The sequence below is a fragment of the Taudactylus pleione genome, unplaced genomic scaffold (genome assembly GCF_031769625.1).
Source record: "Taudactylus pleione unplaced genomic scaffold, aTauple2 ptg000609l, whole genome shotgun sequence".
NCBI lineage: Eukaryota > Metazoa > Chordata > Amphibia > Anura > Myobatrachidae > Taudactylus > Taudactylus pleione.
In genome coordinates this window covers 17,989,944-18,134,122 of record NW_028285011.1, presented here as the reverse complement: position 1 = coordinate 18,134,122, position 144,179 = coordinate 17,989,944, and positions in this window count along the sequence as shown.

Here is a 144,179-nt window from a genome sequence, read left to right as displayed (position 1 = left end):
TGTAGGAAAATTTTTGGACGTATTGCATCCATATGTGATATATCATTGCGGACCAGAAGTTCTTTCAAATTTTTTGATCTAGTGTAACTCAGTCTCAGGGTGGTACCCCGAAAAGGTTTTAAATCTGTATCGGTGGTAATTAAGGGCCACATCTCCTTGGCGAACCGCATGTTGTTGGGACTTGTTGGATGAAAATGTTGCACAAATGAAATTTTATCCTTCGCTTTCTTATCTTTATTAGAAGTATGTAAGACTTGTTCCTTTGGTAAAGCTAGAACTCTGCTTTTCATTTCCAACAATCGATGTTTGTCATATCCTCTTTGGACAAACTGCTGGATCATATCATCTATTTTAATACCTGTATTTACAATATTATCTGAAATCCTGTGTGCTCTCAAAAACTGAGAGTATGGGAGACTGTGGATGGGAGTGGACGGATGTTGACTATTTGCATGCAGAGTGGTATTGCGGTCTGTAGGTTTTTTGTAGAGATCTGTGTGTAGAATCCCATTTTCTTGAACAATTTGTACATCCAGATACTGGACTTTATGCTTACTGATAGAATAAGTGAATTTGATATTGTCATCCTGGATATTTACGATATTCATGGCCTCTTCAAACTCCAACTGAGTACCATGCCAGATCAGGAATAAGTCATCTATATATCATCTATATATCTCGTTAGGAACAGAATTTTATGGCCCATTAATGGATTGAGTAAAAACAAGTTCTTCTCCACATCGAACATGAAAATATTCGCAAACGAAGGGGCCACACATGACCCCATCGCACAACCACACTGCTGAATGAACCATTTTTTGTCAAACATAAAATAATTTCTAGTGAGCGTGAGCTCCAACAATTGTAGAAAAAATGACAAATCTGGTCCTGTGTACGCCATGTTTCCAGTCAAAAATCTGCGAATCGCCTCTAATATATATGTTCTTTCTTGTTAAGGTTTCCCTTACAAGGTTTACCAGTACTGTTTGCCTAAATAAACTGTTCAGTCGGATCAGACATAAAGGGGTCAATCCAATTAGGTGCACGTTGGCTTGCGCAAGCCATTTCATGGCAAACTCGCACTGCGAAGTGCACTTGCAATCCAATTGCAAACTAGTTTTTTTTTTACGAAAATAGCTGTTTTATGTGTGTAATGGCGTGAGTTGGTAGGGAAAATCTTTATTTTAAGGTAACAATATGGGCACATGGCGCAGAACCCCTTGAAAAGCCCCCTAATGACTAAGTAGGCATTTAGAAGTTTTCAATTTGCTTAATTGGCCCAATAATTACATGTAATTTTTGGGTGTTTAAAAAAAATCCCTCAAATTACCCCCAAAAAACTTTATTGTTAGTGTAGGCACCCCAAATCTAATTACAGTTTCTTTTTAAATGAAAAATAATAGCTTTTTACCAATTTTTAAAACATATTTTTTAAAACGTTAAAGTGCCATTTTTTGTTTAATTCATTTGAGATTAAACGAAAAAAATCTGCTTTTCATCTTTTTTTTTTCTATTATTTTTCAATCCACAAATCAGCCAATTAACACCTTTTAAAAACCTTGAGTACTTTCCATATGCACACTAACAGCGTTCTGTATGATTCTGCTAATTAAATTGTCACTTTTTGGGGGTCCAGGATGTTTTCCCCACTTTTTCATGCCCTGCCACCAAGTCGCATGCCATATAAAATTTGCACACCCTACCCACAAGTAGCGCTTGTTGGCATTTCTACTTGGATTTTGTGTTTCTTGGGAGCGAGGATTCATGCAAAGTGTGTGAGTTTCAAAAAACAAAATCACATTTGCAAACTCGCACCTAATTGGATTAACCCCAAAGTGTGGATATTATTTTGCTAATTTTTGAACACACAATATTAACCCTGAGGTGTTATAGTTATAGTGCACAACAGCTTCACTGTTAGTGTCAGCAGTTTGGTGATGGAAAAATGTTACTCCCCTTGCTCTACTCAGGATGTTGCTGCCCAAGCCTACCAGCTGATGTTAGGTTGCAAACCTATTCCCTAGAACCCAGAATCCAGATGCTGACATCCCAACATGTTTAGGATACCAACACCTGCCTGTAAGTATCCTAACCCTACCCCTAAACCTAACCTTCCCCCCACACAGCCTAAACCTAACCCCCCCGATCGCAATCTAACGCTAACTATACCCCTAATGCCTAACCTTAATTCCTAACCCTTCCCCTAACCCCAATACTTACTGTCGGGTTGCCAGCAGTTGGGATGCTGGCGCCGAGATAAGGCCTACATCCCGTTTTACCATGTACTGTAGTTATAAATAATATCAACACATTTAAATTTTTTTATAATTTTTGTTATTTGGACAATAATCACATTATGCTTCACTTTTATAACATTAAATAAAATAGCTTAGTTATGTCAAATCCATTTTACTTTTGAAAGCTATATTTTTGTGGTCTTTATAATGTTTGTCTTGAGTGCACACTGTAATTTGGTATCTTTGCTAAATGTGGTCTTTGGACTCCATCTCCTGGTCAACATGAACTGCTACATTATGAATGAAAAAGATTAATTCAATATTTTCTAAGCACAGAAAAATTGGGTTTTATTTACCGAGCAGCAGCTTTTGTAAGCCCCTGCTTCCCGACGGGTTGCAGGTGAAAATGTAAAATGCACCAGCAGTCTGTGTGCTTTACACTGACTGCGGGTGACGTTTAAATTTTCACCTGCAACCCACCAGGAAGCAGCTTAGTAAATAAAGCCCATATAATATATAGATAATCCAGCCATTCCAGAAATTCTCAGTCATCTCAAGTTTTTTAATCATGTACAGATAATATTTAATTGACCTTTACAGTAATCCTACCACTCATTCTCAGACTGAGCAAAGGCATGTTGAACTTACTTGATGAATAAATTGAAAAAATTGTAATCTATGATGACCATTGTGATGCTGCTTTATGAAATTAAATAATAGTTTACCTTTCATTTTTTTATAAATTTATTTTTTCGAGTAGACAGTTATAGGTCATTTTACAGTATGAATACTCTTAGAAACTCCAGTGTTAGGCTGATGAGAGAATAAAGTGTCATGAAAATGTTTAATGCTTCATATTCAAAGTTAGCTTGTACAATTATAATATTACAGTAATTGTGTCACAATTTCTACTGTTTTTTATTAATGCTTGTTCATTCAGAATGTGGAAAACAATTACTTAATTTGTTTGGTGGTAAATGATCTTTCTCTTTCCATTATTGAATGTATAATTTAAATAAGAGCATGAGTGCACTTTACATACTGAGTAAGGGGGTTGTCAAAAAAAAGAAAAACATTTAATATATGTAGATTTATGTTTCAAAGTTTATAATTTATGTAAACTAATGAATATTTTTATTAAAATGTGAATTGATGTGACTTTTGTCATATTTAGGTCCCATAACATTCTTATGGTCAAACTTTACAAGAAAATTTTACAGTGTTTTTGTGAAACAGACTCAATAGAAAAATAGTTTTTGATATTGTAAATTGTGCATGGCATCTATTCACAGCTCGAGGGCCTCCCAATCCCGCACCGAGGGGGGAGCTCTGTCTCACAGGACAAGGGACAGGGCTGGCGCTAGGTTTCTCAGCACCCAGCACCATTCTGTGTTGCTATGTCAACCCTTCCCTCCCTGTTTCCTCCCCCTATACCAATAATACCAGTGGGTGGAGGGTGGATTCTTCCAGAGCTGGCCAGGTTGTGTTTCTGGCGTCCTAGGGCAGATGCACTGACACAACATGTCGTGAGCTGGCCCTGACAAGGATGGCCTCACATCTCGATGCTAAGAGATCCCTCGCAGGCTGCTCTGCTTGATATGACAAGGCACGAGTGGGCTGCTTGTCAAAAAAGTGTGTTACAACTTGCAGGGCCAATTCTAGACCAAATAGAGCCCAGGAAGAAAATTCCCATTGGTGTCCACCTTAAAAAATAAAAAATCTATACAGTTTTTTTTGTATGTACTAAATAAAATACACCTTACCTATATGGTAGTTTCACTGCAACAGGGAACCTCTGCTGAAATTGATCTTCCCTGGGTTGACAGTCAATGTAGGAGGTCACATGGTCTGGAAGATGCCTATATTTGTGTAGAAATATATCCAATGTCATCATCGTACAAGAGGTTCAACCATACTCATGCTTCCTGTGTCACCTCCTGCTCCCTAGGTCTCTCCAGTTCCATCCCCTACACCTCTCCAAAGCCTTCCCCCTGTGACTCTCAAATGTCTCCCATCTGTGTCTTTCCAGTCTCACCCCCCTACATCACTCCATTACCACCATCCTCCCATCTCTCTCTAGTAGCACCATCCTGCCCTGTCTTCCCCCAGTGCCACCATCCTGCCCTGTCTTCTCCAACACCTCCATCCTTCCATCTTCTCCAGCTCCACCATCCAGCGTTGTCTATGTTTAGCACCCTCATTGCGTCTCCCTCCAGCACAACTATCCTTCCCTCAAGCCCTGTCTCTGTCCAGCATCACCAACCTGCCGTCTCCATCCAGTGACACCATCCTGCCCTATCTCCCTCAAGCACCACCATTCTGCCTTCATGCCCTGTCTCTATCCAGCACCACCATCCTGCCCTCATGTCCCCTCTCCCTCCAGCGCCTCAATTCTGTCCTCATGCTATGTCTACCACCAGTGCCACCCCCTTTCCTTACCTTCTCTCTTCTGGGCTTCGTATAGCTCTTCATCCCTTCAGCTTTTTGTTGGTCCCCAAAAAAGGAAGAGAAGGGTTGACAGTTGGGAGCACCGTCCACATCTTGTAGATGTGTGTCATGACAGTCACAGTACTGCCGGCACTGATTGAGCCTAGCTCTCGGCACCATTAGGGTTGCGGCAGCAAGGTTTACTTTCCTTCCAGGTCATGTAGGCTGGGGCCTCTAACTCGCGATCAATCAGAGTTTGCGGATGGGTACTGGATGTGTTTCTTGGGTGCTGGGCATGTCATCATTCCTAATGCAGTCCCAGTGCAGCAATTACACTACTGAAATAAAAAAATGCCCCAAAATGACAGGGGGGCACGTGCCTAGGTGCCCCCCTGAATCTGCCACTGTATATATACATATATATATATATATATATATATATATACTTGTTGTTCATCTCTGCAAGTACAAAGCATTGATTACCAACTTTGAGCTATAGTACCTCTGCCATTCAATGTATATGCTGTGTTGGATTTTGTGCTGCTGCCATATCTGCAAACCATTAACTTACATTACACCTGAAAGCTAGTCAGCCCAAGCCAGGGTCCCTGGGGAGGTGGGGGCCCCCACTAAAGGAGTCCCCCTATCCAGGGCTCCCCAGGTCTGAACTGATAGCCCGGGGCTATCCCCAGCACCCCTGGCCAGTGGGTGCCGGATTAATAGTGTAAAGTCTATGTAAAAAATATATAATAACATTGTCTTTTACAGACAAACTACAGGTCCCAGTGAGCCTCCCCCGCATGCTGATACTTGGACTACCTGCATGCGGGGCAAAAAGGGTCCACTGGTACCTCTAGTTCACCTGTAAAAGAAATGTTAACATCAAATTAAAATCAAATAAACTTCAGCTTTATTGGCCAAGTAAACATACATACATAAATATACAAGGAATTAGTTCCGGATTACCACTCTCCTTTAAAACTCACATAAAAATGCAACAATACAAATCAACCATACCACAATACCAGTCACTTACCACCCCCTACACTCCTCATCTATTTAACACAGTAACAGCATGTGGAAAAAAGCTGTTCAAATGTCTGTAAGTATTTACCTGTTGTGACCTATAATGCCTACCAGAGGGTAACAATTGGAACAGATGACAGCCTGGATGTGTGTGATCTGCAGCAATGTTACCAGCTCACCTACTGATACTGGTCAAGTATAATTCTTGAAGAGAAGGAAGATCAATACCAATATTTTTTTCCGCAGCCCTAACTACTTTTTGTAGTCTGTTCTTCTCCTGTTTTGTGATAGAACTGAACCAAACAATAATTGATATACAAAGAACAGACTGAATTATTGTTGAATTAAAAAGAATTAACAATTCCTGTGGCAGATTAAACTTCCTAAAATGATGCAAAACCTACAATCTCTGCTGGCAAATAAAGACAACACTCACACTCCGTGAAAGTATAAGTGTCATAATTGGTGTTTGTGATTTACCTGACTCTGGTGATGAACCGGATTCAGCGGAGGCCGACTTGACTGGAACCATGGGTAATGTGAATAGCTCTTTTAACATAAGAATTGGATAGCAGTAAGAACTGCCTTTGAAAATGAATGATTGGAACTGGAAACTTGAAACGTTGGAGTGGGACCAGAAGGAATTTGGAGGAACCGGACTGGGACTGGCAGGAAGGCTTCTGAGCTGGACAGGGTACCAGTAAATGGGCTTGCAGACGGATGGTAGCACGGAAGCTACTTGGTGCGGCTGGGAAGCACTGTATAGACTGATGGTAGCACGGGAGCTACGTGGAGTGGCTAGGGAGTTGTAAGGTGAGAGGAGGTAGCTCGGGAGCTACTTTGTGCAGCTAGTGAGCGTGAGATGAACGGTGGTAGCACAGGAGCTACTAGGTGCGGCTGGGTAGCCATAAGGAGACTGATGGTAGCTCGGAAGCTACTTGGAGCGGCTAGGGAGCCGTGAGGTGAGCGATAGTAGCACAGGAGCTACTTGGTGCGGTTAGGGAGCCGAAGATGGTTGGTGGAAGCGAGGAAGCTACTTGTCATGGCTAGGGAGCCGTAGGTGGTTGGTGGTAGCATGGAAGCTACTGGTTGCAGCTTGGTAGCCGTAGTTGATAGATGGTAGCGTGGAAGCTACTGGTTGCAGCTTGGGAGCAGTACATAATAGATGGGAGCGTGGAAGTTGCTTGTTGCGGCTTGGGAGCCGTAGTTGATAGATGGTAGCGTGGAAGCTACTAGTGGCGACTTGGGAGCCGTAGATGAAAAATGGTAGCGTGGAAGCTACTGGTCGTGGCCTGGTAGCCGTAGATGATAGATGGTGTGACCATCACCATGGGTTATGGCGATTCATCAAAAACCCATGTCATGACTATACATATTTTGTGTGCTCTGCATAAAGTGGGTGTATTATCATAATTCCCTAAAGTATATATTTCAGGAATGGCTGCTTGCCATGAATGGATACAATATGTCAAAATTGGATTTCCTTAGCTAATCAGAGCAAATGGCCACATGACACCTAGCCTTGGTTGAAAAGTTTCAGGGACATAACATCTGCTCACACACTAGGTGGCCCTGGTCAAGGAGCAGTGCAGTCACACTGGCTGTGAGAAGGGTCATTTGTAACACCTCATGCTAGCAGTCTTCCTATCATAAAATACCCTAAAGGTCCAGGGAAGTATATTAGTGTTAGGTCTTGTAGTTGTGCTAATTTGCATTTACACAAGAACCTGGGAGAACAAAGGACTGTACTTTTGAGCCTGGGAAGGGTGGGGGCTGCTGAGGGAGAGGGGGCATGTGGAACTATAATACTCACCATTCCACACTGCTAGGTGTTCACTTCTAGGTATAGCTGAGAGCAAAGAAGTGCTCCCCATGATGGTCTATGGTGGTCTCCATCCACACAGATTCTCTAAGACTTCAGTGTAAGATACCTTAGGATTCTGATTTTCTAACCTTTACTTATCTGTAATCAGTCTGTGCATTTATTGTTATTACTATATATATGTCTTGTTTATTTACCTATTTTTCTTGTAATTTAACCCTGGAGATATTTCTCAATAAATACTAAAACTTTATCAGCGTTATCTCTGTGCTCTAATGAATTCACGTGCCTGTAGAGGCCCATGCTATATTTGTGTAATCACTGTGAGTTTAAGTGAGATTTATGTGTCTGGTGAACGTAAGAGCGCTATTTTAATACTCTTCGTGGTGGCAGCTTAAGTAAAGCCCATGTCACAACCACCCAGTTACGTCAGGTTGGCGTATCTGAGTGCAAGCTGGGCACGGTGTCATGACAGATGGTAGCGTGGAAGCTACTTGTTGCGGCTTGGGAGCCGTAGTTGATAGATGGTAGCGTGGAAGCTACTAGTGGCGACTTGGGAGCCGTAGATGACAGATGGTAGCGTGGAAGCTACTGGTCACGCCTGTGAGCTGTAGATGATAGATGGTAGAGTGGAAGCTACTTGTTGTGGCTTGGGAAGCCGATTGGAGATGGTGGTAGCAGGATTGCTGGACACAGCAGGTTTTCAGATAGAACTGGTCTAGGAACCAGCAGGAGCCTGGGATACACTAGTACTCAGAGGTACAGCTATAGCATAAGCTGTACACCACAGAACGTAACAAGATGATCAAGCTCAGAATGCTATCAGGGGTGGATATATATACCCTGGGTCTGGCTGCAATTGGTGGATATGGACAGGTGGTCTGGCAGCAGCATTCTGTGTGGTGGAAGGCAGAACATGCAGAGGGAGTACTCATCTCTGCAGCACTGAGAATCAGAACCACACCTGCGATTCCAATCAAGGCTAGCAATGCTCACAGACAGAGGAGAGCCCAGGTGAAATAATCATTGTGGAAAGGAGAGGACAGTCTAAGTACACACACAGCAGTGTTACAGCCAGCATAATTCAGAGCAGATCTCCCAGGCAAATTGCACACACAGATCCATGGAGCAGCTGGCAGAGGTAAGTCTCAAGGCAAAAGGTAAAAAACTAGCCAGGGTTGTGACAATAAGTTTATTACACACATACACACGCACACATACTCACCTACAATACCTGGACAGGTCCTCTTGTCCATGTAGGCATCAACCGTCTTCTTAAAACGAGAAAACCTAAAACGCAAATTTAGTCCCGTACTTCCCGAATGACAGGTCAGATGCGCCATTTCTCTAATGGAATCCCAGTGCAGAGTGTTCACTGGCTGAGAGAGGCGAGCCTCCACCTCCCTCAGCCAGTGAACGGTTCCCACCATTGACTTCAATGGTGAGAACCGCTAGGTTACTAAAGGTTACATACACTGGAAAGATTTGCATAGCACATATCACTGAAGAGAACAGCCTACTTATACTCTGAGATAAAGGCCTTAAAGGCTGAAATGCATTGGAGGACAGTACTTTATTCAAATACCGGTATCAATTATTGTATATATCAGCATGGCCAAATACTGACATATACAATATTATCATTGGTTAAGTGATGTCTTATGTTTTACTGTAAGTTCCTGACTTTGGGTGAAAATGTAGCCCATGTGCCTGTTTGCGAATGCAACTTTACCACCCAGTTATGGCCATTCATTCGGTAATACGACTGAGATGCGTATGACTTGGAATTGCCTATAAATGCATTTGCTTGGCTACAGAGCATGTGTTGTGCTAAAAACTGCAGCATTCATCTGCAAAACAGATGCATCAGCCCAGTGTTGTCAAAAGGAATTATACTTTAAGTTCCTTTTTGGAGATGTATCAAGAGGAAGATTTAACAACATTTAAACACTTCAATGCTGCAAAGTATTGCTGCATCGTAAAATAATGTGGGATTTTTATACTCTTTAAATCTATATAATAAAAAAGAGCTTTTGTGCATTTTTTTTAATTCAATAAATGCAATGAATTATTCTAGTGAACTTATTTAAAAATCAATACACTGTTACAGAATTGAATCAAAGTGTTGAATCCATGTGTTTTAAATGATTTACAGTTTATTTTACCTTGCAACAACCCTTATATTGATCTGTTGTTGTTCATCAATCATAGTGTAGTTTATGCTTGTATCATACTTAATGCCTTTACTAAAGGCTCTTATTGTATACATACTTTATAAGCACAGAGTAAATACACTATGTAATTGAATGAAATTAAAGTATGACTCAGTATTTATAATTATTAATTAATTAATTAAATTAGTACTGTACATTAGAATATATATTTATAGTAACCAATGACTTCTTCCAAATATTTAAAGTGGATATTTCTTTTAAAAGGAAATATAATAAAAAGTGTTCTTAGCAAATACATTTTATTTAAGTACACTACCATTTCTATACTTTTAAATTATTTTTCGTTTTGTGAACTCCAAAGACTAAATCACTATATTTAATATTAAATATTGCTGGGGGAGTAATGAGCATTCAGAATTTCTACTCATCCGAGCTTTATATTCTGCTGCCTATTTGCCTTTCATATATGTAAAAATCTTTATTGATATCACACCTACCAGGCGTGTTGCCAGGGCTTGCGGTTCTGTTAGGCAGCATTAAGCAACTGCCTACGGTCACAGATCCTGAGGAGGTGTCCTGCTGAGGCATCCTGGAAAAAAAATTAAGGATGCCTGTTTGCATACTTACTGCTGGTGGCGGCCATGGGTCTTATAAGCTACAGCCATTGCTGCCCCAGTACTTCTTTATTAATACCTGCTCATCTGGCTGTCAGTGTCATGCCTGGTGAAGAGATAGGTATCAGCACAGCCACCCATCCCCTTCCATCACCTCCCCTTCCAACTCACACAGTCAGTCATACAAGGCGATCTGGGTCCCAGACTACACAAGAAGAACACTGATTGGACCTAGAGCCAAACAGGCAAGTGAAGATTTTAATGGCTTCTTGGTAGGGTGATTAGGTTAACAGGTGCGTGGAGGGTGAATTGATTAATGGATTCTTGGAGAGGAATTGGTTAATAAGTGCTGATGTTAATATTGAATGGGCATTTAATGGGTGCTAGGCGTGAATGGATTAATAGCTGTTGAGTGGAAGTGACTAACGGGTGCTGACAATATGGATGAATGTGTTGGTGCTGTGATGGTGAATTGATGTATTCTTGAAGAGGAATGGGATAATGAGTGCTACGTGAGTGAATAGATGATCGTATTCTTGAGTGGAATGAGTTAATGGGTGGGTAGTTAATAAGATCTGTGTGTAGGGCAAATGTGTTAATGGGTGCTGGGGGTGAATGGATTAATACATTTCTGGTGGGGGAGGTTATTGGTTGCTAACAGTATTAATTAATATGTTAATGGGTGCTGAAATGGTGAATTTATTAATGGATTCTTAGGGGTCTATTTACTAAGCAGTGTTAGGAGACAGAGTGAAAAGTTATAAGGTGCCAGCAAATCAGCTCCTATCTGTCATTTTTTAAACACAGCCTGTGAGATGGCAGTTAGGAGCTGATTGGCTGGCACCTTATCACTTTTCACTCTGTCTCCTGACACTGCTTAGTAAATAGACCCCTTAGAGAGATTACTGGGTGATTGATTCATGGATTATTAAGGGGTAGGTATCACTCCAAAACACATTACAGATTTCCTGTAACACCGACCTAATGCTAATTTCTTCATTAAATACTATTTCCTGTTATCTGAGCATTCTTATGGCAAGGATCATTATAAAAAGGATAAACAATTGTAGTTATTGCATAGATACATGTAAATTCCAACAATATTTTTACAAGTTTTTCTATTCTCACTGATAGTGTTGGTGCACTTTATATTTGTTCCCTCCAAGAATTTAGTAACTTTATCGAGGTATACAAGTAACAAATTGCTGCAGAATAACGTTTATAGCGGGCTGATAAAGTCCTTAACTTGTTAACACAGGGTGAAAATAAGTTTCCTCACACCCTATCATTATCCCAAGATAGGATGATGAGTGTAAGTGTCTCACTACTCCATAAGGGCACTGTGTGACTGACTTTTTTTGCAACAAAAATTCTGAAGCCTGGAAAATCACTGTGCTTAACTGTCATTGATCTAGCTGTTGAACACTTAAGATTATAGTCTGATCCCCTAATCAGATTAATAAATCACTGCATCCTTCTTTGGTCCCTTAACCACTTGCCTGGCGTGGTCACAAATGATGCGACCAGTCAGAAATGCCCCCTGGGTGGCTGCCGGAAGATATATATTTAATTTACACCAGTGTGTGACTAAATTATTGATTATATGGTTAGTGAGGAAACATTGGGAGATACTACTACAACCCAGGATTGGCCATTACTTTCTGCGTGAAAAACCCTGGTGGGCCGATTGGTTGTGGGGCCACTTTTCAATTGAGGGCCACTTTTCAATTGAGCCCCCCCCCGATTTGCATCACCTGGCTCATGTACATTTACACAGACATGGCTGCCTGTCATTGCCTGGCCTCTCGTGAGAAATGAGGCCAGTCTATTAAATCACCACCCACTCAGCCTGCCATTGGTGTCATCGAGGGGTGAGGGGTGAGGAAGTGGCATTGGTCTGTGGGTGACTGACGGCGGTGGTTGATGTGGACTCAGGGCAGTCTGTCAGACTGATTGTCTCCTCTCCACTCTCCCCTCCCCATGCTGTGAAGTGTCAAGCTTAAGTTTAATGTCATAGCCTGGAAGGGAGGAGAGTGGAAAGGAGACAGTCAGGCTTGCTGCAGCAGTCTGTCAGTGCCTAGTGGTAGCAGTGGTAGGCTAGCCACCATATGTCAGGGCTGGGGGTTTATTAAAAACTATAATTCATGATGAGATGAGGAAATTGGGGCTGGGAGATGGAGTCTGGAGAGAAGGATGTCTGGGGTGGGGGCCCTGGGGGGGAATGATTAATGATGACCTGAGGGGGGGTTATTCTGTACTTATTAGAGAATAGAGATGCTCTGTCTGTGGTGGGGGTGGGTCAGAGCAAGCTAATTTTTGCTAAGGGGAGATGATCTGTCTATGGGGGAGGGGGGTTCTGCTGAACTAGCGGGCGATGATCTGTCTGTGGGGTGGGGTCATTTTGTGCTAAGGGCCTGTGGGGGACTATCCTGTGAGGGGTTGAGCTCTGAGGGGGTCTGTCATATGAGGGGGACTGTGCTGTGAGAGGGTCTGTGCTATGCGGGTGATTTTGCTGTGAGGGGCTGTGATGAGGGGGCTGTGGTGAGGAGGGCTGTGTTATGAGGGGCTGAGCTGTAAGGAGCTGGGCTGTGAAGGAGGCTGTCATATGAGGGGGACTGTGCTTAGGGGTACTGTGGAGTGAAGGGTTGTGATGAGGGGGCTGAGCTGTGGAGGACTGTGCTAAGAGGGGGACTGTCATGAGGGGGCTGTGGTGTGAAGGGCTGTGCTGAAGGGGGCTGTGAGGAGTGCTGTGAGGGGAGAGGGTTTTGCTGTGCTGTGGGAGGATGCTATGATATGGGGAGAGGGTTGACACTGGAAGCACAGAGGAGATGGTGCTGGGGCAAAAAGGAGATGGCCTTTGGGGTAAAGAGGAGCTGGAGCTGGATAGTGGGATGTATTGGAGAGACTAAGGTCAATGGTATTGGAGAATGACTGGGGATGGTGCTCATGAAATACAGGGGGTGGTACTGGCGAGAACCTCTGTTGCATGTTGATAACATTGGCTTTATTCCTACGCTAACAGGCGGCTTCCGCACCCTGTGATCTCCTGCATGAATAGTGAATACTGACTCAAGACACTGCCTGCCCAGTGAGGATCAATTTCTTCAGAGGTTCCTTGTTGCATAGAAATCATATAGGTAAGAAAATACTTATTCACATGCTCACCCTGTTTATCCACTGGAGAGAGGTACTGTTGGCATGCCCATCCGCTCCTGGAGTGGTGGTCATTTCCCCAGCATGACAAAAACGGGGGGAAATGGCTCACAAGCATGGCATTTCATACAAGACAATGCCCCTTGACCCAAGACCACACCCTTTTTTTGGGCATGTGCCATCGGGGAGCACACATGGGGCCACTTAGGGAGAATTTTCCAGGGCCATTTTAAATTCCCAATCTGCCCCTGACTACAACCTACATTATTCCAACTGGGAAGGTAGATCCCTGACCTCCACAGCAGCTGCTCTAAGACCAGTGATAAGCGCAGCCTTTCCTAAAAACATGCTGGAAATTGTCTGCCTGTGTAATAATATGCACTGTAACACAGTTTCAGATGTAATAACTTGCTCCAAACCCAGTTGCTATGGAGCTGAACCCTGTCTTCAGCTGCATATGGCTCCTCTGTGACTGCAGCCAAGGGTTGGGGGGACGGGAAGCAGTCGGGAAGCCGATGGATGGAATCCAGACCATCGGATTTCTAACTGTATAATCCCAGGAAGGCAAAATCCCGACACCTGTCATTTTCCATACACCGGGAGCCCGACCCCTGGCTTACCGATCGAAGGTAAGCCGGGCGCCGGGCACAGACAACCGCGCGGGGTGTGTGGTTTAGGGTTCCCGGGGGGAATTAGGGTTAGGCACCCCCACAGGAGGTTAGGTTTAGGCTAGGGGAAGGGAGGGTTAGGGTTAGGCACCCCCCGGGGGACTTAGGTTTAGGCGCGGGGAAGGGGGGATTAGGTTTAGGCACTTAGAGGGGGGATTAGGGTTAGGCACTTTGGGGTAGGATAGGGTTAGGCACCAACAAGGGAGGGTAAGGGGGTAGAATAGGTTAGAACATACTTACCTTGGACGATCGGGATTTTCACCCCTGCCGGGCTCACGCTGTCGGAACTTGAACCGCCGGCCATGGTAAATCATACTGAATACCAGAGTAGAGCTGAGGAACCACTGAGTGATACCTCACCATGGTGGGGAACACGATTGACATAGACTTTAGTAAACTTGTGTGTGGTTTTATCTATATGGATCGAACGAGTGTGTTGTAAGAAATAGGGATGGAAATGTGAAACTTTGCCTATTGGGTCTAGAAATTTGCACTAGCACCATCTTTTCTTCAGACTCCAGCCCAGAATGTCCCAAACTGCAATCTGGGAAATCACCACAAAATTATCACAGGACAGGAGAAGAGAAAGAATTGCCATATGAAAAAGAAAGACAAGGATGCCCATGGTAAATTATTCCTACCACTGGTACTGTAACAACCTTTAATATTTTTTCAACTACAAACTGACTGATACACTTTACTTTTGTCTGTAGTAGTAACAAAAAAATGACCCAAATAATCCAGCAACAAGTTCATGCCTTTTACAGTGCAGGGGCAAACGCAGGAATTTTAAAGGGGGGTTTCCAAACGGTTGATTTTTTGTTTTCTTTTTAAAAAGCTGATATATATATATGCTGTATATATTGTATCCCTGGCAGCAGCACATAATCAGAGATAGCGGCTAACTCGGACCCCAAACAAGAGGCTTTTACAGCACATAAACAACAAATCAATAATCAATAATCGCTCTGAATCAGGGCCGGGCTGTTTTTTTTTTGGAGCGATGCGAGTGGCCAGGGTGATGGTCGTGATGGTCAAGACCATCGCGACCATCAGGCTTGTGACGAGACCCTTGTGGTAGGGTCTTGTTCATCATAAGCCCCAGAGAGCTTTCGGCTCTAACAGAGCCGGAAGCTCTCCACCGACATCACTCGTGATGTCAGTTGGGCCGCCCCCAAACGGCAAGCGTTCCCTCGGGAACGCCTCCATTTGGGCAGCCACCCCCCCGGCCCGCCCACCAAAGGGGGCGAGCTGTCACTAACATCGACAGCTCGCCCACTTTGCTGCGAGCCCTGGAGCGACGGATTGCCCGTCGCTAGCCGAGTCCCGCGCATGCGCACGGCGGAGCCGGCTCCGTCGTGCGCATGTGCTGTGGGCCACCATCGACCCAGTTGCGAGCGCTCAGCGCTTGCGACCGTGTCTGAATCAGGCCCACTGTGTCACACACAGCAGCAGCACACACCCTGTCACACACAGCAGCAGCACACACACTGTGTCACAAAGTAACAAAGAAATGACCCAAATAATCCAGCAACAAGTTCATGCCTTTTACTGTGCAGGGGCAAACGCAGGAATTTTAAAGGGGGGTTTACAAACGGTTGATTTTTTTCTTTTTAAAAGCAGATATATATATGCTGTATATATTGTATCCCCCGGCAGCAGCACATAATCAGAGATAGCGGCTAACAGTGTGTGTGCTGCTGCCGTGTGTGACACAGTGTGTGTGCTGCTACCGTGTGTGACAGGGTGTGTGGCAGCAGCACACACCGTCACACACGGCAGCAGCACACACACTGTGTCACACACGGCAGCATCACATACACTATGTCACACACGGCAGCAGCACACACCCTGTCACACACGGCAGCAGCACACACACTGTGTCACACACAGCAGCATCACACACACTATGTCACACACGGCAGCAGCACACACCCTGTCTTACACGGCAGCAGCACACACCCTGTTACACACAGAAGCACACACCCTGTCACACACTCCCTGTCACACACAGCCACACACACAGAAGCACACACACCGTCACACACAGCCACACAAACAGAAGCACACACACACTGGCCCACACAGCCACACACACAGAAGCACACACACCCTGTCACACACAGCAGCACACACACCTCTCTGTACAAGTGACTTACTTCCTGCATCCAAGGAGTTAATCATCAGGAGTCAGCTTGTCGGCTGATCGGGACCCTGGAGCACTGAGCAGTGTAGGGGTGAGGAATGCAGGATGCGTGTGTTACTGAGTCAGTCACAGGAACACATACAGTACTGCACTTTTGAAGTTGCCGCGTTTAGCTGCCCCAGCTGTAAATTCTCTGGCACCGGGCTTTTAATCTGCCAGTGTGCACCCTCTAAACAGTACCTATAACATGGTGTGTACCTCATGAAGGCTACTCTGAGTCCACTGCATCCATAGTGGCACAGTTCCCAATCAGGCTGTCCACCTCGGCTCTGCTGCGCACCTCCATCTTGGTGCCAGGCTGCTGGGTGATCCTCCTTCTCCGACGCTCTCTCTGGGAGGACTGTATGCTGTGCCCAGGCAGCTCCAATCGTGGTGGGTAGCCTGCGGCTGGTGCAGAGATGGAGACAAGGCTGTCTCCGTCTCTGAAAAAAACAATTTGGTCCGTCAGGGGCGGTTTCTGGGTACTCAGAAACCCCCCCTGCGTGCGCTACTGCTGTGACATACTGTAGTTATCTTATTAGTTATTCTATTATTTAAATGGAAAAGAGAAACTGGAAATAATACCAGGGCAATAAAGAATTCAAATTCAAATTCTAAAACACGTTTCTTAAATGGTATACATCCATAGCACAGTGGCGTATTATTATGGTAATATGCCACATGAGGGCACTCTAAGCACAGAAAATAATTTATTGAATTCATTTTAAAACAGTATACTACTGCACTTAAGGCAAAACGCAGACATGCAGGGCTTAGCAATAGAATTGCCTAAAGGAAAGAACACATTCTGCTATAAGGCATGCAAAAACATATAAGGGACATTTACTAAAGTAAACCACATGTTTCTTGTTGATTATATATTTTAAACAGTGAGATTTACTAAAGGCAAAATGCACAACAAACAGCATTGTTTAATATCACTACTTTGATAAACAAAATTTTGACTCTTTGAAAAGGAAAACATTTTTATTGTACAACGGCACAGTTATACAATATAATTATAAGGTACAGTGTGCAAAAATCACACATTAAACTGGTAGTAAAAAAATGTGGTTCTATCAGAACCCTGCGTGATGTAGATGCGTGCATTGTGTGATTACAAAAGGAAAAGCTCACTGGTTTATGCTCGTACCTCTATGGGTTGGGAGCAAAAACAATTACGGTTTTGTTGCCGGAAACCCACATTTTATAAGTATGCAAGGTTCCAAAAGAACCTCACAGCTAATTGTCCATGCAAATGACTTATCACATCTATTCCTCTTTTGCATAGTATAAACAATTGATATGTTTAACTTTGTAGTGATAATTATATTGTGTTTTCAAACTAATTGCACCTGCATTGGTGTTTGTTTTTCAGAATTGTCTTCTTTTAACATGCTTCTCACCTTTACACTTCATCAGTTTTCTCCAAATGTTCTGTTTTTTTTTTTATTTTTAAGAAACAAAAGTTTTTTATTTATTCGGCTGGAAGCACACTTTTAATCCCCATAGACTCAAATGTTTGCCTTTCCTGTTAGTCCAGGTTGTGCCTATATAATCTATAGATATTTTAGATTTAATTTGCCTCATGAGATCGACTCACACTCCAGTCTCTTCTACTGATGATTTGTCAATTCTTCATCAGCATCACAAACCATGAAATGCAATTTGATAGCAAGATCATCAGAATAAAGTTTCTAGAGCATGACCAATCACAAACATCCTAATTCATGCACAATTGCGCTAGAAGAGAAGCAGTTCATCACACAATATTTTGCCATGCAAATTAACTTCACTTGCTGAATATTTGCCATTCAAATGTGACTATAATTTCCAATCATTTATTCAGTTACACCTAGAAGGAAATGGAATTAATCTAATTTAGTATTCTGCTTTCAGATAAAGAATGCTTATTTTGCCTGCTTGCCTCCTTGCTACCCGTTACCTTAACAATATAGAGGCCCCTGAAGAAATTGGGCCTGGAAATATAAACACCAAGTTGAGAGGCCACAGCAATGAAAGTCGGTTGTGGTATTACATGTTGACAGTCATAATGTTGGCACCCATAATGTCAACGTTAACCATGTTGACAATCATCATGTAGATGAAATGTCGATATGATGGAATGTCAACTCGATCGCACCTGGTGGCCCAGCGGTGATGTATTTGCTCCCGACGGCTGCAGCGAGTCCAGCATGGCTTCCGGGTCTCAGCGGTCATGTGACTGTGATTTCCGAGTCAGAACTGTGGGCCTGATTCAGACCTAGTCACTAAGCTGCGCTCTCTCGCTGCCAAAAGGGGCCGGGTATGCAAATCCCGCGATCGCACTGTCTGGCTATGTTTTAGAGAGCAACGGCAGTGAGCGTACGCAGGAGTATAAAGCCGCCCACCTTTCTCTCTTAGCACACATCATCTCAAGAAAGTGTGTGATTAATCGGGAACATCGAGACCCATCGGAGCAGCACGCAGCACTTGAGGTAGCCCCTACCCCACCAAAAGCACTGCAATCAGTTTAGGCTAAAATACAACCAAGTGACGTTTTCAATGACGCTACTTTGCTAATTATGCACACCATTTAACTCAGTTTTGATGCTCAGACACGCCTGCGTTCGCACATCCACTCCCCTGTTCAAGAGCACCTTCTCCTGTCACCACCCACTAACGGTGCAATCTGTCACTCAAAGTGTCGTCCACTCTGTTTACTATGAGCGCACGATTCCTGGCCATAGTGACTGGTTCGCGCATGTGTATTTTGACGCATACGCAGATATGCGATAATCGCCCATAGCGTGCATTTGCAGCTTAGCGACCGGTTCTGAATCAGGCCCTGTGATCGTCCAGTGAGTATTTCTCCACTATCCCTAACACTAATCCCTACCATTAACACTAACCATGCCTCTTGTACCTAACCTTAATATCCCCCCCTGCAGTCTAACCCTAACCTCCTCCCCCTGCAGCCAAACCATCCCACTTGCAGCCTAATCCTAATGTTGACATTCTGACACTGTCAACATTTTACCTGTCAACATCATAACTGCTGACATTGTTGTGTTGACCTTATGAATATCAGCATTGTTTTCATTGCCCTTTTGATTAAATTCCAAGGAAGCCATATGTACAATTTTCCCACTTTGCACCCATCAGCACATTACATTATACTTTCAATCTTACATATAAAATTCATTGGTCTTTTTGTTTGACTGTCCGTTTATGTATTCGGACAACCCTGAACCAAATGGGATGAAACCAATGCAAGGTGATCTATTTGTGTCCTGGCCAGGTTTTAGGAGGGTTAGGGTTCTGGTCGGACTTCCCTTTGGTGTATGCTGGGCAGAAGTTTGACCTGGGTAGCCTGTTCTCAGCCTTCCACTGGATGATTTTAGATGAAGATTTCACAGAGTGGTAACAGTGGATCCCAGAAGACATACTAGGGGGTTAAGTTCCTGGTCTGACCTTCCAATTGTTTACGCTGTCCAGAACATTGACCTGGGGAGCCTATTCTAGGCTTTCCATTGGATGGATTTAAATAAAAACTTCACAGAGGGGTGGAAATTGGTCTGGTATGCCTAATGGAGTGGTTGGGGTCCTGGCCAGACCATATGGTGAAATGCGCCTGGAAGAACTTTGACCTCTGTTCTGGGCCTTGCGCTGGATGGATTTGGATGATATCACATCATTTGGATGAAAACTTCACAGAGTTGTAACATTGGGTTGAGGTCTCAGTCAGACTTCTCACTGGTGTACACTGGGCAGAATTTCGACCCGGGGATGCTGGCCAGAACTTTGATCTGGAGAGCCTGTTCTGGGCCTTCCACTGGATGGATATGGATGACATCACATAATACAATTTCGTAACTTGAAGATTTAAACCAGGGTAATGCCAGGTACTTCAGCTAGTGTAGTATAATGCATATAATCCTAATACAATGATGGTGTTACAAGTTGCAGTCATGAATTGTTTCCTTCCAGCTATTTACCTCCTTCTGTTCTAGTTCCATTGGTTGCTAGGCGATCTGGATGCTGCAGAATGTCACATGTTACCCACAACATGGCATTATTGGCTCCATCCCCTATTTGTATGGAAGACCTTGCTAGCCTGGGTTCTAGAGGTTTACATGGAATAACCTAGGAATCCGTAACATTTACTGTTACAAGTCACGGTCATGACTTGTTTCCTTCCAGCGATTTACCTCCTTCTAGCAGTGCTGTTCTAGTTCTGTCGGTTGCTAGGTGATCTGGATGTCACAGGATGTCACGTGTTATTCACAACACGGCATGATTGATTACTTCCCCTTTTTGTGCTCTGCTGCATGGTCAGCATTCCTGTAGCTTCCTCTCTTTTGCATTGCATCCAGCTTCCAAGCTGCTACCAGCTTCGTTGCTGCTCCATCGGCTTCCCAGCCGCACCATCAGCTCCCAAGCTGCTACCGGCTTCATTGCCAGTCCATCGGCTTCCCAGCCACACCAACAGCTAGAAGGAAACAAGATAATTTACAGTAACTATGTTGACATTCATAATGTCAACACCACAATGTCAACATGTTGAATGTTGACAAGGTTAAAACTGTCAAAAGGCATCATATTGACTGCCTCAGAATGTTCACAATTTTGGCATCTGAACTGTTACTGTGTGAAATGTAAATAGTCTAAGGATGCCGAATGTTAGGGGTAGGCACCACTGGGAGGGTTAGAGTTAGGCTATGGGAGGAGGTTAGAGTTATGCAGTGCAGGGGAGGAGGATTATGGTTAGACAATAGGGGGAGAGTTAGGAGTAGGGATTAGGATTAGTGAGGAAATTACTCGCCGGAATGCTGCTGCTAAGAAATTGGACGCCACTGCTGCTGAAGCAGCTGCCACCACAGGGACAAGGTAAGACACTGCTAGACCACCTGGGACCACCTGGGACTGTTTATCGACAGTTCATCATATCGACATATCATCCATACAGACATGATGTATGTTCTTATGATAACTGTCGACCATTCGTACCCAATCCTGATTGGATAAGAGGGTGCAAGAATAGTTTTGATTAGTTTCCCACTGTAAATATGGAATGAGCCTTAAAGATACACATCATTCATTCATAAACATTGGATTATAAAAAAAGTCCATTAAAGCTAAAAATGCTCAAACCAGTTGCAGTTTGTTCTTAAACTGGTTTGGAGAAACAGTTCTAAAATTAGAAGATACAGATGTGTCCATATATATTTTTCTGTTTGGCCCCATAGACTTTACAATTTAGCCGAGTCAAGCATTCTGACAGACTTTTTTTTAAATATGCTGCTTATTTGCATTACTAATGCAACATAATTACAAGGGTAAACTGACTACTGGCACTGGCATATCAAATACTTCTCTATGTGACTAATTCGCTAAAGCAAAATACAGATTTCCAGTAAGAGTGACCATGCCATGCCACACACCACATATTGTTATGCTTAATTACACTATGACTGACCTGGTATGTGACTACAATACAAATTAGATGCAAAATTTAGGGGAAGAAAACGAGGCAATGGTGGGAGTGTGATGCTTTGAGCAATATTTTGCTTGGAAATCCTAGGTAAATGCTGCAAAGTAAGAATGCTTTCAAAAATATAAGTGTTAATAGTTTATTTTTATCTAATAACAAAATGTAAAGTGAATGAACAGAATATACATCTAAATCAAGTAATTATTTGGTGTGACCACCCTTTGCCTTCAAAACAGCATCAATTCTTCTAGGTACACTTGCACAAAGTCAAGGATTTTGTAGGATTATAGTCAGGTATATGATTAAACAATCATACCAAACAGGTGATAATGGTCATCATTTTCATATGTAGTTTGAAACACAGTACTTAACTGAAACAGCTGTGTAAGAAGCTTAAAACTGGGTGAGGAACAGCCAAACTCTGCTACAAAGGTTGTAGAAGACAGTTTCAACTCACAGGTCATACACCATGACAAGACCAAGCACAGCAACAAGACACAAGGTAGTTATACTGCATCAGCAAGGTCTCTCTCAGGCAAAGATTTAAAAGTAGACTGAGGTTTCAAGATGTGCAGTTAAAGCTCTTTTGAAGAAGCACAAAAAAATGGGCAACGTTGAGGATCGTAGATGCTGTGGTCGGCCAAAGAAACTTAATGCATCAGATGGAAGACACATCATGTTTACTTCCCTTCAAAATCAGAAGATGTCCAGCAGTGCCATCAGCTCAGAACTGGCAGAAACCAGTGGGACCCAGGTACACCCATATACTGTACAGAGAAATCTGTCCAGAAGTGGTCTTCATGGAAGAATTGTGGCCAAAAAGCCATTTGACATGGAAACAAGGCAAATCGACTCAACTATTTATTAAAACATAGGAAGTGGGGTGCAGAAAAATGGCAGGAGGTGCTTTGGAATGATGAGTCAAAATTTGAAATATTTGGCTGTAACAGAAAGCAGTTTGTTCACTGAAAGGTTTGAGAGCGGTACAATAATGAGTGTCTGCAGGTCACAGTGAAGAACAGTGAAGCATGATGGAGGTTCCTTGCAAGTTTGAGGCTGCAATTCAGCAAATTGAGTTGGGGATTTGGTCAGAATGAATGGTGTCCTCAATGCTGAGAAATACAGGCAGGTACTTATCCATCATGCAATACCATCAAGGAGGCATCTGATTGGCTCCAAATTTATTTTGCAGCAGGACAACGACCCCAATCATACAGCTAATGACATTAAGAACTATTTTCAGTGTAAAGAAGAACAAGGAGTCCTGTAAGTGATTATATGGCCCCCACAGAGCCCTGATTTCAACATCATCAAATCTGTCTGGGATTACATGAAGAGACAAAAAGATGTGAGCAAGCCTACATCCACAGAAAATCTGTGGTCCATCCACAGAGTTCTCCAAGATTTTTGGAACATCCACCCTGTCGAGTTCCTTCAAAAACTGTGTGCAAGTGTACCTAGAAGAATTTATGCTATTTTGAAGGCAAAGGATGGTCCCACCAAATATTGGTTTGATTTAGATTTCTCTTTGGTTCATTCACTATGCATTTTGGTAAGTGGTCAAAATAACTGTTGACTATTTTTGAAAGCATTCTTACTTTGCAGCATTTTTTCCACAACTGCCTCATTCAGAGCCGCTCGCTATTTGCGGTCGTTCGTTTTCTAAAAAGGGGTGGCTATTCAAATGAACCATTCGCACTTTGCGGTCTGTTCACGCCTCTAAGTCTGAACGAGCGTGCAAAACATGCGAACGTAAATTTGAAAAATACGCCCCCTGGCCGCTCGCACCATACGTCATGTCCGCTATTTATTAGATTAATCGAGTACATCGAACAGCGTCTGAACTGCTCGCTATTCTTGTGGTTGGTTTTTTCAACCACTATTTTGCGAGCAGTTCTGAGTTAAAAAAAACCAAGTGACGTGGTCAATGACGCTCCTGGATTAATTATGCACTCCCTTAAAACGCCCGTTTTGACCTTTAAGCATGCCTGCGATCGGATTTCCACTCCCCGTTTTCAAGCACCTTCCCCTGTTACCACCCACATAAGCCTCATTCTGTCACTCAAATTAGCAGGCATTCGCTATTTTGCGAGCACATGAATTTCGGCCACACTGACTGGTTCGCGCATGTGTATAACGATCCGTACGCATGCGCAGTTGGGCAAACATCGCTCGGAGCGAACAAGCTGCCGCTTACGAGTGGCTCTGAATCAGGCCCTAAATCTTTTGCACAGTACATGCTAATGAAGCTATCTATGCGCAAATTAATCTGCTTGCACGCATCACGTTCACACAGCCCCCGTTTTGTTTGTGTCCATGCTTTAGCCATCATCATTAGTATCTGGCCTTGCACCAGCCCAATGCTGCGTGCTAAAGATCTTTCTTAAACAGTCAATTCATCTGCATCTGAACACCTAAATCAAGCATGGAAGTCATGCTACATGCTCACTACACTCCTGTGACACTCTCATACGAAAAACACGTTTTCAGATTAAGTCGCAAAATCACTAAATGCTTCTGTTTCCTCAGATATTTCAGACTCAAAATTGGCCTCAGTATATGCACCTGCACAAACTGGCATCAGGCCCATGGTTGTCTGCTCTGTGCTTTAAATGGGAAGAGTTTGAAACAAATCAAATGGCAGTTTAACAGTTAAAAGTAAAGATTTCAACATCAGTGTCTTACAAAGTGATCTCTCATTGGTGCTTTCTGTGCCTGCATATTAAATTGGACTTACTACACTGTATTTGCTCATGGACTGCCAGTACGTGAAAGTTTTAGTTTAACTTAAATGGAATTTGGCTTTATAGTCAAGAAAGAGAAGGAACAACAGACAAAGAGTTATAATAAGAGACATATTTACTCATTAATGTTAATCACAGGTTATCAAACAGGTACATGTGTCTGACTCCGTGCATAGAATTCCAGAATAAAATATTCAAGAATACATGCCACATTGAGGACACTTCCATTTGTCGAATAGTTACCAAATCCACTGGGGTGATATATTTACACCCTCTCTCTATACGGCATGCGACAGTGGAATAACAAATATTAATGAAGACGGTGGGAGAAAGTACATGAGATGGAGATGCAGATAATTTGATCCCAATGTAACTTCATGAACTGATGTGTACCTGGTTGAGGTGTGGCCTTAGGGCCAAGTTGCAGGCTTGAGGGCTGATGTGTACTTGGTAGCAGTGCGGCCTAGTGGCCAAGTTGCAGCTTTGAGGGCTGATGAGCACTTGGCAAGTGGTAATCTGATGGCCGAGTTACAGCTTTAAGAGCTGATGTCTACTTGGCAAGATGTAGCCTGATGGCTAAGTTGCAGCATTGAGAGCTGATATGTACTTTGATAGGTTGTGGCCATGATACAGCTTTGAGAGCTGATGTATACTAGATGCAGCCTGATGACTGAGATGCAACTGAGACAGTTGAGAAGGTGTTTTGCTGAGATATGGCCAAGAGGCCGAGGTTCGACTGAGACAGCCGGGAAAGTCTTAACAGAGATGTGGCCTAGCGGCCGTGATAAGTCTGAGACGGTCAAGAAGGTGTTTTGCTGAGATGTGGCCAAGAGGCCAAGGTGCAACTGGAAAGTCTTAACAGAGATGTGGCCTATCGGCCATTATGCAACTGAGACAGTCTCAGTGATATAGAGTTGTGGATGCTGATACACCGCAGAACAGTGGAGACAGTCGTGATGGTACTAACTGTAAGTTGACAGATGCTGCAGTGCGGCTGAGACTGCTGTAGAGATTTTGGTTTGTAGATGAACCGATGCCGCAGTGCAGCGGAGATAGCCGTGATGATAATAACGGGACACCATCAGATGCTCCAGTGTGGCTGAGACCGCAGTGGTGTTAAAGGACTGTAGATAATCAGACACCACAGTGCAATGGAGATAGCAATGATGATAATAAAGGGACACAGTCAGACTCTGCAGTGCAGCTGAGACAGCAGGAATACACGCTGGACAGGAAGTGCAGGAACACAACATGAGGTAGGAATTCCAGACTCAGGAACTGGGAGGCATGTACTAAGACAATATAGTCGGCACCGCCGCTGAGAACCAGCAGGAGTAAATTGAACGGGGAACCAATAGGAGTAAGGCAGAGGTAACGGAGCAGTCAGATGGAAAGACTTCATGGAACGGCAGTCTGGCATCCTAGTCTCCTATCAACTACAGAGACACCCAGAGTACTTATGTTCAACAAATCGCCACGGCGACTTGTCACAGTATGAAGAAGAGCACATCAGTATATTGTCAGCATTTCTCTACCTAAACCTTAAAAGTGTGATTATTGCACATAACAGTAGATGACAGCAGACTACATCTAAGCTTACAATGTAAGACGCTAAATTACATTTAATAGCAAATTCAGCTAAAGGAACTGATGCAGTGTTGAATGCATTGCAATTTTGCGGACTTATCTTGCGTCATAGGCAACTCATTTGTGACTTGGGCTGAAGGGCTGGATGGTGACATGACATATGTGCATAGACAAAGTACAGAGAGGGCATGTAATGTAAGTAGAATTGCGTGGTATGCAGGGTTGTACTTACACGTGTTTACAGATGTATCTTTTGCACCACCTATAGGGCTGGTACAAGTATGTAGTGCTAACAATGACAGCTATGAAATTGGCATATGGATAGTGGCTGCCGCCAAGCAGATGTGTACAATTCAGTATACAAGGAAATATACAATTGTTTTCTGTGCACGCAATGTGGGGACAATTATATCTTCCTTGTCTTTAACTTTGCATCAGCCCAAAGGGTACAAATTTGCACCTCACCAAACCATGTTGCGATATATATTAGGGGCATGAGTCAGACACAAAACTGCCGCAAGTGGAGATGTCTGCAGCCAGGGCCATTGAGACATCCACTGGGCCAGTATACTGCTGGGGCATGGACAAATCTGTAAGGCATGGCTACACCCCCTCTGAAAAATGGACTGTAAAATACTATGCACTAGGCAAAGGAAGATAACAGGCCCAGGTAATTTGTATCTACTCCCCCCCCTCACAGTGCTCTGTGCTGCTTCATGCGTATAATCGCACTACACACTGTTTTTCCAGCTGCAGTAACACCTATCATTATTAGTATCAGTACTTGCACGTGACTTACACAATGCCATGCTAGGTGCAATAGAACTGACAATAACAGATGTCCCACCTGCATACGCACTTCTCAAGCAAGAACAGGCTACACTGATATGACACTCCTGCAAGGTGCATCTGTTCTGTGGGTCTGTGTGTCATAATTATAATAGCTGTTTTTTAAAAATTTTACCTACAATTGGATATGCCTTTATGTGTTCTATAAAGATTATTTAACTATTTCAGTCTTATGCCGCGTATCTACTAGACGACTAAAATGAGCGATTGAACGATAACATCATTATTGTTCAATCGCTCGTTATTTTGCAAATCGGGCATAAAAATTTCGAAAACAACCAGCGATGTGTGCTCCCGCTGGTCGTTTCTGGCATCAATCATCGCCTGAACATACTGGTCAATTTGCTGATAACAACAGACTGTGCATGTTCAGGGATGAGGGAGGGTGTCTGCATTGAACAACATATCGTTCAGTGTAGGCACCTACAGGATGAGGAACGACTGTACGATTATAATGTTGTAATCGTACTGTCATTCCTCTATCGCCTAGTGGATACACACCTTAACAAGTATAGAAGCAGGACATAAGTAAAAGTTACAAGTAGGCCTACATTTTAAGAAAACATAACACATTTTTACATAAAAATTGTGTTTATTATTTTTTAAATACTGCACTTAAAAACTACAAACTACAAACAAACATACATAAAAATAGCAATTTCCATTGCTAATGGATAGTAACATAGAAAAAATGCCATTATCATCAATGGGCAGTTCTTGGAATGGCAAATGTTACAAATCTATACACTGTCCTCCCATAAAACTAAAAACATTTAATTGAACTAAATTGTTATAATTTTATTCATTATTTGTTAATTATTTGCCGTTACACCTTAATGATTGTATTAACTACAGTAAAATCAGTTACCCACTTTTCCAATATGTACGGGAGACCCCTCAAAGAGTTAGTAACTTTTTCGCATTTCACCATCTTTCTAGTGAAATGGGTGGGACAGGAAACATGATGACGCAGTTCTTGATAGCAATGCATCATCATAGTCCTGCTGCTCTCTGTGCAATGGCACGATTTGCAGCATTGCACATCAGGGTGAGGCCATAATGACAAGGTATGAGTCTTGGCCCCTCTCTTAGCAAATTCAGTGTTATTACATGTGATTTTATATTGCCAATCTGGGATCATAGATATCTACAAGGAATAATGAGCCCCCCGTCCGTTTTACCACTACCAGCACTGGACTAGTAAAAGCACTAGGCTATTAAAAGTATTTTCACTTTTGGGGGAGGGGAGGTTGGAAAACCAATTTAATAGAAATTAAGTGATTGATTAGAGCAAAATCTTTTTCTGTCACTGACATTAAATTAGGGTATAAGGTAATATGCTTTTAAATGTATACATTCAACTTTGTAATTGTTTTCAGCAATTTTTCATGTGATTAAAGTACGGTGATTAAAAAGGATAGCTGCATAGTCCTTATGGCAGTATTTTCACCAGAAAATGTAATCATATAATGACATATATACAGGGCCTCCTTCAGATAATACTGTTCTCATATGTAATTTAGTTTCCTTCTAATCTACCAGTAATGTCTATTATAGACTTGATACATAGATATAGTTGTTATAAAACAAATTTAACCTGATATATTAGATTTTCAATTTCATTAAACATTTAGGGCCGTATACAATTAGTTTCGCACCCGTGACACTTTTTCGCATGCCGCACCTTTAGCTGACTTTGCGTGTTTAGCCGCAGAAAGTTATCGTGTGCGGCCGCGCTATTCACCGTATTCAATTCCAAGGATGCGAAAACGTGTTCCAGCGAAACTCAAACAGGCGAAAAGTGCTGTCAGAAATGGGCAAATCAGCCTGACACCCCCTGAAAGATGCACTCACATTGGGGATCACTATAGATGTCCCCGATTAGCCCCCTGGAGCTATTTGGGGTACTTAAGTGCTTTCAATTGCCTCTATATAGTGTCTTTGCACAAGTGGTGAAGAATAGTATTAAGCATTTTTTTTTGTGAAAATAAGTAGTTCGAGGAAAATTTGGGTACTTGAAAATGGGTGCAAACATGGTTTAAAATTGCTAAAGTGAAGTTTTGAATGCTGCCAAAAATGCACCTTCAGCAAGCACCTGTAATCAAAAAAAACACCTCACCCCTACTTGCAGACCCCCCTAAAGTCTTTCGCTAGTTTATAAGTTTGTACCCCCACTTTGCACTTTTTTGCCCCCATTTTCTAAGTAATTTTTTGGGGTGTTCCTCAATTTTCTTTGTTTTTTTTTGCACAGTTATCCTTTGGGGGGGCTGTCCCAAGGGTGCTGACTGGTTTCCCCACCTTTGCACCCCAAAATAGCGATTTTGCACTTTTTTCTGACACCTATTCAGGTGGATATTTTTTTTTCAAGCAGCAAGATTGGTGGTACGGTGAGAGGTACCAAATGCATCCCTTTCCTATGATTGTCCAAATCATTTTTACTTGCAATAATATTGAGCAATATTTGTTTCTTTTACAGATGGAGCTGGCAACCGCCATAGCAAGGAGGATGTGGGGGGTCATGCTGTCCTCAGCCTGTCCGTTTGATGGTTCTATTTGTTTATATTAAATTTGGTCCATCTGCATAGTAGTTTATAATGCTATACAATAAATAAGTGTGTAAGATTGTGATACAATGATGTTATCAGATTGGTGCTTCATTCAATATACTGGTTAAGTTTTCTTCTCACTTGTCCCATTGATATGTACAGTATTTTTCAATTTAATCAGGCTAGGTAGAGTGGAATATGGGTGACTAATTCAATACTACATTCCACTATTAAAGATAAAAAATAAGCATAAAGATTAAATAAAACATTTCCATTGCATGATTAACCATTAAGCAACATAGAAAAGGAACAAAACAAATACACCTGAAGATTTTACAATGATTCTAGAAAAATGTCCCCTTGCTGACTTAAACATCTCATTAATGGCAACTGAAGTAGAATTTGTGGAATTTTGAACACTACTGGTTTTCCAGCGAGAAACATGCTAGTGTTCATGTACAGTATATGCTCAAAATGGGTATACAATACACTGACAAGGCTGCAAAAAATGCCTATATACAGTACTTCTATATTTTGAGCTATTCGATCTCAAGATATGTGCTAATCAGTATTAAATGTAGGAATATATAATCAGAATCTTTATCTTGTCCCTACAAAAGTGTCCCCAGTTCTCAGAGCCTCAGCTAGTAGAGTCTAATGGCCTGATTCAGAGAAGAACGCAATGTCGATGTTAGACACATTGGAGTGATTTTTTGCCACATGTTCCCAAGCCACACTGTGCACTTGTGGTGATGGATTAACGATAGTGGTAGCAGTGAGGATATATTTGCAAAGTGAGAGGTAACAGGGGTTGGCTAGATAAATGCAGTAGTGTCAGGACCGTTTTCTGGACATGCTCAAGTGAGCCTCTGCAAATTTGTACACAGCTGGAGAGGCCCTGGTGTCTTAGGTGGATACTCAGTCAGACAATCTTAGACAATATAGACTTGCTCAGAGGTTTGATGTGCAACCGATGTTTCCAATGTATTTGATGTTATATGTAAGTGGTAGATATGAGACTGTGGAGGTGGGCATCTCTGTGCAAGATCGGAGCTAATGCTGGGTACGCACTGATAGATACATTGGCCGATCAATTGATCCGCCAATGTATCTGATGCCCGTTGGCCAGTGTGTACCCGCAATATGCTGGTGAATGTTGCCATTCACCGACATATCGCATTGCATGTGCTGACATATCTGTCCATCGGCAAGTGTGTACGGGCGGTCTGCAGACTGAGAACACAAGCAGATGATGGCCATTTAGTGTGTATGAACGACCATAATCTGCAGATATATCTGCAGATAACTCGATCTGCAGACCTTAAGTCTTTAGCAAGACTCATGCTGAAAGTACTAGGACTTCATGCCCCTGGCTGTTGGGGTAATAAAGATTTTAAATGGTTAACTATGTACTTATTTGCTGGTATGTTACTGGTCCCAACAAGCCTTGGAATACCGTAAGTGAGTTGCCTTGCTCTGATTGGTCACAGTGTGGGAAAGCTGCTCTGCTTTAGCTAGTACAGTTGAGATCCCACGTGGAGTCTCAAAAATAACCAGAAGGACCTGCGCTGATACAATGTGGTTAATTGATGCATTTTATCATGTCATTTTACATTGCTGCTCCTGTAGAAGCATGTCCTTGGGGTAATATATGTTTTTTTCAGAGATTTAAAATGTTTTATTTCTAATAAAAAGCTTTTTACATAGTGTTTATGTGTTTATTCAATGTATTTTTTTTACAGGTGCTCTACACAAACCAGCATTAAGTTCAACTCAGCATGAAGCCACACAAGGGCAAACACACAGCAGTACCTGATCCTTGGAAAAAAATACGTTTTCTTTGGTAATAGTCACTGCCTCTCCAGCAGAGATCGCAATGTGATTTCTAACACTATTGTAAACCTGACACAGCTTCTTCAGGAAAACTAGGATACAAAAAAATAGGTATAGAGTGTAATTAGGTTAAACTATATTGAAATGAACATGTTACACTCATGCAGTTTAAACAATGTGTGAGTGTACAGGCCAGGACTTTAATAAATCCAGAAGATTGCTCTCATCTCAGTGTCATATAATTGGCATCAGGGCTGGCCCGAGACCAATTTTTCTGGGGACCGAATAACTTTTAACCCATGAAGCATGTTTGCACAAAAATCAAAGGGGCGTGGTCTCGTGGAAAAAGCCATATATGTATATATATATATATATATGGTATTGCCTCCCTATACCATCCCTGCTTGTCTGCAGTCTCCCCACAGGGTCACAACACTTACCAGCCTGCTTTTATATCCAGTCACAGTCACAGCATGAGTGGCCTTTGTGGCATAGGAGTGGGTGCCACAGTCCACTTCCACTGCCCTGTAGTGTGAGGAGGAGCCACCAGTGAGGAAGGTAAGGACTGTGCGGCTGTGGCTATACAGGCTACACCACACTTATGCCGCTGCATAGCCCAATTAACAGAGATCCCTGGCCCTCGCCTCCGCTGCCTTTAACACATGCGGCCACAGAGGCACAGCTCAGAATCTGCCCTCTGAGTGCCCATTGCATGGCCGCAGTACCAATGGGCTATGGCTGCTAATGAGAGAGGAGGTCCGGCCCAGCGTGAAGTGAGGGGCAGCCCTGAGAAGTCCTAGTCATGGTTGGATGACAAGTCAGGCCGAGTGCAGCCCTGGTTTCCCAGGTAGTCCCTCTCGGATGCCAAGCAGTGTGGAGGGGCAGCCCTGGGGGTCCTGTTCGGACAAGAGGGAGAATGGAGGAGCAGCACTGAGGTCCTGCTTGTGTACCCCACTGTGTTTGTAACTACTGCACCGGGGACTGAATTGCGGTCAGGCGGCTATTCATGGTGCCCTCTGCTGGTTGGCGCTCTATGTGCCTGCATAGTCGGCATAACGGGTGGACTGGCCCTCGTTAGCATTAGTGGATTGAACTGAGTACTATAAAATGCTTTAAGCTGCATACAAACGTAGAGATTTGCTGTCCAGCTATCCAACTAGTTGATTGGTTGGAATGAAAATCTGGTAATGTATGGGAGTAAATGATGATAAGCAGTTTTTGTCCATTTTACGGCGTTTGGAAGCAAATTGCAGATTGTCATTTGCTTTCATACCTTACCAGATTTTCATTCCAACCAATCAACTAGTTGGATGGTTGGAAAGAAAATCTTTAGGTGTGTATCCAACTTAACTCTTCACTCATTTCAAACACATATAGTAGATATGTTGATTGTGACAATTTCAGTGGGAGACAGGTACAGATAGATACAGTTTCTCAAAGTGTATCTAGCCCATGCTTAGAAAAAAAAGAAAGCTTATATTTGCAAAAGAGATCTTCTGGGACTATTTTATACATTAAAGCCAAAAACAAAAAAAAGTTAACATAGGTGTACTTAATGTGTACTTATCCTTTAAAAGTATCATAATTCCAATAGGTAAATATTTTTTTTTTTATTATATGGTTTGGTATTTAAAGTTAATTTTGCAGACATTTTACTTTTATATTAAATACATAAATATATGCATATCTATTGAAAAAGTTATTTGCCATCTGCTTTGTATATATTTTTTAAGTTTTTGTCTTGGATTAATGTGCACAGAGAGTATTCAATGAGCTTACTCCCCTTTCTTCCATCTGTTTTCTTTTTACAATTGATCTAAATTTGATAAAAACAGCCTAGTTGTAGATTAAACATAATAGGTCACATTACGCCCACTGCTGCCATACTGACAAATGGTGCTCTGCAAGTTCTGTCAGCCAGTTGTGCAGAAAATAAATTGAAATGGTAAGAACATAGTGGAATAATTTTAAATTTTACATTATAATTTAATTTGTTAAACTTGCATATTGAAAAATGACTAATTAGACAAATACTTTCAAAAGTATCTTGTACCATGTAATAAAGTGCATGATTAACAGGGCTGGTATTTAGTGGTTGGTTGGCAGGAAGGATGATTACTCTTATCAATCACTGCACATACTGTAGCTGTTGTCTTTAAATTGAACTTTATCTGAGATTTTTAGGATATCTTCACTATTGCTTTTTTTAAATAAAAAAACAGAAATAATGTTTGTCAATTTTTGTCCATTATCTAGAAAAAATGCATTAGTTGTTCAAAATGTCTGATCTTTTCTGTTGCAATGTGACTTTTGTGGTTAGGAACAATAAAACTGCTGCCAAGATTTTGAAACATCAGTTAAGAACTATCTGTTAGTGCATTGTTTTTTTGCCCTTTAATTTCAAAATCCAGTTTATTCACTATATACATTTTTGTTTCAAATGTGATGGGTCCACTCATAAAATGGCAAGTTATTTACAGAAATGTTCTTAAAATATGGAGAAATTAATGAAATTGTTCAGTTGTTCAGAATAATTTATCATATTGATCCACTAGTGAATTTTCAGCACAAATCTTGTATTTATATTATTTTCATATTATGTGATTTGTGTAAATTGCATTTTTTATGATTGTTAATAAAAACAATAAATAAAAAAACATTTTAAAATAGAAGTTTGTTAAACTAAAGGAAGCCATAGACTATTCATGTAACAAGACCTTTAGGGCAGGGAGAAAGGTTTCCGGGGAAGTAAGAATGACATCGTCTGCAAATAGGCAGATTTTATGTTATGAACTGTTAATAACATGGCCATATATGTCCCACAAACTGTGAATATGTTATGTAAAAGGCTAATTTGCTAGAACAAAAATTAAAGCATGTTGAAGGCCTTTTCCACATCTAGTGAGGGCGCCAGAAATGTAATAACCATACACGAAGCAGGCTCAAATATATTAAGAGCTTGATGCGTGTTGTCTGGAGCTTGTCGATATAAAACAAAACCTACATGATCAGAGAGGGTAACAGCGGGTTTAGTCTATTGACAAACATATTAGCATATAATTTAATATCAGTATTTAATAAAGATAATAGGCCTATAGTTTTGGACATGAACGGGATCTTTATCTGATTTAAAAATAGATATGAAGCCTGCTTCAAGAATTTAGTGGGAAATGAAGCTAGAGAGGAGCCTGCCTTGAATGTTTGCAATAGAATGGGGCTAAGACCATCTTGAGAGGTGCTATAGAAGGTATTAGAGAAGTCATTTGGGCCCAGAGATTTACCTTATTTTAAAGCTTTAATAGCAGCTTTAATTTCAAGCTCCATCCAGGGGACATTTAGAGATTCCAAAGACTAAGACAAGACAGTCAGTAGAGACAAATCATAGAGGAAGGCTGAGATAGCATCTGATTTAGGCTGAGTGGTAGCTACAGCATCTTCTAAATTGTAAAGTCGTGTATAATATTTAGCAAGAGTATTGGAAACGTGTAAGGATGGTTCATTTGGCACCAATGGAATTGTATAATGATTTTACAGAAACTCAGGCTTTCTTACCGCTTAACTTACGGACCAAGAGGCGAGATGCTCTATTTCCTTCCATGTAAAACCTTTGGTTCATCCTAAAACCATAGTTTTAATCTTTTTCAAGTTATAAACCTCCAACTGCTTTTGTACTTTCAGAATATTTAGAAAAACTGAGTAATTGGTGGAGTCTGCCTTATTTTAGGACTCCAGAGAATGTAGAATAGATTTAAAATATTGCTGATTCTCTACCTCTCTTCACCTAATCCTAGAACTGATCTGGATTGCTGTACCTCTGAAGATCACATTAAGGGTGCACCATAAATTTAGAGGCGTAGTGTCATCAGGCTTATTGTGAATAAGAAAATCTGATAAAGACATTAGGGCCTGTTTTGCTTCTATAATGGATAACAGAGAATCATTAAACCTACAGGGTCTAGAAACTGAAACTACATGTGTTAGATCCCAAGAGAGAATAAGAAGAGCATGATTAATCCATGATATCAAAAGGATCTCGGAGCTACAGGCCTGTTACAATGACCATTTATCAAGAAACTCCATATCATTTCTAGAGTATCACAGAACCTTTTGTCCTCTCTATAAGCTAAATATAAATATAATTGGCAGTCCCTTTCCCTTAAATATCTGGGCATTTTATTGACGGATAAGGAGGATTCTCAATTGGAATTTAACTATGGCCCTTTGTTGAAAAACCTAACAATGTTATCAAGGGACTAGATTAATGATGAGGCCTCTTTGCTGGGTACAATAGTCACTGTAAAAATTATGTTTCTCCCAAAAATCCTCTATTTAATCTGATCCTTCCCTTGAATCCTACCCTCTTGGTGGCTGAATAGATTTCACAGTCTTCAATTAATTCATTTGGATCAATAAAATAGCTATATTAGCTAAAAAATATCTCATGATGCCCTAAAATGTAGGGGACCTAGCCTAACCAAATTTAGAACAAAATCAACTAGCATGTCTGGTAACCAAATTACTGATTGGTCTATTAGCCCATGCTCCAAACCTTGGGTCTCTTTGGAAAATGATGTTGGGCAAATTCCCCTTGCAGACTATGCTGTGGATTCTGCCTAAATCCATGATCCCCATTCATCTTTTCCCCAGAGCTACTTCTGCTACTGTGAAAGCGGAATGGGTATGAAATACCGCCGGCAGCATGGCCAGCGGTTCGATTCCCGTCAGCGGCAGGCCAATATGAGCAGAGTTCGAAGCAGTGGAAGCCCGACAGCGCTGGAAAACCCGATCGTGGATAGGTGAGTATCTACTAACCTAACCCCCCTAACCCTAACCCTCCTTAGGGGTGCCTAACCCAAACTTCCCCCCCAAGTGCCTAACCCTAATCCCCCCTCTAAGTGCCTAACCCTAACCACCCTCTTCCTCACTGCCTAAACCTAAGTCCCCCGGGGTGGTGCCTAACCCTAAGTCCCCCCCAGGGGTGCCTAACCCTAACCCTCCCTCCCCCTAGCCTAACCCTAACCCTCCCGGGGGAGTGCCTAACCATAAGTCCCCCCCTGGAGCACTAAACCTAACCTTCCCCCCCGTGGCTGTCCGCTCGCGGCGACTGGCATCACTACGATCGTGATGCTGAGCTCCGGTCTCCCGGCATCTGGGAAATGCGGGCTTCTACATCTAGACGCCCGGCATTTCACCCTTGGCGGGATATGACAGTTGGGAAGCCGGCTGCCGGTATTTAGGCAGTCGGCTTCCCGATTGCATACCCTGAAAGCATGGGATGTAACCTACAATTTTCCTTGAATAACTTATCTATGATAGGCCTGTCAACCCTAATTCCTGACCTGAATTTAAATTTGTGGTGTGCTAGAAGTATTTTATCCCTTAGAGATTTTTATTCGGGAGCTAGTTTAATGTCTTTTTCTCAACTATAAAATATGTTCTCTATACCTTCCAATGACTTTACAAATATCTCCAAGTAAGGCACTGGATTCAATCTTTATTAACAAAGTTCTCCCGGTATTGTCTCTGCTCAAGTTTTTTTTAGTTTATTCTTGGTTAAACACAAGGGTGGCATTTCCTTCTCGTATTCCCTACTGTTGTCTTCAAATCAATCCAATAAAAATTTTTGCTCATTTAAAATGGGACATTATTTGAATATTTCCTTAGATTCCCATATTTTTAAAATGTCAAAATGTATGTCACATATCAAAATGTATATGAAACTGTTTTATCGCATTTATGTGAGCCCCATCTGATTGCATAAAATGTGGCCATTCCAGTGATGTAACTGTTGGACGGGTTGTTGACAGGTGGTAGAGACCAGTCATGTTTTCTGTGAATGCCTGATTATACACCCTCTTTGGATAGAGATAGAAGCTTTTATCTGGATAGTTATGGGTCTGCAGATGTCTTTGTCTCCTGCCATTGCGCTGCTACATATCTTTAGAGACCATATACCAATACACCACAAATACCTTTTAGGTAATTTTTTATAGCTACAGTATGAAGGTGGCTATTATTCAATTCTAGAAACAGGATAAGCCACCACCTCTTGCTTTAATTATGTCCAAAGTTAATCACAAATATCTTATGGAAACTTTGAACTGCTAATATTCCATTTAGTTAAATCCCCTTTTTCAAATAGCTATTTTGGCATGAATTTACTATGAATTTACCTTTTAGCTTACCATAGCAGTAAATTCCACTTGTCCACTGACCATTGTTTTGTATGAAGTTATTATCAATATAATTCAGTTGTGCTTTACCATTTTTATACATCTCGTACTTGTACTTCATTATATGTTTTTCTCCTTTTTTAGTTTTTCTAGGAAGGAAGTGGTACGGTCACCTAGGACTCACCTTGCAAGACCTCTAGAATCACTCAGATGAGGTCTTCACCAATAACAGCCACCTGATGTTCCCATACAACTAGTAACATTCACTGGTACTTGGGTGGCTGCCTTGACTTAAATAGTGTTAGTAGAGGCGTGCATGGTTAACCTAGGGCTACTAGCTGTTATGCGACTGATGAAGATACGCTTTGAGAGCCGACGTGGTACAGACTATAGGCTGAGGTGCAGCTAAACAGCTGGAATGTGGCTTTGAGAGCCGAGATGGTAATAGAGTGAGCTGCAGCCTTATGGGCCAAGGTGCAGCAAGATAGCTGGGATGCGGCTTTGAGAGCCTAGATAGTAACAGGCTGAGATGGTTATAGCTGAGAACAACAAGCGGTGAGACCGCAGGCACAGTACAACCAGGAGCACTGCAGACAGCACAAAATGAACCAACAGGTTTAAGAAATGTGTGGAACCAATGGATGCGAGGCTGGTGATTAATAGAATCTACAGGTGAGAAGAAGGTGTCATTCAGTATCATGAGCCATAGTCCGACGTTCCAATCCCCTAGTAATTGAAGTTGCCGTCCCAGTACGGCATGTACGTTGTCCAGGAGCAAGATTCCCGGAGAGTGACTGCGAACAGGAGGAGAGACACCCACAGCACATGTAAGTTGCAAAGCATGCTGGTGACTTGTAACAGTACCCCTCCCCTTGATGAGGGGTTAAGGAACACCTAGAACCAGGTTTGTGGGCAAAGTCCTTGAAAAATCTCTCCTTCAGCTTTGGAGCATGTAAAGACCATTCAGGTACCCAGAAATGCTCCTCTGGTCCATATACCTTCCAGAGAACCAGAATGTGTAAATTTCCTCGCAAAAATTTGGAGTCCAAAATCTTCACTACCACAAACTCTTGTTTACCTTGAACGAGCACAGGAGACGGTCTTCCAGGACATTTAGGTCTGAACTTAGAGGAGAAGAAAACTGGCTTAAGCAAGGAACAGTGAAAAGTGTTATTGATTTTGAGTGTATTGGGTAGTTTAAGCTGGAAGGCGACAGGATTAACTCAGAAATTACATGGCTTCTGGTGTCTGTCTGCCAGCATCTTGGAACATATGGAAGCTTTGAGGAGACAATGGTGTACATTCTTCCAGATGGAGCAGAGTCAGGAGAGCGAAGATATAGATGATGGATTCCTGGCATTTGATGCAGAGGAAATCGCTCTTGGATGGATTCCTGTGATAGAGAGCGGCAGTAGTAGGCCAGACAACCCGATGAGTCTTGTTTCTGGGGCAGATGGCACAGGCCAGAACAAACTCATGGACATCTTGAGACAACGACGACCACCATACAGAACAGGAAAGCAACTCCGGAGTCTTGGAGATTCCCAGATGATCTGCTGCTTTGCTAGAATGAAAGTCTGCCAGGACTGATTATTTGAGTCTTTCCGGAACAAATAGCAATCATGGAGGATTTCCGGAAGGAACTTCTGACTGAAGAGTCTGAAGAGTGTCAGCCAAACTGTGGGTTAAAGCCACATAAATCCGAGAACCAGGAATAATAGGCTTGTCTGAGGTGATAAATTGTTGGACAGGAAAAAAACTCTGAGAGAGGGCATCTGCTTTGATGTTCTATAGCTGAGTACAATTAGCGGTGAGATCACAGGCACAGCACAACCAGTAGCACCACAGGCAGCACAAAATGAACACTATAAATGACGGAGTGAGAGTGTGGGATTAGAGTTCTCGAGCTCAGCAGAACAGGCACAGACAAGCAGGACCACGACTGGCAGGAACCGGAAGGACATGTACAAACACGCTATAGCTGGCAAGCTGGTGATGAACCAACAGGCTTAAGAAAGGTGCTGAACTAATGGATGCGAGGCAGGTGATTAATTGATCTACAGGTGAGAAAGAGGCGTCATCCAGTATCATGAGCTGCAGACCGACGTTCCTATCTCCTGAAGATGCTGTCCCAGTACGGTGTTTACATTGTCCAGGAGCAGGATTCTGGGAGAATGAGGAAGGAAGGATGGAAGGAAGGGAAGGAGGGAAGGAGGGAAGGAAGGAAGAGAGGGAGGGAGAAAGGGAGGGAGGAAGGAAGGTTGGTTGGTTTAGCTAATAGAAGATCAGATGTATGGAAACCATTCATCTACATAAAGGACCTCATTCAGAGTCGGTCGTTGTGGTCGCACGGTCATACGGGAAAAGGGGTCGGATATGCAAATGATGCACTCGCATGTTGCGTTCCTAAGATCGGATCGGTAGCTGGCCGACCAAGGGGAGGAAGCGGCCGGAAGACAAAAAATACGCCCCCTTCTCGTACGCATTACACGTCATCTCCAGGCATATAAGGATTCATCGAGACCATCGGAACTGGTCGTAGAGCTTAAGGTTGACCATACCCTCTCTTAAGCTCTACGATCATGTCAGTGTACAAACCTCCCATGTCACGTGTGCCATGACACTACTTTGTTAATTATGCTCTCCCATAAAACACAGTTCGCATAATTAGGCACGCATGCGTTCGGATCTCCACTCCCCCGTTTTTAAGCACCTTCCCCTGTTACCACACACAAACGCCTCATTCTGTCACTCAAACTACCGACCTGGCTGTGTTCAAGGAGAGAGAAATTTCTCATCGTAGTGGCTAGTTTGCGCACGTGCATTGCGAACTTTACGCATATGCAGTTTAGCGAATATCGGTGGCGTACGACCGTGCGGCCGCTACGACCGACTCTGTATCAGGTCCAAAGTACTTAAAGGCACAAACACAATGACTGGTGATTTAAAATAGGTTATAAAATGTATTGATAACAATTAAACTAAAATAGGAAAATATAGTGGTAAAGAATGGGGACAGGCAGGTCAGTATCAGACTATCAGACCCTGCAATAATGTACAGTCCATCCGGAAAGTATTCACAGCACTTCACTTTTTTCCACATTTTGTTATGTTACAACGTTACTCCAAAATGGAATAAATTAATTTCTGTCCTCAAAATTTTACACACAATACCTACCCCATAATGACAACGTGTAAAAAGTTTTTTTGAGATGTTTGCAAATTAAAAAAAAAAAAATAACCTAAGAAATCACATGTACATAAGTATCCACACCTTTGGCAGCAATTACAGCCTCAAGTCTTTTTGAATATGATGCCACAAGCTTGGCACACTTATCTTTGGGCAGTTTCACCCATTCCTCTTTGCAGCACCTCTCAAGCTCCATCAGGTTGGATGGGAAGCATCGGTGAACAGCAATTTTCAGATCTCTCCAGAGATTTTCAATCGGATTCAAGTCTGGGCTCTGGCTGGGCCACTCAAGGACTTTCACAGAGTTGTCCTGAAGGCACTCCTTTGATATATTTGCTGTGTGCTTAGGGTCATTGTCCTGCTGAAAGATGAACCGTCGCCCAAGTCTGAGGTCAAGAGCGCTCTGGAGCAGGTTTTCATCCAGGATGTCTCTGTACATTGCTGCATTTATCTTTACCTCTATCCTGACTAGTCTCCCTGTTCCTGCCGCTGAAAAACATCCCCACAGCATGATGCTGCCACCACCATGCTTCACTGTAGGGATGGTATTGGCCTGGTGATGAGCGGTGCCTGCTTTCCTCCAAACATAACACCTGGCATTGATGCCAAAGAGTTCAATCTTTGTATGATCAGACCAGAGAATTTTGTTTCTCATGGTCTGAGAGTCCTTCAGGTGTGTTTTGGAAAACTCCAGGTGGGCTGCTGTGTGCTTTTTACAAAGGAGTGGCTTCCGCCTGGCCACTCTACCATACAGGCCGGATTGGTGGATTGCTGCAGAGATGGTTGTCCTTCTGGAAGGTTCTCCTCTCTCTACAGAGGATCGCTGTAGCTCTGACAGGGTGACCATCGGGTTCTTGGTCACCTCCCTGACTAGGGCCCTTCTCCCCTTATTGCTCAGTTTAGATGGCCAGCCAACTCTAGGAAGAGTCCTGGTGGATGGATGATGGAGGCCACTGTGCTCATTGGCAACTTCAAAGAAGCAGATATTTTTCTGTACCCTTCCCCAGATTTGTGCCTTGAGACAATCCTGTCTCGGAGGTTTACAAACAATTCCTTGGACTTCATGCTTGGTTTGTGCTCTGACATGCACTGTCAAGTGTGGGACCTTATATAGACGGGTGTATGCCTTTCAAAATCATGTCCAATCAACTGAATTTACCACAGGTGGACTCCAAATAAGCTGTAGGAACATCTCAAGGATGATTAGTGGAAACAGGATGCATCTAAGCTCAATTTTGAGCTTCATGGCAAAGGCTGTGAATACTTATGTACATGTGATCTCAGTTTTTTTTTTATTAAATTTGCAAAAATCTCAAAAAAAACTTTTTACATGTTGTCATTATGGGGTATTGTGTGTAGAATTTTGAGGACAAAAATTAATTTATTCCATTTTGGAGTAAGGCTGTAACATAGCAAAATGTGGAAAAAGTTACACGGTGTGAATACTTTCCAGATGCACTGTAGCAAAGGGTTGGAGGACAACTTTCTGCCTCAGATTCATGGTGTAAATGGTAACCTACTCCTTAATATCATGCCTAAATGGTGACCTATCCTGCTACATGAATGGAGCACAGCCCTACTGAGAAGAAGTGTAGAGCATACAAATTTGATAAACTACTGAACCTCCTAAGCAAAGACATAAACAGACAGGAATGGACTAGAAGACAGGGAGAGAGGGTGGGAAGCTTGACTCAAAGAGGACACAGTTTATGTGAGTAAAGTTAAAATAAACTCTAAAGGTGCATACACACACAACGATTTTTTGAACGATTATCGATAAACAATATTGATTATCGTTCATTGTTGAAAAAATCGTTCACTTTCTAAGTTAAAACGATGAACAATTATCGTTCATGCACGTTCACGTTTGTAGTTTGTAGTTCAGTCAGACTGACCAATTCAACGATTTTCATTAAGGGAATATGCAAAAATCGTTTGTAGTTCAAAAAAATCATTCATTACACTTTAAAAAATCTGACAGATAATCTGACAGAAAATCGTTCAGAAAATCATTCAGAAAATCGTTGGTAACAAAATCGTTGTGTGTGTATTCAGCTTTAGGTACAACTTCTCCCCTTTATTGACCTATTATTGAGCTAGCCTGCTAAATAAATTGTCCGTCATTGAAAAGAGGGTTTTACTCAGTCACAGGGCCGTAACTAGGGTAGTGCGACCAGTGCCATGGCACAGGGCACAACAGGGCAGGGAGCGCTGTTTGGGCCTGTCAATTTTCTGCTTGTTATCATTCTCACTTGTACTTTCCTCTCTTTTATCCCCAGCATCTCCTGGCCGCCCCTAGCTCTTCCCTGGCCCTTCCCCATGAGGCCGTGGCCCTTTTTTGGGTGTGTTATTTCCCTATTTAAAAAATAGGGGGGGTGCCAATGCTCTTTCTGGCACAGGGCACCAAAACGTCTAGTTACGGCTCTGCTCAGTCATGAGTCCAGCTCTACCTCAGTGTTTAAGCCACTTCAGTCTGATTAGACTTCTGTCAGCCAACATTTTTTAATCTGGCATGTTTTAGTAAAGTTTGTCCAAAACAAAACAGCTAGCCAAAAAGGGCCACCAGCATTTGGCCCAGGGGCAGAAGAAAACCCATGTTATACACTATGACTGCATAATACTGACATGACTGTTACACAAAAGAAAACCATGTACATCTCTCACTGTATTAATGTAGTATTTTCTGCCTGTATTCTGACAGGTACAGCCATGCAGTTACTCAGTATAAAAGTGTATAGGATATCTTCAACCTAGTTGGAGGCAATTAAGCTCAGAATTGAGTATCACCAAAACTCATAATGCAAAAATGAAATATAAATATAGCACTACCAACAAATAAACTAATTGAAATCAATAAATATAACAGTATGTCTTATTAATAGTTCATCTATCACCAGATATTTTTAGTATCAAACAATGGCATCCATCCAGCAGGCAATAGGTTACTCTTCTTTTCTCAAAACTATTTATCTCTCATGTTAAAACAAAATAAAAGAAGAGAATATATAAATATATATGGATAAATCAAAGAGCAGACCAATGAGGCATGAAGAAACTAAATATTGCACATGTAATAGGTACAATTTGTACAAACGTATGCATGCAGTCCATTTGGGGTTTTTCACCTTAAATTCTTTAAATGATCACTTACACCAACAAATAAGTGATGCGTACAAATAACACTGTGATGTAGGATACTCAGAAATCAGAGTTGAAATGTTCCACACTAATATTCATAATCTGTAATAATGGCAGCAATATAATCATATTATCTTTGCAAATATCCCATCAAATAGAATTCTGTAATGGACAAATCTTCTTCTCCTATAGAAGGAAACCATAAAAGGAAAGCACATCTACTGCATTACCATAAAACTATTTTAATAGCAAAATATTGTATATAAATTACACTTACACAAAATAAACTTGTGTCAAGCATATTAAAGAATAACCCGCAAAGGTTTAACCATCTTCCTATCAGGATCACACTTAATGGGGAATATCATATAATATAATACAATATATCAGTTGGAAGTTCAGTGGTGGAAATACTGTATAGTAAATCTTGATGGTATAGGATCCAAGTAGTCCATATGGAAACCATAATTTTACAAATAGTCAGTTTTACAATGTCCGTAGCAACCTTGACAAATAATTTTATTTAAAATGCATTGGCATAGTCACTAGAATGCCACTTGCATTGTAAATAAGGTTACTCCAATATTCCCTCTTTAACTTAGAGGTTAGTCTCTGCATTAAACACTAATCCGGGGCTGTGTTGTATTTTATTATAGCTCTTTGAAATAAATTGTTATTGTATATTTAATTGGCTATATAACATTTGTGAATATAAAATACTTGTGCACACACTGGCTTAATAACTAAAGACTAATGAATGTGATATTTATAAAAAAAAGGCGCTATACTCATCATTTGAAAATGTGAGAATTACTGTTGATAAGAAAAGAACTACATTTCAAAAACTGTTTCTAAATATATGCACCGATTCCTGGGTTCTTATAATTTGCACATTTTACTAGTGGAATTGGGCCTCAAGTGTTTCTAATTCAACCACAATTCGAAAAAGCTATTGTGAAAAAGTCACACCTCTGTGGAATGACCTATCCTGCCTCAAAATCTAATTCAAAATTTTGCGGAAGCTTTGCTTGTCTCTAAAAGCCTCTCTAAATACCTGGTTGTCCAGGTTTGACAGGAAAATGGGTTTGTTGGTTAAATGTTCTCCTTGGACCTTCTTACATTTTATGCCACAATTTCTCACTCATCATTCATAGATTTTGTGATATGTAATGCCTATACTTGTCATTCTCTCTTTTGCTTATTGTAATTTTATTTGCTTGCAATAAAAAATATGTTCTGTAAACAAACAATAAGCAACAAAAACTACACCTTTGGCACAGTGTTAAAACTCCTCAATAGATTATAAATTATAAATCTCAAATGCACTATGCAGCAGATTAGAGGAATACAAAAGAAAGTTTCCTAAAATGACATGGATCAACATTTCAGAGGCGAACCCCCGTCATCAGGGTCCTGATGACAGGGGTTTGCCTCTGAAACGATGTTTGATTAAAGCACTTTCTTTGCACTATAGAAGCCCGGGAGTGCCTCCTATATTTTCAAGTATGGATGTTTGGGGTGGCTGTGTCCCTAAGGAGAGCACCCTGGCAGGTTAATTAATATAAATGACAACAACTTTGAAAAGTTATATATAAATGTATACACCAATATATATATATATATCAGAGATGAGCAGGTACACCCAAACTTCGGGGATCCGAGACACAGCTCGGATCTCCCCGCACTCCCCAGATCCCTATTTGAGGCTAAACCTTGAGATCCCACTATTGGATCTCAAGGTTTTGCCTCGAGCGGCCATTTTCAAAGTCCCATTACATTCAATGGGCTTGCTGCTGATTGGCTGAGAGAGCAGTCTGTTACAGCTCTCAGCCAATAAGCGCTTGTCCATAGACTTCAATGGGCAGAGGAAAAGGAAGGAAGATGCCACCCATCTCCCCACACTGACACTGCTGCTCCCCTGCTGCCAACATTCCCGTATTGCCTACACCACCGGCTCCCTGCACTGAGGACACTGCCAGCACCCTGCACTGCTGACCCATACTAAGGACACTATCAGCACCCTCACACTGCCAACATTGCCAGCACCCATACACTGAAGACACTGCTTGCAACCCCGCACTGAGGACATCGCTGGCACCCACACACTGAGGACACTGCTGGCATCCCAGCACCGCCGAATCCGCCAGCACCCCCACATTGAGGACACTGTCAGCACCCCTGCACTTCCACCCCTGTACTGAGGATACCGTCAGCCCCCCCTGCACTGCAGACTCTGCCAGCACTCCCACACTGAGAACAGAACCAGCATCCCCGTACTGCCGATGCCGCTGTCACAGTAAGTGCACTATTGGTAAATCAACCCACACTGTATCTGACCTGCACTGTGAGCTGCACTGTATCTGACTTGCACTGTATCCAACCTACAGTGAATCCGACCTGAACTGTATCTGACCCACACTGTGTACCGCACTGTACCTGACCTGCACTGTATCCAACCCACACTGTATCCAACCCGCACTGTATCTAACACTATATCCAACCTGCACTGTATCCAACCCACACTGTATCCGACCTGCACTGTATCCAACCCACACTGTATACCGCACTGTGGGCCTGATTCAGAACCGGTTGCAAGCACTGAGCGCTCACAACCGGGTTGATGGTGGGCCAGTGTGCATGCGCACAACGGAGCCGGCTCTGTCGTGTGCATGCGCGAGACCCAGATAGCGACGGGCACTCCGTCGCTCCGGGTCTCGCAACAAAGGGGGCGAAATCTCTCGGGGGCTTGCGGCAACGAGACCCTACCACAAGGGTGGTCACCTAGTTTTTAATATATAAAACATGTCAATAAACACATTAATAAAACTTGATTAATGAAACAATTTGCACAGTAAAAATATTGTTATACTTCCAATAATAGTCACAAGGAAAAAACCTATATGGATTAAGAAGTAGCTTTGTCTGACTTAACCCCAATTAGGAAACAGCTTGCTCCTTATTGTTGAAAAACAAGTCTATGTACACACACTGTATCCGACCTGCACTATAAACTGCACTGTATCAGACATGCACTGTAACTGAATCACACTGTACCCTGCAATGTATCCGACTTGCACTGTATCCAACCCACAATGTATACCACACTTTATCCGGCCTGCACTGTATTCACCCACACTGTATCCTGCACTATATCAGACCATCACTGTATCCCACACTGTATACGACCTGCATTGTATCCAACCCACACTGTATCCAACACTATATCAGACCTGCACTATATCCGACCTGCACTGTTGCCGACCTGCACTGTATCCGAACCGCACTGTATCTGAACTGCACTGTACCCTGCACTGTATCTAACCCGCAAGTATGGAATGCTGTTTTTATGGTTGGGGAGATTTTGGGAACTGTTGAACAAAGAGGCTGTTTGGACGGGGCTTTACATGGACAGAGAGTGCCAGTCATCAGTGGCCCAGCACCCCCAGGAGGGTAATACAGTTTGGCCACTGAGAATAGGCGTGTGAACTTGTGTAGGGGAAATTCATGTCTGCTGTTGCTATTTACACATGGTTTACAGGTTTTTTGTTTGCTGCTTGTTAACCACGACTAATTATTTTGAGCAAGAATATTCCACTCATGATTTTTAGTAAATTTCTGTGTTGTATTGTTTTCTATTGAACGTTCTTGGGAGTTAGTTTGATTGGTTATTGCTAATACATTATTAATTTGTAAAACATTTGTAAACAGAAATAACTGCCGTATGTTTGTGCCGCTACTCGGTTGCTTAGTTTAGCCAGCCAGCCTTTGGCCTATGTTAGTCAACAATATTGTGAGCTGTGAAGTGCTCAAAATTGACTGGAATTGATTGGAAATGATTGTTATTGAGGTTACTGATACTGTATGAACAAAAAAAGGCCCAAATTATGTGATTTTAGCTGTTTTTATAGAAAATACAGATCTAAAACCAAAACACGCAAGGGTGGTTTTCCAAAACCAAATCCAGTTCCAAAACCACAAAGGACATACAGATCCAAAACCAAAACACGGGGGTCAGCGCACATCTCTAATGTATATATATTTATAAGTCTGCATCACTAATTATAACTGTATCATATGCAAATAGCTAATGTTTAACAGACGGTAGATAATCAAACAATAGCAGATTAATAACCTTCAAGATACTATTTAATGTGTCCTTCCAGACATTTGCAGGATGAAAACTATAGTAATAAGGACACATTATAAGGTAAAATCACATAGAAGTCCTAAATGTAAGGGTAATTAGCAGCAAAATCAGATGTAAGCATCAGAATAGGAATGAAATATCTCAGTTATCATTCGATTCCTTTGATAAAAATGCAAGGAGCAATTTATAATATATACTTTTTATATATATATAATATATGTTATTCTCAATTATTCACTGAGCGCAGGTTAATAAATTGTTCCAGAAAATATGCTCTGTTTGTCTACCAAAACAACAAAAGGATAACTGGAATATAGCTAGAGGGACTTAAATTAATTTATTTAGGGAAGAAAGACAGAGGGACAAATAGGCCGTAGGGACTTTAAACATCCAAAGCAGTTTCTCCAAACTGATACAAATGTCAAGCATAGGTAGGGTTAAATGTTTGCATGGACAGGGCTGAAGCTCAGGAGGCAGCTGTCAGGCCAATAGGGTTACTGGGGGTTGGAACTTAAAATGGCCTATATAGGAGTTGGGTAAGTGTCGAGCTTCAGCCTCTTTTGATCTGGACAGTTTTTACTGCAGTTTGTGATTCTAGTCCAGTATTGTAATTGGTTTATTATTCTGAATAGTTCTCTCTTTTTCTTGCTAATCTCTATCTTCTTCCCTCTATCTATTAGGGATGAGCATAGCGATTCTCAGTGCTGAGTTGAGCCACATGGCTCAGCTCAATGGAGTGTCTTGAGACAGCTTTTACTTTCTGCAGACTGCACTGCAGATCTGTAGCAAGCAGGATAGCTGGCGACTCTGAGTGAGTCGCTGACAGTTCCGCCCCGCGCACTGATGATTATACTTCTGCACTGACTCGGGAGAACCAGTGCACACACATCCCAGGCCCCGGAGGCAGCGGCTTCCATTAACATAGTGGCTAGAGAGGGTCTCGACACACCAAACTTTGAGTGACCCGAATCATTCGGACATCTAAATGATTAGAGTCTTTGACACGTATTCAAATAGAGGCGAAGAGACTGAAAGTTTTCGCCTGTCCGGCTTTCCACCTCATTCGCCTGTTTCAGAGGCGATTTCATCCTGTGCGCGTCCCCGCTTTTCACTTAATTCAATTGCAAAACAGACGAAAACGGAAATAGGCTAATGTGGAACAGGCGAAAAGTACTCAAAGAATTGGGGAAATCAGTCTGTACCCAAGTAAAAGATACACTAACATAGGAAATCAATATAGATGTGTACTAATAGCCCTAATAAAGCTACTTTGGGTACTTAAGTTGTGTAAAATACTTGCTATGGGTGCTAGCATATTTTTATGTCTCTAAAGTGAACTTTTTAAAAACGTGAAAAATCAACATGCTGCATGCACCTGCAATCCCAAAAACACATGACCCATCTATGCAGCCCCCAAAGAAGCCTATCTCACTAGTTTTTATGATTGTCACCCCATTTTTACATTTTCACCCCAAAAATGACATTTCTTTTTTGGGGTGTTCTTAGGTTTTTTTTTTTTTGCAGATTTGTCCATGGGGGGCTGTCCCAAGGGTTCTGAGTCATTTCCCAATGTTTGCACCCCAAAATAAAGATTTTGCCTAATCCAGTGCATTGTGTTTCTGCTTAGGCATAAATCGTTATGAAATTGAATTAGGCAAAAAGTTTTTAGGCAATATTTTTTCCAAAAAACAGGCGAAAAAGGCTTTTCGCCTCTAATTGAATACGGCCCATTGTGTCAAAGCACTCACTCAGTAGCCATCTCTACTTTCTATCCCTGTGCTACTACTGTACTCTTTCCCTTCCTTCTTTTCCTTCTGTCAGCCCCTTCCTCCCCCTCCTTTCCTTTCTGTAGACTTCCTCCTCCCTTCTTTCCATGCTCTAAGATTCCCTCCTCCCCTCCTTTCTTCCTCTCTTCCACTCCCCCTTTATTATTCTATTTTTAGTCAGCCTCATGCTCTGGTAAGTCAGGCACCATGCGCCCCAGCCGCCGTTCTCTTCCCCCTGCCCACTTCTAAAATGCCATCTTGGACAGCCTGTGTCCCCAGCTAAGCCCCCCTCCTGACCATGTCTCACAGTCCTCTGCCCTATGGTTGCACCAGGCCCCCTCTCCTTCCCCACGGCGAGCAGCGGGGTTTGCTGAGAGCATGCCTCCGGCTCGTGGCCGGCTCACGGGTGCACTTGCGCTTTCCGCCATGTGCTGTGCACTCTGCTGGCTTCTACTAATGAACCCCTGGGTGCTGTCAAGTTGGTGCTCTGGGGGGCAGAACTAATGAGTAGACGGTGCCCCAGAACTAAGCCACTACTGTAGGTTTGTGGTCCTGGGCTCCCTCATCACGTGGTGCTGCCCCCTCAGTTGGCCCCAGGGGCTAGCACTGAGCAGTCTGCCACTGGGGCTGGGTTTAGTGTAGGTCACTTAGGTGGGGCTGGTGCACAGCTGAACCCCCCTGTCAGAGCAGCAGGTCCAGGGGGTGTAGTTGTTTTGCAGTGATTAGTCCCCTGTCCTGCTCTGCCTGGCTCTATGGAGCCACTCCTGCCCTCCCCTGGTGTTCCGTCATTGCTCCCCTCTTCTGGAATTCTGCCCTTTATTTTAGCCCCTCCTTCAACTGGGGTCACTCTAGCTGCTCTGAGCATGGATAGTTCAAAGCTGGTGGCCCAGTCCTGGCCTTTATTTTTTACTTATTTGGGAACTATGTCTTGACTCCCTTAGCTCCCCATTGCAGCTGCAGCCTCTGTCCCTCCTCCCACATTGCATTTGGCCCACATCATGGCACCTGGTAGCCAACTCCCCTCTGGTCCGGCCATTACCTTTGCCTTGGCTACTTTTGATGCTGTGCTTATGACTGCCAATCCTGTTAACCTGTCTTCCTTATATTAGGTTCACTGTCTCTTCTGGTTTGGCAATGGAGGGCTCCAGTGATGCTATTCCTCTGATACCACCATTGCAGTTCCGATGAACTGGCTCCCATTGAGTTAAATTCTGAGACTGCCACCCCTTACCGTGATTCTAGTGAGATGTCCTTTCATACTGCCCTGGTTCTCTCTTCTCTCTCCTACTCTTTTCTGTCTTCCGGTAGTGATAGCAAGGCTTCCTCTAAGGCAAAGGTGCTCGCTGCAAAAAAGGTGCGTAGTGCTTCCAAGCACCGCAGTGGCTGTCTTAAGGGGGGACGTGGTCCATCATTCTAACACATCCATTATGCAGGGTTTGCTCGAGTGCTGTAGGGAGAACATAGTTAAGGGTTGCTATGTTGACGATTTTGCCCTTATGGCTGACACCAAAAAACAGCTCTGGCTGGCTAAGTCTAATAAAGGGAAGGGGGAGGACCAGTTCCACACCTATGAGAACTGGCTGGCTGGCTGGCTGGCTGGCTTCTACATCTTTGTGGCCCGCTACTTAGACACTCGCACTATGCCTGCTAATGACATTCTCTGGTACCTCCACATGATTCATGTCATATACAAGCAAACCACGGGATCCATTTGGCACCCTTTTGATGAGCAGTTTTAGCATAGGAAGGAACAGGGTAAATTTAGGCCAGGGGTAGCCAACCTCGGTCCTTGAGCACTACTAACAGTTCACATTTTCCAGACCACCTAGCAGGTGCACAGGTGTATGCATTACTCACTTACACATTTGAAAAGATGCACAGTTGGAGATAATTATTTCACTTGTGATTCTGTGAGGAGACCTGGAAAACATGCACTGTTGGTAGATCTCGAGGATCAGGGTTGGCTACCCCTGGTTTAGGCAAAAACTGCAGTTGTCCTATCCTAAAGGGCAGTCTATCAACTCTGTCATTCTTCCGGAGATGTGTAGTATGTCTAATCAGTCATTCATGGATGCATTGGAATTAGTCAGGGGGGTCTGCACCTAGGGCTCTCATGGGGAAGGTCAACATTGAGTCCACTTTCCGCCTCTTTGCACCTTGACACTTTACAGTATATGGGTTTGCACCTTCCAGATGGATTTTATGTAGATTGTTGCCTTCCCATGGGTTGTTCTGTTCCTGTGCTTTCTCCAAATGCTTCAGATCCTTTTTGCACTGGTGCATCATAGCCGGGACTGGAGAGTGCAGTGTGCTGCACTACCTAGATGATTCCTTGGTGGTTGCGCCCTGCGCATCTGTACATTGTGCGCGGTTGCTTTTTTCTGTGCAGTCCCTTTTCCGGAATTTTGGTGTTCCAATGTTAGAGGAGAAGACTGTAGGGCCTTCAACCAGGTTAATTTATCTCGGGATAGAGATTTACACCATTGCTGGGTGCTGCCCTTTGCTGTTAGTCAAAGTTTCAAAGCTGCAGACTCAGGTTGCTGCATTTTGTGCGTCCCGTCGGTGTCCCTGTGCCAATGTTTCTTTTGGGATTGTTCAATTTTGCTTGCAGGGTTATTTCGATGGGGCGCATCTTCTGCAGGAAGCTGGAGCGTGCTATGGTGGGGGTGGTCCCTCCTTACCACAGCATATGTCTTACGGCTGAGCTGCTCCGGGACTTGGGAGTATGGGATTCCATTTTGCAGGAATTTAATGGAGTGTGTATTTGGCGCCCCCTCCTTGGTCCAGTGGTAAGCCTCAGTTTGTAAACAGATGCTGCTGGTTCTAAGGGTTTTGGTGTATTTTTGGATGGGAGATGGAGTGCTGTGTCCTGTTTGGCTTTGTGGGTGACGCGTATCCTTACCAGAAACAATTTTCTGCTTGAGCTCTTCCCAATTTTTGTTGCATTAGAACTGTGGGGTGAGGTCTTATGTGATAAGGTGATTGTGTTCTGGTGCAACAATTTGTGTGTGGATCTGGCAATAAATCAACAAACAGCTTCTACTCTTCCCGCCGCGCGGCTCTTTGCAAGGCTCATTTTATGCTGCCTGGCCCTTAATATCTCCTTTATGTCTTAGCATGTCCCTAGGGTAGATAACTGCATCTTGGATGCTTTGTCTTGCTTTGACTGGCCTCATTTCTGTGCACAAACCCATGCTGCTGAAGGATTTATGTCCTTCCCTTGTTTGGCAGCTTGTAGAGCTGGGCTAGAGGCCCTTGGAGAAAAGGCACTGGCCTACTGTCCTACAGGGTGGCCTGGCATGATTGGGTGTCTTTTAGGGACTCTGGTCATCTCAAAGAGGTTAGAGTGGGCATTGGATGATGCTTGCTTTTCTGTGGTGGCTGCACGAATGGGGCCGGTCCCATGCTGCAGTAGTTAAGGTGCTGGTTGGCATTGCTTTCTTTGCACTGCTGTATGGTGAACCCAACTATACACGCTCATTTATCATTTGCAAGGCCCTTAAGGGCTGGGCTAGAGTGTCCAAGCCATTGCCTGATAGCTGGCAGCCGGTTGATATTCCCCTTCTGGCTGCAATGATTGACAGAGTAACTGCTGTGGTGGTGGATGACTTTGAGACAACCCTTTCCAGCCTGGAATTTGCTGTTTGCTTCAATGCTCCAAGACAGATCAGATGGTTTGTGGGGCACTGGGTCTCCTTGCCTGTGGTTGCTGATTGCCAGGTTTGCCTGGTACTCTAGGTTTCCCATTATTTGGTGGTCTGCCAGGGGTCACGTGGTTGGCACATAGAGAATCTGCACCTTTGACCCAGTTCTAGTTGTGAGCTGTGCTGAAGCGTTGCGTGGCAGGGGTGGGGCTTGATCCTAGGGATTTTGGCACCCACTCTTTCTGCATTGACACTGTTACTGCTGCTGCAGTAGCTGGCTTGCCCATAGCTTCCATTAAGGCCTTAGGTTGGTGTAAATCAGATGCTTTTAAGCAATATGTTCACGCTGATCATATAGTGGCTGGTGCTTCCCATGTGGGCTGACCCTGAGTTACCTGCCTGTCACAGACCTCAACTCTGTGGGGGCCTCAAGGGGCTTCTTCCTGGTGAAATTTTTACTTGTTAGACCTGATTATTGTATAGGCTGCAGGGGTTTTTTTTCAGGTTTTTTCACCTTTGGGAGGGTCATCAATTCACCTTCCTTGGCTAGGCTTGCTGCTTTTTTCTTGTGTGTGTTTGGTGTGGTGATCTGTTTGATTGTCTTTCCTCCTCTTCTCCATATTTCTCTTTTTTTCTTATGTTTTCTTATGTTATTACTCCTGAATGTCCTGGGTTTGATTCTGTTTGCGTTTGGGTTGATAACGCGATATGTTCTAGAATACTTATAAACCTTACCCGTCACAAAGGAAAATTAAATTATTCACACAAACACAAATTCTAAAATAAATGACAATGCTTTTACTTAAAGACAGCTTCTTAATCATACATGTATTTTGCCAGTGCAGACTTACAACAAAAACATAACAGTAGCAGTAGGGAATACTTGTCAAATAAATTTGTGACACCCAGTGCAGGGATATTAGTCAGCCAATTTCATACATACGCACGGCAACGAGACCAGCACTCCCAGACCCTCCTTGTGTGCTCTCTTTCTCCTCTGTCCTCCGACTGCTCCCCCCTCCCTCTCTCTCTGCTGTTTTATACTATCATTTGTCTATACCTCCAATAAAACCAAAATGGTGAATATTAATTTATTTAATATTCATACGTACTAGACCCTAATTGTTTATATGTCATAACCAAAATATTGACAATATATCTTCTTTTTCTGTTCCCATGTAGCCTTCAGCTCCTGCTTCTTGCAGACCAAGGCTATCTTGATTTAACTATTTTTACTTCTAAAATCTGAGACTTGCTGTCTACTAGTCTGTACACAATAAAACTGACATTTTAAACCTACAATTCTTATTGCTAAAACATTAAACAAGATGGCTGCTGCATCAGACACAGATTTGCTTACTTTAAAGAGAAAAGGGTAGGCCTTATCATCTCTAGGCCTGAGGCCATTCGACAAATACGGCCTTCTGCAACTCACACAACTAATTTATATATTCTCAATCATTTCTATATACTCTTAATTGTAATAAAAGTAATAATGAAATACATAAGCATGCATAAATTTGTGAGTTGCTGATGAGACGTGTACAGTCCACATATTCCTGTGCTAGGGTGGTAGGGCATTTCTACATCTACTGGGCAGCTCAGCACTGCTTGGCTAGGGATAACTCTTTCTTTCCCAGGTCTACACAGGTTCAGTGGTTAGGTATTAGGGGACTCATTTGGGCAGGATGTCCCCATATATTAGTTATCTATCAAGGAGGTAATGACCTTGGTTCCTGCAAGTTTGTGGACCTGATGTGTCAAGGAGGATATTCACTGGTTGTCAGATACCTGGTCGGGTATCTCTGTGGTGTGGTCAGATATCATTCCTTGGCGGTATTGGTGGGATCCTGCTATGGGCTCTCAGTTAGATGAGGGCCATCGGAAGGTCAATTCTGCAGAAGACCATTTTGTTCTTAGTTGTGATGGTTTGGTGGTGCTTTGTCCCCTATTGCGTTTCCGCTCAGGTGTGATGGGGTGCACATTTCCAGTGAGGGAGTTGACATTTTCTTGGAGCAAATTTTCAGGTTGTTGATACTGTTTTTATTAGTTTGGTTTAGGGGAATTGCTTTGAGAGGGGGGCTTAGTGTTAGTCTAGGCTGGTGGCTGGCTTCAGTTTTTGCAATAAACCTGGCTATGGCTGTAAAGCACAGAAAGTTGTAGTCAATAACTATTGGGCATATTTGGTCGAGTGCATGTAGGCATTTCAGTGTGTTGATTTCACCAGTAAGAATATTGCAGATACCACCCGTATGGGCAAATCCAGTTCCAGCCTGATTTCTGGAGGAGTAGGCACTCTTTGTTGACCATATTGCACAGGGGTGAGTGTTAAGACCTTCCTGTTATATAGATATTGATGATTAAATAACATCTTGGGCCATTGTGGCTTGCTTGTGCTTTGGTTCACCACCAGTCTGTTTTTTGTTTTCTGTTTTATTTACCTAATTGGTCATCACAAATTTAAATATAACAGCTACTACAAATATATAATACAACAGTATTCAGGATTTATGAAACTGTTCTAATCAAATAAATTAATAGCAATTCACCATACTCATGTCTCCTGGTATTCATTTAGAAAGTTAAGTATATTTTAATTATGGTCAATTTTGGAAATGTACTGATAGAGGGTTTATGTTACTACATTAGTATTGTTGAAGAAAAGCAGGCACTTTGGATAACCATAAAAATAGAGGATATTTTTTTTTCATAATCGTGTGATCTACAGACCTCTAGGGCAATAAAAAGAATTAGGCTGGGACCTAATGGAGGACACCACTAAAATGGCATTGAAAGGCTATGTAATAAACATGGGACATTTTTATGTTGTCAATCCTCTGAAGTATTGACATCCTCAAGCGATTGGGGAGGAAACTTGATCACAGGGAAGACATATTAAACTAAATACTTGCAAATGGTGACAGAGAAATAGATCTAAGGGCCTGATTTTGAGTCAGAAGCAGCAGCGATGTTGGAAGTCACGGAGTGATTTATTTATCCGTAGTGTTCACTCTAGGTGCAGGGTGCTGATCACTGAGGAGGGCATATTTTAATTTTGAAGGGCAAAACTTTAGACGTGACTTATCGGTACAGCTACAAAATCTGTAGTGATACATCACGTCTAAAATTTTGCCCTTCAAAATTAAAATATGCCCTTTTCACTGATCAGCACCCTGCACCTAGAGTGAACACTATGGATCCCTCCCAGCACCCCCCTCTCATTTGTTTTTTTTGCTCAACCTTCAAATAAAAAGTAGAAGGGTTGGAATCACAACAAAGTAGTAAGAACATTGATGCAAAGGAGGCATACACAAGTCCACTTTCAGATTAGAAGATCTTAAAATAGAAGAAAGAGAAAGATTGCTATATTGTACTGGTGCTCTCCTAGGCAAATTACATATAAAACTATAAACTTTATTTCATACAAAATTATGTCACTTTGTAAAATTAGCAAAATATTACAGCTAAGACAAAAGTATAAAAAAGATTGAATACAATCTAAGTAAATTCCTATTTTTTTTATTTTTATTAATATGTCTATGTCTTTCATCTCATGAAATTAAGATGAAATTATTATTGTCATTTTTTTAATGAGTGGTATTAGATTAAGATGGAACCTTAGATGTAGCATATATGGATTTTAGCAAGGCATTCGACAGTATAAAACACTGAAGACTGCTAAATAAATTGGAAACTTAAGTGTGGGTTGACAGTAGAGATGAGCTGTTTGTTTTTGCTAAAAACCAAACACATTTGAACTTTTGGGGTTCCGAGTTGAACCAAGTCCAAAATTGGGTCTCCTCGCCAAGTTCAGAACTCGTATCTAAGAATCAGATCTTTTGTGTTTTGGATGGCATTTAAGTCCCTCCCTTGTGATTTCAGATGCTGTGAGCTGGTCAAAATTGACTGGAAATTACTGGGAATGAATGTTATGGATGTTAGTAATACTATAGGAACACAAACAGGTCCAGGTAACATGGTTTTAGCTGTTTTTTTTTTACATTTTTTAAAGAAATCCCAAACTGAACCAAAACACTTGAGGGTGGTTTGCCAAAACCTAAACACAATGATGATTTGAAATCAAAACAGCTAGTGTGTGTATTCAAAAGGAGATCTCCTGATAATTATGTTTGCCCTAGGTTTCTGAACCCCCAGGAGAAAGTTTGCAGTGAAGCAAGCTTGAGTTTCGGCTTTTTGAAAAGCTGGTTTATGACCTGGGGGTGTGGGTGTGAGGAGAGGGTGGGCTCCATCCACAACCCACTCCAGGTTTTGGTTTTGGCCTGTTAGCAGGCTCATTAGGGCTTCCACCTGAAACTGGTGGTGATAAGCTCTGTTCAGTTGTAGCTGTGGGTCTCATACCTGCGGGAGCAAGCAGACTGGCTGGCTCAGAGACACTTGGTGAAAACTAACTGTGAATTCTGTGCATGAGCTTGTGTTGATGGTGGAGGCAATAGGCCCCACTGTTTCTGTAGAGAGGGAACCTCTTGTCTAGTTAGCACCCAGATGTGCTTGCGTTTATTTTTATGTTTTGTTTTTCTTTTACGTTGCACAATAAAGACTGGCGCCGACCAGTTAGCATGAGACCCCTGACTGGTGTACTATTTTCCGGCTGCTGTGTGTGTGAAGAGGGAGTCCATCTACCCCAGGAGAGGGACCCTTAATCCAGTCTTGTTTCAATATATACTATAACATTTTAACATTGATATTTTCTTGTAAGGCAAAATCAAACTTTGACAGGTAGAGAACTTAAATATGCTAATTATACTGCAAAGTGACTACTCACAAAAAAAAGCAAACTACATAAAAGACAGTAAAAAAACCTGTCAACCTAAAACCCTCATTAGTGTCGAAAGTTATACATGTGAATATGTATACCAAGAAGGAAACTAAATACTGTAGCAGAATATCTTTTTAAGGGAAGAGTGAATTCTACCTAACAACAAGTGGAGATGTTTAAAGTAGAACTGGATAAATCTGCCCAGCAACATTTATTGCTTAGCAACAAGACTTTTTTTTACTTTTACTGACAACAGTCAATATAAATCACCAGCATAACATTGCTTTGAAAAGTGTTAGTAAAGAAATATTTGAATGACTTTGACATATCAATAGTACTCTATTTTAGCCTGTGTATGAAGTTCCCAACACAGATGTAATCAATGTTGTGTTACATAGTGCAATGATGAGGAGTTCACTGTCTCAAGTCTGATTTGATAAGAACCACCCTGAACTTCAACAGGAGCCCCGCGCTTTACTGGCCAATGGAACAATCCAGACGCTGACACTACTGCATGCAGTAAAGAGGAGCTGTTCCACTTCATGAAGGCAAAGAGAAGACTGTATAAATTAATGAATAGGAATCAACACAAGGAAAGGAAGGTGAATTAGTGGCAGGAGGAGAAAAGAAGAATAATTGCTATTTTTTCCAGGAAAATCAACCTGATGTCATCTGATGAAACCAGTTTTTTTTTTTCCTGGTGAAACTAGTCAGCAAGTTTGCACATTTCATTTCATTGTTCTTCACCTGACTCTCATTGTGCTCACATCGACTGTTCCACATTTGGCTGAAAATGAGTAAAAATTTGTGACTCATGTAATAACCCATTTTAATAAATGTGTGACGTGGACTGCGATTAATCAACATACCTGGAGCTTATACAGGATCACCAGTATTTGTGTAGGAAGATCGATATCTCTCTCTCTCTCTTCTCCACAAATATACATTTGTCCTGTGCCTATAGGTATAAGTCAGCTTCTCCTCTCTGTGAGATCTATGTTAGTGAGGGCCACCAAAATAGCATCTTAAAACTAACCACTAGAGGGCAAATAAACTAAAACTGGCATTCTCTGTTTCCTATCTGATTATCTGCAGATTTTCTGGTGACTGACAAGGATTAAATTGGGGCATCCAGTGTCTGGAAGTTACAAACCTGCCCCAACAAACTTGAATATCAATAGTGCTATACCCAAAATTCAATAGATAATACCATATGACTGTAAACCCAATACTACTATTCAAAATATCTTATCAAAATATAAAACACACTTTCCACAATACATATTACATCTATTTGCTGATGTTCCACTCTCAAGGTATAACATTTTTCCACCCTTATTCTAGGGTTCAGAGTTTGATTGTGTTTCCTTATAGTGGTTCTCAAAGCCTCTTTACCCTACGAAATTCGTCCCCTCATGAGACTTCATCAGGGGTTGTCTCAATGCCGAGTACATTATTGAAATAGGATGCTATAATCACCAATGATTGTCCACAGATTGGAGTGTTTTTCAATACAAGAATAGCAGAAAAAAATCCCACCTCTATATAGGTGTATTTGTAACTTGATAATTTTACCACTAGCCACTGTGATCAAAGTTGTGACTCTGCAAGCTCTATGAAAAGTGTTGTCTATATATACGTATTTGGAGACAGCGGCACTTAGGAATAATAAGTACATAGTCACACCTCCTCCTTTGTCAACCTTTCAATGTTATTTACATTTTCATCAGAATATAAATAATATTAAAACATTGACAAAGGAGGAGGTGTGACTATGTACCTTTTAACCCTGCATGCCCCTGACTCTGCATGTATGTATTACACGCTACAACAGAAAGGGTAAGTGCCAAATATATATATATATATATATATATATAAAAAGCACTAATCCATGGCACTCACCATTCTTAGTTTTGGGGTGCAACATGGTATGTGACCACATTGTTTAAATAGAAATCACAGGGGCTCTACACTCACCATAATAACTAACAATAATAATAATAAACATAATAAACAGTGGGGTTTTGGTTCATGAATTGATCAATGCATTTAAGCTTGCAGCCCCCATCATGGGACCCCACTTTACTGCAAGACCCTTCTCTATTGCTCAGAATTATAACATGGACATAGCCATCACATTAGTGTTAAACTCAGGGTATGCTATCTAGGTTTAAAGCTCACAGCAACTTTGCTTTTAAATGTGAGACAGTTACCAAGCACACCTGTTGCAAAGCACCTAGGACAACAGCTGACACAAGGTAGATAACTAGTTAAAAGGGGTGCATGAGAAAATGTGATCACAAAAATGATTAATTCTAAAAATGAATCATAATAAACAAAAAGCACTAATCCACGGCACTCACCATTCCTAGTTTTGGGGTGCAACATGGTATGTGACCACATTGTTTAAATAGAAATCACAGGGGCTCTGCATTCACCATAATAACTAACAATAATAATAATAATAAAAAACATAATAAACAGTGGGGTTTTGGTTCATGAATTGATCAATGCATTTAAGCTTGCAGCCCCCGTCATGGGACCACACTTTAATGCAAGTCCCTACTCTATTGCTCAGAATTATAACATGGACATAGCCATCACATTAGTGTTAAACTCAGGGTATGCTATCAAGGTTTAAAGCTCACAGCAGCTTTGCTTTTAAATGTGAGACAGTTACCAAGCACACCTGTTGCAAAGCACCTAGGACAACAGCTGACACAAGTTAGATAACTAGTTAAAAGGGGTGCATGAGAAAATGTGATCACAAAAATGATTAATTATAAAAATTAATCATAATAATCAAAAAGCACTAATCCACGGCACTCACCATTCCTAGTTTTGGGGTGCAACATGGTATGTGACCACATTGTTTAAATAGAAATCACAGGGGCTCTGCACTCACCATAATAACTAACAATAATAAACATAATAAACAGTGGGGTTTTGGTTCATGAATTGATCAATGCATTTAAGCTTGCAGCCCCCATCACGGGACCCCACTTTACTGCAAGTCCCTACTCTATTGCTCAGAATTATAACATGGACATAGCCATCACATTAGTGTTAAACTCAGGGTATGCTATCAAGGTTTAAAGCTCACAGCAACTTTGCTTTTAAAAGTGAGACAGTTACCAAGCACACCTGTTGCAAAGCACCTAGGACAACAGCTGACACAAGTTAGATAACTAGTTAAGAGGGGTGCATGAGAAAATGTGATCACAAAAATGATTAATTATAAAAATTAATCATAATAAACAAAAAGCACTAATCCACAGCACTCACCATTCCTAGTTTTGGGGTGCAACATGATAATCCCAGTCAGCACGAAGGAGAAGTCCCATACTTTGCATACAGGCGTGACACTCAGACAGAGCACAATGTCTACAGCAGTGCGATGATTGATGTGGAATAAATATTGTTTTATTTGGTTCACGATGGTGCGCTCCCTGATTTTGTTTTGATATATCACAATAAAAGCTTGAGGGCACTCGGATGTGAAATATAATTATAATAATATAGATAAGTTAATCAACTTGTACATAAATTACAATTAAAAGTACATAAGTACATTGGCATAAAGAATAATTATTTTCGAAGGTATGGATGGTTCTTAAAGTCTCTTAAAGTCTCTTTAGTCAGTTCATAATTTTTCACTTCGTATGTCGGATCAAAGAATCAAGTTTTAAGGTATCCTGGAAATACACCCACTCACCAATAAAATCACCAAAATATATATATATATAGTTTTATACAGTGGTCGAAGTGGAAATTTTGAAATGGGGTTATGGATATATCAGGGGGCTTTACTTAGGCAGGCCCAAATCCTGAGCCCTCTTGATATTTACATACCCCTACTTCCTTCCCTCACATTGTACCTCCCCTTAGAGTACACCTCCCATCATACCACGCCTCACAACACACATCCCCTCCCACCACACCTCACTGCACTGTACTGCGCTCCATGCTTAACTGCACTGGTGACCACTCCCTTCCCCTCACTCCTTGGTGGCATTTTGAATTTGCAACCAGCCACGAGCCAATGACAGCTTGCAGACTGGCAGCCCTGAGTTGTGATTGGCTCGCCGGGACGGTGCTTCCGGTCTGTAAGCTAGGGAAATGAAAGGGAGTGTTGCAGTGTGGAGGCGTGCATTGGTCCTGTCATCAGGAAGTGCTAGCGTACACACTAGAAGCACTGTCCCGGCACAGCAAAGGATCATGGACAATGTAGTTCTTTTTGTATAGAGATCAGCTGCGCCGGCAGTGCTTAGATTAGGGTCTTAGGGCATTTAAGGGGTGGATGTGGACAAGAGCAGCATACAGAATAAGGACACCTTGAGAAAGACCACCAGATAGGGGTCGAAACGCGTTGGTGCTGTGAGGAGGTGATCCAGGACAGACGGAGGTACCGTTACCGGGAAGCTGGGGATATGTGCATGGACCAGTGGAGTTCCCGGGACTTACATTGATGTTATACATCACGTGCTCATTGGGGTTTTTACTCCTCCGCCATCTGGTAATTACATACCTTTGTCCGTTTGGATACCCTGCCTAAAGAATGCTGCTATTTTAAATTTGTATCTCTTGTGATATTAATATTAAAAACTGTGCTTCACTATATGTACTTTCTTTTCTTTTTCATCCCCTTTGGGAGTATATAAGGTCTCCTGTTAAGATGGATCACCCTCCATGTGTTGTATATTGATCCTACTAAAAGTGGAGATCCTGAAATACTGTGACTGGGCGCAGGTTATGTGTTTTTCTGTTTTTTCACATTATTGGAAATATTGTATGTTACATGCCCCAAAAATGGTCGCGACAAGCCTGTGTTCTTTGCATCCACTTCCCGTTACCTCCCACAAACACTATATGACTGTCAATCACACCGTGAGTAAATAGTCGCTGTGAGCGACTACAGAAATGTACCTCTACGCATGAACCATGTGACTCAGACACATGCACAGATTACCGAGTATTGCTCAACTGCATATCCATCAAAATAAAGTACATCTCTGAATCAGGCTCTAAAAGCCAGAGCAGATGTCTGTTTAGAAGAACAATGTGGGGTTGGATATAACTGGTGCCAATATAGTCTTATTTTGCTGGACCATAACTTTGCAGCAAAGAGTACTTGAACTGATCATCAACTGTTCAGCAGTTAGTGTGTGAGATGTGCTCCGGCACTTCTTAGGTATTAAATAGTTCAATGTTCTCCAGATATGTCAGAAAAACAGATGAATAAATATAATATACAGAACAATCCATCTGAGATAAATATCTGAGACAAGGCTTCAACTATATACCAGTGATGGATATTAAAATAAGTCTGCAATGCTCTTTAATGTAAAAGGAAAGGGGTGTACAATGTTCAAAGTATGTGAAGAGAACTGATACATTATTGAAAATATTCCAGAGTTACTGTATACTGAGTTACACCTGCCAGCATCTTTTTCAAGAACCCTTTCTGTGCAGCATTGCTGGAAACAATCACTGATGGAAAACAATGTGTGTACTCAACATTCAAAGCATGTACCTAACATCCAAAGGGTGAGTGCCAAGGCTACCCCTAAAACAATAAACAGAATCCAGTGTGCAATATATATATTTTTAATTCCTCTCTGACATATCTTTGGACACTTATATGAAATATGCATTAACATATTTAAGACCTAAGAGGTGCCAGAACACAACCTCCAAACTAATTGCTGTTTCGAAGAACAGCAAATATGACTTTGACTCACATGAAGCAGTGGTGCCAGTCTTCATAACTATAACAGTCCCATTGTGCAAAACCATAAATCCCACTGCTATAATTTTCAAGAATTATATATTCTCTTTATGGATAGAAAGTTGAAAGATCTAGGTAATATAAAAAGTGTTGCCCCAAGGTTATAATCCTGAAATGGCATTTAAGCAAAAAAAAGTTTGTAAAGTAAATTCTCTGCAATGCACTTATCAGTTCCAGCCACTTGCTTGACGCGTTTCATTGCTATGATTGAATATTTCATTATGATTGCATACTCTGCTATGATTGCAAACTTCGGATAAAACCGTAGTTATAGCGGATAAAATGATTCAGATGAAGCCACAATCACAGTAGAGAAATGAGTCAAGTGAGTGGCTGGACCCAAGTATTTGCATCTATTTTTGTTATGATGAATTATGGTGAATTACAAACCTATTAAGTTCTGATTGCACCAGCTTTGTAGGTATTTTTAAATATAGTTTATATATTTATTTATATCTGCAAGTAACTGATGTTTCTTCTACCGCTTTATAAATACTTGCTAAATGTATTATATTTTAATTAGAGATGTGCACAGGTCCCATGTTTTGATTTTGGTCCTAAATCATTGTTGTGTTCTGATTTTGGTTTTAGCAAAACTGTTTGGTTTCAGTTTTGGATTTCTTTAAAAATTAAAATCATATGCGTGTGACCTGTTTTTGTTCCTATAGTATTATTAACATCAATAACATTCATTTCCAGTCAATTTTGACCACCTAATAGCAGCTAAAACTACAAGGGAGGGACAAAAGCAATCCAAAATATGCAACATCCAGTTTTTAGTTCTGAGTTCCGAACTTACGAGAAAACCCGAGTCAAGACTATTTCTACATCAGTACCTAAAGTGATTCAAGCCAGGACTGGGAGTGGTCCTGTACCAAAATTAATAAGTGATATAGTGTATCTGATAACTCAAATGGTTTCACAGACAGGAGCCTATAAAAAAACTTCTTTAATACAACTTCTTACACCACTCAACCCCAACACTTTCGTATATATACACACACAGGGTCCCCAAGCCAGTGTTTTGCATAATGCCCCATGAAGTTTTATTTCTGGCTCTGAACCACACTGTACAATAGCACTGTCCTGGATGATTCTGGCTTAGTGCTTCCACATGCATGCTGAGGGAACCAGACCATTTCTAATGGGGGTACAAATCCCTTTGTGAGCAAGCCTCTATTTCTTCTGTGTGTGGACCAACTCAATAGCTGCCCATTTTATTACTTCTAATGTTTCTAAGCCATACTATACCTACCTACTCTCCTAGAATGTCGAGGAGACTCCTGGATTTTGAGTGGGTCTCCTGGATTTTCAAAAGGATAGGCAAGTCACCCACATGCCCCTCGCTGATGCCCATTTCCTAAGAGTAGTGGGTGGTCCGGGTGACTTGACGACTCATTTCATGCTGAATTACATCATCATGACCTTACCCCTAGCTTTAAACTGCTGGTAATCACAGCAGAGGTGACAGCCCGCATGTATGCAATTACAATCTGTGTTCCCCTAATCTATATATCATATGATGAAATGCAGTAATGTATAGAATGTAGTGGCTTAAAATGGCATACCATCTTGTCAGTCAGCCAAAACTGATTGAATATAAATAGTTATCAATTATTATCAATAGAAAACTTCAGTCATGCAAACTGTTGCTGCAACTACATAACTTTTATTATTATTTTCTGAATCCAGGTGCCGTTTAATTTCTTCTATCCAAATATATTAAAATCTCTTGCCTGCTACAAGATGGCCTCCTGCTCTTTTTCTTTCATATGATTCCTTGCTTCTGCTTCAAACAGCAATGAGAAAATGAGAGGCTTAAGTAAAATAAGTATAAAGCAGGTACAATTCATGTGATCTTTCTATCCTTTTAGCAGCAGGTGTGCTGGAGTTTATGCTGAAGGAGAATTGCCAACCCTCCCTAGCACATCCTTTAAGATTTATCTCCTATTTTAAATCCATTATTTTCATGTGTCAGTTTATTCCAAGCAATAATTTGCAAAAGTCAAATGCCTGTGTAGGACTTCATTAAACAGCTATACCTTATCACAGGCTAAAAAAGACTCTTTTCTCATTTCAAATTTCTCAAAATGTTTATGTCTTGTCATTTTATTAGGCAGCATTTTACACAAGGCAACATGACATTTCCAAATCTATGTATACGTTTTGTTTATTTGCTTTTATATCTTTTATTAACTTCAAACTCTGGTTTATCAAGTTTTTCATATAACATAAATGAAAAAAAACAACAATATGACATGAATACAAATAAGAGCCTACGTAAAAAGAACAATATGAACTCCAGAACACAGGAAAAAGTGATAGAAAAAACATATAAAATGCAAAGAAATTATCAAACATATTTCCTCAATCCTCTCATGATGTCTATATATAGTAAATATCAGTCTCGAAGAGTTTCATTAAATGAGATTGTGATTCCGCGGTTAATGTGTCAATATACTATAAACGTAATTTCTTAAAGAATGTCTCAACTTCCGACTCCCTTTTCCTGGGCTGACGATCAAGATATAGGATTTCCAGCAAATCAGTTTTCAAGAAATGCAGATGTTGGGCATACTCATTGACTTTATTGGCTTTTGTCAAGAAAACCATGAGCATTGGTTTAATTTTAGACACATTTCTTGGGTTAAAAGAAGGAAACTCAATTGTCAGTTACAGCATTGCCTTGATAGCTGGTCATTTGGCAATTGTAGGCCAAAAGAAGAGTTTATAAATAACAATAGTTTGTTTCAGAATTTTTTAGTCTTTGCACACTCCTAAAACTCATGATGAAAAGAGGCATTACGATCCTTCTTACATTTCAAGCATTGACCAGTTTCTTCTGTTTTTTCCGTGCTTGGAATAAATACATTTATCAGTTTAACTTGTAAGTTTCCTGAATGAAGGTATTTTAAGGTGTAATTATAAAAATTTTATTAAATTAATGTGTTTAAGAATTCTACGGAAAAAAATAATTGTCTCTCAAACCATACGTCTTTTGCCATGACAACTGCGTGTCTTGAGGAAGTATAAAGGTAAATAATTTTATATTTGTCCTGAAAAAGTGTAATAGTTTATCTTAATTTTGTTACATTTTGTAATGTAAATGTCATCACATAGCAATGTGCTGGAAGATACATAAAAACTGGGAGTATGACAAAATAAATGTATCCATAATTGGGAAAGTAATAAACCTCCTGGGTCTAAGATGTCTCTTATGGGTACAATAGCCTCAATGTTGAGTTTTCAAGACCAGGAAAAAAAAGTGGTGTTACCCCCATGTCTAAGGTATTTAGTTGCTACTATGGTCCTCTTATTTTGTTGATGGTATTCCATGTACCATAGGTGTCTTTAACATTCAAACAGGAAATGTCATAAATCAACATTGGAGAGAGCACTCTTGGGCATCTCGGGAGGGTGAAAATGGGTTTAATGTAATAACCTTGGCCTAGAATGACAGGACTTGAAGGATCTGCTGCTAAAATCTTGGTGCCAGATACCACAGGTCACATTCAGAGGTCTTGTGAAGCCCATGCCTTGACTAGTCAGAGCTATTTTGATGGCATGGAAGAGGATCTACACACACACACATATTCCCACAAACATATACTGTATATGTCACAGAAGCTCTGCACTTACCAAATATATTATAGACACTTCAAGCTGTGTTCTCTATACTTTATAAACAGGGATTGTTAGTTTCAATTGTTGCAACTTTTGTTAAGCTGACCGACTGTGCCATTCCCTTTCTTGTCAGTCACTCAGAAATATAAACTTTGAAATTGCAATCACATTTGTATTAAACATAAGAAATAATTCATGGTTTGAAGCATGGCTATATCTGTATTTACTAGAGTAGGACATAGTGTTGACAAGAAAGGGAAGCCTTTGGCACAGTTATTCAGCTTAACAAATGTTGCAACAACTAATATTGTGATGTATATTTTATATTGTAGACATTGATGACAAAATGTCTTTGTAAACAATATTTGCAGTTTTTCCTTCAGGGATTAACACAAAAAGATGCTTAATTCATTACTACTTAAACTACAGTAACACTGAAAGGTTGCTTGTTGCGCCATCTACGGGATTTACATGTCTACTGCAACTTCATGAGTCAAGATAAGCTGCCTGATTAGTACTTAAAATATAATATAGTTTGATTTTCCTGCAAAATATATTTTGAGATTTACAGTATATATATATGTATTTCTATATCCATACATATATAACTGTTTAAGTTCAAGTTGTGCCTTATATGTATATATATATATATATATATTGTATAAATGAAGAGTGGTATATAGCGCTAGTCCTTATACAACGTCACTTATAGTCTTTTAATTGAAGGCAAGCACTGTTTATATATATATATATATATATATATATAAACATATATTTCTCCCAAAAATTATATATTTATATACATCTAGTCATTTTTGGCTTGAAGAGCCTGCACACTGCACGTGCCGAGTGTCAGGCATCTGGTTTTTCCTATATTGCTCCTCTCCCTGATGTCACATTAAGATAATACATACCTAAGTTTATTAAGAACAGACAGACATACAAAAAAACAGAAATTGGTTTTTTTTGTCTCCAGAGTTCATACACAGTCCCATTTAGTATATTTTTCCAAAAAAATCTATGTACAGATACAACCATTACAACTTTACTATTAGTATATATTTTATAAGGGCACAGTGGAGCCCTTATACTAAGGCTGAATCGAAAAAAATTTAAATCTCCATAGAGAATTCCAAAGGGGGGAGGCAGGGTGTTTAAGGGGCTACACCTCAAAATCTATTGGAGGTACCGGGCTGATATTTGGCACGAACAGTTAGGACTGTTGCTCAGTGCTGCATGCCAAATTTCAGGACAAAAACATAAAAATGGGAATTTGTGAGTAATATACAGCTCCAACTGTCACTTTTTTCTGACACTCTCAGATATATATATATATATATATATATATATATATATACACAAATATAATCAAGACGCAATTGTATATGCTGTCAACACTGTGGGGGGATTTATCAAAGCTTGGAAAGCGATAACGTGGATGGAGATGAAGCCCAATCCAAATCAGCTTCCATTTTGAAAAATGACATTTAGGAGCTGATTGTTTGTAGTTTATCTCTCTCCAAGGCTTGGTACATATGAAATTCCTTTTTATAATATTGACTTTTTATTTAATTTTAAAATCAAAGGGTACAGAAAAGAAAAGAGAAGGAATTGACACAAATGGGAATGAAAAAAAAGGGGGTGTACAAATAATTACAGTGGGACAACATTTCATTCTCAGAGTACACAGCAGAATATAAATATATATTGACACAGCATAAACCTAGACCTACACTAGGAATTAGATATGACTAATCATCAGAGGTAGGTCCAAAATTACAAGCCCGTTGCTTTGTTGAATGCGGATGTCAAGCTATATTCCAAGTTGGTTGCTTTAAGGCTTGGCCCATTGTTACCTTCTTTAATCAATTCAGACCAGGTAGGGTTTGTAATGGGCCATCAGGCACCAGATAACACTCATCGGGTTTTTAAAATAATGGAACAATGTGATCATGCTAAGGAACCCCTGTTAATGCTTTCCTTGAATTCGGATGAGTCTTTTGACAGGTTACACTGGGGATATCTTCAGGCTGTTCTTAGGAGATTTGGGTTTGGTGGTAGGATTTTAAATTCGATCTCAGCATTAACTTAGCTCCGTCTGCTAGGATATTTGTCAATGGATGTCTCTCTCCATGTTTAAATATAACTAATGGACCCGACAGGGGTGTCCTCTTTCTCCCTTTATTTTTGCATTAGCTGTTGAGCCTTTAGCTAAGATCAGGGTCATGCAGTCTATTCAAGGTCCTAGGGTGGGAGATACAACTCACATGGTATGTTTGTTTGCGGATGACATTTTGCTATGCCTGCTTAACCCCCAAGTTTCTCTCCCCGCTCTACATTGCATTTAGGAAGCCTATTCTAAGGTTTCTTTTTATAAACTTAACACCACTAAACCGAAGCCCTCCCTCAAATATCCCTCACGATACATTAGAGTCTCTTAGGGCGTCCTTTATGTATGCTTGACAATCCTGTTCACTTAAATATTTGGGTATCCATTTGGCCAGAGATAGAGATGTTATTGAGAGTAACTATATTCCTCTCCTTAAAGTGTTTGAGACATTCACAAAAGCCTGGATGTCTCACGAAGTCTCTTTGTTGGGCAGAATAGCTGCCTTTAAAGTGGTATTACTCCCAAAACTCATATTTATTTAGTACCATCCCTAGGATCCTCCATAAATCCTTTTGCAATAAATTGAAAAAGGTCTTTGTTAATTATGTGTGGTCATAACCTGGTAGGGGCAACTTGTGACCTATCCAGTAATGGGTCAGGGATCATATTGAAATCACCCAAAATCAGATTGCCCTTGCTATATTTCTGTAGGGTAGAGCAAAATTTCTTACAGAAGGATAGCTGATGTGAGTTGGGGGCATATAAAGACTCTAAAGTTACTAGAGATGAGCGGGTCCAGTTCTCAGAGAACCAGACCCACCCAAAATTCCACATCAGAGGCGAGAACCGAGCTAGGCTCTGGTTTTCCCGCATGACTCGGATCTCAAAATGAGGCAAAATGTCATCCTCCCGCTGTTGGATTCTCGTGGGTTTTGGATTATATAAAGGTCCCCGCGATCTTTGCCATATTCACTCCGACTGTAGAGAGTGTAGTGATCGGATGTGCATTGTCCATCCAAGAGCTGCTGTATCTGTCCAGGGCAGGGGCTACTGTGTTCATCCAGGAGTTACTTTATCCATCAAGGGCAGGTACTGGTGTGTGCATCTAGGGACTGCTGTGTCCATCCCAGGGCAGTGGCTGCTGTGTCCATCCAGGGGTTGCTGTTTCCATCCAGGGGTTGCTGTGTCCAACCAGGGGCAGTGGCTGCTGTGTCCCTCCAGGGGCTGCTGTGACCATGAAGGGCAGGGGCTTCTGTGCCCATCCAGGGTCTGCTGTGTCCATCCAGGGGCAATGACTGCTGTGTCCATCCAGAGGCAACTGTGTCCAACCAGGGGAGCTCTGTCCATCCAAGGGTGTCCAGTGTATAAAAAAATAAAAGCTAATAATATAATTACTAAAAAAATAATATATAATTTTTTGTGCTGTACCCCAGTGTACTATATTATTATTATTTTTTTTACTGTGACGCTGCCAGTCAGACCACAGTGTAATATTAATACATGTATTGTTTGTAACACTGTAAGTGGTAGCGCAGTGTATAATAAATATTGTGACACTAAGTGGAAACAGTGTATTCGTAAAAAATATTGTGACACTGTAAGTGGAAAACGCAGTGTATTCATAAAAAATATTGTGACACTGTTAGTGGAAACGCAGTGTATTTGCTAAAAATATTGTCACACTGTAAGTGGAAAACGCAATGTATTCATAAAAAATATTATGACACTGTAAGTGGAAAACGCAGTGTATTCGTAAAAAATATTGTAACACTGTTAGTGGAAATGCAGTGTATTCATTAAAAATAATGTCACACTGTAAGTAGAAAACGCAGTGTATTTGTAAAAAATATTGTCACACTGTTCGTGGAAATGTAGTGTATTTGTTAAAAATATTGTCACACTGAAAGTGGAAAACGCATTGTATTCATAAAAAATATTGTGACATTGTAAGTGGAAAATTCAGTGTATTTGTAAAAAATATTGTGACACTGTTAGTGGAAATGCAGTATATTTGTAAATAATGTTGACACTGTTAGTGGAAATGCAGTGTATTCATAAAAAATATTGTCACATTGTAAGTGGAAAATGCAGTGCATTCATAAAAAATATTGTGACAGTTAGTGGAAATGCAGTGTATTTGTTAAAAATATTGTGACACTGTAAGTGGCAGTGCAGTGTGTTAATCTTTTCTTATTCATTAATAATCTTGTGACACTGTAAGTGGCAGCACAGTGTGTTATTCTCATTGATAAATAAACTTGTGACACTGTAAGTGGCAGCACAGTGTTATTCTTTTCCTATTCATAAAAAAATCTTGTGACACTGTAAGTGGTAGCGCAGTGTGTTATTCTCATTCATAAATAATTAATCTTGTGACACTAAGTGGTAGCGCAGTGTGTTATTCATGAATTTTGTGACACTAAGTGGTCGGGCAGTGTGTTATTCTTATTCATAAATAATCTTGTGACACTAAGTGGCAGCATAGTGTGTTATTCTTTTCTTATTCATAAAAAATCTTGTGACATTGTAGGTCATTGACACTGCAATGTAATATTTAAAATTGGCACAATTTGACGTGTGTGCTCTACCCCACTTCATTCGTGTTTGTTGACATGAAGAACGATCAGTTGAGACTTGAGAGGAGAGCAGGAACCACATACTAGTGCTGGAACTTCTGCCAGTGCCACCTGTCATGATGATACTAGTCCATCTACGTCATCTACTAAAGCCGATGCCCAAGGGCATACAGGGCTTAAGTCAGGGAATCTAAAATCAAGAACCAATCTTTTACAGTGGTAAAAAAGAAAACATCAAAGGGAAAGTTAGCTGCAGAAAGACATAAAATTGGCAATATGCCAGTTTCACTACATGAAGTGGCAAGGAAAGGCTAAGGCCTTGGCCTTTATTTATGACTGGTTGTTCTGCCTCTTATGATGATGTTAGCACAAGTGAACATGCTGACATAGAAATTGAGGATGCTTCTGTTTAAGTGCACCAGGATGAGGATATTTGTGTAGCTGATGCTAATGAGGATGTTGATGATGAGAATGTTTTTGATGAGGATGTTGTTTGTGTAAATTAGGCACCAGTGGATGAATCAGTTGTTGCCCATGATAAGGAAAAGCCCATTGTCATGCCTGGGCACAAGACAAGAAAACTTGTTGACTCATCTGCATCACCAGTGTTTTTTTTTTGGAAAAGCTTAGTTTTTTTTCTGGCAGATGCACTTGCTGGAGAAACTGAAGGAGAAGCCACCGCTGCATCATGTGCCACTTGAGCTGGTAATTTGCTTACCAACAGCTCTTTGCATCTCTTCAGATCTGTGTCCATTGGGAAGAAAGACATAATGTCTTCATCCCTTCTGGGATGAAAATCCACTCCCAGCAGCAGCAGGCATAGCGCTCAAGTATTTTCAAGAAAGACACAACATAAGACTTAAAGCTTAAATCTTGCATTTGCTCTGTTTGGCTTGTCCACATATTTGTGGTTAAGTGGACAGTGAGTAAAACGGCATTTTGGAGCCACTAATTAATTTTTTTTTAATGTCCCTGTACAGGATAGGAAATGCTTTTGAAGTGAAGTAGAATCTTTGCAAAGGATTGTTTAACAGTCAATTGTTTTTGAAAGCACTATTAGTAGTCTTCCTGGTCCCCTTCTGGGATGAAAATCCACTACCAGCAGTAGCAGGCATAGCGCTCAAGTATTTTCAAGAAAGACACAACACAAGACTTAAAGCTTAAATCTTGAATTTGCTCTGTTCAGCTTGTCCACATACCTGCAGTGGAGTGGACAGTGAGAACAATGGCATTTTGGAGGCCTCTAATTAAATTTTTTTTAATGTCCCTGTACAGGTTGGGAAATGCTTTTGAAGTGAAGTGGAATCTTTGCAAAGGATTGTTTAACAGTCAATTGTTTTTGAAAGCACTATTAGTCTTCCTGGTCCCCTTCTGGGATGAAAATTCACTCCCAGCAGCAGCAGGCATAGCACTCAATGATTCTTCTGGGGGAAAGGACTGATGTGAATGAGAAAAATATTTTTTTGTAAATGCCTCCCCTCCTCCCCATCCCCTCCTCCCTCATAAATTTGCTTCTGAATAAAAAAAAATAATTGAATTTACTACCAATCAACCCCTCCCTCAGGCCTCTTGAATAATAAAAACATTTGTTTCCTGATGTGCCATGTTGGAAATTGAACTGCAACATATTTGTGCCGCCCACTGCTGCTGCTTAGCTTAGTCAGCCAGCTAGCTTGGTGCAAATTTTGGGCCTACACTGGATGAAAACAATATTGTGAGCTGTGAGGTGGTCAAAATTGACTGGAAACGAGTGGAAATTAGTGTTATTGAATGTAATAATACTGTAGTAAAAAATTATGTGACCTTAGCAGATTTTCTCAATTTATGAAAAACAAAATACAGATCCAAAACCAAAACGTGCAAGGGACGGTTTTGGCAAAACCAAAGCCAGATCCAAAACTCAAGGAGATACATATCCAAAACCAAAACACAAGGGGTGGTGCACATCTCTAAAAGTTACCTCCATCCCTTCCAAGCATCCCCCTAATATTACAGTAGGTATCTACCACTGGCGCCAGAATGTTGCTTTAAGAGTACAAAAGGATACTGTTTGGAAATAAGAATAGCACCCCTAGCTTTTTAGAGGGACTGATGGCCATATAACAATAAAGAAATGTATCATTATGAAATTCAGGGGAAGCGGAATTTTCAAAATGTGTTTTTTGAACTGCTACAATGTGGGCCTTTAATCTATGGAAGCAAATCACGTCAACTTTCCTTTTATGTGGGGAATTAAGACCCTTGGCATTAGTGGAAAGAATGTTCACCATATAGAGAAATTCTAAACATGCTTAACCCAATCTGAAATATGCTGTATCTCAATCGCAGACAACAGAAAATTTTACAAATAAAGCTTTGACACCCAAACAAAAAAGGGAAAATATAAACAAAAAAATAAGGAATAGGGTAAACTGAAATTACCTCACTTGAAGCCAGTGGGGGCTGCCTAGCCATGGCAGCACAATGGGGGTTGTGTGGGGAGGATGATTGTGGTCTCTCACCGCCAATGCAGATACTATTACACAATAAACTGTTAAGAACAATAATTAAGGTAGAATATCTACATATTATACAATAACAAAAATCGGACTGAAAGACAGTGAAATAAGAATGAATAGAATAAACATTACGATTCAATCGTGGACCAGTCTTGCTGAATTCCACAATCAGAAGAGGATCTCAGTGAAGTCCCAATGACATTCCGCTCAGAGAAGAACTCGCCTTCCTCCAGATTGGAGATGGTGACCATGGAGCCATTGCGTGAGATAAGCAACTTCATAGGAAATCCCCAGTGATAAAGGATGCTAACTTTCCTCAAGGCAGCAGTGATAGGTTGGAGAAAATACCTTTTAGCCAGGTAGCCTAGGAAACTGTAGATCACCAAATAATTGAAGCTGTCCCAAGATATCTGTTGATTCCTAAGAAGGATGAGCAGCCTTTAACAGAGCCTCTTTTATATTGAAATAATGCATCTTCATGAGTACGTCTCTATAAATGCCCTTAGGTGCCCTTGTATCTTTAGGAATCCAGTGAATGTGGTCAATTAGAAGGTCCGCAGAGATTGTTGTGGGAAGGAGCTTCTGAAAAGGGACAACGCAAAGTTATTGAGGCTACTGTTAGAGATATTTTCAGGCACACCTCATAGTTTAAGATTGTTTTGACATCATCTGTCCTCCAAATCACAAATGTTACCCTTAAGTGCTGCCACTTCACTCTGCAAGGAATTGTGCATTAGTATGAGATCATTATGTGAACCCACTACTTCTCCCATTTTAGTCTCCAGATGATCCGATCGAACTCCAAGGTCATCTATAGAATGCTGACTGGCCTGTAGAGTAGCCTGAAACTCTGCTGCAACATCATCTTTAAATTGAGATAGAAGCATTTTCACAGTGCTGACTGTAAGAACTTCACAGTCCCCTGCAATTTGATGAGAGGCTACAGGAGATGTTGGTAGAACTTCTGTAGAAGTATGGGAGACAGTGGACTCTTTTTGAGAAACAGGCGCTCCTTTAGTTTTACAGATTGCGGCAAAGGCTTAAAAAGGCAACCTGAGATACAGAATTAGCAACCTTTAGCCATTAAGGTGCCATCTTTCAAATAAGGACTAGTGCAGGAAAGTGTGGGACGTAGTAGAAACACTAAAAAATCACACAATGGCTCCAATGGGTGATTAAATAGCTAAGGCCATTGTACAGGTGGTTAGAAACATATAGATAGTACTCAACTACATCTCACTGTGCAGGGAGCACTCCGAATAGTAATGAAACAGTAACCAGAAAATTAGTGCAGATACGTAGTAGGGAACTATTCCAAATTTCCTCAATAATACTGATACACTGATAATATAAGTACAGAAAAAAAATATTCTTCCAGTCATGCCTTGTTATATGAGCAGATAAACAGTGTGCACCTCACAGAATAATGTACCTGTAAGATGGCTGCCACTGCACTAAGTAGCTCAGCAGAAGATAGACTGGGAATGCACTCTCTCCTCCTACCCACTGTACACTTGTGCTTGTCAGCAGGTCAGCAGCTGGTAGTGGACTGTGGGGAACACTCATGGGGTTTATAGCGCTAAAGGGATTGATTCACGTGGACAGACGATGCTCGCCCCGGCTCCTTCTCCTGTCTGTGTGTGTAAAAATGGAGGAGGGAAGGGGGCTGTGTGTGTACAGATGGTGGAGGGAAGGGGGCTATATGCATATAGATGGAGGAGAGAAGGAGGCTGTGTGTGTACAGATGGAGGAGGGAAGGGGGCTGTGTGTGCACAGTTGGAGGAGGGAAGGAGGCTGTGTGTGTACAGATGGAGGAGGGAAGTGGGCTGTGTGTACAGTTGGAGGAGGGAAAGGGGCTGTATGTGTACAGATGGAGGAGGGAAGTGGTCTGTAAGTGCACAGATGGAGGAGGGAAGGGGTCTGTAAGTGCACAGATGGAGGAGGGAAGGGGGCTGTGTGTGTACAGATGGAAGAGTGAAGAGGGCTGTGTGTGCACAGATGGAGGAGGGAAGGGGGCTGTGTGTGTATAGATGGAGGAGGGACAGGCCCTGTGTGTGCACAGATGGAGGAGGGAAGGGGGCTGTGTGTGTACAGATGGAAGAGGGAAGAGGGCTGTGTGTTTATAGATGGAGAAGGGACAGGCCCTGTGTGTGTACAGATGGAAGAGGGAAGAGGGCTGTGTGTGTATAGATGGAGGAGGGACAGGCCCTGTGTGTGCACAGATGGAGGAGGGAAGGGGGCTGTGTGTGTACAGATGGAGGAGGGAAAGGGGGCTGTGTGTTTACAGAGGGAGGAGGGAAGGGGCTGTGTGTGTACAGATGGAGGAGGGAAGGGGGCTGTGTGTGTACAGATGGAGGAGGGAAAGGGGCTGTAGACCTTATTCAGAGGCGGCCGTACGGTCTACGACCGCACGTCCGCCTCGATGTTTTGCAGTGCGCATGCGCACGAGGGAGCCGGCTCCCTCATGCGCATGCATGAGACCCGCTATGACCTCCTCCATCTGTACACACACAGCCCCTTCCCTCCTCCATCTGTACACACACAGCCCCTTCCCTCCTCCATCTGTGCACACACAGCCCCCTTCCCTCCTCCATCTGTGCACTTACAACCCCTTCCCTCCTCCCTCTGTACACACACAGCCACCTTCTCTCCTCCATCTGTATACATATAGCCCCCTTCCCTCCACCATCTGTACACACACAGGAGGGAGGGGGGCTGTGTGTGTACAGATGGAGGAGGGAAGGGGGCTGTGTGTGTACAGATGGAGGAGGGAAGGGGGCTGTGTGTGTAATGATGGAGGAGGGAAGGGGTCTGTAAGTGCACAGATGGAGGAGGGAAGGGGGCTGTGTACAGATGGAGGAGGGAAGGGGGCTGTGTGTGTATAGATGGAGGAGGGAAGGGGTCTGTAAGTGCACAGATGGAGGAGGGAAAGGGGCTGTGTGTGTACAGATGGAGGAGGGAAAGTGGGCTGTGTGTGTACAGAGGGAGGAGGGAAGGGGCTGTGTGTGTACAGATGGATGAGGGAAGGAGGCTGTGTGTGTACAGATGGAGGAGGGAAGGGGGCAGTGTGTGTACAGAGGGAGGAAGGAAGGGGGCTGTGTGTGTACAGATGGAGGAGGGAAGGGGGCTGTGTGTGTACAGATGGAGGAGGGAAAGGGGGCTGTGTGTGTACAGAGCGAGGAGGGAAGGGGGCTGTGTGTGTACAGATGGAGGCGGGAAAGGGGCTGTGGACCTTATTCAGAGGCGGGCGTACGGTCTACGACCGCACGGCCACCTCGATGTTTTGCCAGTGCGCATGCGTGAGACCCGCTATGACCGACAGCGCTGGTCGTAGCGGGTCTCTTTCCAAAGGGGGCGAGCTGTTGATGTTGATTGACAGATCGCCCCGTTTGGTAGGCGGGGCGGGGGGGTGGCAGCACAAATGGAGGCATTCCCATGGGAACGCCTGCCGTTTGGGGGAGGCCCCACTGACATCTCTAGTGATGTCAGTGGAGAGCTTCCGGCTCTGACAGAGCCAGAAGCTCTCCGGGGCTTACCACAAGTGAGACCTACCCTAGGGTCTCGTCGTAAGCCCCGATGGTCGCGATGGTCTCTGACCATCGCGACCATCACCTGAGCAGTCATTAGAGCTGTGGGTGTTAACCCACAGCCTAACGACCGCAACAGAGGTGGGCGGTCAGGATGCAAGTGGCCGCCCAGTTTCTGAGCGACCGCTTGCATCCTCCGACCGCCTCTGAATGAGGCCCTGTGTGTGTACAGACCTTTTCCTGGTTACACTTTTTTTGTCATTGGTTCTGTAACCAATTATTTGGAAACCCCCCCTTTCAAAATCCTGCGTTTGCCACTGTCCCTAACCTGACTGCCCGCCATACTGCTCCCTGTGCATGATAAAGGACTCGCTAACACGGGGATACAGGGGAGCTCACCCGGTGTGCGTCCATCTCCTCGACCGTCCAAACCACCCCCCCGATACATATGGAATTCCTAATGAAATACTGTACATGTACTGTATTATAATCTTTTGGTCAGACACAGTAGTAATGCTTGTCTGTCTATGATACCAACATTGAGAATAATAATAGTATGGGAGAAATCCTTGAGAAATCAGATTTATTTGCATTTTGTCTTTTATTTGCATATTTAAAGCATTTTGTCTAATTAAACAAATCTACGCACTTATTATACGAACTAACAAATTACACATTGTTACATTCAACAACATAACACACAATCCAAAAACACACTGTTAGGTTAATTGGATTCTGCGTGTGTGTGTGTGTGTGTGTGTGTAGTATTAAAATGACTATTCTAAGTGTCCCCCAAATTAAAAAGACTACACTTAGCATATACTGTATATACTCTGTAAAACTTTAACATAGTCATCTTGTTCATTAAACTCTGCCTTAATTTCCATAATGAACTTTTGTCAGCCGTATTATTACTATAATTAATACCAGCAGTTTGAATTTTATTGTTCTCTCCTAAACTATGTAGAAATACACTATATAAAGAACTCATAAAGTAGCAATAGAAATACAAAATGATTAATCAATCAATATAGTTGTCAGAATATTTTCACTGCTTGACATTGTATTTTTATTACTGAACATTTGTAATCAGCACAATCTGCTTGGGCAATCTGCCATACTAACCACCACACAAAATAATGCACTTGAATTATTTCATTTTTTAAAACAATATTTTGAGTTATCACTATGGCATAAAGCACTGACATATTAGATCATTTGCATTGATATTATGGAAACTCTCTTTCAGCCAATTGCACAAAAATGTGCACACATAGAATTATTGAAACATTCAAATATAATAGATGGAACCTAAATAGAGAACATACATTTATTCCTCATTATCTTGACATACTAGAAGAAGCCACATCCTAAAATATTAACAGCATTGAGCAAAATTAGGCTCCAGTAAGTAGTCTGACTTTATTACAATCTCTTTATTAAGAAGGGCAAAAAAGTTTATTAAATTCAAGATTAAAGACAATTAAACCTACTGGCAGATATTTGTAAATCTCAGTGGTATATTTACTAAAGTGCAGGTTTTTAGAGGTGGAGATGTTGCCCATAGCAACCAATCAGTTTCTAGCTATTATCTTCTAGAAGGTGCTAGATAAATGTAAGTAATGTAGAATCTGTTTGGATGCTATGGGCAACATCTCCTCTTTTAAAAACCTGCACTTTAGTAAATATACCCCTCAGTCTCTATATTACTGATCAAAATTATTTTACATGAAGAATTAAATGTTTACTGTTGAAGGTAGTGAGGTTTCTATATTTATTTTGTCATAGTAAAAATGTCTTTAAAATTTTTAAACAAAAGTACAACACGATTCACAAATCATCTACATTATTCAGATGGCTCAGGATGGAAATGATCCCTTTGCAGGCAGCCAGTCACAACTGTTGTTACACTGAGGTACTTTGAGACATTTTTTATGTTCAAATGATGTACTCTAACCATAAGAAAATCTTACCAACATTTATTGGTATTTTTTTGTGATTATATTTATTAATAAAGCTCCATTATATTAAATAATGACTTACAAATGGTGATGAAACATCTGTTTTATATATACATATTTACATATAAATATACAGTTATATATATATATAGGAGGATGGGAGACCAGCTGACCAGAGCACTGGAGGTAGGGCATCAACCGAGCAGGGATGACTTGACCAGAGGTAAGTAAAAGTACAGGGGGCTGCTGGAGAGGAGGCAGGTGGCCACGAGGGGGGGTCGCGGAGATGAAGGGGGGTGGTTTTAGCGGTGGCTTACCAGGCACATGCGCGGAACCTTGTCACTGTTTTTTTTCCAAAACATACAGTGATAAGGCTGCGTCAGGGATTCGCAGGGACAGAGCTTTATCGCAAGCTCTGTTAATAAATCCCTGTGATATTGCCTGAATTCGTAATGCGAATTCAATCAGAAACATCACACTACAATCTGCACTTTAATGCGGATTGTAGTAAATAGAGCCCAAAAGAGAATGGCAGACAGAGGCTGATCAGAAGAAACTGTAAAATGTGTTTTGTTGTCATAAAAAAAGATTCTAAAAATCCTAAAAATATTACTAGATACATATATTTATAATTTTAAGCAGCTATAATGGATATTTGAAAAAAGCTGATTGAAGAGAAACAAAAGAAACATTGCTGGAAAATGTCTTACTATTTAAAAATTTACATTTACTCCATTGTGTACAGTGTGTTCATCTTCAGTCCAGCTTACATGGTTCAGTACTTTAAATTAAAAATCATTCTAATGCTCCTGAACTTGTATGCGTGTACAGACCAGAAGAAACTGACGTTGGGTTGAACTTAGGTCAGTTTGCATACCATAAAATATGCATATTGGTTTGGAGCATGTCCAGAAAACAGCACGTGTATGCCGCCCCTATGCAGATTTACTGTTATCCAACACCTTGCACCTGCTTGTGACTTGAGAGGTGGGAGGGATGAGGGATGGGGCATTCTAACATAGGTACAGTATATGTAGACCCACACAGAGACACATATAGGCCTGCCAAAGCAATATCAATTACGGATGTCTGAATACTGGTGTGAATATATGCTGATAAAGATAATGACAGTCACCATCACTAGCCAACCATTTGCACATCCTGCACCCATATTTTCTAATACTTACCTTTCCAAGGTCCAGCGTCTGGTTTCTCTGCCCTGCACAAAATGCCGGAACATGGCCACCACAGCCATTTTCCTGGCATTTTGCCCATGCGCAGTGAGGAAATCGCTGGGAAAATGACGGCCGTACTATTTCCCCGGCGACCAGCGCATGATCAGTAGACTCTGGGCACAGACTAGAGCCCAGAGTCTACTGATGCTGCAACTGTCGGCAGTGAGAGGAGGGGGCCCTGCACAGGGAGTGCACATGGGCCCGCTCCTCTCTTAATACGACCCTGGTATAGGTGCTTTCTTCCTTGCATGCAGGGGCGGATTGGGAATTTAAAGTGGCCCTGGAAAAAATCCCGAAAGTGGCCCCATGTGCGCGGTGAAGGAGCGCACCTGAAAAAATGGGTGTGGCCTTGCAGCTAGGGGTGTGGTCGCGTGTGAAATGCTACGCCCGCAAGCTACTCCCCTTGTTTTCATCATGCTGGGGGCGCGCCCACTGCTCTGGGAGCTGATGGATATGCCCCCAGCTCCTCTTTCCAGTGAATAAGCACAGCGTGTGAATAAGTGTTTTCTTACCTATATGATTTCTCTGCAACAAGGAACTGCTGAAGAAATTGATCCTCCCTGGACAGGCTGTGTCTTGGCAGTTGTCGGTTTTCACTATTCACGCAGGAGATCACATGATCCAGAAGCCTCCTGTAAGCGCAGGAATAAAGCCAATGTCATCAACATGCAACAGAGGTTCCCGCCAGTACCATCATCCTGTTTCTTCCCCCTGTCACTCTCCAATACCATCCACCTGGATCTTACATCCCACTGTCCAGCTCCAGCTCCTCTTTGCCCCCATTGCCATCTCCATTTTGCCCCAGCACCATCTCCTCTGTGCCTCCAGTGTCAAACCTCTCCCCACATCACAACATCCTCCCACAGCACAGCAAAACCCTCTCCCCTCACAGCACTCCTCACAGCACCCTCATCACAGTCCCCCTCATAGCACAGTCCTCCACAGCTCAGCCCCCTTATCACAGTCCTTCATACCACAGTCATCCTCAACATAGTTGCCCACTTGCCAGCCCCCTTCATAGCACTGTTCCTCCCAAATCAGCCCCTCATAACACAGCCCCCCTCATCACATTTGCCCCATAGTACAGTCTTCCACAGCTCAGCCACCTCATCACAGCCCTTCACACCAGTCCTCCTCAGCACAGCACCTCACAGCAAAATCACCTGCATAGCACAGACCCTCTCACAGCTTAGTCCCCCTCATATGACAGCCCCCTCAGAGCACAACCCCTCACAGCATAGCCCCAGCAGGCCCTTAGCACAAAATAACACAGCTCCACAGACAGATCATCTCTCCTTAGTTCGGCAGAACCCCCCTCCCCCCACAGACAGATCATATCTATTATCTAAGTACAGAATACCCCACCCCCCTCAGGTCATCATTAATCATTTCTCCCCAAGGCCCCCACCCGAGACATCCCTCTCTCCAGACTCCATCTCCCAGCCCCATTGCCCTCATCTCATCATGAATTTGAAATTTGATTTTAAATAATTTTAAATAAACACCCAGCCCTGACCTCTGATGGCTATCCTAGGACTGCTACCACCAGGCACTGACAGACTGCTGCAGCCAGCTGATTGTATCCTCTCCACTGTGATCCCTCCCCAGACTGTGAAGTTAACTTAAGAGCCTTCCGGCTATGACATTAAACTTCTTCACAGACTGGGGAGGGGAGAGTGGAGATCAGACATTCGGGCTGACAGACTGCCCTGAGCAGCCCCATAACTCACCCCCTGCAGCTGCACCAACCACCGCTGTCAGTCAGTGGCGTAAGTTCATCCCAGTCACCCAGAGGCAAGAAGGAGATGTGCACCCCCCAAAAAAGGAAAGTAAATATGCTGCGCGCAAATATATATATATATATATATATATATATACGCGCAAGTAGCTGTGATAAGAAATTATAATTATCAGGACTAGGATCTGATAATGAATAAATATCAAAAGCACTCTGGTCATATGACGCATGCGCAGAGGTACTTCTAAGTCATTACCCCTGAAGTCCCTCTATCGCAAAGGACAGCTCTCCCGAATGCGATTTTAACTACAATTGCTGATGCATATGGCGTTACTAAATGCTGCTATGATTGCGATGAGTGGGATGCTTAATGCAACCCACCCCAAGTGTCATGCACTTTAAGGGTCAAATTGATACCTATTTGAAGACCAAGGCCCCCATTTATTAATGATCGAAATTACAATGTGATCTGGGCATGATATTACCGTCCATGATAGCACTGCAAAATGTTCCATCCGGAACATTCAGGGACAGGGGCTCCGAAAGGAACCCATCACTGCAATGTGCCCGGAGAGCTACAGGGAATGTTGGCAAATTTGGCAACATGGGGGAAGCGGCAGCAAGAGGAAATGGGGAAACTAAATATTTGCAGTTAACCCCCGAAATCAGGTGTTTTCAGGTATATAGCAGCAAATATAGAATGATAAATGGGCCTCGAGCAACAGCGCTTTGATGTGACTGATAAAATGTAGACACATGATTCACACATGGCAATAATGACAGCTCTCTCCCCCTCACACACATACAGCACTCCAGTCACACAGACCCCCCCTCACACACATACAGCACTTCAGCCGCACAGACCCCCCCCTCACACACATACAGCACTTCAGCCACACAGATACCCCCCACACACATACAGCACTCCAGCCATAGATTCCCCCCCCAACACACGCACATACAGCACTCCAGCCACACAAACCCCCCCTCACACACATACAGCACTCCAGCCACACAGACCCCCCCTCACACACATACAGCACTTCAGCCACACAGATACCCCCCACACACATACAGCACTCCAGCCATAGATTCCCCCCCACACACACACACATACAGCACTCCAGCCACACAGATCCCCCCCACACACATACAGCACTTCAGCCACACAGATACCCCCCCTCACACACACTCTCCCCACTCACTCAGACCCCCCACATACAGCTCTTTACTCTCCTCCCTCAAATCCCCCCCTCACACACACACACACACACACACAGCACTTAACCATACATAGATTCCTCCCACTAACACAGATCAACTACCCTCTGTACACAGATGTTCCCTCCAGACCTCACCATAGATGTCACCTAGATGCGGGGGGGAGGCAGGAATCATCTGCTGAGCTGGCTGCAACACATTGAAGAGATCAGTGCTTCCATACTGGGGGTGTGATGTGGGCGTGGCCACAGCATCGAGTGTGGCTCCGCCCACAACAAGCCTCCTGTCTGAAAGCACAGATCTCTTCAATGTGTCTCAGAAGGTAATCCCCCCTGAGCCCCCGCAACTAACACCGACCAGGCTGCCTATACGGTATGCGCAGGGCTGGCAAATGTGTGTCCAGCAGTAAGCACTGAGCACATATCTTCGGCAGTTGTCTGTCACTCACCCGCGGACCCGCACCATTTCCTCACCCCTCGTCCCTTGATGACGCCATCGCCGACGGCGGGCAAGCTGGGTGGGTGGAGCTTTAATAGCCTGGCCTCTCTTCTCGTGAGAGAAGCTCAGCCACGCAGGCACACTGTAAAACACACATTGTACAGGGGACGGGTGACGCGAATCGGGGGGTGGGGCCACAATTGAAAAGCGGCCCCACAACCAATCGGCCCACCGGGATTCTTCCCGAAAAAAGTAATGGACAATCCGCCCCTGCTTGCATGAGCATATAATTTAGGATTTTAGCAATATTTTTTTTTCTCTACATAAAAAGGGCATTTACACCTCCTGTATTACACCTGTATTTTATTTTATTTAAACCTAATAGCAAATGTAAGTTGCTATAAAAAATTTTTTTTTAAACTTAGATGTGAATTTATATGATGTATGCCTGATGCTAACCTGGCACATATGCTAACAGTGCAAACGTGTGCATCTTGCAATTTTTGTTAATTTGTATATCCACAATTTTTTTATGTAAATGTATTTTAAGTCTGCAAATTTGATAGCAAATGTGTTCAAGTTCAGCATGAGCCCTTAAATGTTTAATGTTAATGGAACATATGCTTTAGAAGTATCTGCCATTAGGAGAGAAGCAAGCCAAACACACCAAATATTGCAAAACATAAGGTTAAACTAGATTATGTTTATTCAAAGTAAATTTTTTAGAATTTATGTACGGAAAATTTTTTAAATATTTATGTACTCATACCAATAACAATAGCTGAATATATATTTGTTAGTGAGGGTAGGCTTTTTCTTTTTATGATTGTAACTGATTTAATACATTGATTAAGACTGGTACTAAATTAGAATATGGCACTGAATCTGATATATAATCTGATAAGATAAGTGAGATTCCGTTTTTCTCAGATATGGTGACATTAGGGATGAGCATACTGTACACAGCATATAGAAACAAAGTACTAATTGTACAGAAAACATAACATCCTGTGTAAGAAATCTTTGTAGCATTTACTATTTTTCTAATTTTGAAAGCAGAATGTAAATTTGTGACGTAGTGAAACTTCACACAATGGTGTTTCGCAGTGGTTCATGCTATTTTGCAGAAGTAAAAAGTTCAGTCAAAACAATGTTCAAATGTAGCTTTTTTGTGGACTTTGGGACTGATTCAGCAGTGATCGTAAATGCAACTACATATGCAAATCGAGCAAGTGTTAACCATTGCGCATGCATATAAGCCGCACTGCACGTGCGCTGCGATCGTACTGCGATTACGCATGCACAGAGGAATTCATCGCAGAGTGAGTGACAGGCTGTCAAAATTCAATTAACCGTATCATGACTGCCTCTTCCAGTAGTCCCCACAAGTGATTTTTATTTTGCTTTTTCAAAACATACAGGCCTAACCATGTATTCCATGCTGTATCATGCAGAAGTGTTTTACACTATCATAAACACCTCATTAAATTCACCTTTACAAATCACTTGATTCTTCCCTCCATAGTTACTTGACTGACAATTATTTTTTACAAAAACATCATCATATTTGTAAATTTATTTAATTTTTTTAAGTCAACAACATCTTTGAAAAACATATTTAACTAGTTTAGTGAAAAAATATGCCTAGAGCATGTATAGCACCCATTATCTTTATGTCCCAGATTGTAACATTATCCCTTCATTCCCCAGTGGCAATAGATCACCTAGTGGCAGTAGCCCCTATCCCCACCTGCCAGTGTCCATAGATCCCCACTGTGGAACTAACCTTATCAGTGTCAATGCTGTTTGTCAACAATAAAGGCCTCCAAATGGCAATGCATCTTTCAATTACACATCCCCCCCTCCCCCAGCTGATCACATTGCATTCTGGGGAGCAAATTCAGCATGTGACTTTAGCAGTCGGAGTCGGCTGTACAAGCAGGTTGATATCAGTTCTGCACATGTGCAGACTGATTTCCTTTTTGAATACTAGGGGGGTAGAAGAGAAGAGCATAGCAACATGGGATGTACAGTGAGCCCATCTGGCTGCAGTCGCATTTCATGTGACCATGAGGAGCTGGATTAAATCTTTGGGGTCCCCAGGGCACTTACACTGTTGGGCCTTACTTCACTTCAAGCTGGGTGCATGCACATTGCTTCCCAGCTGCTGCCCTGCCCCTAGCCTCACGTGCACAGTAGGTTGGAGCATTCCCTCTCTACCCTTCCTCCAGCCCATAGGTGGGACAGTACCCAAAAACAGGAGTGTGATGGTTGGGGGAATATGCACCAGTGTTGGACTGGGACATGCAGGGCCAGATTAAGGCTTGTGGGGGCCCCAGGGCAACTAAGTTGCGGGGCCACCTTCAAGCCACACAGTGCTGAGCTCAGCCGTGCCCCCTCAACAGTAGTCCCCCTAGGATTATCCCTAGTAGTGATCCCCCCTCTATGCTGTGTCCCCCAGTAGTAGTCCCAGCAGTGTGCAGTGCCCCCAGCAGTGCCCCTAGTAGTACCCCCCTCTATGCAGTGTCCACAAGTAGTGGTCCCAGCAGTGTGCATTGCCCCCAGTAGTATCCCCAACAGTGCCCTTAGTAGTACGTTCCCTCCTCAGCAGTGCCCTTAGGAGTAGTCTCACCACCCCCAGCAGTGCACTTAGGGGTAGTCATCCCCCCCCCAGCTGGCCAGACACATACAGGAAAAAAAAATCTCCCCGCTCCGGCATCTGCTCCTCCGTCCAGCATCCTCCCGGGCTGGCCCGCTCTGCATGATGGGAGAGACATCGTCATCACTCCCATCAGCCACTGCGGGAGCCGGAAGACGGAGGCTCAGGCAGTGGGCCGCAACAGTAGTCCCCCTAGGATTATCCCTAGTAGTGATCCCCCCTCTATGCTGTGTCCCCCAGTAGTAGTCCCAGCAGTGTGCAGTGCCCCCAGCAGTGCCCCTAGTAGTACCCCCCTCTATGCAGTGTCCACAAGTAGTGGTCCCAGCAGTGTGCATTGCCCCCAGTAGTATCCCCAACAGTGCCCTTAGTAGTACGTTCCCTCCTCAGCAGTGCCCTTAGGAGTAGTCTCACCACCCCCAGCAGTGCACTTAGGGGTAGTCATCCCCCCCCCGGCTGGCCAGACACATACAGGAAAACAAAATCTCCCCGCTCCGGCATCTGCTCCTCCGTCCAGCATCCTCCCGAGCTGGCCCGCTCTGCATGATGGGAGAGACATCGTCATCACTCCCATCAGCCACTGCGGGAGCCGGAAGACGGAGGCTCAGGCAGTGGGCCGCAGCGCAGCAGCCGATGAGAGTCTGTCTGACTCTCATCAGCTGCTAAAATAAACACGCAGCTGTCGGCGCCGGCGGGTGTGTGTGTTTGTGCTGTATAGTGCGGACGGTTCTTATGTGCCGTCCACACTACCACCCTGCCCCAAGCTGATGCATGCACTGAATGTGCTGCTGCATGCTGCATGCAGTAGTGTGGGGGCCCTCTGTGTGTGGGGGCCCAGGGACGACCGCCCCTGTTACCCCCCCTTAATACGGCCCTGGGGACATGAAGTACCCACCGGAGAATGCAGTGGTAGGGGCCCATTCTTTAAGGGGTGTGACCAGCCCCAAAAGGGGGTGTGGTCAGCCACCACCGAGGCTCAGCTAACCCTTCATAAATATATATAGATAGACAATAGTACTATCAGCGCTCCAGAGGGAGTGTACAGTAATGTGTTTATAGGGAGCAGCTTGGCAGGCGAGTATTCCTATCTCATGTATTGCTAGTCAGAAAAAGCGAGGATTTATGTCAAGCACAACACCTTAGAGAAACACATATATAAGATTCTATGTTGTAAAATAATGTCAATGATGATGTATAGTGGTGTTGTTAATTGTTTAAGAACAAAGAGTGTTTTAAGTCACCGCCTACTGATTAAACTGTTGAACATATGTATTGACATATATCACAGGCACACATGTGGTTAATAGAATAATTCAATCTTTACTCTTTCTAATCATAAAACATGCATAAAATAAGCAATAAGATATTAATGATGGCAACACTATATGGCAGCTATGTGCATAACTTTACAAGAACAAGTGGTGATATTGCAATGATGGTAAGGGATTAGTGCTTTGTAATATCACTCTCTAAATCCACTGAATCCATGACCATATGTATTGGAAGTGATTGTTCTTGCAGAGATCACGGCATCCCGTAATCTCTATGTGGTGGGATGATGTTACCAACCACTAGTCCAGTAAGAAATGAGTCTTTGATTCCTGTATTGCTAACGTTGCCCTTGGTGTCTTCAGGCTGGAGGGGGGACGAGTGTGCATGTGACCAGTGTCTCCCAGGACCGCGCTGTCCACAATGAGGATCAGACCAGCAGTTGCCTTCTTTGGGAAGTCACATGCCGCTTGATCCATCTCTGTGGATGTGCACTCGTCTGGGGAGGAAGCAACTGACAGCTCAGGTGTATGGACCGTATGCCGGGTGCTCCCTCCACTCACTGGGGAAACTTACCTGGTCTGACCTCTGTGTGCGTCATCCTCCCACCTCCTCGGATGCCCTCACGATCAAGCCCTGTGTTCCGGTCTCTGTTCCGTAGAAGTCCTGGTGTTCGTATACTGCTCTGTTCTCCGTCTGAGTCCTGAGTCACGTGACCGGGATCCCGAGTGAGTGAATACTGGGGGGGGGGAAAGCTTCCAATAGATGCTTGCAGGAAAAGTGTCTCCAACATGTTTTAGCCTTGTATGGCCTTTGTCAAGGATGACACTGTGTGTTGGAGGCTGATCTTTAAATTGTCAGTCTCCAATACAATTAGTTGATATATCCATATATCATACCAGATAGGTTTCACTACACACCACAATCATGTACCCACATCCGCTCGACATTAATATCCATTTAACAATACCAGGCTGTGGTATAATAGATTGCTATTTTCCCTGTATATATTTCAGGTAGGGATATATAATATCAACCACACAGTCACTAATCAGAGTGGTTATAATAAACACGTCCATCACACCCATTTCACCGCAGAAAATATTTGGTAAATACTACTCCCAAAATAATATAAATAAATAGGGATGTTTTTTATGGCACTAAGATCAGTTTTATACACACTTTAAGACATCTATCCAGCAAGATGTAACTCATATTTAACAACCAGTGACAGCAATATAAATTAGCGCAAACAATGGAAGTATGAACACTGGTGATAACCACACCCACTCAAAACTGATTGTAGACTGACAATTTAAAGATCAGCCTCCAACACACAGTGTCATCCTTGACAAAGGCCATACAAGGTTAAAATGTGCTGGAGACACCTTTTCCAGCAGGCATCTATTGGAAGCTTTCCCCCCCAGTATTCACTCACTCGGGATCCCGATCATATTTCTCAGGACTCAGATGGAGCAGTATACGAACACCAGGACTTCCATGGGAAGAGAGACAGAAACACAGGGCTTGATCGTGAGGGCATCCGAGGAAGTGGGAGGATGACTCACACAGCGGTCAGACCAGGTAAGTTTCCCCAGTGAGTGGAGGGAGCACCCGGCATATGGTCTATACACCTGAGCTGTCAGTCGCTTCCTCCCCAGACGAGTGCACATCAACAGAGTTGGATCAAGCGGCATGTGACTTCCCAAAGAAGGCAACTGCCGGTCTGATCCTCATTGTGGACAGCGCGGTCCTGGGAGACACCGGTCACACGCACACTTGTCCCCCCTCCAGCCTGAAGACACCCCTGGGCAATGTTAGCAGTACAGGAATCAAAGACTCATTTCTTACTGGACTAGTGGTTGGTAACATCATCCCACCACATAGAGATTACGGGATGCCGTGATCTCTGCAAGAACAATCACCATGACCAATACATATGGTCACGGATTCAGTGGATTTAGAGAGTGACATTACAAAGCACTAATCCCTTACCATCATTGCTATTTTGCCACTTGTTCTTGTAAAGTTATGCACATAGCTGCCATATAGTGTTGCCATCATTAATATCTTATTTCTTATTTTATGCATGTTTTACAATTAGAAAGAGTAAAGATTGAATTATTCTATTAACCACATGTGTGCCTGTGATATATGTCAATACATATGTTCAACAGTTTAATCAGTAGGCGGTGACTTAAAACGCTCTTTGTTCTTAAACGATTAACAACACCATTATACATCATCATTGACATTATTTTACAACATAGAATCTGATATATGTGTTTCTCTAAGGTGTAGCGACTGACATAAATCCTCCCTTTTTCTGACTATAAATATATATAGTAAATACTGATAGTGCATGCATGATAATGCACCAGATTGATAACTATAATGCACTGTAGTAAATACACCATAATCCTGGAAATGCAGTATAATGTAACTTATACACAGTCTGGAACCAGACCCTAGAGGAGGAGTTGGGCCTCAGGCAGTAGGGTCCACTAGGGAATTCCCCTGTATCCCTGTGCACCAGTCCAACCCTGATATGCACATATACAGTCAGGTCCATAAATATTGGGACATTGACAGAATTTTCATATTTTGGCCTCTATTCACCACCACAATGGCTTTGAAATGAAATGAACAAGATGTGCTTTAACTGCAGACTTTCAGATTTAATTTGTGGGTAATTACATCCAAATCAGGTGAACGGTGTAGGAATTACAACGGTTTCTATATGTGCCTCCCACTTTTTAAGGGGCCAAAAGTAATGGGACAAACTAAACAATCCTAAATCTAACTTTCACTTTTTAATACTTTATTGCAAATCCTTTGCAGGCAATTACAACTTGAAGTCTGGAACGCATAGACATCACCAGACGCTGGGTTTCATCCCTGGTGATGCTCTTCCAGGCCTCTACTGCAAATGTCTTCAGTTCCTGCTTGTTCTTAGGGCATTGTCCCTTCAGTTTTGTCTTCATCAAGTGAAATGCATGCTCAATCAGATTCAGGTTAGGGGATTGACTTGGCCATTGCATAACATTCCACTTTTTAGCCTTAAAAAACTCTTTGGTTGCTTTTGCAGTTTGCTTCGGGTCATTGTCCATCGGCACTGTGAAGCGCCGTCCAAAGAGTTCTGAAGCATTTGACTGAATATGAGCATATAATATTGCCCGAAACACTTCAGAATTCATTCTGCTGCTTTTGTCAGCAGTCACATCATCAATAAATACAAGGGAACCAGTTCCATTGGCAGCCATACATGCCCACGCCATGACACTACCACCACCATGCTTCACTGATGAGGTGGTATGTTTTGGATCATGAGCAGTTCCTTTCCTTCTCTTCTCTTCCCATCACTCTGGTACAAGTTGATCTTTGTCTCATATGTCCATAGGATGTTGTTCCAGAACTGTAATGGCTTTTTTAGATGTTGTTTGACAAACTCTAATCTGGTTTTCCTGTTTTTGTGGCTCACCAATGGTTTGCATCTTGTGGTGAACCCTCTATATTCACTCTTGTGAAGTCCTCTCTTGATTGTTGTCTTTGACACATATACATCTACCTCCTGGAGAGTGTTCTGATTTGGCCAACTGTTGGGAAGGGGTTTTTCTTCACCAGGGAAATAATTCTTTTATCATCCACCACAGTTGTTTTCCGTGGTCTACCGGGTCTTTTGGTGTTGCTGAGCTCTCCAGTGCGTTCTTTCTTTTTAAGAATGTTCCAAACAGTTGATTTGGCCACACCTAATGTTTTTGCTATCTCTCTGATGGGTTTGTTTTGATTTTTCAGCCTAATGATGGCTTGCTTCACTGATAGTGACAGCTCTTTGGATCTCATATTGAGAGTTGACAGCAACTGATTCCAAATGCAAATGTCACACCTAGAATCAACTCCAGACCTTTTACCTGCTTAATTGATAATGAAATAACAAGGGAATAGCCCACACCTGTCCATGAAAAAGCTTTTGAGTTGATAGTCCCATTACTTTTGGCCCCTTAAAAAGTGGGAGGCACATATTGAAACTGTTGTAACTCCTACACCATTCACCCGATTTGGATTTAATTACCCTCAAATTAAATCTGAAAGTCTGCAGTTAAAGCACATCTTGTTTGTTTCATTTCAAAACCATTGTGGTGGTGAATAGAGGCTAAAATCTGAAAATTATGTCAATGTCCCAATATTTATGGACCTGACTGTATATGGTCACACACATATACACATACATACAGTCACAGACATACATACACACTATCACACACATACATACAGTAGTCAGACATATACATACTGTAAATACTGTCATACACATATATACATACATACAGTCACACACACATACATACAGTCACACAGTTATACACATACATACTGTACAGTTCATACTGTCACATACAGGTTGGCTATGGGATGCCGGTGCTCAGGATCCCTGTGGTCAGAATCCTGATTCCGGCATCCCAACAGGGTTAGGACACTGATACCTGTCAGTAATATCCTAACCCTCCGCCTAACCGTAACCCTCCTGCTAGTGCCTAACCCTAACATCTAACACTAATCCTAATTCCTAACCCTTTCCTTAACCCAAATACTTACAATTAGGATGCCTATTGTCAGGATGCTGGTGCCTGGATTCTGATTGGTGTCAGATTCCAGCGCCGGCATTCTGAGCAATTGCACCCCAACTGCCAGGATCTCAACTGTATTCCGTCACACACAGCCACATACATAAAGTCACACTGTTATACACACACATATATATATATATATATATATAATTCTTCTGGCAGTGGCACTCCACAAAAAGTATAACAGTAGGCAGGAATTATTGCATCAATGTTTCGATGCCCTTTAATGCATCATTCTCAAGATACAAACAATACAAAAACACGGTACTTACATACCCTTCACCACACCTTGCGAAAATGCCATGGCTTCTGGGTCCAACATAGCCGAAATTCTAAAATATTTTTATTTTGGGATTTTATGTTTACATTTTAGAAGCACAGCGGAGACAGAGAAGGGCACGCAGAAGGCAAAGACATGCTGGTGGAAACCAGCAGCCCTCACCTGCATCTCCTCAACCCAGCCATCCCTCCCCACCACCATACTCCCCCAGTAACCCTCCCTCCCTCCCTCTTCCAATCCTCCCCAAGTCTTCCTCCCTCCCCTGCCCACTCATCCCAAATGTCTCAAATCTCCCCTCCCTGTGATCTTTCCTGCTCCATTTCCCCTTCAACCATTCCCCCCACTCCCGAATATTCTCCCTCACCCGAAGGATCTCCGGCACCATCTGTTGCTGTGTCTGAACACTCTGAGGGTATGTTTTTTTTTTTGGGTGTTGTTGTTATCCATGTATTTGTACAAATTTCTGACCTTTTTTTGTTGGTTTAAAAATTTGCTGTATGGGGTTCAACATCATTACGCAGTAATGCTGTTTTTCAGAATTACGACCTTATGTTTAGTGGCTGGCCCTTTTTTTTATTGGGGACCACAAAAAAATAGGTTTAGTGGTTTTTTAAAAATGTTTTGGAGTTTTAGGAACTAATGATTACATTTGGATTAGTATTTTACAATGTAAAAAAACATGTCACCAAACTTGGCAAGGTGCTAGGAACCAGACTACCCTTGTTGATGTTGTGTACACTGTGTTTAAAATGTACTAATGTACTTAGGCAAAGTGATGTTTTCCATAGCAAACAAACACATTCTATATTTGGTTTATCAACAACATTCTAGAAGTGAAAATGTGCATTGTGTTTTAAGGATATGGCCATCATGACTTAAGAATACACCTCCCATTATTTGTAACATCATCATAGTGGATTTTGGCTTATGCCACATAGTTAGGGTTTCAAATTAGTTTAACAACATAAAAGTAGTAAACCTTAATTAATAATGTTGTGTGTCTGATACTTTCAAACACACCATAACATCAGTGTGTTTAAACACTTTTTGGTACATTGAATAATGTGTAATGTTCAAATGTTTCTAATTTTAATGAAGTATTTAATCCTCAAAATTTTTTAATTTTCCACAGATCTAATCCACATCCTGAGGGAAATTTGGGAGGACCTCAGAGAGACCTCGGGCTATTTAATGCAGGCCTACTGCTGCCTACAAAGATTAGTGGGGTGTTTGGAGGATGTGTAGTTTTTTTGTTTTCAATTTTTTACATTTTTATGACACTTTAAAAAAAAGAAATAAAGTTTTTGTATTTCAAACATTTGTCCTCTTTTTTGCCACACATTAAAGGGTGTAATTCAGCATGTAAAAATGTTTTGGACCAAAGGGGTGTACCTTTCCATAGTGTAAGAAGTTAAAAAATGTATTAGTAAACCTTAAGAACATTTGCAGTAATGTTGTATATTTTTTAATTCTGGGTTGGAATACATTATCCACCTCAAAATGGCTTTCAATTTTTTAAAACAAACAAAAAACAACATTTGTATTTCATTGAAAACATTTATCAAATAACAAACATGCTGCCAACAGGCTTTTACTGGTAAAAAAAATTTCATAACAGATTCACACATAACAAATGTCCTCATGGTTTGGCCAAATAAAACATCTGGCTTAGTCAAACATAAACAACTATAGTAAAAAAAACAAAAAGATTTTTGATTGGGAAACATAGAAATTACTAAAACAAAAAGCAAATTAACTAAACATGTTGGGGGATATCCGTGCAAAATGTGTTAGTTGTCCCAAAACATACAGGGTATTGCCAATGGGTTCCATTTTATTTGCAGGTTTTGGAAAGTGTTGTGATTTGGTTGGTAGGAAAAGAAAACAAAAGAAAAATGTACACATTAAAATACATTTGGAAAAATTTTATTTTAATTTAAAAAAAATGTAAATATGCCTACCTAAAAAAACGTGAAACAACATCATCGCGTCTTGCCCCCCCCGACAGCATCACAACACCTTCCTCCAGGGGGCCATCCTCTGGCAAGGCCTCCTCTGGCTGCATGGGTACTCGACTCCTTATTGCAATGTTGTGTAAAATCCCACACAGGACCACAATGCGAGAAACCATATCCGTCGAGTACATGAGTGCACCACCAGAGTGATGGAGACACCGGAACCGGCCCTTTAAAAGGCCGATACAGTGCTCCACCACCTGCCTGGTGGCAGTAAACATGGCATTATAGAGAGTTTGGGGCCCTGGTGTGGGAGTCAAATAAGGAGTCAGCAGCCAGGGCGTGCAAGATATCCACTGTCACCTGATGGAAATGGGACACCAAAAGATACATACATTCACCATGAGAACCTGTTTACACTATTTCTAGAAATACATACTGGATTTTTACTTTCCAAGAATCCACGCATCACCAGCTTGCAGTGTGCTTCATTTTGGCCAAATCCCTGAATGCTGGATCACGTACGCATCATGGCTGCAGCCTGGAAATTTTGCATTCAGGGAGAGGATCTGGAGGGAGGCATCACATAGCACCATTACATTTAGGGAATGGTAATGTTTTCGGTTCCTATATATTTGTTCCCTGCATTCAGGGGGCTGAAGTGCTATGTGAGTGCCATCCACTACCCCTATGACATGTGGAAGGCCTGCAATTTCAAAAAACTTTTGCTTTACCACATCAAGGGCTTCCGTATCCAAAGGCATACTAATAAAATGTGCTAGATGATTGAAAAATGCATCTAGCACACGCCTCAGGATCCGTGAAAATGAGGGTTGGGAGAGGCCACCCACCAGCCCCACAGTGGTTTGGAAGGACCCTGAGGCGCAGAAATGTAACACCGCCAACAACTGTGTAAGTGGTGAGATTGCTGTAGGAATGTTAATCTGACTTTATAGATCATTCTTTATTATTGAAAGAGTGTCTAGGATAATATTTGGAGGCAGGCGATAAGTGGTTACAACCACATCATCAGGCACTCCAAAAAGGGTGACACGTGTTGTTCTATATATCTTGGCCCTTGCACGCCTCCTATGCCTATGCCCAGGAGGAGGCTGAGGAAGGTTGGTGGGGGTCAACATGGCCACTGTTAGCTGTCCAACATCGCTCTGTAAAGTTAAATTTATATTTTTAAATGGTTCTACAGAGTGTTTTTTGATTATTTATGCAAAAATACTTAGCTATAATAATGGTGCATATTCTTACAGGGTCGGGCAGTGCCATCTTTGGAAATCACTACATGTGTATTTGTTGTATGTTTTTAAAATTAGAGGGAATAAAAAAAAATTAGATTTTTTGAGGTCAAACCAATATTACTACTTAAAACCATGCTTAATTTTTAAAATCGCCAATATGAATTGTTGTTAAATGTACAAATTTACATTTAAAAAATAGATCAATAAACAATATTCCAAGTAAAATTTTATCAAAAATGTAAAACAAAAATATAAATAAGTGTAGGTTTGAATAAATAGACACTTTCCTGATTCAAGTCCAAAATGGAGTGTTAAACACATTTAATAAATATTTAAAAAATTATAAAAATTAGTATCAAAAAATAAAATTTTTTTATGATTGTTGATCCCAAAAAAAACAAAATCAAAATGGAGTAGGCTGGCAAACTTACTTGATTCTTCGAATAACGTTGGATTTTGGAAGAAGACAAAAGCCCAGCCAACCAAACCAAACAAGTAACCGGCTCAAGCACAACAATTAACGGGGTTTGTTAAAAGTCCAAACCAATCAAATTTGTCAATCAAAAACCACCACCACAAAAAAAACAAAAACAAACCACAAAAAGAAAGGAACACAAAAAAGAACCACCATAAAGAAATGAACACAAAAAACAAACACCAAAAAGAAAGGAACACAAAAAAGAACCACCAAAAAGAAATGAACACAAAAAAACACCAAAAAGAAAGGAGCACAAAAAACAAACACCAAAAAGAAAGGAACACAAAAAAGAACCACCAAAAAGAAATGAACACAAAAAAAACACCAAAAAGAAAGGAACACAAAAAGCAAACACCGAAAAGAAAGGAACACAAAAAAAACCACCAAAAAGAAATGAACACAAAAAAAACACCAAAAAGAAAGGAACACAAAAAACAACCCCCCCAAAAAAACTAAATAAACCCCCCCAAAAAAAACAATAACCAAAATAAATTAAAATAAAATAAAAACTCACACAAGAACCTCTCAAACAACACACACAAGCACCTCTCAATCAACTTCAAACAAGCACCTCTCAATCAATACACACAAGCACCTCTCAAACAACACACACAAGCTCCTCTCAATCAACTTCAAACAAGAACCTCTCAAACAACACACAAAAGCATCTCTCAATCAACTTCAAACAAGCACCTCTCAATCAACATCAAACAAGCACCTCTCAAACAACACACACAAGCACCTCTCAATCAAATTCAAACAAGCACCTCTCAAACAACACACACAAGCACCTCTCAATCAACTTCAAACAAGCACCTCTCAAACAACACACACAAGCACCTCTGAATCAACACACTCAAGCACCTCTCAAACAACACACACAAGCACCTCTCAATCAACTTCAAACAAGCACCTCTCAATCAACACACACAAGCACCTCTCAGACAACACACACAAGCACCTCTCAATCAACTTCAAACTATTTAAGTACTATCAAACACCTCCTGCGCCACCAAACACTCCAACTACAACCCACAAGTAAAGGAACATTTGGCTTTGCCTTTTATAAAGAAACCAAACCCCAATTATTGAAAAATGCAGGAAAGGTGTGCATTTGTAGTTTGGGAAATAAGGATGCACGGGTAACCTATCCAGGGATGCGCTCACATCTAGCCCAACCCACACTGTAATTACAGAATGCAGGAAAGGTGTGCATTTGTAGTTAGGGAAATAAGGATGCACGTGTAACCTATCTAGGGATGCGCTCACATCTAGCCCAACCCACACAGTAATTACAGAATGTAGGAAAGGTGTGCATTTGTAGTTAGGGAAATAAGGATACACGGGTAACCTATCCAGGGATGCGCTCACATCTAGCACAACCCACGCAGTAATTACTGAATGCAGGAAAGGTGTGCATTTGTAGTTAGGGAAATAAGGATGCACGGGTAACCTATCCAGGGATGCGCTCTCATCTAGCCCAACCCGCGCAGTGATTACGGAATGCAGGAAAGGTGTGCATTGTACGTAGGCAAATAGGGATGCACGGGTAACCAATCCAGGGATGCACTCACATCTATCCCAACCCACGCAGTAATTACAGAATGCAGGAAAGGTGTGCATTTGTAGTTAAGGAAATAAGGATGCACGGGTAACCTATCCAGGGATGCACTCACATCTAGCACAACCCACGCAGTGATTACGGAATGCAGGAAAGGTGTGCATTTGTAGTTAGGGAAATAAGGATGCACGGGTAACCTATCCAGGGATGCACTCACATCTAGCCCAACCCACGCAGTGATTACGGAGTGCAGGAAAGGTGTGCATTTGTAGTTAGGGAAATAAGGATGCACGGGTAACCTATCCAGGGATGCGCTCACATCTAGCCCAACCCACGCAGTAATTACAGAATGCAGGAAAGGTGTGCATTTGTAGTTAGGGAAATAAGGATGCACGGGTAACCTATCCAGGGATGCGCTCACATCTACCACAACCCATGCAGTAATTACAGAATGCAGGAAAGGTGTGCATTTGTAGTTAGGGAAATAAGGATGCACGGGTGACCAATCCAGGGATGCATTCACATCTATAAAAAAGTCTGCACAAGAAGTATTCTTCATGCTCTCTCACAGGTTAGCAGAATGTCAACCGAGGAGCATGGTGAGCAGAGGCCAACTGAGACAGGTAAGTGCAAATCACGTTTTTTTCACAACACAAGAAGTGGTCATATTTCCCTAAAAAAAAGTAAATTTTATTTACTATTTCAAAAATTGTAGTAGGTGCTGGGAATCAAAGACCACCAGTAGAGGAGGAGGAGGCGGTCCCAAGCAGGCCAAGGCCAAGGCCAAGAAACCCTCCATTTTCACGGATTGAGCTTGAGACATTGGTGACCATGACAATGGAGAACCTAGTCAATGCACCCAGAAATATGGGGGCTGGAGCCAAAGACAGGATTTGGGAGGAGATATCCAGGGTTGTTAATGGTGTGTGGACAACCTACAGAACACAGAAAGTCATAAAAATACGGTAAGAAAATTATATTGTGAGTGTACTGAAGTCCAAAGCTCGATCTTAGTTAAAAAAACTAACACTTTAAATTTCAAAAATAACATTGACAGCTGGACAGATTTCAAGTACCAACTGAAGAGGAAGCTACGGAGTAGGGTGGACCATGCTGCGGGGACAGGTGGTGATCCCATCTCTGAGGAGCTGGCCTTGACAAGTTGGAGACGTTGGCTCAGGGATGTGTGACGGAAGAGGAGATAGTTGGCGTGTCCACTATGGACACTGACATGGCCGACTTCAATGCTCCACATGTGCAAGAAGGTAATTTAATTTTGTTAGACAAAAAGTATAAAGCTGAAATGTCTATGTTTTTTTTTGGAGAAAAACAAATAACATTTTTTTTTTATATTCCAGACTCAGAGGAGGTAGTGCCTGCTTCTGAGGTGAGGTCTGGGTCCAGCACAGATGGAGACTCTGCAGGGGAGGATCCAAGTACTCCATCTGGGGACCCTGTGGAGTCTACTCCAGGGCAACCATCAGACCGAGCAGTGCCTCGCCTCAGCAGGTTGGTCTCCCAAACTCAGGAGAACAGATGTGTTCTTCTGAGGATGGAGACCACTCTGGTGAGGGTGGCGGTGGCCGTGGAGACCATTGCTGGGGCCCTAGATCATTTGGCCAATACCCAGGAGCAGGCCAACCCACCTGCCATGATGGAGCGAGACTCCCTTCCTCCCACGACCACCACCTCTGGCAGCCCAACAGCCACCCCCGCAAGTATGGAGAGCCCTATGCCTAGGCCAGAGGAAATCCTATCTACCTTTGGCCAGGCCAGTCGGCGTGTTACACGCCAGTTGGCTGTCCGTAGCTTACCTCTTCCTCCGAGCCGGCCCAAATGATGCAAGTAGCCCTGGATATCTCCTCCCTCACCTGTTGTCCAGTCCCCATATTTCTTGTCACCAATGTCTCAAGCTCTTTTATTTTTTTTAACAAAAAATGTGTTGTTTTTTTAACATTATTTTAATTATATACAAATGTTGCCGAAACAATTATTATTTACATTGTGATGAAAGGCAAATTTCAAAAAAATAAAAAAATTTCATACCAAAAATGTCTATCTTTAACTATATCAATGTATACAAGGTTTATAAAGTGTGGTATCTGAAATGGCTGCTACGCAAAACACAATGCTAGATGTTTTAAAAACTGTTTTATCCAAAAACTGTTTAAAAAGCACAAAGAAACATTTGTGTTACGAATTCCCTAATGCACACGCAAGTGAAATGAGTTACAAGGTAATTAGCAGTGTTAATAGTTACAATGCAGCAATCTTAGCTGGTTGGTTTGTGTGGTTCCAAATCGAAACATCGCAGGTAACATCAGATTAACGATTGTACTGTTGTGGCTTATGGACGCTTCTTGCCTACCTTAGCCTGGACGATCAGCCTGTTCGTAGAGTGACGTTTTCATGCATCCTCAATTATTGGTCGTATGAAGCAGGTAATTAATGCACTCCTCTAAAACACCTGGAAACACAGAATAACGCCTCCGTTTCCAGACCACCACCCCTGTATACTCCCACAAACGGTCTTTCCTGTCAATCAACTTTAGCAAGCCACTTCCGTGTCGGAAGCCCTACGACTGACAGTATTTTTGATCGGTAGAGCTCGTACGCACATGCGCTCTGCTAGCCGTGCACAGGCGCGAAAGAAAAGCATTGTATGCGTACGACCATGCGGCCGCAATGACCGACTCTGAATGAGGTCCATAATCCCTACAGTCCTATAGGAAGCAATGTAATCCTAGATTTTCATTAAGTCCTTTTGGGTAAATAGGGTCGATTGTGATTCAAGATCTCAACAGCTATAAAGCTGAGATAATGAGACAATTGGGGGATTTGAATGTATATATTCCACTGCAACATGACCCAACTACATGATTTAGAGCTGAGTTACAGTATTGTTTGGAGGGATCTTGGAGGGCATGATTACAGATGATTTATGTAAAGCATTACTACCTGAGCATGTGATTATTCCTGTACTATATACGCTCCCCAAGATTCACAAGGGGCTGAACAACCCCCCTGGACGTCTGATTATTTCAGCACGGGGGTCGTTGTTTCAGCCTCTTTCTATGTATCTTGACTCTCTCCTACAACCCTGTGTAATGGGCCATCCGGACTATTTATTCGATACAACATCCTTCTTGAACAAGCTGAGACAGCTGGGCGATATCTCTAGCGATAGTTTATTGTGCAGCATCGATGTATCGAATTTATACACTGTGATTCCCAATTCTGCCGGGTTAGAGGCTGTTTTGCATCTCATAAAGGGGAATCCATTGTATAAAGGATCAGATCATGGATTGGTTATTAAGCTATTGGAGATGATTTTGACCCACAACTTTTTTCAATTTGATGGGAGGATATATCTTCAATGCAGCGGGTGTGCGATGGGGTCGAATGTGGCCCCATCATACGCCAATGCATTTATGTTTTCGGTGGAGAAAGATATTTTCTTTTGTGCACCAGAGATATCGAAGTGTATTTTATTTTACACCCGATATATTGATGATATCTTTATCATTTGGTCTGATACACGGGAGAAATTTGTGGAGTTGATTGAGGGCCACAACTCTACAGCCAGCCCCATTAAATTGACTTATACTGTTGATAAGGTCTGTGTAACATTTTTGGATGTTGAAATTCGCAATCGGAATGGTATAATTAGTACCTAATTGTATAAGAAACCAACGGACCATAATTCCCTATTGCATGCAAGAAGCTTTCATCCTAAATCCTCCAAGTTTGGGTTACCTTTTTCCCAATTTATACGTGCTTTAAGGATTTGCAGTGATCGGATGACTGCAGTCCTTAAGATTGATGAGATGATACAGGGTTTTGGGCCTGATTCAGACCCACTCGCAAGCGGCTGTCCGCTCGCAACTGGGTCGATGTTGTGCTCTGCGCATGCGCACGACGGCGGGAGCTCCGTCGTGCGCATGCGCCAGACGCGATGAGCGAAGGACTTTCCTTCGCTCGTTGTGTCTGATCAAAGGGGGCGTGCTGTCGATGTTGATTGACAGCACACCCCCTTTGGTGGGCGTGCCGGGGGCGTGCCTCCCTGACGGGGGCGTTCCCATGGGAACGGCTCCCGTCAGAAGCCGGCCCACTGACATCACTAGTGATGTCAGTGGGAGTGATTTTGGCTCTGATAGAGCCAAAATCACTCCTGGGCTTGCGGTTGAAAACCTCAACCGCAGGCTCCGGCTCGCAGTTTCGATGGTCGCGATGGTCAAGACCATCATGGCCATCAAACTGCATGCTCGTATAGGCTGTGGGTGGTGACCCACAGCTATACGAGTTTCCAGGAGGACCCTCCATTTTTATGGAGGGCGGCCCTCATTCAGAGCGTGCGCTCTGCTCAGAGCGTACGGCTCTGAATGAGGGCCTTTGTCTCTTGAGGATATGACATACAGATGTTTCTTGTGGCTAAAGAGCGTTCTTTATCTAAATCCCGTGATGAGTTATTATGCACAAATGAACATAAACAGACCAAAAATCGTTTCCCCTGGGTTAAACACTTTAATACCTTAAGTGATAAAATCAATTCTGTGTCTAAGCAACACTGGTCTTTATTACAAAAGGATGTTGATTTGAATTTGAAGGACACTACACTAATGCTGTGCTATACCGTGGGAAAAATTTTCAGAATTGGGTAGTGAAAACAGACATCACTGGTTTTGACAAAAAGGAAGGTGAGGGCTTCCTAAAATTGAAAACGGGATGTTTCAAATGTCTTAATTGCCCCACTTGTAGGGATATGACCACTGTGGATTTGTTCTATCACCCACATAGTGGGAAGAAATACAGCATCAGACACAGGGTGACGTGTACAACCAAGTTCATGGTATATATGATCACATGCCCTTGTGGGCTTAGCTATATTGGGAAGATGGACCGCACTTTGCGGGAGAGAATGGCTTTGCACCGATCGGCCACCAGGGCCACCAGCAAATCTGGTGCAAGTGAACAATCAGTGGCCAGACACTTTTATGAGGCACAGCATAATTTAGCCACATTAAGATAAATCATCATAGATCATGTACCAGTTTGGGCACGGGGTGGCAATAGATCATTAAAACTACTCCAGTGTGAATCCCGTTGGATTCACAGACTGGGGACGATTTACCCAAAAGGACTTAATGAAAATCTACGATTACATTGCTTCCTATAGGACTGTAGGGATTATGGACCTCATTCAGAGTCAGTCGAAGCAGCCGCACGGTCGTATGGGAAAAGGGGCCGGATATTCAAATGATTCCCTCGCAAGTTGCGTCCCTAAGTTCGGATCGGTAGCTGGCTGACCAAGGGGAGGAAGCGGCCGGATTTCAAAAAAATACGCCCCCTTCTCGTACGCATTGCACATTATCTCCAGGCATATAAGGATTAATCGAGACCATCGAGAACCATCGGAACTGGTCGTAGAGCTTAAGGTTGACCATACCCTCTCTTAAGCTCTACGATCATGTCAGTGTAAAAACCTCACATGTCACATGTGCCATGACGCTACTTTGTTAATTATGCACTCCCATAAACTGTATGCACTCCCATAAAACGCCGTTAGCATAATTAGCACGCCTGCGTTCGGATCTCCACTCACCCGTTTTCAAGCACCTTCCCCTGTTACCACCCACAAACGCCTCAATCTGTCACTCAAACTACCGACCTGGCTGTGTTCAAGGAGAGAGAAATTTCTGATCGTAGCGGCTAGTTTGCGCACGCGCATTGCGAACTTTACACATGCGCAGTATAGCGAACATCGATGGCGTACAACCGTGCGGTATCTTCGACTGACTCTGAATGTGGTCCTATATCTCTAGATGTGATGTTTTTTATTCTACGAAGTGCTCAATTATGAGTCTTATATATACATACCGCAGTGGGTTATTTATATCATTGGTTGGATGCCATAACTACAAATGTTGGTCCAGGTTATTGGCCCCACCAAAATATGTAGCTTGCGAGCATTTTTGTATTAATTTGTAGAACATAACTAAAATGTGTAATCATCTATGATGGGTTATTTTGACTCTCTGATTAATATGTTATGGCGCTGATTGGTGTAATTTTATTACCATCTATGTGATCGCTATGTATTGGCTGGTTCATGAGCAAAGAAAAAAGGGGGTTCATGTTATGGTGTTATTAGTGATTTGATGTTAGCATAGTATTTACTAATATTAGTGTATGTGCATTTATAGTACTGCACCTCCATGAATGAGGTTCCTTTAACTTGTTTTTAGTTTCACTATTGTGGCCATGGCAACGGGTCGCGCCTGTGAGGTCATCAGTGGGCGTCTCTATGTTGGACTCGGAAGCCATGGCATTTTCACATGGTGTGGTGAAGGGTATGTAAGTACCGTGTTTTTCTTTTGTTTGTATCTTGAGAACGATGCATTAAAGGGCATCGAAACGTTGATGCAATAATTCCTGCCTACTGTTATACTTTTTGTGGAGTGCCGCTGCCAGAGGAATTGTATTTGGGACCATTGCTGGTTACATGCAGAGGGCACCCTTCTTGTTGGTGACTGGGAGTGCCATCTCTTATGGATATATTTATATATATATATAGTATATATATATCTATCTATATATATATATATATATATATATATATATCCAGAACAAGATGTACAGGTACTCCGGGACTGAACAGCATACATGAAATTACCAACTACTCAAAAGTTTGCCAATGTTTCAGAGGGACAAACTCCACCATCATACTCTACTGGACCAACACCCTCTGGAGTCCAGTGACGTCATAGGTGCACGATGCGCCGATGGCCGGACACTCACTGGGGGCGTGGCCAAATATTGTGACATCACCATCACCATGACTATCTGTAAACAGATCGATGCATAGTACAATGAATGGGTAAAACAGCAGAGGATGGCAGCAATGACAGGGAAAGAAAACAGATGGCAGGAATGTACAGAAAGCACCTGAGTTATATGTTAAAATGAAACCTATAGTTCTGGGAGGAGGAGATCGTGGTCGGATCCTTTTACAATGGGAAGCTAAATGGATCCACACCCTGCAAACAGTCTAACAGTAGGGTTTGAACAAAACTTTATCACTTACCGTAGCTGGAATCTGTGCTGCGCATTAGCTGTTACATCCGTAAAATCCGTACCTTCATCTGCGGTAATTTTGTGTGTTCCCCCCAACCCCTCCTCCTCCCTCCAAAAAACCTCTCCCCTGTCCCCTGTCCCGCACTTACCTGCCCGCTGCAGCTGCCTCTGGCTCCGGTGGCTGCTCGGACACTGGGCCTAATTCAGACCCGCTCACGAGCGCTGAGCGCTCACAAGCGGGTCGATGGTGCCCTAATGCGCATGCACACGATGGAGGGAGCTCCGTCGTACGCATGCGTGACACCCGCATGGCGAAAGCCAAGCTGTCGCTATGGGTCTCGCACCAAAGGGGGCGTGCTGTCGATGGTGAGTGACAGCACGCCCCCTTTGGTGGGCATACCAGGGGCGTTGCTGTCCAGACGGAGGCATTCCCATGTGGAACGCCTACCGTCTGGGTCCGGCCCCACTGACATCACTAGTGATGTCAGCGGGAGTGCTTTTGGCTCTGATAGAGCCAAAAGCACTCCTGGGCTTGCGGCAGCGAGACCCTACCGCAGGGTCTCGTCACAAGCCCGATGGTCGCGATGGTCTTGACCATCGCGACCATCTTTTTGGCCGCTCCCATAAGCTGTGGGTGGTCACCCACAGCTATGCGAGTGGCTAGGAGGCCGCTCCATTTTTAGGTAGGAGGGCCCTGATTCAGAGCGAGCGCTCTGGTCAGAGCGTCCGGCTCTGAATCAGGCCCACTGTGTTCTCCCAGCAGAACACTGTACAGTTTAGAAAAAAAACAACTTTTTTTTTCTAAACTTATTATTATTTTCTGCTGGGATAGCACAGTGTCCGAGCAGCCACCGGAGCCAGAGGACCGACCAGGGCGATGGAGGAAGACGCCTGGGGCCTCAGCAGCTGGAAGCAGGTAAGTCTCACCTGCTAATGGCCACCTCACAGTGGCGGATAGTAACTCCATCAAATTCCGAAAATACCTAATTTTGGGATTTGATGAATACCTTAATTTCCATATCCTCATACTAATGTATGGGGAGTGTGGAAATTTACGCAGGGGGACTTAACCAGAAGATATCAGTGATATATCCTGTGTTAAGATACTTCATGAATACTAAAATAACCGTATTTAAGGAAAATGTCCTTAAAAACTTTATTTTAGTGTTGATGAATAGGCCCCATAGTCAAAGTGGTGCCTTCTTACTATTTCTACATGTGGGGTGACTTGCTACTAATGGGGACACCAGTGCAGAAAGAGTGATGGGAGGGGGTCAGAATTAGGTGACCTCGCATATGTACATGAATATATATTTAAATATGTAAATATATCAAAGCAAACACACTCACATATATATATATATATATATATATATATATATACACACACATTTATATTATAAAACCTTTGGGAAGTGGCAGTGCACTTACAGAGGGAGGCACTACACTGAGACTCCATGACACCACTTCCTCAAACTGCAGCATTGGAGCTGCCCGTCCCTGATCACATCAGTTATGATCGCTCGGGCCGCCTTCTTGGAGCTGAGGCTGAGCACTTAACTTTGAGCTTATTTCCCATTCGCATTCTAGACAATACCCTACCTTAACTTATGGGTTGGGCATGAGATGGTGCGGTCGGCGGCACTTGTCTGACGTCACACAGCGTGACGTCACATGGCGCTGAACTGAGGAAGAGGCGCAGAGCAACTTGTATATCGCAGGTAGGCTTATAAAGCCTTCAACTGCTTTGCCACTAATTAATATGCACAGCGTACATGAACTGCCGGTGTGCTGGCAGGTAGAGGGTTTCGGTCCGCAGGTCTTGACTGGCCGCTGGCAGCCAGGCTGTAACAGGAAAATATTTTTTTCCTGTCTCCAGCAGCGCTGTAGATCGTGTGGGCCTATTTTGATGATGGGGCCTGGAGCTGCAGCTCCACCCGCCCCATTGTTAATCTGGCCCTGACTGGGGCACTGCATAAGGGGCAACGCTACTGAGGGCACTGCATAAGGGGCACTACCACTACTGGTGCCACTGCATAAGGGGCACTACCGCTACTGGGGCCACTGCATAAGGGGCACCACTACTGGGAGCACTGCATCAGGGGCACCACTGCAATGGGTATTGCATTTGCATAAGAGGCACTACTGCTGTGGGCATTATGTGTAAGAGAAACTACTGCTGTGGGCATTGTATAAGGGGCACTACTACTGTGGGAGTTCCACCACTTCTCTAGGTCCACTTTAAGCACTGGACTCAGAGTGCTGCGGTGCTGGCAGTGTCCTCAGTGAAGGGTACCGGTGATGTCGGTAGTGTGGGGGTGCCAGCGGTGTCTTTAGTGCAGGTTTTGCTGGTTGAGTCGGCAGTGTGGTGGTGCCAGCGGTGTCTTTAGTGCAGGTTTTCTGGCTGTGTTCGCAGTGTGGGGGTGCCAGCGGTGTCTTCAGTGCAGGTTTGCTGGCTGTTTTGGCAGTGCGGGGGTGCCAGCTCTGTCCTCAGTACATGGAATGGCAGTGTTGGCAGTGTTCTCAGTGAAGGGTACCGGTGGTGTAGGCAGAGCGGGGGTGCCAGCGGTGTCCTCATTGCAGGTTTGCTGACTGTGCCGGCAGTGCAGGGGTTTTCTCAATGCAGGGTGCCTGCGGTGTCATCAGAGCGGGGGTGCCAGCGGTGTCCTCAGTGCAGGTCTGCTGACTGTGTCGGCAGTGCAGGGGTGCTGGTGGTGTCCTCAGTGTGGGAGTTTCGGCAGTGTGGGGGTCGCTAACGATGTCCTCAGTATGTTGGGCAGCAGTGCAGGAGTGTCGGCAGCGGTGGTGTTGGCAGCGGGGGATGCTGCCAGTGGGGGTGCCGGCGGTGTCAGCAGTGGGGGGTGCCCGCAGTGTCAGGCGGCGGGGGATGGCGGGCGCCATCTTTTTTTCTTCTTTTGTGCTGTTTTCAATGGGCTTAACGCTGATTGGCTGAGAGAGCCATGACAGACTCCTCTCTCAGCCAATCAGCGTTTAGGCCACTCAAAACAAAACCTCACGACCTCATGGTTTTGCCTCGGGTCAGGGATCGGGGGCAGGCAGGGAGATCCGAGCTGCGCTCGGATCGACCCGGATCCCCGAAATTCGGGTGGGTTCAGATCTCTGAGATCCGAACCCATTCATCTCTAGTGTTTTGGTTTTGGTTTTGATCTGAATTCATCTTTGCGTTGTTTAGTTAGGGTTTTAGATAAAAAGTGATTAAAAATCGATACAAATCATTAAGAGCAACTAAAATGTCAGAATCCAAAACCTGAGTTCGGTTTTTAAATCCGAGTTCCGAACTGGCAATAGATTTGAACCTGGACTCGGTTAGAACCAGGTCACAATAGTGAATCTGAACCTTGACCCAGTTCTACTCGGAATCTCTAAAGTCGGGTGTGTTCAGATTTCAGAAATCCGGACCCGCACATCTCTAATTATAATATTCATTTTGGATGTTGATTTACCCTTTAAGAGGTACATATCAAATGAGACAGACTGTAATACATATTCTGTGGATCAGTTCACTTTCAAATGACAGGATGTTTTAATATACAGATGGGCCCAGCTAGTTTGTTGCTCATAGAGTACAATTCAGACCTCTGTGTCACTCCATGGAACAGTGGACCTCATTCAGAGGCGGTCGGAGGATGCAAGTGGTCGCTCAGAAACTGGGCGGCCACTTGCATCCTGACCGCCCGCCTCTGTTTCGGTTGTTAGGCTGTGGGTTTACACCCACAGCTCTAACGACCGCTCGGGTGATGGTCGTGATAGTCAGAGACCATCGCGACCATCGGGGCTTATGACGAGACCCTAGGGTAGGGTCTCACTTGTCGTAAGCCCCGGAGAGCTTCTGGCTCTGTCAGAGCAAGAAGCCCTTACTGACATCACCCATGGGAACGCCTCCATTTGGGCTGCCACCCCCCCGGCCCGCCTTCCAAATGGGGCGAGCTGTCAATCAACATCGACAGCTCACCCCCTTTGGAAAGAGACCCGCTACGACCAGCGCTGTCGGTCGTAGCGGGTCTCACGCGTGCGCACAAGGGAGCCGGCTCCCTCGTGCGCATGTGCACTGGCCAAACATCGAGGCGGCCGTGCGGTCGTAGACCGTATGGCCGCCTCTGAATAAGGTCCAGTATGTGATAGCTGGACTTTGGTGTACCATGGTATTCTTCAACGAAAGATACGCTATGGCATGTAATACAGCGCTTAACTGCTGGGTGGCGAGTGCTCCACTGTTGTAATTTGTACTAAATACCATACTGTTAAATTGGATGGATATCACATTCATGCACTGTATTTGCATGTTCGCACAACCAATCTTTTTAATATCACATAAGCTCTTAGAACGTGCCGCAAATCAGTACACATAACTTTACAGTAGTGTTGTTGCTTTTTTGTTATGACTGTACTACCGATACTGTAGATTAATGAGATGCACACACAGCTTTCAATGAGATGGGATTAATTATTCTCTAATGATGGGGTACTGTGTATATATGTTCTAGTATAATATTTTGAAAGGAATACACCTATTCAATAATAACAAAATGTGTCTTCCTTTCAAAATATTATACTAGTACATATATATACTAGGGGTGTGCACCGGCCACTTTTCGTGTTTTGTGTTTTGGTTTTGGATCTGGATCTTTCTTCGTGTTTTGGATCTGGATTGGTTTTGCCAAAACCACCCTTCCGTGTTTTGGGTTCTGGGTTTTGTGTTTTGGATCTGTATTTTTTTGAAAAAAAGCATAAAAACAGCTAAAATCACAGAATTTGTAGGTTTTTCTGCTCCTATGCTATTATTAACCTCAATAACCTTAATTTCCACTCATTTCCAGTCTATTCTGAACACCTCACACCTCACAATAGTGTTTTTATGTCCAAAAGGTTGCACCGAGGTAGCTGGATGACTATGCTAAGCGACACGAGTGGGCGGCACAAACACGTGACCCATCTAGGAGTGACACTGCAGTGGCAGGCAGGATGGCAGTTAGAAAAACTAGGCCCCAAACTGTACATAATGCAAAGAAAAAAAGAGGTGCAAGATGGAATTGTCCTTGGGCCCTCCCACCCACCCTTATGTTGTATAAACAGGACATGCACACTTTAACAAATCAATCATTTCAGCGCCAGGGTCTGCCACACAACTGTGGCTGAAATGATTGGTTCGTTTGGGCCCCCACAAAACAAGCTGGCAATTAATGTGTCCCTGCACAAACTGGCTCTACGGAGGCAAGATGTCATCCTCATCCTCCTCATCCACCGATTCCTCACCCTCTTCAGTGTGTACATCCTCATCCTCACAAAGTATTAACTCGTCCCCACTTGAATCCACCACCACAGGTCCCTCTGTACCTTCTGGAGGCTGGTCTCCCTGGAAGAGCTGATAATTCATTTTGATGAACATCATCTTCTCCACATTCTGTGGAAGCAACCTCCTACGCCTTTCGCTGACAAGGTTCCCGGCTGCACTAAACACTCTTTCGGAGTACACACTGGAGGGGGGGCAACTCAGGTAAAATAGAGCCAGTTTGTACAGGGGCCTCCAAATTGCCTCTTTTTCCTGCCAGTACAGGTATGGACTGTCTGACATGCCTACTTGGATGCTGTCACCGATGTAATCCTCCACCATTCTGTCAATGGTGACAGTATCATATGCAGTGACAGTAGACATGTCAGAAATTGTTGCCAGGTCCTTCAGTCCGGACCAGATGTCCAAACTTGGTCCTGCCTGCCCTGCATCACCGCCAGCGGGTTGCTTAGGATACCTAAGTTTTTTCCTGGCAGCCCCAGTTGCGGGAGAAAATGAAGAAGGAGCCGTTGACGTGTCACGTTCCGCTTCAGCTGACAGTGTGTTCACCAGCAGGTCTTTGCACCTCTGCAGGCTTGTGTCGGCCGGAAAGAGAGACACCACATAGGCTTTAAACCTAGGATCGAGCACGGTGGCCAAAATGTAGTGGTCTGATTTCAACAGATTGACCACCCTGGAATCCTGGCAAAGCGAATGAAGGGCTTCATCCACAAGTCCCACATGCCGAGCGGAATCGCTCCGTCTTAGCTCCTCCTTCACTTTCTCCAGCTGCTTCTGCAAAAGCCTGATGAGGGGAATGACCTGACTCAAGCTGGCAGTGTCTGAACTGACTTCACGTGTGGCAAGTTCGAAGGGCTGAAGAACCTTGCACAACACGGAAATCATTCTCCACTGCGCTTGAGTCAGGTGCATACCCCCTCCTTTGCCTATGTCATAGGTGGATGTATAGGCTTGTATGGCCTTTTGCTGCTCCTCCATCCTCTGAAGCATATAGAGGGTTGAGTTCCACCGCGTCACAACCTCTTGCTTCAGGTGATGGCGGGGCAGGTTCAAGAGTGTTTGCTGGCGCTCCAGTCTTCGGCACGCAGTCGCTGAATGGCGAAAGTGGCCAGAAATTTTTCGGGCCACCCAAAGCGTCTCCTGCACGCCCCTGTCGCTTTTCAGAAAATTCTGCACCACCAAGTTTATTGTGTGAGCAAAACATGGGACGTGCTGGAATTTGCCCAGATGTAATGCCCGCACAATATTGGTGGCGTTGTCAGATATCACAAATCCCCAGGAGAGTCTAAGTGGGGTAAGCCACTGGGCGATGATTTCCCTCAGTTTCTCTAAGAGGTTGTCGGCGGTGTGCCTCTTACTGAAACCGGTGATACACAGCGTAGCCTGCCTTGTAACGAGCTGGCGTTTCTGAGATGCTGCTACTGGTGACGCTGCTGCTGTTGCTGCGTAAGGTGATACATCTACCCAGTGGGCTGTCACAGTCATATAGTCCTTAGTCTGCCCTGTTCCACTTGTCCACATGTCCGTGGTTAAGTGGACATTGTGTACAACGGCATTTTTCAGGACACTGAGGACACTTTTTCTGACGTTTCTGTACAGTCTCGGTATCGCCTGCCTAGTGAAGTGGAATCTAGACGGGATTTGGAACCGGGGACACACTACCTCCATCAATTGTCTAAATCCCACTGCACTAATGGCGGATACCGGACGCACGTCTAACACCAACATAGCAGTCAAGGCCTCAGTTATACGTTTTGCTTCAGGATGACTGCTGTCGTACTTCATCCTCCTCGCTAAGGACTGTTGGAGGGTCAATTGTTTAGTAAAAGTAGTGGTGTTCCTACTTCCTCTCTGGGATGATGAACGACTCCCAGCAGCAGCAGCAACAGCAGCAGCGGCAGCAGTAGGCGTAGCAATGCAGGATCCTCCGGAGGAATCCCGGATAGGAGAGTCAGTCATGCCAGTGATATGGCCTGCAGGACTACTTCCGATCCTGACTAAGGAGGAAATTGACGAGGAGGGAGTTGACGGTGTGGTTTGCAGGCGCTTGGATACAACAGGACAACGGGATTTAGGTGTCCCTGGACTGCTTACGGTCTGAGCCAAAGTTTCTGAACTTGACAGTAACTTTTTATGAACGCGCTGCAGGTGCCGTATAAGGGAGGATGTTCCTAGGTGGTTGACGTCCCTACCCCTACTTATTTCACCTTTACATATGGTACATATGGCAAGACAGTTGTTGTCCGGATTTGGATAGAAATATTGCCAGACCAAAGAGGTGGAATGTTTGGTCTTCTGCCCAGGCATGACCGTGATGGGCTTTTTCATCCCACGGACAACAACTGTCTCCCCCGGAGCCTGATTTAAACAAACCACATCACCATCAGAATCCTCCTCGCCAACTTCCTCCTCAGCGCCAGCTACACCAGTATCCTCATCCTGTTGTACTTCAACAGTGACATCTTCAATTTGCATATCAGCAAGTGGACTGTGGGTGCTCCTTTCAGCACTTGCAGGGGGCGTGCAAATGGTGGAAAGAGCCACCTCTTCCCGTCCAGTGCTGGGAAGGTCAGGCATCGCAACCACCACCACACTTGGACTCTCTTTGGGGATTTGTGATATCTTCTTAGAAAGCACAGTTCTTCGCTGTGCTTTTGCCAGCTTAACTCTTTTGATTTTTTTAGTGGGAGGAGTGCTTCCATCGTCATGTGAAGCTGAACCACTAGTCATGAACATACTAGGGATCGACCTTAGCCGTTCCTTGCCACTCCGTGTCGTAAATGGCATATTGGCAAGTTTACGTTTCTCTTCAGCTGATTTAAATGTCTTTTTCAAGGTCATTTTCCTGAACTTTGCCATTTGGGATTGTATGTGCCCTCTACTATGACATTGGGCATCGGCCTTGGCAGACGACGTTGATGGCATGTTATCGTCTATGTCATGACTAGTGGCAGCAGCTTCAGCACTAGGAGGAAGTGGTTCTTGATCTTTCTCTATTTTATTTTTATCGGAGAAAGTTTGGTCCTCCATTTATGTTATATCGATTTGATATATACGTGCGGCTAAACACAGAAAATAAATTTTTTTTTGGTTCGGACTGGAGTGTACTTTGTGGGTTACAGCACCCTTTAACGGTCAAGCCAGCCGGCCCTTTACTTATGACACAGGCGCACTCTTGGCACTACTTTGTTGATGCACGTGCGGCTACTGCGCACACAATTCACAAACACAGAAAATAATTTTTTTTTGGTTTGGACTGGAGTGTACTTTGGGGGTTACAGCACCCTTTAACGGTCAAGCCAGCCGGCCCTTTACTTATGACACAGGCGCACGCTTGGCACTACTTTGTTGATGCACGTGCGGCTACTGCGCACACAATTCACAAACACAGAAAATAATTTTTTTTTGGTTTGGACTGGAGTGTACTTTCGGGGGTTACAGCACCCTTAACGGTCAAGCCAGCCGGCCCTTTACTTATGACACAGGCGCACGCTTGGCACTACTTTGTTGATGCACGTGCGGCTACTGCGCACACAATTCACAAACACAGAAAATAATTTTTTTTTTGGTTTGGACTGGAGTGTACTTTCGGGGGTTACAGCACCCTTTAACGGTCAAGCCAGCCGGCCCTTTACTTATGACACAGGCGCACGCTTGGCACTACTTTGTTGATGCACGTGCGGCTACTGCGCACACAATTCACAAACACAGAAAATAATTTTTTTTTTGGTTTGGACTGGAGTGTACTTTCGGGGGTTACAGCACCCTTAACGGTCAAGCCAGCCGGCCCTTTACTTATGACACAGGCGCACGCTTGGCACTACTTTGTTGATGCACGTGTGGCTACTGCGCACACAATTCACAAACACAGAAAATAATTTTTTTTTTGGTTTGGACTGGAGTGTACTTTCGGGGGTTACAGCACCCTTAACGGTCAAGCCAGCCGGCCCTTTACTTATGACACAGGCGCACGCTTGGCACTACTTTGTTGATGCACGTGTGGCTACTGCGCACACAATTCACAAACACAGAAAATAATTTTTTTTTTGGTTTGGACTGGAGTGTACTTTCGGGGGTTACAGCACCCTTAACGGTCAAGCCAGCCGGCCCTTTACTTATGACACAGGCGCACGCTTGGCACTACTTTGTTGATGCACGTGCGGCTACTGCGCACACAATTCACAAACACAGAAAATAATTTTTTTTTGGTTTGGACTGGAGTGTACTTTGGGGGTTACAGCACCCTTAACGGTCAAGCCAGCCGGCCCTTTACTTATGACACAGGCGCACGCTTGGCACTACTTTGTTGATGCACGTGCGGCTACTGCGCACACAATTCACAAACACAGAAAATAATTTTTTTTTTGGTTTGGACTGGAGTGTACTTTCGGGGGTTACAGCACCCTTAACGGTCAAGCCAGCCGGCCCTTTACTTATGACACAGGCGCACGCTTGGCACTACTTTGTTGATGCACGTGTGGCTACTGCGCACACAATTCACAAACACAGAAAATAATTTTTTTTTTGGTTTGGACTGGAGTGTACTTTCGGGGGTTACAGCACCCTTAACGGTCAAGCCAGCCGGCCCTTTACTTATGACACAGGCGCACGCTTGGCACTACTTTGTTGATGCACGTGCGGCTACTGCGCACACAATTCACAAACACAGAAAATAATTTTTTTTTGGTTTGGACTGGAGTGTACTTTCGGGGGTTACAGCACCCTTAACGGTCAAGCCAGCCGGCCCTTTACTTATGACACAGGCGCACGCTTGGCACTACTTTGTTGATGCACGTGCGGCTACTGCGCACACAATTCACAAACACAGAAAATAATTTTTTTTTGGTTTGGACTGGAGTGTACTTTCGGGGGTTACAGCACCCTTAACGGTCAAGCCAGCCGGCCCTTTACTTATGACACAGGCGCACGCTTGGCACTACTTTGTTGATGCACGTGCGGCTACTGCGCACACAATTCACAAACACAGAAAATAATTTTTTTTTTGGTTTGGACTGGAGTGTACTTTCGGGGGTTACAGCACCCTTAACGGTCAAGCCAGCCGGCCCTTTACTTATGACACAGGCGCACTCTTGGCACTACTTTGTTGATGCACGTGCGGCTACTGCGCACACAATTCACAAACACAGAAAATAATTTTTTTTTTGGTTTGGACTGGAGTGTACTTTTGGGGGTTACAGCACCCTTAACGGTCAAGCCAGCCGGCCCTTTACTTATGACACAGGCGCACGCTTGGCACTACTTTGTTGATGCACGTGCGGCTACTGCGCACACAATTCACAAACACAGAAAATAATTTTTTTTTTGGTTTGGACTGGAGTGTACTTGGGGGTTACAGCACCCTTTAACGGTCAAGCCAGCCGGCCCTTTACTTATGACACAGGCGCACGCTTGGCACTACTTTGTTGATGCACGTGCGACTACTGCGCACACAATTCACAAACACAGAAAATAATATTTTTTTTGGTTTGGACTGGAGTGTACTTTCGGGGGTTACAGCACCCTTAACGGTCAAGCCAGCCGGCCCTTTACTTATGACACAGGCGCACGCTTGGCACTACTTTGTTGATGCACGTGCGGCTACTGCGCACACAATTCACAAACACAGAAAATAATTTTTTTTTGGTTTGGACTGGAGTGTACTTTCGGGGGTTACAGCACCCTTAACGGTCAAGCCAGCCGGCCCTTTACTTATGACACAGGCGCACGCTTGGCACTACTTTGTTGATGCACGTGCGGCTACTGCGCACACAATTCACAAACACAGAAAATAATTTTTTTTTTGGTTTGGACTGGAGTGTACTTTTGGGGGTTACAGCACCCTTAACGGTCAAGCCAGCCGGCCCTTTACTTATGACACAGGCGCACTCTTGGCACTACTTTGTTGATGCACGTGCGGCTACTGCGCACACAATTCACAAACACAGAAAATAATTTTTTTTTGGTTAGGACTGGAGTGTACTTTCGGGGGTTACAGCACCCTTTAACGGTCAAGCCAGCCGGCCCTTTACTTATGACACAGGCGCACGCTTGGCACTACTTTGTTGATGCACGTGCGGCTACTGCGCACACAATTCACAAACACAGAAAATAATTTTTTTTTTGGTTTGGACTGGAGTGTACTTTCGGGGGTTACAGCACCCTTAACGGTCAAGCCAGCCGGCCCTTTACTTATGACACAGGCGCACGCTTGGCACTACTTTGTTGATGCACGTGCGGCTACTGCGCACACAATTCACAAACACAGAAAATAATTTTTTTTTTGGTTTGGACTGGAGTGTACTTGGGGGTTACAGCACCCTTTAACGGTCAAGCCAGCCGGCCCTTTACTTATGACACAGGCGCACGCTTGGCACTACTTTGTTGATGCACGTGCGACTACTGCGCACACAATTCACAAACACAGAAAATAATATTTTTTTTGGTTTGGACTGGAGTGTACTTTCGGGGGTTACAGCACCCTTAACGGTCAAGCCAGCCGGCCCTTTACTTATGACACAGGCGCACGCTTGGCACTACTTTGTTGATGCACGTGCGGCTACTGCGCACACAATTCACAAACACAGAAAATAATTTTTTTTTTGGTTTGGACTGGAGTGTACTTTCGGGGGTTACAGCACCCTTAACGGTCAAGCCAGCCGGCCCTTTACTTATGACACAGGCGCACGCTTGGCACTACTTTGTTGATGCACGTGCGACTACTGCGCACACAATTCACAAACACAGAAAATAATATTTTTTTTGGTTTGGACTGGAGTGTACTTTCGGGGGTTACAGCACCCTTAACGGTCAAGCCAGCCGGCCCTTTACTTATGACACAGGCGCACGCTTGGCACTACTTTGTTGATGCACGTGCGGCTACTGCGCACACAATTCACAAACACAGAAAATAATTTTTTTTTTGGTTTGGACTGGAGTGTACTTTCGGGGGTTACAGCACCCTTAACGGTCAAGCCAGCCGGCCCTTTACTTATGACACAGGCGCACGCTTGGCACTACTTTGTTGATGCACGTGCGGCTACTGCGCACACAATTCACAAACACAGAAAATAATTTTTTTTTTGGTTTGGACTGGAGTGTACTTTCGGGGGTTACAGCACCCTTAACGGTCAAGCCAGCCGGCCCTTTACTTATGACACAGGCGCACGCTTGGCACTACTTTGTTGATGCACGTGCGGCTACTGCGCACACAATTCACAAACACAGAAAATATATTATTTTTTTAGCACTTGGGGGGAGCACCCCTGATGGACAGAGCACCCCCTGGACAACACTACAGCACTCCTTTAGGACTGGGACACTGCACAGGACTTTGGAGTGGACACAGCCCCTATGGAGAACTGACTGCACAACACAGTCCAGCCAGCCCCTATGGACTTTGAAGTAGTGGACACAGCCCCTATTAACAACAGCAGCACAGCACAACACAGCCAGCCCCTATGGACTTTGAAGTAGTGGACAACAGCAGCACTACACTACACTACACTACACAGCCCTAACTCCCACCCTCCCTCTTCACTGTCCACAGCCGAGTGAGAAAATGGCGCCGACGTGTGTACCTTATATAGGATCCAAAACCCGCGAGACTCGGAAGGCGGGAAGATGACGTTTTGCCTCGATTTCAGATCCGAGTCAGGCGGGAAAAGTCGAGCCTGACTCGGATCGGACTCGGATCGGGGGGGCTCGGGGGGGTTCGGATTTCAGAAATCCGAACCCGCTCACCCCTAATATATACAGTACCCTACCATTAGAGAATAATTAATCCCATCTCATTGAAAGCTGTGTGTGCATCTCATTAATCTGCAGTATCAGTATCTGCAGCGGGCGGGTGGAGTGCACAGGGATGAGCCCACTATGCGCGGTTCTTGATATAGCTGGCATGTGGGCTACAGGTTAGGTGATCGCTTAGCAAAAGTGCTTGTCCCGGGTTCTAGCCCTGGAAAAGAATATTTTTTTTTTGCCACTGTCGGCGCTGTCCCAGACTTAGACACTATAGTGAAAATAGTAGTGGGCTGTTTAAAAGTGAGGCATTACAAACTGATTGTGCGTTTTAAAATGCACACTTGCGGCACTGTCGGTAAGTCTGGGCAGTGGTGACTGTCAGATCTGAGGGCTGCAATGGGATCTCTGCCGCATGCCCAGTGGAGCCGCTCCATACGCCAGTTGCGCTATGCCGTGGTGTACGGAGAATCATAGTTCTAGGCATGCCCAGTGGGTTGGGAGTCACACTATGGGTTCTCTGGCGCATGCCCAGTGGAGCCACTCCATACGCCAGTCGTGCTATGCCATGGCGTATAGAAGATCATAGTACTGCGCATGCCCAGTGTGTTGGGAGTCACACACAGTGCATCCCAGACTTACAGTAAACACTATAGTGATTTCATGACTTTAGGAACTACTGTAGTAGCGGGCTGTTTGAAAGAGGGATCTCTGTATTACAAACTGACTGTGCAGTTGAAGTTGCACACTTGCGGCACTGTCGGCGCTGTCCCTGACTTAGACACTATAGTGATTTCATGATTTCAGAAACTAGTAGTGGGCTCTGTTTGAAAGAGGGGTCTCTGTATTACAAATTGACTGTGCATTTTAAGATGCACACTTGCGGCACTGTTAGTGCTGTCCCAGACTTAGACACTATAGTGACATCATGACTTCAGAAACTGGTAGTGGGCTCTGTTTGAAAGAGAGGTCTCTGTATTACAAACTGATTGTGTGTTTTAAAGCGCAAACTTGCGGCACTGTCGGCACGTCGGCGCTGTGGTGGCTGTCAGATCTGGGGGTTGCAATGGGATCTCTGGCTCATGCCCAGAGGATCCGCTCCATATGCTAGTCGTGCTATGCTATGGTGTATAGAGGATCATAGTACTGCGTCACACACAATGGAATATCTGGTGCATGCCCAGTGGAGCCGTTCCATACGCCAGTCGCGCTATGCCATGGCGTATAGAGGATCATAGTACTGCACATGCCCAGTGTATATATATTTTCAAGGTCTCAAATGCGTGGGACAAGCAGTGTAGCAAGGTAATCACCTAACCCCTAGCCCACATGCCAGTCCTATCAAGAGCTGCACCTGTCATGTATGTGATGGGACATCTGCAAATTAGAGCATACAATGTGTACTATGAACCTCCATAGCACGAGTGGTATATGGAGCAGCTCCATTGGGCTTGTGCCAGAGATGCCATTGCAATCCCTCCACTGGGCATGCGCCAGAGATCCCATTGTAACTAGGGGTGAGCGGGTTCGGATTTCTGAAATCCGAACCCCCCCCGAGCCCCCCCGATCCGAGGCAGATCCGAGCCAGGCTCGACTTTTCCCGCCTGACTCGGATCTGAAATCGAGGCAAAACGTCATCATCCCGCCTTCCGAGTCTCGCGGGGTTTGGATCCTATATAAGGTACCCGCGTCGGCGCCATTTTCTCACTCGGCTGTGGACAGTGAAGAGGGAGGGTGGGAGTTAGGGCTGACTGGGCTGTGTTGTGTAGTGTAGTGCAGAGTAGTGTTGTGCTGTGCTGTGCTGCACTGTGCTGCTGTTGTCCACTACTTCAAAGTCCATAGGGGCAGGCTGTGTTGTGCTGTGCTGCTGTTGTTAATAGTGGCTCTGTCCACTACTTCAAAGTCCATAGGGGCTGGCTGGACTGTGTTGTGCAGTCAGTTCTCCATAGGGGCTGTGTCCACTCCAAAGTCCTGTGCAGTGTCCCAGTCCTAAAGGGGTGCTGTAGTGTTGTCCAGGGGGTGCTCTGTCCATCAGGGATGCTCCCCCCAAGTGCTAAAAAAATAATATTTTTTGTGTGTTTGTGAATCGTGTGCGCAGCAGCCGCACGTGCATCAACAAAGTAGTGCCAAGCGTGCGCCTGTGTCATAAGTAAAGGGCCGGCTGGCTTGACCGTTAAAGGGTGCTGTAACACCCAAAGTATACTCCAGTCCAAACCAAAAAAATAAATATTTTCTGTGTTTGTGAATTGTGTGCGCAGTAGCCGCACGTGCATCAACAAAGTAGTGCCAAGCGTGCGCCTGTGTCATAAGTAAAGGGCCGGCTGGCTTGACCGTTAAAGGGTGCTGTAACCCCCAAAGTACACTCCAGTCCAAACCAAAAAAATAAATATTTTCTGTGTTTGTGAATTGTGTGCGCAGTAGCCGCACGTGCATCAACAAAGTAGTGCCAAGCGTGCGCCTGTGTCATAAGTAAAGGGCCGGCTGGCTTGACCGTTAAAGGGTGCTGTAACCCCCAAAGTACACTCCAGTCCAAACCAAAAAAAAATTATTTTCTGTGTTTGTGAATTGTGTGCGCAGTAGCCGCACGTGCATCAACAAAGTAGTGCCAAGCGTGCGCCTGTGTCATAAGTAAAGGGCCGGCTGGCTTGACCGTTAAAGGGTGCTGTAACACCCAAAGTACACTCCAGTCCAAACCAAAAAAATAAATATTTTCTGTGTTTGTGAATTGTGTGCGCAGTAGCCGCACGTGCATCAACAAAGTAGTGCCAAGCGTGCGCCTGTGTCATAAGTAAAGGGCAGTCTGGCTTGACCGTTAAAGGGTGCTGTAACCCCCAAAGTACACTCCAGTCCAAACCAAAAAAAAAAAATATTTTCTGTGTTTGTGAATTGTGTGCGCAGTAGCCGCACGTGCATCAACAAAGTAGGGCCAAGCGTGCACCTGTGTCATAAGTAAAGGGCCGGCTGGCTTGACCGTTAAAGGGTGCTGTAACACCCGAAAGTACACTCCAAACCAAATAACAAAATATTTTTCCTGTGTTTGTGAATTGTGTGCGCAGTAGCCGCACGTGCATCAACAAAGTAGTGCCAAGCGTGCGCCTGTGTCATAAGTAAAGGGCCGGCTGGCTTGACCGTTAAAGGGTTCTGTAACCCCCAAAGTACACTCCAGTCCAAACCAAATAAATATATATTTTCTGTGTTTGTGAATTGTGTGCGCAGTAGCCGCACGTGCATCAACAAAGTAGTGCCAAGCGTGCGCCTGTGTCATAAGTAAAGGGCCGGCTGGCTTGACCGTTAAAGGATGCTGTAACCCCCAAAGTACACTCCAGTCCAAACCAAAAAAAAAATTATTTTCTGTGTTTGTGAATTGTGTGCTCAGTAGCCGCACGTGCATCAACAAAGTAGTGCCAAGCGTGCGCCTGTGTCATAAGTAAAGGACCAGCTGGCTTGACCGTTAAAGGATGCTGTAACCCCCAAAGTACACTCCAGTCCAAACCAAAAAAAAAATTATTTTCTGTGTTTGTGAATTGTGTGCTCAGTAGCCGCACGTGCATCAACAAAGTAGTGCCAAGCGTGCGCCTGTGTCATAAGTAAAGGGCCGGCTGGCTTGACCGTTAAAGGGTGCTGTACCCCCAAAGTACACTCCAAACCAAATAACAAAATATTTTTTCTGTGTTTGTGTATTGTGTGCGCAGTAGCCGCACGTGCATCAACAAAGTAGTGCCAAGCGTGTGCCTGTGTCATAAGTAAAGGGCCAGCTGGCTTGACTGTTAAAGGGTGCTGTAACCCCCAAAGTACACTCCAGTCCAAACAAACAAAAAAATTATTTTCTGTGTTTGTGAATTGTGTGCGCAGTAGCCGCACGTGCATCAACAAAGTAGTGCCAAGCGTGCGCCTGTGTCATAAGTAAAGGGCAGTCTGGCTTGACCGTTAAAGGGTGCTGTAACCCCCAAAGTACACTCCAGTCCAAACCAAAAAAAAAAATATTTTCTGTGTTTGTGAATTGTGTGCGCAGTAGCCGCACGTGCATCAACAAAGTAGGGCCAAGCGTGCACCTGTGTCATAAGTAAAGGGCCGGCTGGCTTGACCGTTAAAGGGTGCTGTAACACCCAAAGTACACTCCAAACCAAATAACAAAATATTTTTCCTGTGTTTGTGAATTGTGTGCGCAGTAGCCGCACGTGCATCAACAAAGTAGTGCCAAGCGTGCGCCTGTGTCATAAGTAAAGGGCCGGCTGGCTTGACCGTTAAAGGGTTCTGTAACCCCCAAAGTACACTCCAGTCCAAACCAAAAAAATATATATTTTCTGTGTTTGTGAATTGTGTGCGCAGTAGCCGCACGTGCATCAACAAAGTAGTGCCAAGCGTGCGCCTGTGTCATAAGTAAAGGGCCGGCTGGCTTGACCGTTAAAGGATGCTGTAACCCCCAAAGTACACTCCAGTCCAAACCAAAAAAAAAATTATTTTCTGTGTTTGTGAATTGTGTGCTCAGTAGCCGCACGTGCATCAACAAAGTAGTGCCAAGCGTGCGCCTGTGTCATAAGTAAAGGGCCGGCTGGCTTGACCATTAAAGGATGCTGTAACCCCCAAAGTACACTCCAGTCCAAACCAAAAAAAAAATTATTTTCTGTGTTTGTGAATTGTGTGCTCAGTAGCCACACGTGCATCAACAAAGTAGTGCCAAGCGTGCGCCTGTGTCATAAGTAAAGGGCCGGCTGGCTTGACCGTTAAAGGGTGCTGTACCCCCAAAGTACACTCCAAACCAAATAACAAAATATTTTTTCTGTGTTTGTGAATTGTGTGCGCAGTAGCCGCACGTGCATCAACAAAGTAGTGCCAAGCGTGTGCCTGTGTCATAAGTAAAGGGCCAGCTGGCTTGACTGTTAAAGGGTGCTGTAACCCCCAAAGTACACTCCAGTCCAAACAAAAAAAAAAATTATTTTCTGTGTTTGTGAATTGTGTGCGCAGTAGCCACACGTGCATCAACAAAGTAGTGCCAAGCGTGCGCCTGTGTCATAAGTAAAGGGCCGGCTGGCTTGACCGTTAAAGGGTGCTGTAACCCCCAAAGTACACTCCAGTCCAAACCAAAAAAAAAATTATTTTCTGTGATTGTGAATTGTGTGCGCAGTAGCCGCATGTGCATCAACAAAGGAGCAGCGCCAAGCGTGCACCTGTGTCCCATAAGTAAAGAGCCGGCTGGCTCATTTCTTAAAGGCTGGTGTAACCCACAAAGTGCACTACTCTCCAGCAAAAATAAAAAAATATTTTCTGTGTTTAGCCGCACGTATATATCAAATCGATATAACATAAATGGAGGACCAAACTTTCTCCGATAAAAATAAAATAGAGAAAGATCAAGTACCACTTCCTCCTAGTGCTGAAGCTGCTGCCACTAGTCATGACATAGACGATAACATGCCATCAACGTCGTTTGCCAAGGCCGATGCCCAATGTCATAATAGAGGGCACATACAATCCCAAATGACAAAGTTCAGGAAAATGACCATGAAAAAAACATTTAAATCAGCTGAAGAGAAACGTAAACTTGCCAATATGCCATTTACGACACGGAGTGGCAAGGAACGGCTAAGGTCGATCCCTAGTATGTTCATCACTAGTGGTTCAGCTTCACATGACGATGGAAGCCCTCCTCCCACTAAAAAAATCAAAATAGTTAAGCTGGCAAAAGCACAGCGAAGAACTGTGCTTTCTAAGAAGATATCACAAATCCCCAAGGAGAGTCCAAGTGTGGTGGTGGTTGCGATGCCTGACCTTCCCAGCACAGGACGGGAAGAGGTGGCTCTTTCCACCATTTGCACGCCCCCTGCAAGTGCTGAAAGGAGCACCCACAGTCCACTTGCTGATATGCAAATTGAAGATGTCACTGTTGAAGTACAACAGGATGAGGATACTGGTGTAGCTGGCGCTGAGGAGGAAGTTGGCGAGGAGGATTCTGATGGTGATGTGGTTTGTTTAAATCAGGCTCCGGGGGAGACAGTTGTTGTCCGTGGGATGAAAAAGCCCATCACAGTCATGCCTGGGCAGAAGACCAAACATTCCACCTCTTTGGTCTGGCAATATTTCTATCCAAATCCGGACAACAACTGTCTTGCCATATGTACCTTATGTAAAGGTGGAATAAGTAGGGGTAGGGACGTTAACCACCTAGGAACATCCTCCCTTATACGACACCTGCAGCGCGTTCATAATAAGTTACTGTCAAGTTCAGAAACTTTGGCTAAGACCGTAAGCAGTCCAGGGACACCTAAATCCCATTGTCCTGTTGTATCCAAGCGCCTGCAAACCACACCGTCAACTCCCTCCTCGTCAATTTCCTCCTTAGTCAGGATCGGAAGTAGTCCTGCAGGCCATGTCACTGGCATGACTGACTCTCCTATCCTGGATTCCTCCGGAGGATCCTGCATTGCTACGCCTCCTGCTGCCGCTGCTGCTGTTGCTGCTGCTGGGAGTCGTTCATCCTCCCAGAGAGGAAGTAGGAACACCACTACTTTTACTAAACAATTGACCCTCCAACAGTCCTTAGCGAGGAGGATGAAGTACGACAGCAGTCATCCTGAAGCAAAACGTATAACTGAGGCCTTGACTGCTATTTTGGTGTTAGACGTGCGTCCGGTATCCGCCATTAGTGCAGTGGGATTTAGACAATTGATGGAGGTAGTGTGTACCCGTTTCCAAATCCCGTCTAGATTCCACTTCTCTAGGCAGGCGATACCGAGACTGTACAGAAACGTCAGAAAAAGTGTCCTCAGTGTCCTGAAAAATGCTGTTGTACCCAATGTCCACTTAACCACGGACATGTGGACAAGTGGAACAGGGCAGACTAAGGACTATATGACTGTGACAGCCCACTGGGTAGATGTATCACCTTACGCAGCAACAGCAGCAGCGTCACCAGTCGCAGAAACACCTGCTCGTTCCAAGGCAGGCTACGCTGTGTATCACCGGTTTCAGTAAGAGGCACACCGCCGACAACCTCTTAGAGAAACTGAGGGAAATCATCGCCCAGTGGCTTACCCCACTTAGACTCTCCTGGGGATTTGTGATATCTGACAACGCCACCAATATTGTGCGGGCATTACATCTGGGCAAATTCCAGCACATCCCATGTTTTGCTCACACAATAAACTTGGTGGTGCAGAATTTTCTGAAAAGCGACAGGGGCGTGCAGGAGACGCTTTGGTTGGCCCGAAAAATTTCTGCCCATTTTCGCCATTCAGCGACTGCGTGCCAAAGACTGGAGCACCAGCAAACACTCTTGAACCTGCCTCGCCATCACCTGAAGCAAGAGGTTGTGACGCGGTGGATCTCAACCCTCTATATGCTTCAGAGGATGGAGGAGCAGCAAAAGGCAATTCAAGCCTATACATCCACCTATGACATAGGCAAAGGAGGGGGTATGCACCTGACTCAAGTGAAGAATGATTTCCGTGTTGTGCAAGGTTCTCCAGCCCTTCGAACTTGCCACACGTGAAGTCAGTTCAGACACTGCCAGCTTGAGTCAGGTCATTCCCCTCATCAGGCTTTTGCAGAAGCAGCTGGAGAAAGTGAAGGAGGAGCTAAGACGGAGCGATTCCGCTCGGCATGTGGGACTTGTGGATGAAGTCCTTCATTCGCTTTGCCAGGATTCCAGGGTGGTCAATCTGTTGAAATCAGACCACTACATTTTGGCCACCGTGCTCGATCCTAGGTTTAAAGCCTATGTGGTGTCTCTCTTTCCGGCCGACACAAGCCTGCGGAGGTGCAAAGACCTGCTGGTGAACACACTGTCAGCTGAAGCGGAACGTGACACGTCAACAGCTCCTTCTTCATTTTCTCCCGCAACTGGGGCTGCCAGGAAAAAACTTAGGTATCCTAAGCAACCCGCTGGCGGTGATGCAGGGCAGGCAGGACCAAGTTTGGACATCTGGTCCGGACTGAAGGACCTGGCAACAATTTCTGACATGTCTACTGTCACTGCATATGATACTGTCACCATTGACAGAATGGTGGAGGATTACATCGGTGACAGCTTCCAAGTAGGCATGTCAGACAGTCCGTACCTGTACTGGCAGGAAAAAGAGGCAATTTGGAGGCCCCTGTACAAACTGGCTCTATTTTACCTGAGTTGCCCCCCCCTCCAGTGTGTACTCCGAAAGAGTGTTTAGTGCAGCCGGGAACCTTGTCAGCGAAAGGCGTAGGAGGTTGCTTCCACAGAATGTGGAGAAGATGATGTTCATCAAAATTAATTATCAACTCTTCCAGGGAGACCAGCCTCCAGAACATACAGAGGGACCTGTGGTGGTGGATTCAAATGGGGACGAGTTAATACTTTGTGAGGATGAGGATGTACACACTGAAGAGGGTGAGGAATTGGTGGATGAGGAGGATGAGGATGACATCTTGCCTCCGTAGAGCCAGTTTGTGCAGGGACAGATTAATTGCCAGCTTGTTTTGTGGGGGCCCAAACGAACCAATCATTTCAGCCACAGTTGTGTGGCAGACCCTGGCGCTGAAATGATTGGTTTGTTAAAGTGTGCATGTCCTGTTTATACAACATAAGGGTGGGTGGGAGGGCACAAGGACAATTCCATCTTGCACCTCTTTTTTTTCTTTGCATTATGTACAGTTTGGGGCCTAGTTTTTCAAACTGCCATCCTGTCTGCCACTGCAGTATCACGCCTAGAAGGGTCACGTGTTTGTGCCGCCCACTCGTGTCGCTTAGCATAGTCATCCAGCTACCTCGGTGCAACCTTTTGGACATAAAAACACTATTGTGAGGTGTGAGGTGTTCAGAATAGACTGGAAATTAGTGGAAATTAAGGTTATTGAGGTTAATAATAGCATAGGAGCAGAAAAACCTACAAATTCTGTGATTTTAGCTGTTTTTATGCTTTTTTTCAAAAAAATACAGATACAAAAACAAAACCCAGAACCCAAAACACGGAAGGGTGGTTTTGGCAAAACCAATCCAGATCCAAAACACGAAGAAAGATCCAGATCCAAAACCAAAACACAAAACACGAAAAGTGGCCGGTGCACACCCCTAATTGTAACCCCATTGAGCTAACAGCCACTACAGCGCCGACATGCCGACATTGCCACAAGTTTGTGTTTTTAAACACTCAATCAGTTTGTATTACAGATACCTCACTTTTAAACAAGGCCCACTACTAGTTTCTAAAGTCATGAAATCACTATAGTGTCTAAGTCTGGGACAGCGCCGACAGTGCTGACAGTGCCGCAAGTGTGCGTCTTAAAATGCACAATCAGTTTGTAATACAGAGATACCTCTTTCAAACAGCCCGCTACTAGTTCCTAAAGTTATGAATCACTGTAGTGTTTAAGGCTGTGATGCACTGTGTGTGACTCCCGACACACTGGGCATGCATAGTGCTATTGTCTTCCATATGCCACGGCATAGCGCGACTGGTGTATGGAGTGGTTCCACTGGGCATGCACAAGACATCCCGTTGTAACCCCCCAGAGCTGACAGCCATCAAAGCGCCAACAGCGCTGACATTGACACAAGTGTGCGCCTTAAAACGCACACTCAATTTGTAATACAGAGACCTCTCTTTTAAACAGAGCCCACTACTAAAGTCATAAAATCACTAGTCTGGGACAGCACCAACATTGACGCAAGTGTGCAGCTTCAAACACACAGTCAGTGTGTAATACAGTGCTGTTTGTGCCTGTGAAATATTTTTATATAAAAGTACAGGACTCACATGCATAATGATTTAAAACTTTATTAGACATTCTTCTACAGCCCTGATTCCATGCGGAAAACATTGTACTACAGTATATTGTACAGAATCACTGCTTCTGTCAGCCTATCATCAGGTGGTGATATAGAAAATGCATTGAAAATCAGATGCATGCGCTGTGTAGTTTAGGAAAAGTGACATCTGGTGGACAAAAAGTTGTATTACACATGACTTTTTTTCAGTGCTACACCACGTTGCATTTCAAAACTTTCTGTGTGGTGCGACTCATAGCGTAGTGTGTGGCGTGAGATGCATGGCGCGCTACATGACGTATGAAGCAACAAACTAGCTGGGCACATCTGTATACAGATGTGTCCTCTTACATCCATGCCGATCTAGCTACAAACGTGCACATGCATTGCACCATGTGATTACCCACAGTAGCATATGCTATGGTACGCTATGGCATGCACAGTTATGGCACCATACAATCCTATGGACTCGGGGGTGCGAATGCAGTACAAGTGTACTCTCACGGGTGCACAATTATGTGGCCTCTACATAGTAATTGTTTTGTGATCACCTATGCTACAGAAAGTGCTAAGAAGTCCAGTGATGGAGTTCCCCGCACCTGGAAAGGATTATGCAGATTTCCGCATCCTGCCCATTTCCTAGTGCAATCCGATCACGCCCAAACTTCCGGGATCCGAAGCGAACTGAGCCACAGCTCGGGTCTCCCTGGTTGCAAAATCTCGAGATCCCACTGTCAGATCTCGCTGTTTTGGCTCGGGTGCCAATTTCACAAGTCCCATGGAAATCAATGGGCTAACTGCTGATTGGCTGAGAGAGCCGTCTGTCATGGCTCTCAGCCAATCAGTGCTTCTCCATAGACTTCAATGGGGCAGTTGGACGCAACATGCCAGTCCTCGCTGCAACAAGGACACTGCCATCTGCAGTGCTGACACTGACGGCACCCCCTCAGTGCCAATGCCTCCGGCACCCCACACTGCCAACACTGCGGGCAACTCCACACTGAGGACACTGCTGACAACCCTTCACTGGCAACACTGCTGGCACCAACATGCTGAGAACACTACCAGCACACCTGCACTGCTGACATTGCCAGCAATCCCTCACTGAGGACACCACCACCACCCATGTACTGCCACCACCACCAGCACCTTAGCATAGAGAATACCGCCGGCACCCCCGCACTGCCGACACCACCGGCAACTCTATACTGAGGACAATGCTGGCACCCCCACACTGCTGACACCGCCAGCACTCCTGTACTGAGGACACTGCTGGCACTCTTTCACGGCTGACACTGCTGGAACCCCTGTGCTGAGAACACTGCAGGCACTCCTACAGTGCCAACACCACCAGCACTCCCATACTGAGGACACCACCCCCACACTGCCGACACCACCTGCACCCCAGCACTGCCGACACCGCCGGCACCCCCTCACTAAGGACAATGCCGGCACCCTCTGTCACAGTAAGTGCACCATTGGTGTATCCAGCCTGCACTGCATCTGACCCACACTGTATTTGACCTGCACTGTAACCAGCACTGTATCCGACCTGCACTGTACCCTGCACTGTATCTAACCTGTGCTCTAACTGACCCACGCTGTATCCAACCCACACTGTTTCCCGTACTGTATCCGACCCGTGCTTTATCCAACCCCCACTGTATCTGACCTGCACTGTATCCAACCCACACTGTATCCTGCATTGTATGCAACCTGCACTGTATGCTACCCATGCTGTATCTGACCTGCTCTTTATCCGACCTTTGCTGTATCTGAACAAGGCTGTATCCCACACTGTATGCTTGCTACCCACACTGTATCCGACCCACACTGTTTCCTGCACTGTATCAGACCCTCAGGTATGGAATGCTGTTTTTATGGTTGGGGAGATTTTGAGGAACTGCTAAACAAAAAGGCTGATTGGTCGAGGCTTTCCATGGGCACAGAATGCCAGTCATCAGTGGCCCAGGGCCCCCAGAAGGGAGGTAGAGATTGGGCATCCATGTCTGCTGTTGCTACTTTACACATGGTTTAGGGGTTTTGGTTTCTTTGCTGTTTGCTAACTACTACAGGTTGAGTCTCCCATATCCAAAATGCTTGGGACCAGGGGTATTTTGGATATCGGAATATTCCGTATTTTGCAATAATTGCATACCATATTAAAATGTCTTAGGTATAGGGCCCAAATCTAAACACAGAATGCATTTATGATTTATATACACCTTATACACACAGCCTGAAGGTAATTTTATACAATATTTTCAACAATTTTCTGGCTCAAACAAAGTTTGTGTACATACATGAAATTTATTTATGTGTCATATACACCTTATGCACACAGCCGATAGGTCAATTTATACTTTATTTTTAATAATTGTGTGCCTTAAACAAAGTTTGTGTGCATTGAACCATCAAAAATCAAAGTTTTCACTATCTCAGTCATGCTAAAAATATTCCGTATTTCGGAATATTTGGATATGGGATACTCAACCTGTACTACTTTAGAGCAATGTTATTGCACGCACGATTCTTAGTAAATTTCTGTGTTGGATTGTTTTATATTGAAATTACTTGTGAGTTGGTTTGACTGATTATTGCTAATACATTACTAATTTGCAAAACATTTTTAAACAGAAATAACTGCCATGTATATGTGCCGCTGCTCTGTTGCTTAGTTAGCCAGCCAGACTTTGGCCTATATTGGTGAACAATATTGTGAGCTGTGAGGTAGTCAAAATTGAGTGGAAATGACTAGAAATGAATGTTATTGAGGTCAATAATACTCTAGGTACAAAAAGGCCCACATTATGTGATTTTAGCTTTTTTTTGCCAATTTTTGGAAAAAAATCTAAAACCAAAGCCAGCAAAAATGGTCCTGCGCACATCTCTAATAAAAAAGCACTTTTCTGGCCATTTTGGGCAGATATTCTTCACTGTGAGAGGAGAAATAAGCATACTAATGATATTGGGAGATATGTACTAAGCCTTTGAGAGTGATAAAGTGGAGAGAGAGAAAAGTACCAACCAATCAGCTCCTGTCAGTTTACAGGCTGTATTTGAAAAATGGCAGTTAGGAGCTGATTTGTTATAATAGTTCTGAAAGTAAGAATACTGAATCCTCACCGAATATCCTATTATAGAATATTGAGACTTTTTTTATTTTTCACGTTTTCTTCACGAGTGTAATTATTATTACAGTTACACTATGTCAGTTTTTTATGATTTTTTAGTTTAAGGACAGTCACATCAGAAGAATAAGCTAACTTCTGTGGAATCCAAACCACTCCGAACATCGGGCCTCGTATCCCACGGCAAGACCAAACTTCATCCTCATGACATCGTATTCTTGCGAGACTTCGGCTCTACATAAGGCGCCGAGACCGGAACTCAGCAATATTTCTCTCCCAATGCTTGCAGGCATGGAACAAGGAGTTTCATGCTGTGTACATGAAGAAACAGATGCATGGACGGATCTTCGTCAATGTATCTGTGTCTTATTAAAGAGGAAACCTGTGTAAACCCCCCCCCAAAAAACGGCGTGACCCCTCCTCTAAAATAGCAAACAGCGTCGGGCTTTAGTGACCCAATGATGGTTGTGCAAAATGCGGGGGACAAACGACATAGGGGTCCCCGGTACTTAAGTACAACCAGCACCGGGTTAGTCAGAACCAGCCCTGGTTGCCAAAATACAGGGAACAAAGGACGCAGGGGTCCCCCGTACTTTGAGTAACCAGCACTGGGCTCTGATCCATTCCTGGTTCTGGAAATACAGTGGGAAAAATGCGTAGGGTCCCCCTGTATTATCCAGAACCAGAGTTTTTGTAGCGGGGGGGCTAATGCCACAGTCAGGGGAGCCCTTTCACCGGGCCTCCCAGCCAAACATTAACCCTGACCGCTAGTCAGCCCAGGCCGGGGATCCATGGGGAGCTGAGGAACCCCCATGTAATGGGGTCCCCATCTCCAGGGCACCCCTGGCCTAGCCTGATAGCCCGGGGCTATCCCCACCACCCCTGGGTGGTGGGTGGTGGGTTGATAGTGTAAGTGTAGTGTAAAAAAAGAGAGTAAACATGGTCTTTACAGTATAACTGCAGGTCATAGCAAGCCTCCCCCGCATGCTGGTACTTGGAGAACCAAAAGTTCCAGCATGCAGGGCATTAAGGGCCTGCTGGTACCTGTAGTTCACCTGTAAAGAAATGTTTAAATAAACCCAATACACACACACCATGATAGTAAAGTTTTAATACATACATACATACACACTCACACATACTCACCTAAATTACCTGGACTGGTCCACTTCTCCCTGTAGGCATCCATGATCTTGGTAAAATAAAAAAACGAGTAACACGATCCACGCAACAGGCAACAACCCAATGGTTGTTACCTCCCAAATGAAGAGCTCAGACGCGGCTTCTGCCTTTGTAGAGCTGTATCTGACCATTCATTGGCTGAGAGAGGTCAATGGTGGGAAATGCAGAATAAACTTTAGTTACCCTGCACCAGGGCTGGTTCTGACAAGTGGCTGTGCTAGCAAAGTCACTGTGTATAAGGGGCACACTGCACACTGATGTATGCTGTGCTATACTCTGCTGATTAAAGTGTCGAGACTGCACAATTTTTTTTTTAAATAAGTAAAAACAGCTTTCAAGAAAGTTAAAAGCTTAAAAAGAAAAAAAAACATATTTTGGTGCTATACCCCACTGTGTATACAAGCACCATGACTCAATTGAGCAATAGTCCTCTGCGTGTATAAGCACCGTGACTCCTTGGGCAATAGCCCTCTATGTGTATAAGCACTGTGACTCCTTGGGCAATAGCCATCTGTGTGTATAAACATCGTGACTCCTTGGGCAATAGCCCACTATGTGTATAAGCACCGTGACTCCTTGGGCAATAGCCATCTGTGTATATAAGCAACGTGACTCCTTGGGCCGTAGCCCTCTGCATATACAAGCATCGTGACTTCTTGGGCCATAGCCCTCTGTGTATATAAGCACCGTGACTCCTTGGGCCTTAGCCCTGTGCGTCTATAACACACAAGTACTGTGACTCAGTAGCGAGTGGCAATGTTTCATAGATGTGCTTTAAACTGCAGTGTCTGTCGCTTAGTAACCAGCCAGCTCACTGCAGCCTTTGGCCAATAATGGTGAAAACAATATTGTGAGCTGTGAGGTGGTCTAAATTGACTGTGATTGACTGGAAATTAATGTTATTGGGGTTAATAATACTCTAGGAACAAAAAAAAGCCCAAATTATGTGATTTTATCTTTTTTTGTAAATTTTTGTAAAAAAATCCAAATCCAAATCCAAAACCAGTCAGGGCAGGTTTTGCAAATCCAAAGCCAGATGATGAATCAGAACCAAATCCAAATCCAGCAAAAATGGTCCGGTGCACAACCCTAGTTTCTACAGTGATAAGTATATGTTGGGTATGAGATGCCAGTGCTCGGCATACTGGCGGTCAAAATCCCAATGCTTGCATCCTGACAGGGTTAGGATACTGACACCTGTTGGTTGGTATCCTAACAATCCCCCTCTCTTCATCCCTAACCCTACCCATCTTCTCACCTTAACCCTCCCTCCCCAGTGCCTAACCCTAAACTACCCCCCTAGGCCCTAAACCTAACCTCCACCTCCCCGCACCCTAAACCTAACCCTCCCCCCTTAGTGCCTTACTCTAACCAACCCCCTAGTGCCTAACCCTAACCCCTAACCCTCCCCTTAACCCCAGTTACTGTTGGGATGCCGGCCCTGGGATTCTGACAGGTGTCTGGATTCCGGTGCCCATTTTCTAAGTGCCAGCATCCCACACACCGGGATATTGGCCGCATCCCGGTGTGTAAGGATGTGTAAGGATAAGTGTCACTATTTTATTCACTTATTAGTTGCAGTGTTTGTCCTTTCTTTTTGGATGCACCTAAATTGTTTCTATGCCACAAGCACAGCCCCATCACATGCCATCAACACTTCGCACTATACTCATAGAGCAAACAACATGGCATAAACACACCCCCTTGTGGCCACACCCCACCAACTATACTGGAGCTCGCCCAATGTCTTGTTTTCTCTGAATGCACATAGCATTGCCTTCCATTATATCCCTGAAGAGATGTAAAAAAGTATGATTTAAAGACACTTTGTGGCCTATTAATTACAGGCCCCTGATAATTAAGTATGTAGAGTTGTGGCAGTGGATACTTAACTACAAGAGTAATTCACCATTTCTCTGGTGCAAAGACAGCTGCTCACCTCGGTCCTTAACACTGCAACAGTATTACTTATCCCCACCAATCTGGCAGACTACTCATCAACTAAATGATCCTCTCGTATTTGATTGCAAAAGTTTCTGTGCTATTGTTTGAAGATAAAAGTAATTAAAATTATTTTTTTTTTAAGTCTATAACCTACAGTATGAGTATTTTAGAGACTCTGAATGACAAGTAAATTGGCACCAAACCATTGGAGTTATTTTCCTAACTGTTTGGATGTTGTATAATACAAAAGGTTAAAGTTTTAATAACATGTTCAAAGTCTGAGGAAGTAAAGTTATCTGTATAACAACATAACACTAGGTGGCACATGTGAGCAACTTCAAAGAAGCAATGTTACTGAAAAGGTTCTATCACAGTAGGATTGTTTCATTTATTTGTTCAGGAAGAAAAAAGAGAGGCAATAGTTGACAGAAGGCAAAAAAAGTATAGTTATGGCTGGATTGCGGTCTGTGTGGGTCACAAGGCACAAGGCAAGTTATTTATGGGCACCTGACAGTAAAACCTCATTGTTTAAATAATAGGATGAGCTTACACAGCCACTAACCACCTGTTACTGAGACAACAGAAATAGACCATAGTGGTAAGCAAGACAGGCAATGTCAGCTGCTTTAATTATATTATTATTATTATTATTATTATTATTATTATTATTATTATTTTATTATTATTACTATATATATTCCTTGCTAAAGCCTAGTCTAACTGCTCATCATCTGCTTAAGTAATTCTAAGTTGCTGTGATAATACTCAGCACTCCACTCTTTAAGCAGAACAAGCACAGGTTGGGCAGACATGCTCCAACTACCTGCAATAAATGATGTCCAGCCTGGTAAGGGCAGCCGGCATTCCCTGCTGTCACCAAGATTGATGATGGTAACAAGTGCCATGTGCAGAAATGTAATTACAAAATATGGGGATGCCGCAGCCCAACAAACAGGTCCCCATCATCTCCATTGTGCTTTTTTCACACACTATTATGTACCACACACAATCAGTATACCAGGTAACAGCAACAGTTTAAAAAAACTCAAGATGATCATATTATAAAGAAAAATCTGGGAAAATGTTAAATTAAAAAAAATGTGCTTTTCACTTGTTGATGGAGTTATCCATTGAGACAATATCCATGTATTATCACATCTATCAACTTATTTCTAGTTCATGTACTTTAAAGTGCCTATAACAACTATCTCTAGTCTCTGTGTAATATAATAATAATAATAATAATAATAATAATACACAGCTGATACAAATCTATGCAATAACTTCTGTAAACAATATATGTATAAACAATACTTGCCTATTCTCCCAGATTGTCCAGGAGGCTACCAAAATAGTGGGAAATTCCCCCTGAGCCATACTTGCCTACTTTTTTTATTCTCTTCCCGGGAGAAGCCCAGGTAAGAGAAGGAGGGCGGTGACAGGGGGGGAGAGGGGGGGCCTGACAAATCATGTCATTAAGCCCCGCCCCCTCATGGTAAATAACGCGTGTTGGCTTCAATCTAAATAGGGGGTGGGGCCAAATGACACGGGTAAGAGAAGCAGGAGGGTGGCAATGGGGGAGGGGGGGCGATTCATATCATTAAGCCCTGCTTCCTCACAGTAAATTTCCGAGGTTGGCTCGAATTTATATAGGAGGCAGGCCAATTGACACAATTCATGCAGAATTGTATCATTAAGCCCCCGCCCCCTTCACGGAGATTCGCGATCACGGCGGAAATGCTGCCCATTCTGCCTACTTCACTAGGAAGTGGGCAGAAATGCGGGAGAAATGCCTACCCTTCCGGGGGTGTGGGGGGTTACCCAACAAATCGGGATCCTCCCGCAAATTCCGGGAGGGTTGGCATGTATGCCCTGAGCCACCCACCTGCTGCCAACCACTTCCCAAGTGAGTGGGTGTTCCTCGAGGTCGATGATGTGATTCATGCAGAACTGATTCATCGTAGCTCTGCGCCTCACAATGTTGGTAATTGTTAGGGGCCATGATGATGCGATCGTGCTATCATGCCCCCATACTGCCCACTTCTATCGCACCACTCCCCTCGCAGTACCGACATGGCTGCCACCTGCTGAACTGGACAGCCCAAAGGTCTACAAATATGATATAAACAATAAGTTCTGATGTCACTAGTTATACTTAGTGAGTTGTGATGTCATTACTACAATAGTAATTAAACAAAACTTGGGTCAACCACCGTGGTCTATTAACTAAGCCTTGGATGGAGATAAAGTGAATGGAGATAAAGTACCAGTCAATCAGCTCCTAACCACCATGTCACAGGCTGTGTTTGAAAAATGACAGTTAGGAGCTGATTGGCTGTTACTTTATCTCCGTTCACTTTATCTCCATCCACGGTTTAGTAAATAGACCCCTGTATCTCAGTCTTTTCCACCTCTGGATCCCAATGTGTTAGCAAACAAGTGCCCACACAGGTGTATGTTTGGTAGTGGCAGAGTAAGTGTAAGCAGGTATCTCAGATAAAAAGAGACTGCACCAGGTTTTCTTACAGTAGGTGGATAAAGAAATAAAAATGATGAATTGTTCTACATTCTATTTGCTTCAAATTAATTGAAAATCTTAAATACCTTGGATTGCAGTCACATAATTACATCACCATTCAAGGGCACTTCATACGCATGTTGTAGGGATGCATCCTCACTCTACCTTGCTTCTTATCCACTGTGGCTCTTAGCATTAGCATAGTCTCAAAAACTGTAATAATATTAATTGTTCCTCAGCGGCATTTAGTGTATCAATAAATATATTTTGAAGTATCTGTAAGTATCTTCTCTGAGTGACCACCTAGGTTCTCAAAAGCAAATACCCTTGCAGATCATTTAAGTGGTAGTCTGAGTATTTTCATCTAGTAGTCAGCACCTGCTCTGCTTTTACAACTTGACTTATCTCTAATGGAATCTGCGTTGGCTCATAGCTTTCCTTCCTTGGAACACTTCTTCGAATGTATACGCAAAACCATTGAGACATACAGGGAAGGTGTGCAAGAGGGAAGGTGTGGCCAAACACATTGCGTTACATGTCAGCTTGTTACAATTTTGACTTGAAACACTATGGGGCAGGGTGTGTGAGCAGGGGCAATCCTGCACCTTCATGGCTAGCCTGGGCACCACAGACAAGTTGGGGCCTTCTAATTAATGCCTACTCAGCTCCCCTCAGTTCTCCAGCATATGCATAACGGGTTGGGTATGGGCTGTTGGTGCTCGCAATCCCGGTGGTCAGAAACCCAACTCCGGCTTCCCAACAGGGTAAGGATACTGACAACTGTCCGTTAGTAACCTAACCCTACCCCTAAACCTAACCCTCCCCCCAGTAGCCTAAACCTAACCACCACCCCTGCAACCTAAACCTAAGCCTTCCCCCTAATGCCTAACCTTAATCCCTAACCCTTCCCCAGTTGTAGTGCAGCCATGTAGCTGAAGCTTAGGAGACCTGCAGGTGTAACTGTTTTAATTTTTTACTTAAATCCAGAGCATATTCTGTAATCTAAAATGTTACATACATTTTTTTTATTTTTAAATACTGTTTTTGAACAGATCACAGCATAACACATCGACCAAAACATAGAGAAGTCAAAAATACAAAATGAGACCACAGAGCAAATAGCAGGTCAGTTCTAGTGTTAGCTCAGGAGTGATCCAAATTGCAGTTGCAAACTGTTAAGAATGAAACTGAGAATAAGATAGATAAAGTGAGAAAAAGAAAGAAGAAAGACAGATTTGAGAAAGAGGACCGATGGGGTGAAGCTTTCAGATAGGAGCTATCTGAAGAAGAGATTGATGTAGGCCGTTGTCTGCTAAACAGGGATGGGACGTTTTGAGAGGCCAACCAAGAACTCCAGACTTTATCAAAGGATTTGGCCAAATTATTAATTACACTGGTCAGGTACTCCATGTTATCAATATACTAAATGCAAAAAAGGACAGAGTGCAAATGTGATGACGTGGGTGTCTTTCAGTCAGCTGTAATTTTGCAAGTCATAGCAGAACTGATATAATACATTAACTTATTTTGGTGTCTGGATAATGCTGAGAGCCCCAGAGGAAGAAGGAAGTATTTAGAGTCAAAAGGAACAGGGATATTTAGTAAATGTGAGATGAGGTTTATGACTTCCCGCCAAAGAGCAGTTATCTTCGGACAAGACCACCATATGTGGAAAGGTTGCCCTCTTCAGAGCATCCCCTCCAGCATCTATCTGTAGTGTCAGGGAACAATTCCCTCAATCGATACAGCAGTTTATATACAGTCTCTTTCATTTTAACACAGATGAACCTGGAAGCGACGTTGTCCCAAATCTCCACAGTATCCAAATGAATTCCTAAATCTAAAGGACAAGAAGAAAAGAAAACATTTATGTTTGGTGCACTTATAGGGTCACAACAGTCCAATATTCGATTGGTTTCTCTGATTTCATAGTAAAATATAACTTTTAGTGACTTAATTATTTAAAAGGTTTACTCTAGGTCCAAAAAGTGAAATGAAAAGGCGAAATATGTTTAAAATAAAGAAGATAGAGTAAAGTGTGTATACAGTATATATATATATATATATATATATATATATATATATATATAGAGGAAAGGTGGTTTAAAATATCACCTGTCGTCGGTCTGTTACACGTATTTTGTTGCAGTATCCGGGACTTATTAATAAATGTACCTTTTAGTATGTTTTCAGTGCTTCAATTTCCACACTGTATCTGTTTAGTTAATTTTAATTAAATAGGGAATATATAACCAGGTACTGTCAATGTCAATTCAGTATTTCCCAAATTGAAGTAAGCCGATTACTATTCTTCACTTATTATATCATCTTCCCAAACCTTGCAGTGTTATATTTTAATATTATACAGTCTCAAAAATAATGTTGTTTTAATCAAATAATGCAGAGTATTAAATTGTTTGATATAAATATAGATCTTCGGTTTCCATGATCTTGTACTATGCAAATGTTTGTTGCTTTTGTGATGGCAAAAAAACTATAACAATTTTAGAACGGGCTGTATTACAAGTATGTCTTTACTTATGAACTTTTTCACATAATATTTTTCATGTAATCAATTGTGGATTTCAGCTCCGTTCAGACGTTACTGTATCTTTTGTCATAGGGTGTTGATTATCCTCAACACTGCAGGATACATTGGTAGATGTATCAATTTGTGTTGTCAGTTATTAATGTAGCCGTATATGTGCGCTGTATTCTTTCATATCAGCTCAGTAAATAGACCGCTGAGCATAGTCACACATATAGCTACATAGACAGTTCCCATTAGCCCGGTATCACACACACATATACATTTTTTATCAACGTGTTTAACATTCAACTGTGCTTGAGACCGGCGGCAGCATGGAGTGCACTGTTGCACAATTGAATGCTAAACACGTTGATAAAACATGTATACAGAATGTGTATGTGATGCCGGGCTAATGGGAACTGTCTATGTAGCTATATGTGTGACAATGCTCAGCGGTCTATTTACTGAGCTGAGATGAAAGAATACAGCGCAAATATACGGCTACATTAATAACTGACAACACAAATTGATACATCTACCAATGTATCCTGCAGTGTTGTGGATAATCAACACCCTATGACAAAAGATATAGTAACTCCTGAACGGAGCTGAAATCCACAATTGATTACATGAAAAATATTATGTGAAAAAGTTCATAAGTAAAGACATACTTGTAATACAGCCTGTTCTAGAATTGTTACAGTTTTGTTGCCATAACAAAAGCAACAAACATTTGCATAGTACAATATCATGGAAACCGAAGATCTATATTTATATCAAACAATTTAATACTCTGCATTATTTGATTAAAACAACATAATTTTTGAGACTGTATAATATTAAAATATAACACTGCAAGGTTTGGGAAGATGATATAATAAGTGAAGAATAGTAATCAGCTTACTTTACTTTGGGAAATACTGAATTGGCATTGACAGTACCTGGTTATATATTCCCTATTTAATTAAAATGTACTAAATAGCTACAGTGTGGAAATTGAAGCACTGAACACATACTAAAAGGTACATTTAGTAATAAGTCCCGGATACTGCAAAAAAATAAGTGTAGCAGACCGACGACAGGTGATATTTTAAACCACCTTTCCTATATATATATATATATATATATATATATATATATATATATATATATACACACACACACTTTATTCTAACTTCTTTATTTTAAACATATTTCACCTTTTCATTTCATTTTTTGGACCTAGATTGAACCTTTTAAATAATTAAGTCAATAAAAGTTATATTTTACTATAAAATCAGAGAAATCAATCAAATAGTGGACTGTTGTGACCCTATAAGTGCACCAGACATATTTTTTTTCTTTTCTTCTTGTCCTTTTCAATTTATTATAAGATTGTCAGGTAGCATCTTATATATATATATATATATATATATATATATATATTATATGTATATTATATCTAAACAAACATTTATGAAGTTCTAGGGTGTTGGAGAACTATCAAAATTAAACTCTCTGAAGTTGTGAGAAATATAGATATATATTTTTGGTATCTCCAAGGCTCCTTCATGGGAAAATTGCACAGGAAGTGTCTTCTCGACAAGCAACACATATAAATCATAAATTAAACCTTTGGTTGAGGAGCGTCCCCAGTAAATAGCCTCAAAAGTTGTGATAGGCTATTTACTGGCAGGGGCGTAGGGAGGGTGGCTCCAGTCAAGTTGGAGCTCCAGGCGCCCACCAGATTATTATTGTTTTATTTATATGGTGCCACAAGTGTTCCGCAGTGCCTTACAAAGTACATAAACAAATAGGTTGATATACAGTGACTTACAGTACAGTACAATACCATACAATACAGGACATGGATAATATGCATTGTTACATTCGCGACCATAACACCCAGATAAGCAACAATGCAAAGCAACCAAGTGTTAGGTACCCTGGTAGAGTAAGAAGTAGATGAAGGTAGAGTAAGGAGAAGCACAAGAGGGTAGAGGGCACTGCTCATAGGAGCTTACATTCTAAAGGATCAGAGGGTGCTGGCTGTGGTGCACTTGTAGTCTGACCCAGGCAGCTGTTTAAACGATGACAGACTGTCGGTGTGGGCTCCGTGTGTAATGCTTTCTGCTTCTGACAGCCAGGGCTCCCTGATCACCTCCTCCTCTGCACAGTCACATCTAAGCGCCCGCTCTTGATTCTGACAGCAGAGACGGTAAGCAACATGGGATCATGGAGATTTGGTCGCAAGGCCACGCCCCCAACCTGTGTGGCCATGCCCCCTACCCACAAGGCCACGCCCCCTTCCTGGTGCCTCATGGGGAGGGATGCCACTGGTGGGGGGAGAGATGTCACCGGCGTTAGACGACTAGTGAGGAAGTGAGCTGCAAGAGAGGGTCCCTGTCTGCAGCTCTGACACACAAAGTAAAAGGAGAAGAAATAGGGGAGCAGAGGAAGACAGAAAAGAGGGGTGAGAGGGAGAGAAACTAAAAGGGAAGTACGGTTGTCACCAGGTTTCTATAACAACAATATCTGTTAAGAATTATTAGCCTCAGTTACTCTTTTTTTAACATATCATTAACAAGCTCAACTCCTCACCCAGATGCCTAACTTCAGTCCTCTCCTGCCTACCAGCATACCAACACTCCTCCTTGCCCATCTCCCTGCCCCCATCTAGTCCTCTCCTGCCTACCTCCTCGCCCACTTCCAGTCCTCTCCTGCCTACCAGCATGCCTCATCACCCATCTCCTTGCTCCCGTCTAGCACTTTCCCACCTATTCACACACCTCCTCACAGCCTCCACTCCTGACCTAGATGTGTCCTTATACATCTAGCCTCCGTGCGCGTTAAACAGTCCTTCTAGTCACACCATGCTGTGGCGTGACTTGGTAGTGCAGAGCGTCTTTTCGTGCGACTTTTTAACTTCAGATGCATCTTATTTGCATGGCATTGGGAATAGCATGCACAAGCAGCTTCTCTGATTAAAATGATATGCAGCATGCCTATATTCTGGGTGGAACTGAGGGTGCATCTGCATGCAAAATGCTATGTTATAGTGTCACAGCTGCTGACACGGTAACATAGCATTTCTCATTCGCATCCCTGTATGAATAAAATGCATTTGAAGGTAAAAAGTCACTTGAAAAGACACTTGATGCTGCAGAGTCTCACAGCACTCACGCGTTGTGTAACGTGACTTATAGCACAAGGAGGATAGATGTGTGTGGACACATTTGTACTTGCCTTCTCACCTGCCTCTAGCCCTCGCCCACCACCAGTCCTATGCCACTTACTAGCATGCCTCTTTACTCATCTCTTCGCCCAACTCCTGTCCTCATCCACCTACTCACCCGCCTCCCTGTCTGCCTCCAGTTCTTGCCCGCCTCTCCACCTGCAATTGTAATTACTTAATGGCCTTACAGCCAGAGAGCAATTGGTAGGTTTGAATTTGACAGATGTCATAGAAGGCATTTTTAATAAACTAATACTAAGGCTGGCAATTTAACCTTATAAAAGTTGGGTAACTGGACTGGGGGTATCAGGCTTCCATGCATTCCAGAGAATGATTTCGTTATACATCATCTGCTCATTTATATACTATTTTTACTATTTCTCTCCCTGACTGTCTTTTACCCAGTCCTTGTGGCATTATCTGTGTCTCTCTCGCTCTCGCTCTCTGCACCTTCTCTTTCACTTTATTTCCCACTGTTTTTGCCCATCTCAAGCTCTCTCTCCCTTCATTTGTCTATCTCTATCGGTCTCTTTCCCCCTCTGCCGCTATCCCAAGGGGGAAATACCAAACATCTATGGGGAGGCGTTTTATAATTGTGCCATTTATATTGCCAACTGTGAGGTCAGCTGACCACATCCCCCATAGCTGTGTATCCTAGGGCGGAGAGGGGTGGGGTAACAAAGCCAAAGGGAAAACAGAATCAGGTTGAGGGTGGCAAAGGGTGCATTTATTATCCAGCAATAAGATGTTCTCTGTAGATAATTCTTGATTTTGTTTTTCATTTCAAATTTGCCCCACATACTAGCCACGCCCACTTTAGCAAAATACAGTAG